Source organism: Carex rostrata, chromosome 5 (assembly GCF_964058835.1).
Source record: "Carex rostrata chromosome 5, lpCarRost1.2, whole genome shotgun sequence".
Lineage (NCBI taxonomy): Eukaryota > Viridiplantae > Streptophyta > Magnoliopsida > Poales > Cyperaceae > Carex > Carex rostrata.
In genome coordinates, this window is record NC_135922.1 from 2,653,918 (window position 1) to 2,798,096 (window position 144,179).

The 144,179-nt window shown below is 34.5% G+C and overlaps 7 protein-coding genes, 2 long non-coding RNA genes and 2 pseudogenes across 18 annotated transcripts; 2 read left to right on the forward strand and 9 right to left on the reverse strand.

Moving 5' to 3' along the window:
- Positions 1 to 923: 923 nt before the first annotated feature.
- Positions 924 to 107,780, reverse strand: LOC144554208 (uncharacterized). Of its 2 annotated transcripts, XM_078302524.1 has the most exons (11): positions 106,637 to 107,780; positions 9,319 to 9,560; positions 9,095 to 9,137; positions 8,760 to 8,936; positions 8,008 to 8,189; positions 6,849 to 7,209; positions 6,673 to 6,776; positions 6,203 to 6,288; positions 5,607 to 5,725; positions 5,171 to 5,290; positions 924 to 1,046 (listed from the first exon to the last, which is right to left on the reverse strand). In XM_078302524.1, the coding sequence occupies exons 1-2, from the start codon at positions 107,603 to 107,605 to the stop codon at positions 9,534 to 9,536; spliced, it is 996 nt and encodes a 331-aa protein (XP_078158650.1). In that variant the 5' UTR covers positions 107,606 to 107,780; the 3' UTR covers positions 924 to 1,046; positions 5,171 to 5,290; positions 5,607 to 5,725; positions 6,203 to 6,288; positions 6,673 to 6,776; positions 6,849 to 7,209; positions 8,008 to 8,189; positions 8,760 to 8,936; positions 9,095 to 9,137; positions 9,319 to 9,533. The 2 variants fall into 2 exon arrangements, 1 of the variants encoding a protein (XP_078158650.1); XR_013511563.1 differs by lacking the exon at positions 106,637 to 107,780 and adding an exon at positions 9,690 to 9,830 and having other exon boundaries at positions 5,607 to 6,288.
- Positions 9,576 to 16,453, reverse strand: LOC144554350 (putative disease resistance protein RGA3). Its single transcript, XM_078302675.1, has 2 exons — positions 16,063 to 16,453; positions 9,576 to 13,447 (listed from the first exon to the last, which is right to left on the reverse strand). The coding sequence occupies exons 1-2, from the start codon at positions 16,451 to 16,453 to the stop codon at positions 9,576 to 9,578; spliced, it is 4,263 nt and encodes a 1,420-aa protein (XP_078158801.1).
- LOC144554213 (uncharacterized) lies at positions 18,347 to 21,329 on the reverse strand. The gene is made up of 3 exons (XR_013511564.1): positions 21,044 to 21,329; positions 20,197 to 20,826; positions 18,347 to 19,534 (listed from the first exon to the last, which is right to left on the reverse strand). It is a non-coding gene; the product is annotated as an uncharacterized LOC144554213 (long non-coding RNA).
- LOC144554205 (putative disease resistance RPP13-like protein 1) lies at positions 25,039 to 33,133 on the reverse strand. Of its 6 annotated transcripts, none has more exons than XM_078302517.1 (6): positions 32,727 to 33,133; positions 29,138 to 31,887; positions 28,403 to 29,031; positions 27,233 to 27,370; positions 26,675 to 26,760; positions 25,039 to 25,427 (listed from the first exon to the last, which is right to left on the reverse strand). In XM_078302517.1, exons 1-5 carry the CDS (start codon positions 33,079 to 33,081, stop codon positions 26,721 to 26,723), a joined length of 3,912 nt encoding a protein of 1,303 aa, XP_078158643.1. In that variant the 5' UTR covers positions 33,082 to 33,133; the 3' UTR covers positions 25,039 to 25,427; positions 26,675 to 26,720. The 6 variants fall into 6 exon arrangements, 3 of the variants coding, with proteins under 3 accessions (XP_078158643.1, XP_078158642.1, XP_078158641.1); XR_013511561.1 differs by lacking the exon at positions 25,039 to 25,427 and adding an exon at positions 26,241 to 26,531 and having other exon boundaries at positions 26,675 to 26,886; XR_013511560.1 differs by lacking the exon at positions 25,039 to 25,427 and adding an exon at positions 26,241 to 26,531 and having other exon boundaries at positions 26,675 to 26,889.
- Positions 59,247 to 62,490, reverse strand: LOC144554351 (putative disease resistance RPP13-like protein 1). The gene is made up of 2 exons (XM_078302676.1): positions 62,127 to 62,490; positions 59,247 to 61,325 (listed from the first exon to the last, which is right to left on the reverse strand). Exons 1-2 carry the CDS (start codon positions 62,488 to 62,490, stop codon positions 59,497 to 59,499), a joined length of 2,193 nt encoding a protein of 730 aa, XP_078158802.1. The 3' UTR covers positions 59,247 to 59,496.
- On the forward strand, positions 74,755 to 77,161 carry LOC144554725 (uncharacterized). The gene is made up of 8 exons (XM_078303048.1): positions 74,755 to 75,076; positions 75,151 to 75,281; positions 75,385 to 75,462; positions 75,715 to 75,759; positions 75,809 to 75,853; positions 75,940 to 75,991; positions 76,078 to 76,174; positions 76,828 to 77,161. Exons 1-8 carry the CDS (start codon positions 74,770 to 74,772, stop codon positions 76,991 to 76,993), a joined length of 921 nt encoding a protein of 306 aa, XP_078159174.1. The 5' UTR covers positions 74,755 to 74,769; the 3' UTR covers positions 76,994 to 77,161.
- Positions 78,619 to 80,011, reverse strand: LOC144554828 (uncharacterized). Of its 2 annotated transcripts, XR_013511766.1 has the most exons (5): positions 79,682 to 80,011; positions 79,389 to 79,456; positions 79,160 to 79,227; positions 78,826 to 78,911; positions 78,619 to 78,733 (listed from the first exon to the last, which is right to left on the reverse strand). It is a non-coding gene; the product is annotated as an uncharacterized LOC144554828 (long non-coding RNA). The 2 variants fall into 2 exon arrangements; XR_013511765.1 differs by having other exon boundaries at positions 78,656 to 78,911.
- Positions 91,271 to 92,540, forward strand: LOC144554357 (G-type lectin S-receptor-like serine/threonine-protein kinase At2g19130 pseudogene; annotated as a pseudogene).
- Positions 107,611 to 112,711, reverse strand: LOC144554495 (putative disease resistance RPP13-like protein 1). Its single transcript, XM_078302810.1, has 3 exons — positions 112,357 to 112,711; positions 107,750 to 110,697; positions 107,611 to 107,619 (listed from the first exon to the last, which is right to left on the reverse strand). Exons 1-3 carry the CDS (start codon positions 112,709 to 112,711, stop codon positions 107,611 to 107,613), a joined length of 3,312 nt encoding a protein of 1,103 aa, XP_078158936.1.
- Positions 112,712 to 120,089: 7,378 nt separating this feature from the next.
- On the reverse strand, positions 120,090 to 121,961 carry LOC144554864 (uncharacterized). 2 transcript variants are annotated; one of them, XR_013511791.1, is made up of 3 exons: positions 121,336 to 121,961; positions 120,942 to 121,032; positions 120,090 to 120,306 (listed from the first exon to the last, which is right to left on the reverse strand). XR_013511791.1 is itself a non-coding variant. In XM_078303220.1 (2 exons), exons 1-2 carry the CDS (start codon positions 121,953 to 121,955, stop codon positions 120,168 to 120,170), a joined length of 759 nt encoding a protein of 252 aa, XP_078159346.1. In that variant the 5' UTR covers positions 121,956 to 121,961; the 3' UTR covers positions 120,090 to 120,167. The 2 variants fall into 2 exon arrangements, 1 of the variants encoding a protein (XP_078159346.1); XM_078303220.1 differs by lacking the exon at positions 120,942 to 121,032.
- Positions 121,962 to 122,025: 64 nt separating this feature from the next.
- On the reverse strand, positions 122,026 to 126,085 carry LOC144554358 (putative disease resistance protein RGA3; annotated as a pseudogene). Its single transcript, XR_013511606.1, has 2 exons — positions 125,419 to 126,085; positions 122,026 to 124,952 (listed from the first exon to the last, which is right to left on the reverse strand). The product of XR_013511606.1 is annotated as a putative disease resistance protein RGA3 (transcript).
- Positions 126,086 to 144,179: the final 18,094 nt, after the last annotated feature.

Genomic DNA, 144,179 nt, shown 5'->3' on the forward strand with positions numbered 1-144,179 from the left:
CAGATTAAAATTAAGATACATTTAACATATGAATTCGTAATTTGTACGAATTAAGGCATTCACCTAGGGTCTGGTAACTCTGAACCAAGTCTGATATTTTTAAAACCTAAATTTTGGTGTTTGGGAAGCAAAATACTAGGTCCGGTAACTCTGAACTAACTCTGGTATTTTCAAAACCTAAATTTTGATGATTGTCAGTTCACAAATGTGGAGTCGGTACTAGTAGCACTTGGTTTTAGAAGTGCCTTTTTCCAATTGAAAGTGCAAAATCTGTTGAATTTAAATCTCTTTATGAAGCTACCTCAAGATACAATGTACTGTTGACTGAATGAAGAGAGCCCAAGTTCAGGTCAAGAGATCTTGTTCAAGCTCTAGGTAGGATTGTTAGAGGTTAAGTGACCCTGTTCGAGACCTTCTTTCTAATTTTGGCCTCGCCTTGGGTTCACTCGGGTCTCTGATTTTCTATGTCGATTTACTGGCAGATAATAGCAATTATGGGAATTATTCAATCAAGAATTACAGTTTGGATTGGAACATGAGGCTGGATTCTGCGGCGGTGTGTGCATTAAATGTATTTGAGAGCAAGACTGACCAGAACAATAATTTTAGCTTGTTCGGTCTAATGAACTGTATCTGTACTGCTGGTATGGATAACGGCTCCTGAATCGGTGGCACCTACAGTATATACCAATTGAGGCTGGATTTTTGTTTGTTAAATCGGTACAACAGTATAATACCTTACTATTGGCATTGGCAGTGTATGCCAAATTAACGAATACTGATTTTGGATGCAAGAGGATTCATTTGGGAAGTTCACTGCTATGGTTGAGATTACCACAGACCTCTATAAAATAGATAACAGAGAGTATATGATCTCCCCGAGCTATGAGATAGCTAGCTTCACTGTCACGCACGATCCTTCACCTTCCCTGCACCTTCATCCTGCACGACCCTCCACTGTCACGCATGATCATCCATCTTCATTGCACCTTCTGTCTGGCTTGACCTCCGTCACACGCGCCACCCTTATTCAGTTTTCTGGTATTCTGGTAATATGGCAAAACAGTTCAGTACCATAATAACACATGTCGGTGCATATAAACGGGTACTAGAATAACATCAAAACGAGAACATCACGTATTGGAGATATGTCAATGAGAAATTTAGACTATGAGTACATATGATAGTTGATGTTCTTTCAACTTTCACTTTTTTAGCCGTGATTTTTATATATAAGAAAATGGAAAAATAAAATATTAAAAATAAGAATGAATCGGTGAAAATTTTAAAAACAAGAAGGAGTACATGGCTTATGGCGTCCCTGAGGGACGCCATTTGAAACTCATATCCGTCGGAAAAAAAAAAAAAAAAATGAAAACCCAGGGACGCCATGCCATTTGTATTCCCAATGGGACGCCATGGCTTGGATGAGGTCCGACGGAAAAAAAAGAAAAATTGAAAAATGCTGGTACGCCATGCCATAGTTTGGCCCTTTGGGACGCCATGCAAATGTCCATTCCGTGAGAAAAAAAAAATTTCCATGCGGACTAACATAAAAAATTAAATAAAATAAAAGTTGGACGCCATGGCATATTACGACAACCATCGTCTCATAAAAAGATGCAGAGACATATGTTTCTCTCAGCTCGTTTCATTATCATTTCTAAAAACTGATGAGCTCTGAGATCTCTAAAAACTGATGAGCTCTGAGATCTGTCAGGTAATAATTTTTTAGTTAATTTATTTACAATACTGTTGAACTTATTTATTATTGTAAACAGAAAGTATTTACATTTTGTAATTTATATCTATTATGTAGGTTATTTTTTTTGGAAACAATCAATCATGGTTTTAGTAAATGTGTTTATCGGTGGTGAAATTCGATACGGTCCGAGGGGCGCGGAGTATAGTATTAGCCATCGGTATTCATTTCGTGCGACCGTTAATCAAAATTTTGACGATTTGAAAGGTATGATTTATGGTCATTTTGGATATTCCGAGAGTGAATACAATCTAATAATTTATGCTCGATGTAATGTTGGTACGCCAACTGGTCGTTATTATGAGGTTGTGGAACTTATTTGCAATGGTGGTTGGATGATAATTTTTGAGCAATTAATAAATTCGGGAAGAGAATACCGTGTCATTGATTTTTTCATTGAGTTTGTTCCAATTGTGGGCACAACGCAACTCCAGTTGAACTTTGATAGTATGGTACCTGAGACCCAGCCAGAACCTCAATCTGATTGCAGCAAAAAGGTTCATCTGGTGCGACAACATTGCTACTGTGGTCCGATGACTGAGTTACGTATGTCTCATGCTCGACCAACCAATTAGTAGTACACATACTACTATGAACATACCTGTGTAATTTACGAACATCATCCTCTTGGAGTAGCTCGAGTACTGGAATGGCCTGTCGATACCCGAATTGGCGCATCACTCGATCAGGATAGTGATGTTCAATAATCCAGAAGTGTACCAATGGCACACGGGCACGAAAAAACTCGGCATCTTGATGAACTCAGGATGGCATACGGCTCCACAACTGTTTGTATGGCTCCCAATCTACGTTACCCTCCCGCAAATCCTGCAACTGATTGCGAAAGTATTTAACTCCAGCCTTCCCATGAGGTTGTTTATATTCAAGGGCACCACACCACTTAGCTCCAAATGCAGGGCAAGACTGGGAATTCGGTCTCCCCCAATCAGGCTTCCAACCTTTGTATGGACACGGACGTCCGGTCTGCAACCGCGACCATGCCCAATGCTGTAAAAGTACCACTGGACCCGCTAGCGTTTTCACCATTTTAGCTTTACGGGTAGCGTCCCAACATAGATTCCTGTAGAGCAATGCTAAAACAGCCCCACCCCAATTATATTGCCCAGGCGTATTGAGATCCCTGATAAACTGTAAATACATCACCGGTACCGAATCTCCAGAAGAATCGATAAAAAGTAAAGACCCAAACAAATCAAGTATGTAAGCTCTTGTATATTGATGTATCTGCTCTGGTGTAGGCTCACCCTGACCCGAAGGCATGGCTTTAAATCGATTTCGCAAACTTTTCAAGTTTATGGCATACCCAGATTTTTCAATCTTAGAAGACCTTTTCTTTGGTTTCATCAATGCATCCCATGCCCCAACTCCAAGACACTCATTTACTAAACCCTCCCAATTACCATCTGACATACCAGTCACCGGTATCCCCGTAATTGGCAAAGCCCACAAACAAGAAACATCCTCTAAAGTAATGGTCATCTCACATACAGGAAGATGAAATGTATGAGTCTCTGGTCGCCAACGCTCTAAGAGACCACTGAGAAGTGAAGAATCAACGTTTGCAACCTTCATCTGAGACACCTGATATAAGCCGAGTCTCTTTAAGATGTCTTCACATTGCCAATGGTACGGAATAATGTGCTTGTGCGCTCGAGCCCTTACTCCATTGTTAGGCTGCTAGGAATTTAAAACAAGTACAAGTTTAACAAAAAAATTGCCTTAAAAATAATGAAATCAGGAATTTAAAATAAGTACAAGTTTAACTTAAAATTTAGTAACTTACATCGCTAGAAATTAATGAGCTCCGATGTTGCTGATGTGGCATCCACAATAACGAACTAAAATGACTTGATGATTGAGTTTGAGTCACTACATCTTCTTCAATGGCATCATTAGTGTTTTGATAGCCATACTCACCACGAGGGGCCGACATCCTGCATGCATAATATTTTCATTATCCAAATCTTTAGTGAACGTAATCTAACTAAATTAAAAAGAACCAATGCCTAATTTTGGGACCTTAACTATATGAGATGTTGACTTTTGATGTTATAATATTAATGACTACAAATGTTCGCACAACAAATGAACTTTATATGTTGTTTAAAAATATTCAACATATATTTGAAAATAGATCCAACATTTTCAACAAATTTAAACCAATCAAATTTAATTCCAATCTAAACAAAATTAAAATTCTTAACCTAATTCTTATCTCTAAAATGAATTAAGTTTGTATAATAGCAATAATTTTTAAAAATATATTATTCAAATAAACTAATGCCAATCTAAATAAAACCAAAATTCTTAATCTAATTACAATTTTTAACCTAATTATTTCTCTAGAGTAAAAATAATTAACCTAATTCGTAGTCTAATAAAACTAACAATTAATTTTAATTCCAATCTAAACAAACTATTTCACAAAAAAGTACAATTGAAAATCTATTTTAATTCTATATATAAAACTAATTCAGAAAAATAAAATAAAAACTTACTTAATAGGAGATTAAGAAGGGGCTGGGGCGCAGGGGACCGGGATCAGCCAATTGGGACGCCACGGACGTAGGCGGGGGACCAGCGGAGTGGGATCAGCGCTGAATCGCGGTTTTTCTATTTTTTTCGGCTGTGTCGTTGTCTAACCCAGTAATGGAGGTAGGGACGGGAAGGGTTCAACGCAGTATCGAAGTATCCATTTAATTTTTTTGAGGGACAACACAGCAAATGGCGTCCCACTTTCCTTCTATTTTTTTTTTCCGCGGAACCAAGGATAACATGGCGTCCCAGTAATTTTTTTTTTTTTTTTTACCACGGACCCAAATCATACCATGGCGTCCCACTTATGCAATTGTTTTTTTTTTCTACTGCACCAAACATTCCAATGGCGTCCCACTTGTGGAATTGGATTTTTTTTTTTTTTTTTTCCATGCAACCAAAGTTTGCTATGGCGTCCCTCAGGGACGCCATGCCAATATATTGCCTTCCTGTTTTTGAAAAATACCGACAACCTTTCTTATTTTTAATATTTTTAATTTTTATTTTCCTACTAATAAAAATCACGGCTTTTTTAGTTTCTCAAATTTCCACTTACTAAAGGGAATTTAAAGTAAGGGGCAAAATTGTCAATTAGATATTTTATTAATATTAAATTGAACTTTTTAGTGAAAAAAATCAAGAATGGGTATATTAATAAAATAATTATATTTAGATGGGGAAATAACTAATTTTCAATTTTGAATGGAGAAATATCTAATTGAACAAGTTATATTGGGCTCATGGGCATATATCTAAATTTCTCTAAACCGTAAATCCTACAAGATAAACAAGTAAGATGCACAAACAAATTGAAAAAGAAGAAGAAAAGAATTAGTGAAAGGGGATCGGAACCACTAACAAGGCAACTTCTTATTTCCCAATAACAAAAGGATTGCAATTTAAGCTGATCCAGCTCCTCTGTTCACCACCTTCCCGTTTAGCTTTTTTATCATCTCGAGGGCTGTCAATCAACTGCTAATGTAAATTGGATATGACATGCTAGCAATCATCTCGAGGGCTGTCAATCAATAGAAGTTGTTTGGTCCGGTAACGACCAAATGTATTATAGTATTGGAAATCACCTCTGTTTCTTTTTTTTTTTCTTTTTTTTTTGTCTTATTCTGTAACTTGGGTAATTTTTTTAGGCTTAAGCATGGAATTCCAAAAAATTTACCCAAGATAGTTGGTACTGGTTTTAGTACTGGTTGGGTCTGCTATTAATAAATATGTATTCAAATGTCTCTAGCTTCTAAATAATCTAATATATGTATATCTTTAAGTGTTGTACCCAGCCCTCATCATAAGTGATGTTGTTTCTCGGGCACCAGTCTCATCAGAGGACAATCACCAATGGTAATATGAGGTCTGAATTGAACACTTTCGGCAGCAGGAGAGATGCATATGTTCCTACAGTTTTCAGTTTTATTAGGCTATGAAAACCTTCCAACACAGAAATCATACAAACTTGTGTTTAAGCCCCTCTGACAAGAAGTATTTTCCACAATTTTGCAATTTATAAAGATAGACCCTAGATGTTTTCAAAATTTCACAATTCAGTTCATGGAGATTGTATCAGAAAATACCAAAAAATAAAAATTCTTTGTACAGCCAAAATATAAAGCTGGTACAAGGTTTATTGAAAAAACAGATTTATCATTTAGAAAATCCATAACTAAAAAAATGGAAAGCTGAAACAAATCAGCAAGATTAAGCTCCTCTAATCAAAGTAAAACTGTAAAAGTTTCACCTTATTTACCATCTAATGTGTCTGATATCATATTCGTCATATTCAAACTACAATATTCAGTATATGAACAGATTTAACAAGTCACAACATTTACATTGTAAATAATTAAAACATATGATCTGTGTTAAGTATCGTACCTTCTAATTTTAAGAATTGATGGTATTTCTACTAAACCAATACAGACTGCCAATCAGAGCTCAGTCATGAGCAGTTAATCCCCCACCTAAAAGAGTTACAAAAAACCCAAAGAAAATTGTTATGGTGCGGGTACAGAGCGGATATTGTTATCAGCTTTCTAAGAAAATATCCAATTTTAAGAAAGTTGATATACTTTTGTTGCTACTAACTATTTTGACCCGTCAATAATTTTTTTTAGCAAATCAATATTTAAAATAATTTACCTCCTGAATTTTTTATGTATAGAATTTAAAAACAAAATAAAATTCAAAAGGTAGCACATAGATGAAAAAAACCCAGAACTTAGCAGAATTGCAACCTAGGTCTGCTTTTATCTTTTATTAATTAAATATAGACAAATACAAAGTAGATGTTATTTTGTGGACTATGTTATTAAAAAAAAATGTATTTTTGCAAGATTTTATTTCACCTCTTACACACTTTTATTTAGCAATGGGTAAATAACAAAATAGAACGGTGGTGCCATCTCCTCGAAACTGAACCATGGCACCTCTCTAGGGCCTGCTGCATGACCTACATAAAAATAATATTAGCCATGATTTCCAGTAACTACTTGAAAAAAATTAAAATATTGTTGTTTGCTACCTATGTGATGTATGCGGGATATGCTGGATGTGCTGGTCCTGCCTCTTGTGCTCATTCCTTGTTGTGGGATATGCTGGAAATGCGCATTCTATCGACACATGGAGTACAACCAGTCTTGATGCGGGTAAGAACTGCCATCTACAGGGGCATCTGGGATCGGTGTGCTATGTTCCTCTGTGTTCTCGTTAGATGATATTTCACGCCAGTTGGGCGGGTCAGTGCCCTTCAGCATGGAGACTAGTCGCCCTTCTAAGCTCGCATACTTGACACCTCCGGAACCATGCATGAGTTAGCATATCCCTACTTTTCTCCAACCCTTTGTAATGAATAGCTTAATAACGTAAGCACATGCCCTCATAACCTGCAAATGAAAAAAAATACAGATTAAAATTAAGAAACATTAACATATGAATTTGTAATTTGTAATTTGTACAAATTAAGGCATTTACCATGCGAGTAAGGCATTTGTAATTTGTACGAATTAAGGCAACATACCTGGGTCTGGTAACTCTGAACCAAGTCTGATATTTTTAAAACCTAAATTTGATGTTTGGAAGGAAAAATACCTAGGGTCTGGTAACTCCGGACCAAGTATGGTATTTGTAAAACCTATATATTCGTGCCTAAATCCTAAACCCTAGATTTGTACAAATTCTAATAATTTATAATATTTAATTACTAATAAAAATGAATAAAAACATATTTGTAACACTTTGCAAAGTTGCTCAGAAAGGGTTTGGGAGAGAGAGAGAAGTGGAAAGTGAAATTTTGAATTTTTTTATCCCAAAACCGCCTGTATTAATATTACCCCTTATTTATAGAAATCCCTACTGCTGACATTGCTAGCAGTATTGACAATAAATGCTACTGCTGCCAATGCCAGCAGTAGGAGACAAATCGTATCACTGTCAATGGCAGTATGGTTATGTTCTGATATTTTCCAATGTGATGTTATGTTTGAGTTTTTGAATTTTGTTATATTATGAATAAAATTTTCGATTTTCTTGGAGCTGTCATGGTCATTTTGTCTATGAAATGTTGCTGCATTGGATTTACTTTAGATAAGTTGCACAGATACGCTTAGGTTGAGCTTAAATTTTGAAAATAGGGGGATGGCTGGTTGGCTATGCTAAATTTGACCATCTGATCAAACCAGAACCTTGATCCCACCAAGCTCTTCAGAGGAAGATTGACACTCTCTTCCTCAAATCGATCCAATAAGCCATCAAGGAAGTTCTCAGGATCTTCACAGGCATTGTTTGTGAAAGTATTTCTCTCAAGAACAAAATTACAAATGTACTGGTACTGTCGATGCTATCCATCTACCATATCATCAAGAACCTGTAAATCCAAATTTCTTTGTTAATATGACATTGGGTTGCATACAAGTAAGCCATCAATCAAAACTTCAGCTTGGATCAATCAAACATAAGAGAACCCGCAATTATTGTAACTTTGCCTTAACAAAAATTTGAACTGCTTTGGTTCAATTTTCAACCAACAATAAAACCTAGGGAATTTAGATATATGCCCACCATAACTTGTTCAATTAGATATTTCCCCATCCAAAATTGAAAATTACTTATTTCCCCATCTAAACATTATTATTTTATTAATATACCAAGTTTTATTTTTTTGACTAAAAAAATCATATTAATATCAATAAAATATCTAATTGACAATTTTGGGCTTACTTTAAGCTATACTGTTATTCTCAATCATTTCCAGGCTCCCATCCTTCAATATTTGTAAATTTGAGAAATTAAAATGTGGAGTCAGCAACTCAGCATAGCTAAATTTTTCAATGATTGTCAGTTCACAGATGTGGAGTCGGTACTGCTAGCACTTGGTTGTAAGGAGTGCCTTGTTCCAATTGAAAGTGCAAAATCTGTTGAATTCAAAGATTCAAACCTCTTTATGAAGCTACCTCAAGATGCAATGTACTGTTGACTGAATGAAAAAAGTCCACGTTCAGGTCGAGAGATCTCGTTCAAGCTCTAGGCAGGATTGTAAGATGTTCAAGCGCGCCTGTTGAAGACCTTCTTTCCAATTTTGACCTTGCATTGGTTCACTCGGGTCTCTCATTTCCTAGCAGATGATAGCAATTATGGGAATTATTCAATCGAGAAGTACAGTTTGTATTGGTACATGAGGCCGGATTCTGTGGCAGTGCGTTCATTAAATGTATTTGAGAGCAGGACTGACCAGAACAAGAATTTTAGCTTGTTTGGTCTAATGAACCATACCTGTACTACTGGGATGGATAAACGGCTCCTGAATCGGTGGCACCTATAGTATATTGCAATTGAAAATAAGTATGTGTTTGTTAAATCTGTACAGAAGTATAGTACCTTACTTTTGGCACCTACAGTATATACCAAATTAGTAAATACATTAGGGAAGTTCACTGCGATGGTTGAGATTGCCATAGACCTCAGTAAAATAGATAACAGAGAGTATGTGATCTCACCGAGCTATGAGATGGAGCTAGCTTCTCTCAAGAATCAACCGTCCTTCATCCCACCCGACCATGCACTGTCACGCACGATCCTCAACGTGCATGTAACTGAGTACATAAATTGAGTTTTGTGTTACCTTAAGAATGCAGGAAGAAACCAATAGCTTTTAGACTTGCTCGCCACCTTTCCGTGTGTTGCTTATGAAAAGAGATCATTGATATCCTAACTATTCCAAATTAGACCTCTCAACTCTCTGTTGCAAAAGGAATTACAATGGGTTATTAATGAAATGGTCACTGTGTGTTTGTGTGGACCCCCGCGGGAGCGGGAGCGGGGGTGGGGGTTGGGGGGGGGGGGGTATGCTGAGATAGAGACCCTTTACCGGATAGAAGTAGCTGTTTCCCTGTGTACCAAAATCCATCCTGCGGCAATTACGAATATCAACCATCTCCATCATGGGTTGTGACACATCACCTGTAGGGAACTGCGTCTGCAACCCTTTAATTGCTGTAAGGTTCACACACTCACTGATGATTAATCGCCGAAGTTTGGATTGTGGTAAAAGGTGGATTTCAGGAAAAAGGCAGTCAACTATCTTTAATTCTTTCAGTTGATATGGAACAGCTAAAACCTCGTTAAATTGGGGACAAGATTTAATTGCAAATTTCTCAAGTAATGGGAGATCTCCTTGCAGAAATTGAAGTGATATGAGCTCAGAACATCCCTCAAAAAAGATGTCCTTGAGAAATGGTACGTCCCCATCCATCCAATGAACCAAGGACAGCTTTCGACAACCAAAGATATGAACACTCCGCACCATAGATTGTGAGGAAAAAAAGATCTCACGAGTACCACAAGATTTTATTTGCAGTTCTTCAACTTCTTTTGGAATTTTTAGGAGTTTCAACTGCGGACAATCAACAAATTTTACTAGTGGAAGAGAAATTGTGTCCCCATCCTTCCATTGAACTGATATTAGCTCTGGACAGTTATGGATTTCTAACAGCTGACACCTTGATGGTAAAATGATTTCACGAATACCGCAGTGGGCTATCTTGAGCGTATCAAGTTCTACAGCTGGGATGGCCGAGAAAATCCTTAATTTTGGGCAATTAAATAGAGACACTCTCCCCCGTGAAACATTTTGAATCTCAGATTGAAAATCACTATTTCTTGAATCCATCTGCTTCTTTTCTTCCAGGATGGCTGAGAATATCAATAATTTGGGGCATCCAGAAAGTGAAATACTCCCAAGAAAAGATAAGTCCCCAATTTTGTAATAAATCGAGAGAAGCTCTCTACAATCAAAGATCGAAACCTTTTGAAGTTTAGATAGTGATGAGAAGTTGATTTCTTGAATGCCACAATCTGATATATGCAGCTGCTTCATTTCTTGGGGGATGGCCGAGAGCATCGACAAATTGGGGCATCCAGAAAGTGAAATACTCTCAATAAAAGGTAAGTCCCCACTTTTGTAATAAATAGTGATCAACTTTCTACAATTAATTATTGAAAGCCTTTTAAGTTCAGAGTGTGCAGAAAAGTTTATTTCTTGACAACCACATCCATCTACCTCCAACACCTCAACCTTTTGTGGAATAGTTACTTCCCATAATTTAGAGCAATTATTTATGGTGAGTTTCTTAAGGCAGGGTTCATCACCTAAATTGAGCATGTTATTGAATGACGAAAAACTAACTAGAGGTGCAGGTTGCTTGGACAAATCATTTGCAAATGAAAGCCCTGCAAGAAGTTCATCTTCTACATTTGTAACAGTGTTACAACTCATGTATATTTTGAGAGATTTGAGATGTGGGAGTTGATCCAACAATGGAGGCAAGAAAGTAAGCTCCATATGGAAGTGCAGAGTTAGAGTTGTCAGCTTGGACATCAATGATCTATCAAGCAACCAATAAGGAAATCTTCTTCCTCTATAATTTAATATTTCAAGCTCTGTGAGGTTACCATGAGGTTGGAGGCTTTCAAGTACACCTTCCTGTATCTTTTCATTATTCTCAATCTTTGCATTGGTACTTGAACTGAGAGCTATGTTGAAAAATGGATATCCGTATAGCCATCTGAAAGAGATTTTGCAAGGAATATCGACTTCCTCAAAGCTTAGAATTAACTTGTGTAGATTTGACTTTGATACAAGATTGGCTTCTCTAGAGTGCTCGATATTACCAACGTTTTTGAGCCCTGAGATGGACATCAACCCACAAAGCCTATTCATATCCCTTAATTCTCCCAACCCCCGGGTCATGTCACTTCCCATGACTTTAAATTTCCCATTTAACAATACAAGATTTGTTAATTTACCAATTCCAGATGGCAGGTTACATACAAAATCTTCAGATAGTTTTAGAACACGTAGGTTTGTTAACTGCTTTATGCTCCTAGGCAACTTTTTGAGTTTCCTACAGAGTTCTAAGGATAATGTATCTAGATTTTGAAGTAGGTATATGGATTCAGGTAACTGCATGATTTTACTACTACACAACTGAAGAAACCGAAGGTTAATAAGGGATTTGATGTTTTCAGGTAACTCTAGAATATTATGGCAATTAATATCCAAAGTTTGAAGGTGGTAAAGAAGACATAAAGATTCTGGAAGGCTTTCTATCTTATCATCTTTAATAAAAAGGTAACGCAAGTGCTTCAATGCGCTGAGTGTGTCTGGCAGCATACAATTTCTCAACTGAAGAGCTCGCACATAAGTAATTTTAGAGAAAATGACAGAATCATCTATGTAGTTTCTTGGGCATTCCCTTACATATGTTCGAATAACCTTATTGTTGCAGGATGCTAAAAAATCTGACAATTCATGTTTCTTGGTTAAGTATAGGTGGTTTATTTTGTATGAACTATTCCATAGATTGTCATTCTCTAAAACAGGCTGGTTTATTTTTTGACAAATGGATCTTGCTAGATCATGTATTAAATCATGAACGTAGCATTTATTGTAATACCCAAAATCAATGAGTGATCTGCCTTGCAATTCATTTAAGTACTCACTTCCTATTTCTTCTAATGTTTTCTTAGTTCTTGATGAATTGCTATTAATGTAACCTTGCGCCATCCAGAGCCTAACCACATGGTCTCTATCAATCCGTTTACCTTTTGGAAACATGGCTAAATAAACAAAGCATGGTTTGAGATGTAGCGGCAATTTCTGGTAACTTAACTGTAATGGGGTAAAAATTTTGCCATTCTCATCTATTTTGAATATATCACTTTTCATAATTTCTCTCCATTTCTCTTCATCCATGTCATATCGTAGAATGCCTCCTAGTACCTTGGTAACCAAAGGGGAGCCTTTGCACTTCTTTACAATACAATGACCAATCTCAAGCAAATTTTTATTTTCACTTGGCTCTCCATTGTGGAAAGCAAAATGCTTGAACAGAGACCAACATTTTTCATCAGGTAAGCACTCCAACTGAATAGGAGATGTTGTCTGCATGATTTCAGCAACCGAGGTATTCCGGGTTGTTGTCAATATTTTTACAGTTTTACCACCTTTTAATGCAACCTGAAAGTGTTCCCACAGTTCTCTTTTTTCATTCCACATATCATCTAGCACGAGAAACAAACTAACATCGCTTATCTTTTCCTTGAGAATATCTTGCAGTATGCTTAACTCAGAAAACTCACAAGTTGTTCTGTTGATTGATTCAATTATTGCTTTAGTCAGGCGTACTAGGTCAAAATCCTCAGAGACTGATACCCAAGCTCTCTTGTCAAACAACTGCCAGAACTTGGAGTCATTGTAAACCAGTTGGGCAAGTGTGGTCTTGCCCAACCCACCCATCCCAATAATTGGAAGAACCATAAATTGTGGATCATTTATAGGGTTGAGGACACTAATGATGTTCTCCTTCTCCTTCTCTCTACCAAAAATAGCTCTCTCATCCACATGAGAGCTGGTTGGTGGCCGGATTTGTGGACCGATAACCAGCCGGGTCCCATCCTCCTCCCTCAAATGAAGATCCCTACGAGCATTTGAAATCTCTTGAAACCTTTGTGTTATACCCTTGATCTTTTCTCCCATGCCATCTGGAATCACGACCTTAGTAATACTAAATGAATAAGAAGCAATGGAAGATGATGTGTACATCTCGGCAAATTTTCTCTTAGTCCCTGTAGAATTGTATATTAAACTTTCTATTATTCCCCATGTTTAACTTAATTATTATAGAGGAGGGTTCAAATGCCTCTATGTTTTTGTGCCTCCATCATGCCTCCATCTCTCTCCATCATTTTCAAAGTTCAAACAGTCGATCTGAACCGCTCAACCTAACCTCCATACTAAAATATGTTTGGAGACCAAATTTTATATTTTTAGGAATTCTTTTACTATTTTTTTAGATAGGTACAAAATCAGTAAATCTGAACCATCTAAAAACAGTATTTTTGTACCTATCTAAAAAAATAGTAAAAAAATTCCTAAAAATATAAAATTTGGTCTTCAAACATATTTTAGTATGGAGGTTAGGTTGAGCGGTTCGGATCGACTGTTTGAACTTTGAAAATGATGGAGAGAGATGGAGGCATGATGGAGGCACAAAAACATGGAGGCATTTGAACCCTCCTCATTATTATATATATATATATATATATACATATGAAGAGGGATCCACTTACACTCTTTTTTGGTGACACTAGATTACAACCTGCATTTTCAAAGTCCAATAGTCGATCCAAACCGTTTAACATGATGGATATTTTAAAATGTGTTTGCAGATCAAATTTTACATTTTTTATTTCTTACTATTTATTAAGTATTTTACAAAAATTGTTGTTTTCAGACCATTGAATTTTGTAAAATTCTTAATAAATAGTTAGAAAAAAATTCAAAAAAATATAAAATTTGATATGCAAGCACATTTTAATATATTTATCATGTTGAATGATTTGGATCGACTGTTTGGACTTTGAAAACTTTGAAAATGTAGTTTGTAATTCGGTGTCACCAAAAAAGGGTGTAAGTGGATCCCTCATTTATGGCTAAGCTCAAATCGTTTGTTCCTGGACTCAGGAACTATTGACTCGATACTCCGATTTCCAAGATTCAAACGACCAATCCAAACCGTTAGATGTTTAATTTATATTAAAATGTTCTTGGATACAAAATTTTATATTTTTTAGAATTTTTTTACTATTTATTAAGATGGTTTGAAAATCGCAGTTTTTATTAAAATTGTGCACCATAAAAAAACAGCGACTTTCAAACCATCTTAATATATAGTAAAAAAATTTCAAAAAATATAAAATTTTGTCTCCAAGTACATTTTAATATAGATTAAACATCTAATGGTTTGGATCGGCCGTTTGAACTACAGAAATTAGAGAACCGAGTTGTTTGTTCCTGAGTTTAGGAACAAACAATTTGATCCAACGGTGCCTTCTGATTTTACTATTTTGTTAAGCCATCGTTGGATCAGCGATTTTCAAAGTTGCTTAATAAATAGTAAAAAAATTCAGAAAAATGTAAAATTTGGTCTCCAAGCATATTTTAATTTAAAGATTGACTTGAACAGTTTGGATTGACGTTTTGAACTTTGAAAATTGAGAAATGAATTGGTAGCACCAAAGCTCAGGAACTACCACTTTGATCTTAGCCAACCTCTATATATATATATATATATATATATATATATATATATATATATATATATTTGTATATATATATATTTGTATATATATATATATATATATTTGTATATATATATATATATATATTTGTATATATATATACATATATATATATATTTGTATATATATATATATTTGTATATATTTATATTTGTATATATTTATATTTGTATATATTTATATTTGTATATATATATTTGTATATATTTATATATATTTATATATCTATATGAGGAGGATTCCAAATTCATACTAAAATATGATTGGTGAAGAAATTTTATAATTTTCAGAAATTGTTTACTACTTTTTAAAATAGGTAAAAAATCACTGTTTTTCGACTGTTCATAAACCGTGATTTTCTACCTATCTAAAAATATAGTAAATTCGATCCAAAAATTATAAATTTGATTTCCAAACATATTTTGGTATCAATATCATGTTGGGAGGTTTGGATTGACAGTTTGGACTTCGAAAACGAAGATATAAGAGAAAGGGGAGGTAGCATAGTTGGCTAGAAAAAAGTCCTAGAGTTGTTGTACCCAAATGTCGAGAGTTCGATTCCCTCTCACGACTTCGTAGCTTCTATGAAGATTTTAAAAAGAAAAAGAAAACGAAGATATAAAATGTGAACAATGATGAGGTATGGAAAAATATCTCGTAAAAATTCCATGAGAATTAAATGTGAACACAAGGGTTACTTCAAAGATTTTTTTTACGTTCTCTATTTTTTTCTTCGTGTTCGTTTGGATGGAGATTCAAAAAGTGTGACAATTTGAGCTGTATCTTGTCCAGTTACCACTTAGCCACTATGCCAGTAAAGATCAATGGAATGCAACTCGACTCACATGAGTCAGCTTACACACATGAGAGCCAGTAAAACAAAATAAGTGCGCTAAATTTTGCCAGGTTTCCGTACACTAATGAAATTATAGTCACCGGACATTTCATTAAAGTAACAAAATATTCAATTAGAAATGGGGCACACAGCGTACTATTCTAGCTAGGATCAGAAAATTTTCATTTTGAGATTTAATTAATAACTAGGTTATCAGGTTTTAGTTCAAATAGTTTCTACTTGCAGTCAAGTTGAATTGAGTTTCATGTAAAGTCAGAATTGGAATTGGAAAGTAATATACCACCGTCCCTATGGTAGGCCTCAATGGATGCATCTCCGCTGTCGACGATGGTTCTCAGCACCTCATAGTAGAAGTCATCAAGCACATCCTCTGCTTGGTAGGCCACACCTCTCAGCTCCTCCAGCCAAAGGCGAACAGATCTGTCGTGAATCTCTCTCTCTTCAGCGTCCTGTTGAACAGCCTGAATCCTGGCAAGCATCCGACTAAGCTTCTCCAAATCCTCTCTAACACTGTTGTCTTGATCGGAAACAGGGGATTGTGGATCGTGCTCGTGCAAAGTGGAAGTGGTGCCTCGAATGGCGTCCAGGAGCTTGGTGGAGAGTGATTGGATGGAAGAAAACAGTCCGGACGCCATGAAGTTCAATTGAGCTGAATTGAAACTCTCTCTCTTTCTCTCTCTCTCTCTCTCTGGTTGCTAGACTAGACTTGGGCAAATTGATTTAGAACTTATTTTCTCCAGCGGAGTCAATGGAGTTGGTAAGCAACCAGTGGGTTTATTTACTGTGGGCACACTCCCATATGGCAACTTGATAGAATACGACAATTGTGCATCGCAATATGGCATTAAACAATGCTACAAAAACAATCAAACTTGGATTTGATGGTTCCAGTCCATCGGATCTAACTTGGATTTGATGATTCCTATCGAGTCTGTCCGATTTACTTTACTATCCATGCATTCTGCTTAAATATTCATACGTATTTGTTTTAATATTTGTGCTTATCAACTATGCACGGATTGTAAAGCAAATTGGACAGATGTAGAATCTATCAATCCCAAAATTAGGTCAGACTAGTCAATCCACTTCCACCGGTTGCATATATTCCGTCACGTATAATGTAATATTACATTTATATATATAAAATGCTTTCTCACAAAATTATATCTACAAATATTAAGAAGATTATAACTATATACACCAACAACTAATTTCCATAACCAAATATCTAATTTAAAAAAAAAGCTGATATACTCTCATTGCTAATAATATTATTTTGACCGGTCAATAAAATTTGTTAACAAGTCAATATTTTAAACAATTTATCTCCCTATTTTATGTTTATAACATTTAAAAAATATATATTCAAAAGGTAGCGTGCTGATGAAAAAAACTCAAAACCTACCAGAACTGCAACAATTGAATTAAAAGAAAATGTAGTTTTGCTTGATTTTATTTCGTCTCTTGCACGTTTTTATTTAGTATTGGGTAAATATAAAGCATTTTACGATTGTTGAGAAATGAGAACGTTAATTGAAAGAATAATGTTGAATCACTAGTACAGAAAACGCGACCATACACGACAAATTATATGTGGATGCGACAAATTTCCACATTAATAGTATATAATGGGAGGAGACGCTCGCGCGAAAAAATGCTCCAACATACACATAGGGTCTGAAAATTTTGTATTGTGTCTGAAAGTCACGATTATTTGTACACGGATTAAAATTTTTGAACCGCGTATGGTTGTACAACTTCATACACAATCTTTTATTAAATAAGCATGTATGCTTTTGCTCAGTTTCCAAACACGGTCTTTTATTATATTAGCTGATATGAATTAAAATTAAGAAATAAAAAATATATATATAACGAAGGGCAACAAAAAAATATCTTATTTTGGAATATTTGTTGTGCAATAATGCGTTAGTTAGAATTATGTCAAAACTCATAACAGAGCTACACCTAAATATTGTGTTATGCAAATTATTTGCATCCTATTTTATAATATTATAATTGTCAATAATATTTACATAAGAATAAATATATCAATTATATTATGACCATTTCATTCTTTTACTAGTGGTCTCAGGCAAGACCATTATTTCCCTATCTTTGTTTTGGTGGCTGATTGTGTTGGCCCACAGATTGACCCTTAGGCCCAAAATTGATAAATTTTTTATCTGGGCTTGGTTTTTACCACTGGGAGAGAACCACAAGTCCATAAAAAATATTTGTAAATAAAATTGAGGATTACTTTGTTGGAGCAGTCATTGTTTTTTGGGCTGCTAAGACATTGTTTGCGCAAGGCAAGTATCACTCTTTGGAACAAAAATACAGATTTACCGGTACACTAGTTTCATAATTGCGGCTATGCCGCAAAATTTTCATAAAAACTTATATGTACCATATGTTAGCGTACAAGATTTTTTCACCACCTTTTTTTTTTTTCCAAAATTTAACTTTTTTCGAGTATATTCAATACATGTATGTACATCATGCATTGTGCATTGTGTGTAGTTCTTCCCTATTAGGACTTGTGTTGGTATTTTGAAAACATGAAAAGTATCAATCAATAATCAGAATGAAAATGTATATTTGTTAGTAAATTTTTTGTAAATTTTGAACTTATTTTCAATATGTGCACATGATACTTGTCTTAAGACCTTAGTGATGGAAAACATGTATGGCATTAAATATTGACAATTGTGCCCAGTTAGTCATTTTTCTAGATAAAGCTAAAATAAAACAAAAGATCATTTAAATTTAGGGTTTACAATAATTTATATTTACTGGCTAAAGCAGCATGATTGAGTAAAGATAATCATCTGACAGTACGATAAGTAATATGCTCAATTAGTAGAAATACTAGAAAAAAAAATATATCATCCATGGAAGTATAGAACTATAATTGCTGATATAATAACAATTAAAATCAAAATGAACAATTTCTAATGATAATTATTCAAATATAATAAAAAGAAGGAAATTCCTAATACTTACATCACAACAAAATTTTTGGGAGACGTCATAACTGACGGAAGCTCGTCAGGATGGAAATGGCAAATTCTTTTGACATTTAAAATAAATGGCAAAGAAACATTTTTTTACAAACATCTACATGAGATCTTTATTATGTACCTTTTATGTACTGGTACAGGCCAACTATAAACATTAATTAGTGTGCTAATTCTCATATTTTTATTAGCTTATCATTGGATCTCTCATTTGCACATACCGTATCTAGGTATGATCTCTCATTTGCACATGATAATAGGTTGATATGTATGATTTCTTCAAAAACAGGAAATAGGAATAATAGGTACAGTAGCGACTGTAAGAGATACGAATTGGAATTGGAAGCAATTACACTACAGTTGCATATTGTTTCATCCCGATAATATCTAATCAATATCACCAACTGTCAAAAAAATAAGTAAACAAAGACTACTCTACCAGCCATAAGAATACTCTGACAGGATTAACAGGAGTGAAAATGAATTAAGTCTTCAAGCAAAAAAAAAGGGCAATTAAATTTAAAAAAGGGGCCTTAAATATCCATCCCTAACTGGAAGCAATAACCTAAAGGGAGGGGTAAAATTTAATTGTAAAGAAGAAAAATAATGCTCCCATAATCAGAAATCACACTTGCTGGGCACGGTAATTTAAAAAGTTCATATTCAAATACCGCACTATATGGAGAGTACTTGCACCTAAGTAAAAATCACCCAACTTTTCTTAATTACAGGATGCAATGAAGACTTAAAAAAAAAATCTTGAACTTTACCAGTAACATGACAGTATTGAACAACTGGATTCTAACGGTCCAATAAGAACATTTTATATAACAAAACAAAACTACATCCAAATATTTAGCATGGATTGCATGATAAAACAACCCTTTAAATCAAATTATACCAACCAAAGTGTTCCTTATGTACTACTTAATAGCATGCAAAAAATATTTTTAATGGTAAATCATCTAAATTGTTTCTATATATAAATGCAATGAATATAATGAAACATAAATCAGATATACTAACTAAAAGTAAAAGAATTTGTTTAAGTTTAGGGATCGGTTGAAAACAAAAAATAATTATAAATAGAATTTGGGTTACTCTACCTAGATCTGTAAATTTCAAAGGGGAAATAAAATTGATGGCTAACATGATCCGATTGAGATCTGATCCGAAAATGAATTATAAAACTCAAAGTTGGGTTTACACTTTGACTGATGGATTTGAGCATTATTTGTTTGAACTTGATGAATATAGCACTAAAAATGGACAGTAGAATATAGCACTGGCAGGCAATATAAATCCTAAATTGTTCATCATAAAGAACAAATTTTGACAAGGGGTAGAAATTGACGCACCAGATTTTGGAAAAGGCAGGAGAATCATTCTTTGAGATCGGGTGTTGGTACCAGGCCTTTTTATTTTCCTTTGTATTGACTGGTACCTGTGCTGGTACCAGCTACTTCTTGTTCCATATCTGAAAACGATAATTGTCATAGACTTTTGTCGTGGAGAACATGCAGTGCATTAGATATTGTCAATTGTGCCCTATTAGTCCCTTGTTTAAGAAAATGTTTGGTTTATAATGTAGATTTTTCACCTTCCTAGAGATTTCCTCTTTGATTCAAGTTATGTTTCTACACCGACCAACATAATTCTTGATGACTGCATGTATTGAAAATTTTTGAAGAAAAAAAGATTAGCGTGTGAAATGGAAATCTGCAAAGATGAAAACCACTGTAGAGACAGTATAATTCCTGATCTAAATCTCCTCTCAGCGACACAATATTATCTGTTCATATCAACAGAAATCAAATTCTACAAAAAAAAAGGGCAAACCATATTATTGGTAAATAATACCAATACCAGAAAAGCATGTCTCATGCTACCGACCAAGAATTGACAACGAAAAAATGTAAGGCAACCGATAACTTCGCCTTGTATGCGAAATTGTTGAAGCCAACAATGTCTTCCTCAGTACGAACAATCTGTTTGGATTAAAGAAAGGGGAGAAAGCAAAATAAATTAAGTTTTAATTAGTGAAAAATCAAATCGTCTGTTTCAGATTCTTTTCTGGGGAGGAACCCACGTGAGGTTCACAAAGAGGGAAGAAAGATTAATAAACATATTCTTTTTGATAAAGGTAAAATGGGTACCTCGTAAATGAAAAATAACAAAATGGGTAAATTTCTCAGCAATTCATACCAGCGGAAGCAATTCGTACCGGCAGAAGCAACCCAGGTGAGATTAACGGAGGAGGAAATTGAGCTAAACCAAAGAGGAAATATATGAGCATCAGCTAGTAAATAGAAAGAGTACAACCAATTGACCAAAAGGAGGAACACCGACCAAAGAAGGAGCTGGAAGGCGTGGATCGCGGGAGAAGCAACACGTATTTGGAGGTAGGCAACGTGGCGATTTTGCAAGGAAAGGAAGCGGCAGCTGGATCTTACGGAGGCTCGCGCTTTTATTTTTTGGGGCAAAATCGCGGGTGCCGCATTTTTTTCTGGGGAAAAATCGCGGGTGCCGCGGAGCTTTGGTCGGTGGCTTGGAGGTGATGCAATGGAGCGTCAGCCAAAATGAATCTGCCCCGTGGAAGTCGCATCGGATGGAGATGAGATGGAGAGGCACTGTTCATTGATGGCGTCATCGAACATCCAAAATTAAGGTTTTATAATGTCCATGGAATTCATATCACCTAAAGTAGCTCAAATTTTGAGTTTAGATCAGGACCATCAGTTCTGTTTTGGCATGAAGTGCATTCAACCTTGAATTGGATTGACCCAAAATTTTGAGTTTAGAGGATCTGAATTGGAACTCAAAATTTGAGTTACCTCTTCAAGGTGATTTGCTGTTCAGCTTAGACTAATCTGGTAGAACAGAACCGTAAATTGAGAAATGAACGAGATAATTGAATGAATGTTGCAAAAGTGTGGTGAAGAACGATAATGGCGACGTGAGAACGAGAGTTAAAATTCACAAAATTTATTTACTTTATTTATAACTGGTTCCTATTTCCTACAATTATTTCCATCTAATTTCCTAAATATTATCGCTTAATTGAATCTCACAACGACACCTCAGGCGCCACATCGTCCATCGCCTATTTACTATAGTGGGACCCTTCTCGCAGTCTCACTGTCGAATGATTAGCTTGACAAAGTGGACAATTTCTGATTCGGTCTCATGACCAAACTAAAAACAGAACAATTAGCCAATGGTACTACACCACAATGCCAATAACATTAATACAGCAAAGTTAGTACTAATTCAAAGAAAATTATACTTCATGGGTAATTCAAATAAGCCCACCAAATGAATAAATTCCAAAATTAAGCCCTGCCTCCATCACAGAGCCGGAATTTTATCAAGAAACAGAGCCAACAAACAACATATAAGATTCATTACAAAAAAATAAAAATCATTGAAACAAATATTTTAAGATTCTATAATTATATACTTTACCATCAATTAAACACAGGGGATTGAAACACATAATTATGTTCTTATTTTCACTTTCAGCCACCTATTTTGCCATAACAATTTAAAACTAGAGAGAAATTTTGCAAACTAACCAATATATCTAATTGAGGTCATAACATCTAGCATGGTTTGAGAGAGGTGTTTAACAAAGAAAGCACCCCTTCTATTCTCCACATCCAACCAGCAAAAAAAAAAAAAAAAAAAAAAAAAAAAATCTCATTTATTCATTCTTCTTTTTATACTTCTTTTCAATGGCTATGTTGTGTATCTTTGGCTCTCTCCTGTCTACTAACTTTACTTTCATGTCTTCTTCACCTAGTACATACGAACACAACCATGTAAAAATCATTAATTGCATGCTCAGTGCTGACACCCATTTTTTAAATACTGACAATAACGTTGTTTAATTTCTCGATTGAGTCATTGCCAAGCTCTATTGAGCATTTGCTCGTGGTTTCAACATCAAATATTAGATGTACAATTTTAGTGAATAAATCTGGTACAAATGCTGGATTGAGTGAGGCCTTAATCAGTAAATACGAGCTCCATTTAATGAAATTGCAATCTCAGATCATTACATATAACATTGTACTTGTTTAGGCAAGTCCGCCATGTACCTGTTTAGGCAATACAATGATTACTACAGAAAAAGGTGGGCGTAAACTATCTGAGATCATTTGCAATGTTCTTGACCCTGGATCAAAGCAAGAATGTCATGTACTCTAGATGAAAAATGTTAGCAATATATAACCCCTGGCATCACTTATTCAACACAATTGTCAAATTATTTGATATGAATAATGATAGTAGCAATAATTTCCACGTGCAAATAACCAAAAAAAAATTAAAATCAATCATTTTTTTTAAATTTTATATTAACTAGTCATAATTTTTGTACATACCATTTATGAAATATTCCAATCCAAATTAAAGCCTAACTAGCATCAGTTGTCTAGTCTTCATAAAAAGTTGATGCATATAGACTTGATATATTAAGTATAAACTAAGACTTAAACACAAGTATAAAGACTTGCACATGCCAACTAGCGGCAACTCTAAGTCGCTAGTTGAGAAATATGACCGGAGATAGTGTCTGAGATGCAATTATCACCTCCCTTTAAATTAAGGGGTTTGTTACAAATATAAAGATAAAAAATATATGTACAAGATTTGATTACCGATTTTATGTTAGCTATATATATATATAGAAATATGACTGTTGCTAACGTGTGAAGTGATCTATAATAATAGTTGCACACATCAAGAGGTCTTGCCACAATCAATCTTTGTATTTATTATCCCACAACTATCATTAGTGTTAAATTAGGAGAGTGGTAGTAGATAAAAAATTATTTTCTGGACTACGACATAAGACCAACTACAATTGGACATGGTAAACATTATAACTGAAGTTAAATCACATTTGTCACGCTCCGGCGGCCGGGCCGGGCATGCGACGCGACAGAACGACATCCTCGCATCCATCCGCCATCCTGTCAACCTACGTCGCAACAGAAATAAACAAAAACAATACGGAATCAGCTACAAAGCCAAGTAACCAGTTATTTAACGACGCAACTTCTCTATAATTGGCTTGATAACAGTAAACAATCATTTCAACAGTATTGGATTAATCCACACAATTAAAAATCAAATTACGTATGCAAATTTAATCGGTAATATCAGTTGGGTCTAGGTTTTCAGTAAAATCAGTTTCATTCCAGTTGAAATCCCTGAAACAGGCGATTCCCAGTATTTCCAGTCCACTAAAAATAATTCCAGTATCTAGACCCCATATTCCAGTTAAATATGCTATCATAATCCGATTACCCAATTCAATAGCAAATAAACCAAACAAATCGAAAACACAGATTATAGAGAAATCTGGTTACCTGTTAGCGATCAATTCAGAAATCCAATTCGAGTTGCAATAGTTGCTCAGAATCAACACGACGTAGTCAGAATTCCAATCGAACGAACAATAAAATTATAATCAATACCAAAATCTTTATTTACATAATTAACTCTCTTTTCTTTTGATTTTTCTCACTTTTCCTTTCAATTGGTTTCGGTTTGTTTATTTCTTCTTTATCCGAGTCGGTAACAAAATGAGAGAAATAAAAGGGGTCAAGGTGATCACTGCATGGGGACCACGTGGCAAGTCAGCCACGTTGGTTTTCATTTGATTTTTATTTAATTTTGCAAATGAAACCTTATAATTTTATAATATTATAAATAAGTCCAAAATAATTAAAAGAGTATATATACCGCGGTGTTACAACATTGCATCTATTTGTTATATAAATATATATTGGTCAATTATGCCAAATACGACAATATGAAAAAATAGACAGAAATAAAATAGTTTGAAATCGATAATGACTGCGAGACCGTCAAATGATTAGTTTGACAGACTGGACAATTTCTGACACAGTCCAACAAAGCAAAATAAAAACTGAACAATTAACAAATGGTATGCTGCATCACCAGTGCCAATAATATTAATACAGCCAAGTTAATACTTATTCAAAGCAAATTATATACTTCACGGAAAATTGCAAATAAGCCCGCCAAATGACAGAATTCCAACATAGGCCCTGCTTTCATCACAGATCCAGAATTTTATCAAGAAACAGAGCCAACAAAACAAAATATAAGATTCATGATACAATTTTTTTTTTCATTGAAACAAACGGTTTAAGAATCTATAATTATGTATACTTTACCATCGATTAAACACAGGCTGTTGCAGAGAATGTTATCTGGAATGAAGCACATCATTCTTTTCTTATTTTCACTCTTAGCCACTTGATCAGTTTTCTAGGCATTTAACAGTACCATTTTGCCACAGCAGTTCACACCTACAGAGAAATTTAAGAAAATCCTTGAAATTTTGGAAACCGACCAACATCTCTAATTGAGGCCATAACATCTAGCAGGGTTTGAGAGAGGTGTTGAACAAAGAAAGCACCCCCTCTATTCTCCACATCCACAACACAAAACAAAATAAATTAAATCGTTCTTCTTCTGATACTTCTTTCAACTGCTATGTTATGTAGCTTTGGCTCTCTCTTCTCCACTAACTTCACTTTCATGTCTTCTTCACCTAGTACATACATACATACACAACCATGTAAAGATCATTAATTTAATGCTAGTGATAATGTTGTTTAATTTCAGGATTTAGTCATTTCCGAGATCTATTGAGCATTTGATGCCTTAATCAGTAATTACCGGCTCCACTTAATGAAATTGCAATCTTTGGAGTGAGGCTACGGTACTATGCATAGTGCAGATTGGTCCATAGTTCCATACTATGTATCAATATTTCCTTTTCCACGTCTTTTACGGTCGATCTGAACCATTTAATATGATGTCCATACAAAAATGTAGTTGTAAATCAAATTTTATATTTTTTAGAATTTTTTTATTATTTTTATTAGATAGGTTGAAAATCACTTGATTTAAAAATTCTAGACCATTCAAAAGTAGTAGTTTTCTATCTATTTAAAAAAAAGTAGTAGTTTCCTAAAAAAATGTAAAATTTAGTCTTCAAGTACATTTTCATATGGAGATCATGTTCAACGGTTTAGATCAACTATTTAAACTTTGAAAGCGAAGAAATTGATCCATAGTATGGACCAATCCATGCTATGCATAGTACCATAGCCTCAATTTGTATTTTGCTCAATAATTTGCTAATCCCACTCAATTTGCAAAATTAGGTTTGATAAGCTACTTAATTTGCTAAATGGTCTGTCCACTCGATCATCGTGAAAGAATAAAAATAAACTTTCTATGTCAAAAGTATTACTAGTCAGCACAATCCCATTGAGATTTATAAAATGATCGAATAAAAAATTGGATCGAAATAGAACCAGTGTTTTTAATTCTGTAAAACTATCAAACATAAAAAGACTCTAAACGAAACTAAGAAACCGCTCTTTCTTATCACAAGCAAATTATACTACATGGAAAATTACAAATACGCCCACCAAATGACAGCATTCCAACATTAAGCCCTGCTTCAATCACAGCAACCCCACTATCTAGAGAGATGGAGCATGAATTTTATCATGAAACAGAGCAAACAAAACAAAATATAAAATTCATGATACAATTTATTTTTTATTGAAACAAACGGTTTAAGAATCTATAATTATATATAAGTTGCCATCAATTAAGCACAGGCCATTGCAGAGAATGTTATCTGAAATGAAACACAAAATTCTATTGTTATTTTCACCTTTAGCCACTTGATCAGTTTACTAGGTATTTACCAGTACCATTTTACCACAACAATTCAAAAGTAGAGAGAAATTTAAGAAAAGACTTGAGATTTTTGAAACTGACCAGAATCTCTAATTGAGGTCATAATATCTTGCAGGGAGAGAGGTGTTTAACAAATAATGCACCCTCTCTGTTCTCCACATCCACAACTGCAAAATAAAATTATATGAATTCTTCATTCATTCATTCTTCTTCTGATACTTCTTTCAAATGCTATGTTATGTAGCTTTGGCTCTATCCTGATATCATCCTTTCCACTAACTTCACTTTCATGTCTTCTTCATAGTACATACAAACACAACCATGTAAAAATCATTAATTTAATGCTGAGACCCATTTTTAAAATTCTGGCGATAATGTTGTTTAATTTCTGGATTTAGTCATTTCCGAGCTCTATTGAGCATTTTAGGTGTCAACATCAAATATCAGATAGTACAATTTTAGTGAACAAATGTGGTACAAATGCTACATTATGTGAGACCTTAATCAGTAAATACCGGCTCCACTTAATGAAACTGCAATCTTTGGGGAGCACTGAATACATATTTATATATGACAAGTTTAGAAGCCTTTATTGTAATTTCTATGTCCTTTTTAAAAAAAAGAAAAAAAAAGAATTACTAGCTGAAGAGAAATTCTCTAGTGGTCTCAGCACAGGCAAGACCATGTCGTCCTATCTTTGTCATAGTGCTTGATTGTATGGGCTCATCAGTTTGTGGGTCTAATCTCCAATCAATTGCTTTAAAAGAATGCTTGACCCTGCATCAAAGCAAAAATGTCATGTATTGATCTAGTTGAGAATGTTACCCATATATCCTCTGGCAGCACTTACCCATATATACCCTTAGAAAAAGTGAATATCAGTTGACTCCTTAATTTAATTCACTCAAGTGTGCAATAATATCCCCTTTAGTTTAATCCAAATAACTCAAAAAGAAGGAGGTTGTAGAAATATATATCAATATGAACAGACTGTTTGCTCAGTTGTACTATCAGCTTAGTAAATTACGTTTAATTTCAATTCAAGTTATCAAAGAGTTCTGCTACCAAAGATTATCTTAAATCATTGATGTCCGCTGAATCCACTTTGATAGTATGTAATTATGTTAAAGTGTAGGTTAAGCTGAATCTGCCTGACGAGTAACAACTATAACTGCTGATTCATCTTATGGTTTTTAGTTAATTTGTTTGAAATTCTTAAAACTCCTGATTAATACATATTTGTATAATCACTGAACTCTTCATTCTATAAATTTTTCAAGAATTATGAACATATTTCTATTTTATGCCATGGATTGCATAAATTAAAACAGAAAATATCATGCCCATTCCTTGCATACATTAAAATGAACAATATTTATCCAAAGTTCCAAAAGTCTTGTGCATGGCCTTACCAGCATATTTAATATTTAGTTGTTACTCCAGCACTTTCCTGTTCTGCTTCTTCTCTATCATCTTGGGGATTGTTAATAGGATTCAACACTGCCACTGAAAATTAGATATGACATGCAGGTAAGCCACGATTGTTCTAGAGAATTTTATGCTGGATATCAGTATAATAAAGTTTTGTGGTCCTATAACGACCATTATAGTTCTAGGAATGGAAATCACCTGTTTTTCCTATTCTATATCGCTTTTGTTTTGTCTTTTTCTGCAACTAGGGTATATTTTTGTATGCTTTATGAATTGATCAAGGCTTAAGCATGGAATTCGAGAAAATTTACCCAAGACGTTGGTACCGGTTGGGTCTGATATTAATAAATATAATATAATTTATTTTAAATGTTGTACCTAGTCCTCATGTAGTAAGTGATGTTGTTTCTCCGGCACCAGTCTCTCATTAGAGGACAATCAACAATGGTAAAAGAAGGCCTGAATTGAAGGCTTTCAGTAGCAGGAGAGATGCTTACGTTCATACAGTGCAGTAGACTCACAGTTGTCAGTTTCATCAGGCCATGAAAACCTTCCAACACAGGCAGCCTTGGGCACTTCATTATCACAAGAACCTTGAGAGAGCTCGAATGGTTTTGAACTGATAGCAACGGCAAGGAGCTTAGCATGTCACAATAAATCAGTTGAAGGGACTCCAGTGATAGTGGTAGTATTCTATCATTCCAATTGCATAACTCTGGACAATATGATATGCTCAAGCGCTTGAGGTTGCTGAGGTTCTCCAACCCTGTCACTGATATGACCTTTGTGCACCTCATAATCTCCAGTATCACCAACGAAGCCAGATTTAGAATTACATGTTGACAGCTAACTCCAACCGATGGTGCACATGTTAATGATTCCACTTCTGGAAAATCTTCTTTTGTTAAGAATAGTTTAACCTGATTTTCTAGAAGTGAAATCGTGGAATCTGACAGATGGATCTCATTATTCCCAGATAAATTCAACTCTTTAATCGTTGTGTCTCTCTGTTGCATAAGTAAAATAAATTAGTGTAAAGAAGGTAGAGTAATGAGTAAAACAGAGTGTTTAAAAATTATAGAGATATGAAAAAATTATAAAATGCTCATCTACCTGGTAGACACATCTTTCTCCCAAATATAATCTGGGACAGTCATAAATATCAACACTAACTTTTCCAACAGAATGTAAGCCTCTATCCATCCAATTTATCGAGGTTAGCTCTACACAGGTTGAGATAGTTAGGATCTCACATACTCCATGTAACATGATTTCCCGAAAGCCACACCTCAAAATCGTCAAATTTCTTATTAGTGATGGACATGTTAGGAGTTTCAATTTTGGGCAGTCTGCGAAAGTAACATCCGTGACGTTCTGCGGAATTGTTGTGATTTTCCATAATTCTGGGCAATTTTCTAAAATGAGCTTCTTAAGACAAGGGAAATCACCATCATGTCCCTGCCACTTCACCAAATTGAGCATGTTCCTCAATGAGAGCACTTCAAGTGATGGGTAACTAGATTTCTTGGGCTGCTCGGAAGAATCATATTCGACCAACAATGAATATGTGCTAGGCTCATCTCCCACATTTCTAACACTAGCTTTATATGATATATCCAGATACTTGAGATGTGGCAGTTGACCAAATGGTGGTGAGAAATTAGGCTCAGTACAGAAGTTAAGAGAGAGATTTGTCAGTTTGGGAAGTAAAGGATTAAGCAACCAAGAAGGAAAAACTCGCCCTTCATAATTTAATATTGCAAGCTCTGTGAGGTTACCATGAGGTTGGAGGCTCTGGAGTACAACATTATGTATCTTTTCATCATTCTCACTCTTTGCATTGTTTCTTGAATGGTCTGTTAAATGGAGATGGAGTGTATCTCCAAAACCAATCTCATCCATACCACAATCTTCATGAAAGTTTAAATATAACTTGTGTAAATTTGGCTTTGATGCAAGATTGGCATTCTTGCAGAATTCCACATCAACAATGTTTCTGAGCCCTGATATGCACAACGATCCCCTAAGCTTATTCATACTCTTAAGCACTCTCAGCCCCCCAGATGGCATGTTGGTACGAGATCTAGGTAAATCTAGAATGTGTAGCCTATTTGACTGCTCTATGCCCCTTGGTAACTCTTCGAGTTCGCTAGAGTACCTTAAAGATAATGTGTGTAGGTTAGGAAGTGGGAAAATAGATTCAGGTAAATGCTGGATTTTCTTACTGTTCAACTTAAAGTACCAAAGGTTACTAAGGTTTTTCATGTTTTCAGGTAACTCCTTAAGAAAATGGCACTCCAGAACCAAAGTTTGGAGGTTGTATAGAAGGCATAAAGTTTCAGGAAGCACTTCCATTTCCATACTTTCAACAAAAAGGTAGCGCAAGTACTTCAAAGTGCCGAGTGTATTTGGCAATGAGCAATACTGCAAATGAAGAGCTCTTGCACAAGCGATCTCAAAGAAGATTGGAAAGTCAAACTCCTCTGACCAGTATTCTTTTACAAAAGTTCTGATAGACCTGTAGTTGTCGGGCACTAAACCCAATAATACATCTTGCGTGGTGAAGTACATATGGCATACTTTGCATGGACCATTGTATTCTTGGTCATTTTCTAAAACTGGCCAATATGCCTCTTGAGAAACGGATCTTGCTAAATCATGTATTAAATCATGCAAGATGTACTCTGATAAAAGCCAATGATTAACAAGTGATCTACTTTCCAATTCATCAAAATACTCGCTTCCAATCTCTTCCAATGTTTTCAAATTTCGAGTATTGCCATTAATATAGCCTTGTGCTATCCAAAGCCTAACCACCATGTCTTTTTCAAATGGTTTATTCTTCAGAAACATGGATAAATAAAGAAAACATGGCTTTAGATGTTGCGGCAATTTCCAGTAACTTAACCTCAATGCTGGCATAACCTCTCCCGTCTCATCGATTTTTGATATATCACTCTCCAAAATTTCCCTCCATTTATCTTCATCCATTTCATAACGGAGAATGCCTCCAAGTGCCTTTATTGCGAAAGGCGAGCCTTTGCACTTTTTGACAATACCACGACCAATCTCATGCAGATTTGCATTTTCACTCGTCTCCCTATTGCCAAAAGTACAATGCTTAAAAAGTGACCAACAATTTTCCTCGGGTAAGGAACTCAATTGAAAAGGTGATGTTGTTTGCATGATCTTAGCAACTGAGGTATTGCGAGTCGTCATCATAATTCTTACAAATTTAGCACCGAGAAAACCAACTCGAAAGCACTCCCACAAATTTCTTTTTTCATTCCACACATCATCTAGCACGAGAAACAAGCCATGACCACTTATCTTTTCCTTGAGAACATCTTGGAGTTTGTTTAGCTCATAAAACTCACAAGGTTTTTCACTCACCGACTCCACAATAGCTTTGGTTAGCCGCATTAGATCAAAATCTTCGGATACAGATACCCAACATCTCTTATTAAACAACCCATGAATCCTGGAGTCATTGAAAACAAGTTGGGCAAGTGTGGTCTTGCCAAACCCGCCCATTCCTACAATGGGAAGAACCATAAATTCTGGACCATTTGAAGGATTCAAGAGACCAATGATCTTCTCCTTCTCCTCCTCCCTACCAAAAATAGCTCTCTCATCCACATGAGAGCTGGTTGGTGGTCGGATTTGTGGACCAATAACCAGTCGGGTCCCATCCTCCTCCCTTAACATAAGAGCATGGCGATCATTTGATATCTCCTCAAACCTCTCTGTAATACACTTGATTTTCTCAGCCATTCCACTCGGAATAGAGATCTTTGTAATAAAAGATGAAGGAGATGCAGGGGCTGATGATGGGTACTTCTCTACAACTTTGCTCTTATTCCCTGTAGGAGTTCAAAGAGAAATCTATAACGAATTCACATGTAGCAAATGCCATTAGGGGTTAAAAAAAAAAAGAGGCATTTACCACAACAATTAATTATTAAAAAAAATTTGGATAAAATGAAAAGGGTAGTCCTATATCAATAATTATGCCAATAAGGATTGTACCCTTTACCCAGTTGAAGTTCAACTGGATAGTGATGTATGGAGATAAATGTAAAACATCTCCATGCACTATGACAGTCTTTTGGACTGTTGATCAAACAGGTTGTGCTCAACAATAAATACAATGAGACATAATTATTAAAAGGGCATATTTTACCATTCTAGGCATTGAAAGTTTTCCATTCAGATCAACCTAATATTTAAGGTTTTACTTTTAGGTCAGCTGGTTTCAATGATAAGTATTGTGATCCTGAGCTGTCTGACACAATATTTTGAAGACATCAGGAATATCTTGAGGAAGGTCTGCTGGATTTTCTCAATTTAGGGAGGGATTTCAAGTGAAATTAAATTAAAGAGATAACATAGGGTAAATCTTGATTGCTGTGTGGATAATAAACATATGTAAGTGTTAGTTAGTTTATCTTACAAGGTCAAAGCAGCAATGGCAGCTGTATCTCATCATCTTAACAGTTAGACACAATAGCCATTAAATTTAAATATAAAACAACTCAACTCACATGAGTTAGCATACATATATCAGAGACAGTACAACAAAAGAAGTGTGCTAAAAGTCACCGGACAATTCATCGAACAACTTATGAGCAATAATGGAAGTACTAAATAATATACTTAAGAAAGGGGCACAAGGTACCCAAAGATACAATTAAAAGCATACCCTCATCCCTATGGTATGCCTCAATAGCAGCATCACTGCTCTCGACGATGGATCTGAGCACCTCGTAGTAGAACCCATCCAGCACATCCTCTGCTTGGTAGGCCACACCTCTCAGCTCCACCAGCCAAAGTCGAACAGATCTGTCATGAATCTCTCTCTCTTCAGCGTCCTGTTGAATGGCCTGGATCCTCCTAAGCATCCGACTCAGCTTCTCCAAATCCTCTCTGACACTTTTGTGTTGGTCGGTAACAGGGGATGATGGATCCTGCTGGTGCGAAGTGGAAGGGGTGCCACGAATGGCCTGAAGGAGCTTGGTGGAGAGGGATTGAATGGAAGAAAACAGTGCCGACGCCATTAAATTTACAAGTTGAATTGAATTGAAACTCTCTCTCTCTCTTCAGTTTCAGTCTCTACTCTGTCACTAGTTTAAGAGAAAGAGTGAACACAGGGAAGAAGATAAAGAAAGAGTGGTCAAAACTAATTTGTATTCTTGTTGTTATCACCGTTTACACGCTACAGCTTTATACATATACAATGCATACAATGATCACATAACTAATTAATTCAGTTAAGAAAATAATGTTTGACTTTATCAACATCTTATTTGTCTTTTGTTAATATTATTCAGATTTATTTTATTTTATGGAATAGTTTATTTTATTTTTAAATTAGATAAATGTTAAACAAGTAAATAAGTCTGTTCAAGTTATAATGCTATAGTATATATATAAACTAGCAATTTAAAAAAATATATATTGACATGCACTTTCAATTGTCTTTAATTAAATATTTAATATTTGGAAGCGTCTAATTGTCCACAGCTTTTTGTCTACCATTTGTCCACAGCTTTGATTTGCGCGAATATTGTAAAATTACTTCTACATGTTGTATAATTATTGAATATATCACATAAAATATATCAGTTAATCACAAAACATCCAGCAACTATTTGAAGTGGTCCCATGATAGTTAGAAAAAGTTTGCAACTTGCACAACAGGACAAAATAAATGTACTTTCAAACTGTACTTTAGGAAATTACAGTTATAGGAAGTTATTGGCAGTTAGAGTTAGTTATTAGCAGTTATTGGCAGTTAGAGTTAATTATTAGCGTCCGCACTGGATTGAATCTTGTATACTGTAAAATTGAATCTTGTATACTGTAAAATTTTCAATTGAATCTTGTATAATGTAAAATTGAATCTTCTACACAGTAAAATTTACAATTGAATCTTGTATACTGTAAAATTGAATCAGCAGAACTGTAAAATTGAATCTTGTATACAGTAGAATTTTCAATTGAATCTTGTATACTGTAAAAATTAAATCTTGTATACAGTAGAATTTTCAATTGAATCTTGCATACTGTAAAATATATACTGTAAAATTGAATCTCGTATACTGTAAAATTTTCAAATAATACTGTAAATTTTCAATTGAATCTTGTATACTGTAAAAAAATAGTTAGATGAGAGTGGATAAGGTTGTGAACAAATAGTGGACAAAACCCAGTGGACAGAAACATTTTCTCTTAATATTTTATTTTCATTTGCTTTTGTGCATTGTGTGATCATCCAAATTATGCTATCTGATTATGTTTACACATGATAAATTTTAAAATATGGATCTCAACATAACTAAAAAAATACAATAAAAAAATAACTCCCTAATTTACTAGTTTCCACCTACAATACTACTAGAAAAATAAAATATAAATTCTTTAACAAGTCAAGACTTTTAAACAATTTCTACTGATATTTTTATTTATAGCATTTAAAAAAAAATCAAAATGTACCACGCAGATTAATAAGATGAAATCTAACTTAATTGCAACCTAGTTCCGCATTTTATCTTATGTTTAAAGGTAATACACAGATAGATGTTTTTGTTTTGCGCCCCATGTTACTAAAAAAATGTAGAAAAAATATCTCACAAAATATAAATGTGTAAAGGTAATACACAGATATAAATGTTTTTACCTATATATAAAAAACTATCTCACAAAATATTTACAATTCTAAGAAATAATATAATATATACAACAACCACTAATTTTAATAATAAATTTCCAATTTATAAAAACAGGTATACTCTCGTTGCTAATAACTACTTTGACCCGTCAATATATCATTTTAACAATTCAATATTTTAACCAATTTATTTCCCTCTTTTTGTGTTTGTAGAATTTAAAAAATAATATTCAAAAGCTGGCATGCAGATGAAGAAAATTCGGAGCCTAGCAAACCAAGGTCTGCGTTTTACCCTTTTTTTTAAGCTAATAGACAAATACAAATTAAGTAGATGTTATTTTGTGCACTATGTTATTAAAAAATTGTAGTTTTGCTTTATTTTATTTCACCTCTTACAATTTTTTATTTTGTAATGGATAAATGCATTTTGCAATTGTTGATAACGTTAATTTGTACACTATGTTATCAAAATTGCATTACTTACAAAGAGACATGACTTGAAAATTGTTCAATTAAATAAAATACAGTCATCACAATATAGTCTCATAAATGATCAGCTAAAAAAGTCCTACATAAATGGTGCAACTTAAAAAAAAAAAATAATAATAATGAGAAAAGGTTTCTGTCCACTGGGTTTTGTCCACCATTTATCCACAACTTTATCCACTCCCATTTAACTGTCTTTTTACAGTATACAAGATTCAATTGGAAATTTACAGTATTATTTGAAAATTTTACAGTATACGAGATTCAATTTTACAGTATGCAAGATTCAATTGAAAATTTTACTGTATACAAGATTTAATTTTTACAGTATACAAGATTCAATTGAAAATTCTACTGTATACAAGATTCAATTTTACAGTTCCGCTGATTCAATTTTACAGTTCTGCTGATTCAATTTTACAGTATACAAGATTCAATTGTAAATTTTATTGTGTAGAAGATTCAATTTTACAGTATACAAGATTCAATTGAAAATTTTACTATATACAAGATTCAATTTTACAGTATACAAGATTCAACCCAGTGCGGACGCTAATAATTAACTCTAACTGCCAATAACCGCTAATAACTAACTCTAACTGCCAATAACTTTCTATAACTGTAATTTCCGAAAGTACAGTTTGAAAGTACATTTATTTTGTCCTATTGTACAAGTTGCAATCTTTTTCTAACTATCATGGGACCACTTCAAATAGTTGCTGAATGTTTTGTGATTATATTGTATAATTATACAGCATGTAGAAGTAATTTTACAGTATTTGCGCAAGTCAAAGCTATGGACAAATGGTGGACAAAAAGCTGTGGACAATTAGACGCTTCCATAAATAATTCCTCCCATCTTATCTTGGTGCTTATTTGTGTAGGCCAATCAATAATCTAATTACAAATTTACCCTTAGGCCCAAAATTCATCAATTTTGAATCCGGGCTTGGTTATTAATTACCACGTGGAGAGAACAACAAGTCCGTAAAAAATAATTGTAAATAAAATTGAGGAAAATTTTGTTGGAGCAATCACTGTCTTCTTCTTTTTTCTGTGAAATGTTGTTACATTGGATTTATTTTACACCAGTTGCACGGACACGCTTTATATTGGGCTGCTGAGGCTTTGTTTGCCCTAACTATTAATTACTCTTTGGAACAAAAACACAAATTATGTACTCTTTGTGAACCCAAAATTCTCTGTTGATATGACATTCAAAGGTTTACAACTCTAGCCATTAATTTAGATTAGAAAATCTGCAATTAATACATCTTCTCAGGTTAAAAAAAAAAATAAAAAATGAGATACTATACGGATCCATTTATAGTGAAACTACATAAATACATGATAGCAACAATTGGGGACTCATGAAGCAGCTCTCACAAGGAATTGAACAAAACGGGGAAAAACAGCAAGCCAATATTTGACCTGTGCTGATGAGTCACCAAAAGAAAGTGTTGAAGCTATCAAAACTTAAAACTGAAATCATATCCTCAGAAAAATTAAAATATTAAAAATAGGAAATGTTGAATTGAAAATTAAAAAATGGAAAGGCAGTTAGGAGTTATGGTGTCTCACAGGGACACCATAAGACTATCAAAACCATAAAAACAAAATGAAAACAAAAAAAAAACAAAGTGGGATGCCGTAAGCAACTCAAAACTGAAAAAAAAAATGTGGGACGCCATCAGCCACTCAAAACCGAAAAATAAATATTTGTGAATTTTGCATATTCTAGCAACCTATTTTGTGAATTTTGCATAGGCCAAAATTTGTGTTCTTAGTGTCAAAATTCTCAGGTGTAAACTTTGACCTTTGGAAATTTCAAAATTTTGAGAGACCTTTAACTTTGAATCGCTTTAATTGGAACTTGTATGAAAAAATTATGATCAAATTACTAACAAGTGTCAAACTTTTCAGAAAACAGTCGAGAGAGCTTGGTCCATTGCTGATTTGAATTGGGTTCAAATTAACTTGGTCGATGCAGGTAATATGCACTTGAAAAGCAACCATTCTCCAGATGAAGCATTTAACTTGAACTGGACTGGAAGACATGATATATGTTGCTAAGGTGCATGGTAGGTGATCCGGCAGTGTCAACATTTTTGTTTGATACTAGATTAAAACCGCTACAATGTTGTGGTACTTTTCTATCACGTACAACAGTCTCTTTTACATGAAGCCAGGAAATATAAAATTATTCGATGCTGATGTTAGTTTGGGTCTAACATAGAGAACAGAATCCATTGAAGAGCACCAACATCTGGAATAAAAATTATTTGATCCGAACATAATTTTTTACTTTCTCATATCTTTGCAGATTGAAAAGCAAGGTACACGAAATCTTCACTTCACTTCATTTTAACTCTCATTTTTTTTTTCCAAATAAAGTGATCTCTATGATCACTGTTTCCATTACCAACAGCAACAAAAACAAAGTTTAACAAAAAGATGATGAATCTCTTGAAGATAAGAAAATATATGGGCAAGATTCTAAATTCCTTCCCAGGTAATAATATGGAAAGGGATTTAAGTAATCTTAGGCCCACATACTCTTAGGTCCTTTACTTGGCCCACACACTGTATGAGGATAATAAATTTTCTTGCAATTGTACAGTATACTTTTACTTATATTAAAAAGAATCAAAATATTTATGTAAAATGTTTTGGTATATGTTCTGTCAGTAGTGTCTTAGACGACGATGCGAGTTGCATATCCCATCACGTATTAATGATTTGAGGTGTATATGAAAATATATCTGACAAAATATGTACCAACCTAAGCAAAAAATATAAATATATACACCAACAACTAATTTCCATAAGAAAATATCCAATTTGAAGAAAGTTGCTACTAACTATTATTTTGACCCATCAATAATTATTTTAACAAAATATTTTAAGCAATTTATCTCCCGATTTTTTTTAATTTATAGAATAAAAAAAAATCCAAAAGGTAGCACGTACATGAAAAAAACTCGAAACCTAGCAGAAAAACCTAGGTCTGCATTTTACCTATTATTAATGTAATAGACAATTACAAAGTATATATTCTTTTGTCTGTGAATGTTGTTACATTGGAATTATTTTAGACAAGTTGCAAGGACACGCTTTAGGTTGGGCTTAAATGAGACGTCTTTTTGGGTTGCTAAGGCATTATTTGCGCTTAAGTATCAATCTTTGAAACAAAAACACAAATTAATTTACTGGTACTTATGAACCCAAATGTATGCATCGAAGAACATACAAGTAAACCATAAATTTGGATTACATAAATCTTTATTTAATACCACTTCAAGGTATTTTGCAGCTCAGCTTGGACTAATCCTATAGAAAAAGCTGGTATGATTGTAACCTTGCATGAAAATAAACAAAAGCACAGCACACATCCTAACTGAAGACAAAATGAAAATACACTAAATGATTGAATAAAAAAACTGGATCGAAATCGTAGAAGACTTCTAATTGTACAACTATGAAACATAAAAATACAGTAAACAAAACTAAGAAACCGCTCTTTCTGATTCAGTCCCACGATCAATCTAAGAACAGAACAATTAATTAGCATGGTACGGCATCACCAGTGCCAAAATCATTAATTAATACAGCAGGATTAATACTTCTTCAGAGCAAATTACACTTCATGGAAAATTACAAATACGCCCACCAAATGACAGAATTCCAACATTAAGCCCTGCTTCAACCCCAGCCCCTCCACCATCCACTATATATCTAGAAAGATGGAGCCAGAATTTTATCATCATGAAACAGATCCAACAAAACAAAATAATTACAGATTCACCCTTAGACCCAAACATCGTCAGTTTTGGATCCGAGCTAGGTTGTTACCACAGGAAGATAATCACAAGTCCATAAAAAATAATTGTAAATAAAATTGAATCACAGGCATGGTCTGTTTGTCTAAGAAATGTTACCGAAGGAAGAGAATCACAAGAATTGTTTGTCGAAGTATCACTCTTCAGAACAAAATTACAAATGTTCTGGTACTGTTGATGCAATCCAATTACCAAGTCATCAAGAACTTGAGAATCCAAATTTCCCTGTTAATATGACATTGAAGAGCCTACGAGTAAGCCATAAATTAAATTAGATAAATCTACATTTAATATTAACACTGCTTCAAGGTGATTTGTTGTTCAGCTTCGACTAATCCAACAGGAGAAAAACCTGGTACTATTGCAACTTTTCCTTGACAAAAATTTGAACAACTTTTACGTAATTTGCCACCAACAATAAAACCTAAATCCAACAAAATTAACAAGCAAGATGCACAAACAAATTGAAAAACAAGTAAAAGAGTAAAGAGTAAGAAACTTGCATACTTGTTAACGGAGTCCTGGAAATAACCATAGTAGGAATTATCGGTATCGGGATCGGGATCGGTCCCGGCCGATACCGATACGGGATCGGGGTATCGGCCGATTCGGATTGGAAAATCGGACTTTTTGGTCAGAAGTTTGTTTTACACTAAAAAATAGAAAAAAATTGATAAAATATTAATTTGTCAATAATTTATGTTTAGATAAATTATTACAATTAAATAATCCACTAGTACAAAATAATACAAGTATTAAAACTATAAACACACTCTTTCACTGTCAGAAACTATATTGTGCTAGTTGAATCACTTCATCATTATTTGTATTACGATAAAAAGAACTTATTGTTCGGAACAAAGAAAAGAAGACAGTGAAAGCTTGGCCGCTTATTTTTTTTTTTAATAGACCGCCACATATTTAGGGGTGTCAATGGGTACGGTACGAATCGGGTGGAGACATTTTCATACCCATACCCATTAAAATTGACCTTACCTGTAACACCGTGAACTTTTAAAATTCAGATTGAATTAAAATAATAAGTGGTTAAATCGAATAATATATATATACGTATATGTTAAATTAGTGACGTGGACGGTGAACAATAATTATACGATTAATTGTGTTAAGAAAGAGGAGCAATAGGTGTTATATAAATCATTTAATCAATATCGAACAAGTGGGGGGTTTATTTTGCAAAAAATACCACTTACAAGTGGGGCCCCTTTTCATTCTTTTCTTCCCCTCCTTCCTTTCCTTTCCTGCGCCCCCACCCTTTCCTTTTCTTCTTCTTTTCCTTCGTTTCCGCCAAGAGAGAAAGAACGAGAGAGAGAGAGAGTGAGAGAGAGACACCCCGGTGACCGTATTTCACGAAAACGGAGATTTAGGAAGAGGAGCTCAAATCTCGTACATCCATCCGTTCCATCGGTAATTCCCCTTTCTATTTCTCTCTCATTTCGTGATTCCTTGTTTTTAGGGTTTCGGTGAAAACCCGTAGAATCGTACCAAATTGATTATTCCGTGCCTTTGTTGTTTATATAGTGTAAATTGACTGATTCCGTGTTCCAAAGTGCAACCAAATTCCAATTTACGGATTTTTCCCAAAAAAATTGATTTGAGGGTTTAAATTGTAAAAATGCCGGAATTTAATAAATTGACCTATGTATAGATCCTAACGAGCACGGCTAGCGGGATTGACGAGCTTACCGAGTCGCGAGATCGCGGACCCTCTACGTGCCCTACGTAACCAGGTGCGGGGGTTCACGAGATCTGTTTTGGGGTTTATTCGTAGAACTAAATAACGGTGCATATTATTATATTTATGTTGATTGCTTGATTTAAATAAACTGTGCATAGCATGTTGAATCTCTGATTGAAAGCATTTGTTGCCGCATTGCATTAATTGTGATATTAGTGAAATTGAATTGTATAACTGTTTTGATTCTCATGTTGGTACGGTTTATCGATTGTTGATCTGTCGTTTTGAATAAGTGAGTGGAACCACAGTATGACTTGGATTGATTGTGTGAAGTGAACAGTGTATCATAGTGGAAAGTCTGGCTAGCTACTAGACTTTCATCCAGGACCCTTATGCGCATCTGGAGAATGGCCCTAGTGAACCCAGTACCGGTTGGGTAAGGGAAGTGCAGTGTAATTTTAGGTAGAACTGTGGTTCAGTGGTTCAGTGATTCAGTGAAAGTGTCAGTGATTCTTTTTGAGAAAATTTATATTCTGTTGCATATTCGCGGAATATGCCCGTGCATATTTTAAGTGATGAATTGATGAAATTGTATGACTTGAAACCAGAAATTAGAACTGTTAAGCCGGAGGTGATCGATAGTTGATATCTGTACCTCATAACCAGACGTATATATATTATATCTGTGAAACCAAATCTTTCTGGAAATTCGTTGATTGATGTTGATGAGATGTGAATTGAAATCCGTTTGAATCTATTCCCGGTACATGTGCATTTATTATTGTTGGTGAATAATTAAATAGAAGCTCTATTGCTAGTGTATTTAGTTCTGGTGATGGATTTCTCACAAATCCAGTAGCCCTGTTAAATTCCGCACTGAGAAAACGGATGACAGGTTTTCTCACCCCCTCCCCTCGGGAAATTTTTCCCTTTGAATTGATATGTGCAGGTAAACGCGAGTGAAGTGGGACTCGGGCTCGACACGTGAGTTTAGGCCGGGCTAATAGGTTATGCCAAACCCTTTTATGTCCATTTTGAATGTGTAGTTGAACCCGTAGTCGGTTATTTTGATGTATAGGTTATTATCGAACCGTATTCTGTTATAAAACCCTAACGGTATGTTTTAAATAGTTGTTATGATTTAAATGTTGAAATTGCATTTTTAATGTCATTAAAAGGTCCAGTGAATGGGGAGTAATTGTTTAAGTATACGGGGATTTGATCGGGTTTGAAAATGGGGTGAAATTCCACGAAAATGGGCAAAGGAATGAAAAACAGTACTCTTATTGCGGGCCGCAATAACCCTATTGCGGGCCGCAATGAGAGCAGACAGAGGGAAGTTCGCAGGCTGACTTCCAACCAGGTCATTGCGGGCCGCAATAACTTTATTGCGGGCCGCAATGAATGGAGGCAGAGGCTCCCTTCAGGGGCTGGGAAATTTGGAAATTGTTGCGGGCCGCAATAAATTCATTGCGGGCCGCAATGAATGGAGTCAGAGGCAGTTTGCAGAGGCTGGAAATTTTGGGAAGGGTTGCGGGCCGCAACAGCCCTATTGCGGGCCGCAATGGGTTCCCAAAAATACTGTTTTGGGTATAACTTAGCCAAATTAAATCGGTTTTGAACCAAACTTGTTTTAAATCAAATCATATGATAATTTGACTAATCTGGGCCGTCGGTTAAAGGATTTTGATGCCATATGATAATTATGATAATTCGTAACCTCAGACAACGCTCGCAGGGGGCTGCCGCCCCCCTGCCACCCCCCGCATACTAATAGAATCAGGCCCACCCACATAAACATATATCAATATATATATATATATCTGCATGAACAAAACCGCATTTTAAAACGAAACTGCGCGACCCCCTGTCCCGGGGTGTGACATTACCCATACCCTACCCATACTCATTAAAAATTGATCTTACCCTACCCTACCCTTACCCGTTAATATTATCGGGTAACGAAACGGTAGCGGGTTAATAACGGATAATACTAGTATAATAATTAGTTTTATTATATTTTACAAATTAAACATCAAAAACTCATTCATTTTAACACATATATAATTGCATTTCTAATAAAAAATAAAATAAATGTGGAATCAATTCCAACTAAATTATTTTTTATAAAGAATAAAAATTCAAAAACACGAATATATATTTAAATGGGTTAGAAATTGAATTAAATATACATTTAAGTGGGTTGAAAATTGAATTGAATATATATTTGGATTTTATAATTACCCTATAGGGTAACGGGTACGAAATAGTCATTACCCTTACCCTTGCCCATTTATTTAACGAAATTTTTTTTTTAACTATACCCATATCCAATAAGCTAACGAAAAAAAAACTTACCCATACCCGCCTTATCGAATACGATACGGGTCGAGTAAACGGCTAAAAAGGTACCATTGACACCCCTACACATATTACAGTTTTATGCGCAGGTCATAAAACAGGATATCTAGAAAGGACAAAAGTTCCCTAAAAAAGAAAAACAAACGCCAGGACAGATGCCCAGATCCAAGGGCCAAGAGAAAATTCAGTTCTCCACTAAAAAGTACCGGATGGTCCTCAAGCGTTCATACCTTTAGTCCCCTCTGCGTGGCACCATCTCATTGGCCTTCGTTAGTGAAGCTGATGACCACATCCAAACGGGTTAAGAACTTTTTTCCAGTAAGGTAAGATGTGACATGACAAGAATAGACAGACTTTGAGGCATAAACTTTAGATAAGTTTCAAAATAAGTTAGAACCCGTTACATAATTTTTATCATAGTTCGTGCCGCATTTCTTTTTGCAGCAAGATGGTGATAGATCTAAGCCAGTGGATCAAAAATATGCGTTGATCGAATAAAAATTAATGGCGCAGATCTTACCGCAGCTTCATCTCTCCCAATTCCCAATCGACCCTTTCAATTTTCGCCCCTTTCCTTCACGAGCCGTGGCCGTCGCACAATCAAATGCCTTCCGTATTCTGAAAAATCGCTCCCAATAATGAGAATAGGTGAGAATCGGTCCTGGATGTCAACAATCTCTGAAAAATCACTTGATTTGACCGGTTTAAACTGGTTTTGTCGTTAAAAAATTGGAAACCGAGGAAATCGGTCCAAAATCAGATCGCCGGCGGCCGATTCCGATCCAAATCGGCCGTATCGGATCGGTATCGGCCGATTTTTCCTACTATGGAAATAACAACCACTAACAAGGCAACTTTGTATTTCCCAATAACAAAAGGATTACAATCTATGTTTATTGAGGCTTTCTCTGTTCACCACTTTCCCGTTTAGCACTTTCTTGTTCAGCACCTTCCAGTTTAGCTTCTTTCTTATCTTGGGGTTGTCAATCAACTGCCAATGAAAATTAGACATTTTGAAATGCAGGAAAAAGAACAATTGATGGCCTGCGAGTAAGCTTACCAAAATCAGATATTAATGCTGTGAGAGGCAGAAAAATAATGAAAACATCTATCCTTAGCGAAAAAATAGACGATCAAGAGGTCATCACTTTAATCAAACTAATAGCAACATTCAAAACACTTTTTATCTACATGGCCACAATTAACCAGTACAGATTTGAAGATTGTACAAATTGGATAATACTACTGAAAAAGGTCCATTTTGATCCACAAATGCACATGCATCATATAATCAGATCATTTAACCAAAAATGAAGTAATACTGGTAAATTAACTGATTTTACGCAATTTTATCTTGTCAGAGAAAAAGAAAATTAAAGGCAGAGAGGTTCTCTCTATTACAAATGTTTCCCTGAGCTAATTAATCCCCAAAGTATCACTAATAGTATAACAATGTTCTATTGTCTTAATTAATTATGGAAGTTAACAAGTAAGCCCCTTAAAATTGGGCACTTTTACAATCTGGTTCTTGTGACCATAACACAAAAAAAATAAAAGGTTCGATTGACCAACCAAATGCCCAAGTTAAAATCAGAAAATCACTAGAGGAGATCAAAACAGTCAAGCTTATACAACAAACAATTCCTAATCAGATATATAACAAAAAATTGCAAGGACAATACTGTCTTGTTCTATTAGTTTCTCAAATTTCTCTTAATTTGTTCAAGAATCTAGCGAATTGCAAAATTCCCAATTAAATTCAAGCTGTAGTATGTATCAGAGAGAGAGAGAGAGCGAGAGAGAGGAGATTTGCCTTCACTGACAGGGAGAGACCTGCCTTGTTGAGGTTTTGAGACGCTTAATGCTTAGAGCATTTTCTGCAATTAAAATAGCAAACAACTGGTCATGTATTCACCATAATAGCAGATTAGTAGCTGGGTCTTCAATGATATAGTTATGAAATTAAATATACAAATATAAGGTCAGCTTGCTTAAAGTTTAAGGCTTTGAGAAATTTAAGCCCCAATCCAAGTTAATTCGTAGGAAGAAAAAATAATCAGGTTCCAAACTTATTTGGAAGGATATAGGAAAGAACTCGAATTGAACCACCAATAGACCCAATTAAAAAACGAATTCAAATGTTAGGCCTTTCTTTTACTTCAAAAAAAAAATAGACGATGCATATCTGTTCTACTTCCAACCTAAACAGAAAAGACCCCTAAATCGTAGTTCCAGAGAGAGAGAGACAGAGTACCGCCAGAGTGGAGAAGAGGGAACGGCGAGGTCTGTGCTGGGGCCAAGGCCCATCTTTTCTGGTGATGGAGCTGAGGCTTAGGTCGGGGGCGTATCTGTGCTGGCATCAGGGTCTGAGGTGAGAGAGCGAGAGAGAGACACAGAAAGGATGTGGGGTGAGAGGGTTTGGGTCTGGCACCAACAAATTTGTATTTTTTTTTTTTTTTGGTCGTGCCTGATATTACCACTTTCTGGTTCAGCACTTTGCAGTTTAGCTTCTTTCTCATCTTCTTGGAGTTGTCAATCATCTGCCAATGAAAATTAGACATGAAATGCAGATAAGTTAGGATTGTTCTAGAGAATTTTTATTCTGGACATCGGTATAATACAAGCTGTCTGGTTCTGCAAAAATCAAATATATTGTAGCACTGGAAATCACCTTGTTTTCCTATTCATTATTTCTATTTTGGTCTTCTTCTCCAACTTGGGCATATGTTTTTATGCTTAACGAATCAATCAATCATGGCGTGATAATGGAATTTCAGAAAATTTACCCACAATGTTGGTACCAGTTGCGTCTGCTATTAAAAACTATATAGTCAAGGCTCTCTAGCTTCTAAATAATTTAATATAATTTATTTTTAATGTTGTACCTAGAGCTCACAGTAAGTGATGCTGTTTCTGTGGCACCAGTCTCTCATCAGCATACAATCATGAATGGTAAGGAGCAAGGAATGGTTTTGAACCGATAGCAACGGCAAGGAGCTCAGCTTGGGACAATAATTCAGTTGCAGGGACTCGAGTGATACTGGCAGTGTTTTATCCTTCCAATTGCATAACTCTGGACAGTCTGATATATACAAATGCTTCAGGCTACTGAGGTTATCCAGCCCTGTCACTGATATGACTTTTGTGCACCTCATAATCTCCAGTATCACCAACGAAGCCAGATTTAGAATTACATGTTGACAGCTCACTCCAACCGATGGTGCACATGTTAATGATTCCACTTCTTGAAAATCTTCTTTTGTTAAGAATAGTTCAAACTGATTTTCTAGAAGTGGAATCCTGGAATCTAACAGATGGATCTCATTATTCCCAGATAAATTCAACTCTTTTATTGTTGTGTCTCTCTGTGGCATAAGTAAAATAAATTAGTGTAAAGAAGGTTGAGTAATGAGTAAAACAGTGTTTAAAAATTGTAGAGAAATGAAAAAATTATAAAATGCTCATCTACCTGGTAGACATATCTTTCTCCCAAATATAATCCGGGACAGTCATAAATTTCACAGTGCAGTAGATTCATAGTGTTCAGTTTCATCAGGCCATGAAAACCTTCCAACACAGCCAGCCTTGGGCACTTGATTATCGCAAGAACCTTGAGAGTACTGGAATGGTTTTGAACCGATAGCAATGGCAAGGAGCTCAGCTTGGGACAATAATTCAGTTCCAGGGACTCGAGTGATACCGGCAGTGTTTTGTCCTTCCAATTGCATAACTCTGGACAGACTGATATGTACAAGTGCTTCAGGCTGCTGAGGTTATCTAGCCCTATCACTGATATGATGTTTGTGCACCCCACAATCTCCAGTTTCACCAACGAAGCCAGATTCAGTTTTATATGCTGACAACTCACCCCCTCCCATGGTTCACGTGTTAATGATTCCGCTCCTCGAAAATCTTCTTTTGTTAAGAATAGAGTAAAGGGAATTTCTAAAAGTGGAATTGTGAAACGTGGAAATTGAAAATTGACTGATGAATAATCATTAAACAAACGGATCTCATTATTCGAAAACAACATCAATGCTTCCGCCATTGGATCTCTCTGTTGCATGAGTAAAAATCAATTAGTGTAACTAAAGAACATTGAGTAATGAGTAAAACATATAAGTGTAATTAAAGACTGTAGAGTAATGAAAAGGTTTTAAAATGCTTATCACATGGTGATCCTTTACCTCATAGACATATCTTTCTCCCAAATATAATCTGGGACAGTCATAAATTTCACAGTGCAGCAGATTCATAGTGTTCAGTTTCATCGGGCCATGAAAACCTTCCAACACAGCAAGCCTTGGGCACTGGATTATCGCAAGAACCTTGAGAGTACTGGAATGGTTTTGAACAGATAGCAACGGCAAGGAGCTCAGCTTGGGACAATAATTCAGTTGCAGGGACTCGAGTGATACCGGCAGTGTTTTGTCCTTCCAATTGCATAACTCTGGACAGTCTGATATGTACAAGTGCTTCAGGCTGCTGAGGTTATCTAGCCCTATCACTGATATGACATTTGTGCACCCCACAATCTCCAGTTTCGCCAACGAAGCCAGATTCAGTTTTATATGCTGACAACTCACCCCCTCCCATGGTTCACGTGTTAATGATTGCGCTTCTCGAAAATCTTCTTTTGTAAAGAATAGAGTAAAGGGAATTTCAAAAAGTGGAATTTTTAAATGTGGAAATTGAAAATTGACTGATGAAAAATCATAAAACAAACGGATCTCATTATTCGCAGACAACATCAATGCTTCCACCATTGGATCTTTCTGTTGCATGAGTAAAAATCAATTAGTGTAACTAAAGAATGTTGAGTAATGAGTAAAACATATAAGTGTAATTAAAGACTGTACAATAATGAAAAGATTTTAAAATGCTTATCACATGGTGATCCTTTACCTTATAGAGATATCTTTTTCCCAAATCCAATCTGGGACAGTTAGAAATTTCAGCCATCTGGATCATGGAGTGTAACACATCCTTCAAAGGAACATGTACCAATTTTGGGCAATTTTCTATTGTGAGCTGCTCAAGACAGGGGAAGTCACCATCATTTGCTTGCCACTCCACCAAATTGAGCATGTTCCTCAATAAGAGCTCTTTAAGTGATGGGTAACTAGGTTTCTTGGGCTGCTTGGAAGAATCATATTCGACCCACAATGAATATGTTCTAGGCTCATCTCCCAGATTTCCACCTGATATTTCCAGAAATCTAAGATGTGGTAGTTGACCAAATGGTGGCAAGTAGTTAGGCTCAATACAGAAGTTAAGAGTGAGAGTTGTCAGTTTGGGAAGTAATGGATTATGCAACCAAGAAGGAAAATTTCGCCCTCCATAATTTAATATTCTAAGCTCTGTGAGGTTACCATGAGGTTGGAGGCTCCCGAGTACAACATTATGTATCTTTTCATCATTCTCACTCTTTGCATTGTTACTTGAACAGCAAGTTAAATGGAGATGGAGTGCTTCACATAGTTCTTCATCATCTCTGAAATACTCCATAGCACAATCTTCCTGAAAGTTTAAATTTAACTCGTGTAAATTTGGCTTTGATGCAAGCTTAGCATTCCTGAAGAGTTCCACATCAACAATGTTTCTGAGCCCTGATATGCACAATGGTCCCCTAAGCTTATTCATATCCTTAATCTCTCTCAGCCACCCATTTATTTCATGATCCATGCCACTAAAATCCCCCCATAAATGTTGGAGAGTTGGTAATTTTCCAATCCCTGATGGCACGTTGGTAAGAAACGCAGGTAAACCCAGAAAGTGTAGCCTAGTTGACTGCTCTATTCCCCTTGGTAATTCTTCGATTTGGTCACATATAAACGATAATGTTTGTAGGTTAGGAAGTGGGAAGAAAGATTCAGGTAAATGCTGGATTGCACAACTGAATAGCTTAAAGCACCGAAGGTTAATAAGGTTTTTCATGTTTTCGGGTAACTCCTCAAGATAAAAAGTGTCTAGAACCAAAGTTTGGAGGTTGTATAGAAGACATAAAGTTTCAGGAAGCACTTCTATATTATCTAAAACAAAAAGGTAGCGCAAGTGCTTGAACATGCCGAATGTATTTGGCAATGAGGAATACTCCAAATGAAGAGCTCTCGCACAAGCAATCTCAGAGAAGATTGAAAAGTCAAACTCCCTTGCCATGCGGCATTTTCCTAAAGTTCTAATAGACTTGTAGGTGCTGGGCACTAAACCCAATAATTCATCTTTCTTGGTGAAGTACAGATGGCATACTTTGCATACACCATTGTATCCATGGTCATTTTCTACAACTGGCCAATATGCCTCTTGAGAAACGGATCTTGCTAAATCATGTATTAAATCATGCAAGATGTAGGAAGAAGGCCCACCATCAACAAGTGATCTGCCTTGCAATTCATCAAAATACTCGCTTCCAATCTCTTCCAATGTTTTCAAATTTCTTGTATTGCCATTAATATAGCCTTGCGCCATCCAAAGCCTAATCACCATGTCTTTTTCAAAATTAAAATCTTTCGGAAACATGGATAAATAAAGAAAACATGGTTTTAGATGTTGCGGCAATTTCTGGTAACTTAACTTTAATGCTGGCTTAACCTCTCCCATCTCATCTATTGCTGATATATCACTCTCCAAAATTTCCCTCCATTTGACTTCATCCATTTCATAACGGAGAATGCCTCCAAGTGCCTTTATCGCCAACGGTGAGCCTTTGCACTTTTTGACAATACCATGACCAATCTCATGCAAATTTGCATTTTCACTTGTCTCCCTACTGCCAAAAGCAAAATGCTTAAAGAGTGACCAACAATTTTCCTCGGGTAAGGAGCTCAATTGAAAATGTGATGTTGTCTGCATGATCTTAGCAATTGAGGTATTGCGAGTCGTCGTCAAAATTCTTACAAATTTAGCACCAAGAAAACCAACTCGAAAGCGCTCCCACAAATTTCTTTGTTCATTCCACACATCATCTAGCACGAGAAACAAGCCATGACCACTTATCTTTTCCTTGAGAACATCTTGGAGTTCGCTTAGCTCAGAAAACTCACAAGGTTTTTCACTCAGCGAGTCGATGATTGCTTTGGTTAGCCGCACTGGATCAAAATCGTCAGATACACATACCCAACATCTATTATTAAACAACCCATGAATCTTGGAGTCATTGAAAACAAGTTGGGCAAGTGTGGTCTTGCCAAACCCGCCCATTCCTACAATGGGAAGAACCATAAAATCAGGACCAGTTGAAGGATTCAGGAGGCTAATGATCTTCTCCTTATCCTTCTCCCTACCAAAAATAGCCTTCTCATCCACATGAGAGCTAGTTGGCAGTCGGATTTGAGGTTTAATAACCAGTCTAGGTCCATCTTCCTCCCTCAATTTAAGATCCTTACGAGCCTTTGAAATCTCTTCAAACCTCTCTGTTATACTCTTGATCTTCTCAGCCATGCCATCTGGAATGGAGGCCTTGGTATTAGTAACTGAATAAGAAGCAAGGGAGGATGATGCGTACATCTCAGCAATTTTTCTCTTAGTCCCTATAAAAATGCATATCAAAATTTCTCTTAGTTATCCCCATTTTTATTTCGCAAAAATAAAAAAAATTGTCTTAGTCTCCTAAACTATCCTTGTGCAGTGAAGAAAAATTACCCCATGAATTTTTTACGTTATATATATATATATATATATATATATTTTTTTTTTTCTTTGTTGTTGTTCTGGAGGGATTGCACATGCGTTAAATTTCAATAAATATAAACTTTTTTAGGCAATGAGGATTAAAAAATGCGACATTTCAGGTAAATGTTATTATCTTACCAATTAGTCACTCTGGCAATAAAGATAAATGTAGAGAAGGAAAAATCGGAATCGAAATCGGAATCGGGTGAATCGGTAGGAATTGGCTAAATTGGATTGGAAACTCGGATTATTTGGCGAGAAGGTTTTTTTTGTACTACAAAATAAGAAAAAAATGATTTTTTCAAAAAAACATGTGAAGACAAATGAATATTACTAAAGTTCATTACATTTATAAGTTAGCTACATGATATCCATGTTATATTTTTAATTTCAAGTTTAAAAAAAATATATGAATAAATTAAATCATAATTGAAAATAATAATAACAAAGTTGTTCAATATAATTTGTGATTTAGATAATTTTTCTAGTAATTTAAAACTAAATTGATGTTAAATACACTCAGAAATGAATTCATAAAATATGATAACTATATGGCCCAAAAATAAAATCGAAAGAATAGTAACCAAGCCTATTTAAAGCAAGCTTTCCTGGGCCATGATACATTAAGATCAAAGCATACCCCCGTCCCTATGGTAAGCCTCCATGGCAGCATCTCCACTCTCCACGATGGATCTGAGCACCTCGTAGTTGAACTCCTCCAGCACATCCTCTGTTTTGTAGGCCACACCTCTCAGCTCCGCCAGCCACAGCCGAACAGAGCATTCGTCAATCTCCCTCTCTTCAGCGTCCTGTTGAACGGCCTGAATCCTAGCAAGCATCCGACTCAGCTTCTCCAAATCTTCTCTGACACTTTTCTGTTGCTCAGTTACAGGGGATGGTGGATCCTGTTGCTGGTGCGAACTGGAAGGGGTGCCTCGAATGACCTTCAGGAGGTTGGTGGAGAGGGATTGGATGGAAGAAAACAGTGCCGACGCCATTAGTTGAATTGAAGCGATACTCTCTCTCTCTCTCTCTCTCTCTCTCTCTCTCTCTCTCTCTCTGTGTTCAGTTTCAGTCTCTACTCCGTGGCTGGTTGCTTGACTAGAAGACTTGTAAAAATTATTTTTCACATGATTCTTCTACGTAGTTGCGGAGTTGGTGCGAACTCCGAGTAGGGAATCACGCTGGAGTCCGCATGCTAAAGAAATTGGGGCCAATCCGAATCACTTTATTTATTTTTCACTTCTTTCAAAATACAACGGACTATTGTCCCCGACCATATATGAAACCACCACATGTAAATTGAACAGAACCCAATGAAAATAATAAAAAAAGACAGTATACGACACCTGTGCAGGCCAAAATGGCATTAAACAATGCTACAAAAATAATCAAATGATTTATGTAATATATATGTTTTAATATTATAAAATAATATAGAAAAAGAGAAATTTAAAACAAAATAAAGTTTGAATCAAGAAAATTTGTACTAATATTTCTATACATTGAAAATCAAAACTACTAAAAATTCCCGATTCTATTTTTTTTTTTTTTGTCGATCAGACAAACTTTGGATAATTTTTTTTTTTCCGATCATAAATTTAAATCAGTAAAAATTCTGCCAATCGTACTATATATCAAAAACAAAAAATACTCTCTCCCTTTTTTTCTACCAATCCAGTCACGTACTAATGGTTTATGTAAAAACCAATCTCATATAATATCTAAAAAACTAAGCAAAAAAAATTATATACACCAACAACTAATGTCATATTCAAATATCCAATTTAAAAAAAAAACTGATATAGTACTCTTGATGCTAATAAGTATATAGTATCGTCAATATAAGTATTTTAACAAGTCAATATTTTAAACAATTTACCTCCTGATTCTATTATTTAGCTTTCTAAAAAATATAAAAGGTCGCACACATATGAAAAAAAAAAACTGGGAACCTAGAAAAAATGCACCTAGGTCTGTGTATTACCTTTTGTTTAAGGTAATAGGCAGATACAAAGTAGATGTTATTAAAAAATTACAGTTTTGCATGATTTTATTTCGCCGCTTCCATGTTTTTATTTAGTAATGGGTAAATGCATTTTCCGTTTGTTGAGAACGTTAATTAAATGAACAATTTTTTTTTTTTGAAGGTCAGATGGCAAGGAGCATGCAGAGTTACATTTTGTATAATTGAATGAATAATGTTCAATACGAAATTAAATAACTTAATAAAAACCATGAATTAAAAATTATTCAATTAAATATAATATACCACCATTATAAATATAATATAAGATGGTAAAAGCTACAAGCGTATAAGATGAAAAATAAAAAATAAAATCTCCCCAACCACCTCTTGCTCCTCTCTGATCAAATCAATACTAAAACATCATCTGTTTGTCATCTGATCCTATACAAAATCTGATCTAAAAAACTCCTTCCTCCTTAATTAATTCGTCTTTGAGATCTTCACAGGACAGGAAATGAAAAATGGATAACTTAAAAAGTGCTGCATAAATGGTGCTTGATTGCATCTTAAAAGGACCATTTCATCCCATCCTTATCTTGGTGCTTGGTGCTTGATTGTATGGGCCTATCAATAATCTAATTAAAGATCGATTGAGCTTTAGGCCCAAATGTCCTCAGTTTTGGATCCTGGCTTGGTTGTTACCCCCGTGGAGGTAACTAGTACAAATCCGTAAAAAAATATTGTAAATAAAACTCATGGCAGTTTTGTTGTATCATCATATACGTTGCAAATAGAAATAATCTGAAAAAATAATAAACTCAACTGTACAAATAATTTATTTAACGCGCTTCTATAGATGATTTATTTAGAACTGAATTAGCCATACAAATATATCAGATTGAGTTTTCATATTTTAGTTGTCGGATCTAGGTTTTCAGATAATACCATAGTGAATCTCAAAAACATATTCATATTCCTAGACCCAATATCCTGTTATATATGCCCTCATAATCCAACATCCACATACATTTTTCATAATGAAAACTCAAATTATAGAAATCTGATTGCCTAATAGCGACATATTCCAAAAAATCAAATCAAATTGAAATTAATTATTCAACATTAATTACCGGCGACGTAGGATCAAAACTTCAATGTACTGATTACAAAATTTGCTTTTATTCTTTCATTTTTTTTTCTCTGTTCTCTGTTCTCTTTCTTTCTTTTTTTCAGATTTTATTTTTTGGTTTTCTGTTTTCTGTTTTCTTTTCTTTGTTGTTAAGTGAGAATGTTAATAGAAAAAGAGGGCAAAAACAATAGTGGGTGGTTGGAATTGGGTCCGGATTCCCTAAAGCAACCCAATTTTGAGTTTAGATCCGGACTGTTCAATTCGAATCTGGACCAGTTCCGTTCGAGGTGGAGCGCACGGGTCCCTTTAATCCGACGGTCCGATTCGAATCTGACGCCCGAATCTGAATTAAAAAATTGAGTTACTTTAGGAAATCCGAACTATTGTTCAATTAGAATTAAGTGGGATGGATGCCATGCATGGGGCCACATGGCAGCCACTTTTTTTTTTCTCTTGAGGTTAATATATTCTTAATTAAGTACTTCAATCTTTTATTCTATAAGTAAATTCAGCAAATAATTTCAAAAATATTATTAAAATTAATGAGGAATATAGTCAAATATATCAAGTGTTACTAAAAAAATATGCATAAAGATTTACAATTTAAATTTTAAAAATATCAAATTGAAATATTTATTTTCAAAATATTATTAAAATTACGGGATAAAAATAAAATATTTGAAATCGATAACGACTACGAGACTCTCAAATGATTAGCTTGATAAAGTGGTCAATTTCTAATTCAATCCCACTAATCAAACTAAAAACAGAACAATTAGCCAATGTTATTGCACCAAGTGCCAATAACATTAAGACAGCCAAGTTAATACTTTTCAAAGCAAATTATACTTCATAGAAAATTGCAAATAAACCCACCAAATGACAGAATTCCAACATTAAGCCTGCTTCCATCACAAAGCCAAAATTTTAACAAGAAACAGAGCCAACAAAACAAAATGTAAGATTCATTACAAAAACAATTTCATTGAAACAAACGGTTTAATTAATAAGCTATAATCTATAATTAAACACAGGCTGCTGCAGAGTGTTATCTGTCATGAAATTTAACAGGGTTTGAGAGAGACGTTTAACAAAGATAATGCTGTTTAATTTCTTGATTTAGTTATTTCTGAGTACTATTGTGCATTTGAGCTTTCAACATCAAGTATCAGTTAGTACAATTTTAGTGAACAAATCTGGTACAATGTTTCATTGAGTGAAGCCTTAATCAGTAGAAACCGGCTCCACTTGATGAAATTGCAATCTTTCTGGAGTACTGAATACATATCTATATATGAAAATTAGAGTCCTTTATTGTAATTTCTATATGTCCATTTTTGAAACAAAAAAACTAGCTGTAGCCTTGTTCTCTAGTGATACATAATGTTAACATTCTGGGACTCATGAAAATGCTCTCAGAATGAATTGAAAAAAAATAAAAAATAAAAATATTTTCTATTTTTTTTAATCTCATCAAGTCAAATCACAAATTAAGCCAATATTTGACCTTTGCACTGATGAGACACCAAAAGAGATATTTGATGCTATATCCCACAAAAGCAAATGTATAAAATGTCTGAGATATTTGATGCTCTAAACCCATTTGGAGTTGGTTGGGATTTTCCATGGCAGAAATTGGGTACTGTCTAGGAGGCATTACTCAGCGCTTCTCACTTTGAAAAGAACAGTCACACTAATTAAACAAAAAAAGTATTTAGAATTGCAGCGAGTTATTTTGTTAAACAGACATTCATATCATACTATCATACTTAAAAATCAAAGGATAAGTAGCAATCGAGCATATGGTCATATTCCACACGAAATGAAAATGGCTATATGAATTATGGTTCTAAAAATTTTAAAACCGTAAATCATGCATTTTGGAGGCACCAAAACTGTCCCAAAATAGTCCTGACCATATAAAAAACTACCATAGTTTAGAAAATATACCCGATCTGCGATGTACCTGTTTAGGCAATTAAATGATTATTACAGATGCAGATAGTTATAAACAATCTCAGATCAATTGCTCCAAAAGAATGCTTTACCCTTCATAAAAGAAAAAAAATGTTCAAGCTCAGCTGTCCTATTAGTTTAGCAATTCAAGTGATCACAGTGTTCTGCTAGGGAAGATTACTTTAATAGTTGATATCAGCTGAATCCGCTAATTCTAAGTAATTATGTTAATCCGCCTGACCAGTAACAATTATAACTGCTGAGTCATCCTATGATTTTTATTTAATTAGTTTGCAATTCTTAAAAATCCTAATTATTACATAAATTAAATATAAAATAATTATCCAAAGTTCAAAAAGTTTTCTACATGGCCTTACCAGCATATTTAATCTTTAGTTGTTCATCCAGCACTTTCATGTTCGGCTTCTCTATCATCTTGGGATTTGTCAATCGGATTCAACTGCCAACGAAAATTGGACATGACATGCAAGTAAGCCACGACTGTGGTAGAGGATTTTATGCAGGATATCAGTATAATAAAACTATTTGGTCCTATAACGACAAATTATTGTTCTAGGACTGGAAATCACCTCTTTTTCCTATTCTATAAAAACTTGGGTATATTTTTGTATGCTCTATGAATTGATCAAGGCATAACCATGGAATTCAAGAAAATTTATCCAAGATGTTGGTACTCGTTGGGTTGCTACTATTAAATATATAGTTAAGGGTCTCTAGCTTCTAAATTATATAATTTATTTGTAATGTTGTACCCAACCTTGTGGTAAGTGATGTTGTTTCTCTGGCACCAGTCTATCATCAGAGGGCAATCACCAATGGTAATATGAGCCCTGAATTGGAGGCTTTCAGTAGCAGGAGTGATGCTTATGTTCCTACAGTGTAGTAATTGCACAGTTTTCCTTTAGAGTGCTTGAATGATTTTGGACTGATAGCAACGGCAAGAAGCTCAGCTTGTCACAAGATTAGTGTAAAGAAGTATAAAGAAGGTATAGTAATAAATAAAACAGAGTGTTTAATAAAATGTATTGTAATGAAAAGCTATAAAATGCTCATCACATGGTGATCCTTTACATGATAGACATATCTTGCACCCATATTCATTTCGGGACAGCCATAAATTTCGATACTCTGGGTCGTGGAATGTAACACATCCTTCACAGGGGATATGTACCGATATCTATTCCGGAAAATCACATACCGATCGTGACGAGAATCCTCCGGAGTGGCCCAGCGGAATTGCTGCTGAAATACCTGGGCCTACCGCTAACCAGAAAGAAACCTGGTAAGCATTTATTCCAGCCTATCATTAGGGCGGTTCAGAACAGGTTGGCAGGATGGAAAGCAAAACTGTTATCTCTTGGAGGAAGGGTGACTTTAATTAATTTGGTTCTCTCGGCTATACCGCTGCACTACATGCAGGCCGTCATAATGCCGAAGGGGGTAATAAATCAGATTGACAGAATTAGAAAGAATTTCCTCTGGAAGGGAAATGAGGAGTGTAAAGGAATTAATTGTTTGGTCAACTGGAATCGGGTGTGTGCACTCAGGATTAATGGAGGCTTGGGAATAATTAACCTGGCCGCTCAGAATGAGACACTACTTATAAAATGGTTATGGAAGCTAGAAAAGGAACCGGACAGACATTGGGCCAAGACAGTAAATCTTTGTATGGCATCCAAACTGTGGCACAGTTAGCGACGGTAAGCATTGATTCTTTCTTCCTCAGAACCCTGCAGGAACTCATACCGATGTTTGTGATATCCGCGAGAAGGGCAGTAGGGAAATGTGTTGTTGTGGCACTGGACAATGAGTGGCATTTTCTCTACGAGTTCCACTTACCGACTAATGCACAACACTGGATTGGTATGTAGGTATCCTTTGGAAAATCAAAGCGCCATACAAGGTGAGGGTATTTTTGTGGCTGGCGATTGAAAACAAAATTCTTACGCAACAAGTTTTGGTGTCTAGAGGATGTCACATCGATTATGGTTGTGTATTGTGCGGATATCAGGGGCAAGAAACGAGAGATCACATTTTCTGTGCTTGTGTGTATTCAGAAACATTCTGGAGAGGTTTACTTGACCGCATGGTAATTACGAGGATCATGGGACCGGACTCTACGGTGGTGGAATTCTAGTTGACTCATCGAGATCCACTCAATAGAGTGCCGAGCATGAAATGGGATGCAATGTGGGCAGCGGGTGTGTGGGCTTTTTGGCGGGAGAGAAATAGGAGGACGTTTGGGGGACATGAGAAGAGTGCGGCCCAATTAACGAATGAGACTATCACACAGGTACAGCAGTGGATTGCGATCATCTGAGAGATGAAATCGGCGGAGCATAAACTTCGCTGTGGCCTTCTCTGTATTTATTGCTGTGCTTTACACCTTGTAATTTTGTAGGGATATTTACTTACATATAGCTACATGGAGATACTTATTTTTGGGGGTGGTGTTGTAAATAACTCTGTATAGAACTTTTTAAATTTAATGAAAATATCAGTAGTGAACTTGCTACCTGACCTTATAAAAAAAAAATCCTTCACAGGAAACTGGAATTTCAGTGTTGGGCAGAATTCAAAAGTAACTTCCTCAATAGAATTTAACCCCCCATCACTCTAATTAATCGAGATTAGCTCTACACAGTTTGAGATTGTTAGGTTCTCAAATATTGACTGCAACATAATTTCATGAAAGCCACACTCGTCAATCTTCAGTTATTTTATTGTTGATGAACATGTAAGCCACACATGTTGACAGTTAGGCCCAAATGTCCTCAATTTTGGATCCTGGTGGTTAGAGTATTTTTGTAATTTTTTATATAATTGAGGATATTAATAAAAAAAATCGGTGGAGAGAGCTACAAGACCGTAAAAAGTAATTGTAAAAAAAGTGATGGTTGTTTTGTTTGAGGCTCATTGTCTTTTTCTGTAAATGTTGCCACATTTGATTGATTTATTTAGATCAGTCGCACGGAACGATTATACTTAGGTTGAGCTTAAATGAAATATCTTTAATTACGCTGCTGAGGAATTATTTGCACAAATCACTCTTTGGAACAAAAACACAAATGTAATGCTACTTGTTGATTTTATCGAACTACCATGACACCAACAACTTGTGAACCCATGCCCAATTTATCTGTTTATATGACATTGAAGATCATACAAGTAATCCATAATTTTATATTACATAAATCCACATTTAATACCTCTTCAAGGGGTTAATCCAGTAGAACAAAACCTGGTATTATTGTAACTTTGCTTGAAAAGAAACAAGTACAGTTAATGAAATGACCTAATTGAAGACAAAAAGGAAAAGAAGTACTAATATACATAGCATAGAAAATTATTACAAATGACCAAAAAAACACCAGCGTTCAGGTATTGTCCCTGACGGAAACCTTGGGGGGAGTTGAATGGTTGCCATAACAAAAATAAAAATAGTTTTAGGCTTAATTTGCATCTGACAGTAAAACTGAAATCCAACAAGATAAACAAGCAAGATGCACAAATACATTCACAAACAAGCAAAGTAAAGAGTAAGAGTAAGAAACATTCAGGCTTGTTAACTGACTTCAGACTAGCAAGCTAGATTCCTACTTTGCCAGAGATCGTAGCCACTAGCGGTGCGCCTTTCTATTTGCCGGGGTTCGAACTAACGCACTCAACTGTTAGAGAGTTGGTAATTTTCCAATCCTAGATGGCATGCTGGTAAGAGATTTAGGTAAATCTAGAATGCGTAGCCTACTTAACAGCTCTATGCCCCTTGGTAACTCTTTGAGTTTTTTACAATATCTTAATGATAATGTATGTAGGTTACGAAGTAGGAAGATAGATTCAGGTAACTGCTGGATTTCATCACTGCTCAGCTGAAAGTACCGAAGGTTAATAAGGTTTTTGATGTTTACTGGTAACTCCGAAAGAAAATCACAATGCAGATCCAAAGTTTGGAGGTTGTAAAGAAGACTTTCAGGAAGCATTTCCATCTGACTATCTTGAACACAAAGGTAGCGCAAGTGCTTTAATGTGTGGAGTGTATTTGGCAACAAGGAATAGCTCAACTGAAGAGCTCTCACACAAGCAATCTCATAGGAGATTGCAAAGTCCAAGTTTTGTTCAGGGCATCCATTTACCAATGTTCTGATAGAGCAATGGTGGCTGGGTGAGAAAAAAGAACCCAATAATTTATCTTCTTTGGTTAAGTACAGATGGTATACTTTGCATGGATCATTGCATTGTTCGTTATTTTCTAAAGCTGGTCGGTATGCTTCATGAGAAATGGATCTTGCTAGATCATGTATTAAATCATGCAGCAAGAAGTACCGAGTGAACCAACAATTAACAAGTGATCTGCCTTGCAATTCATCGAAGTACTCGCTTCCAATCTCTTCCATTGTCTTCAAACTTCTTGTATTGCCATTAATATAGCCTTGTGCCATCCAGAGCCTAACCACCATGTCTTTTTCAAATAGTGTACCTTTTGGAAACACAGATAAATAACAGAAACATGGCTTTAGATGTTGCGGCAATTTCCAGTAACCTAACCTCAATGCTGGCATAACCTCTCCCATCTCATCTATTTCTGATATATCACTCTCCAAAATTTCCCTCCATTTCTCTTCATCCATTTCATAACGGAGAATGCCTCCAAGTGTCTTTATCGCCAAAGGTGAGCCTTTGCACTTTTTGACAATACCATGACCAATCTCATGCAGATTTGCATTTTCACTTGTCTCCCTACTGCCAAAAGCAAAATGCTTAAAGAGTGACCAACAATTTTCCTCTGGTAAGGAACTCAATTGAAAAGGTGATGTTGTCTGCATGATCTTAGCAACCGAGGTATTGCGAGTCATCATCAAAATTCTTACAAATTTAGCACCACAAAAACCAACTCGAAAGCACTCCCACAGGTTTCCTTTTTCATTCCACACATCATCTAGCACGAGAAACAAGCCATGACCTCTTATCTTTTCCTTGAGAACATCTTGGAGTATGCTTAGCTCAGAAAACTCACAGGGGCTGTTATTCACTGACTCAACTATAGTTTTGGTTAGCTGCACTAGATCAAAATCTTCTGATACAGATACCCAACATCTCTTGTCAAACAATCGACGTAGCTTAGAGTCATTGTAAACAAGTTGGGCAAGTGTAGTCTTGCCAAACCCACCCATTCCAACAATGGGAAGAACCATAAAATCTGGACCATTTGAAGGGTCCAGGAGGCTAATGATCTTCTCCTTCTCCTCCTCCCTACCAAAAATAGCCCTCTCGTCCAAATGATAACTGATTGGCGGTCGGATTTGGGGACCAATAACCAGTCTGGTCCCATCTTCCTCCCTCAAATGAAGATCCCTACGAGAATTTGAAATCTCTTCAAACCTCTTTGTTATATCCTTGATCTTCTCAGCCATGCCATCAGGAATGGAGGCCTTGGTATTAGTAACTGAATAAGAAGCAAGGGAGGATGATGCGTACATCTCAGCAATTTTTCTCTTAGTCCCTATAAAAATGCATATCAAAATTTCTCTTAGTTATCCCCATTTTTATTTCGCAAAAATAAAAAAAAATTGTCTTAGTCTCCTAAACTATCCTTGTGCAGTGAAGAAAAATTACCCCATGAATTTTTTACGTTATATATATATATATATATATATATATATATTTTTTTTTTTCTTTGTTGTTGTTCTGGAGGGATTGCACATGCGTTAAATTTCCATAAATATAAACTTTTTTTGGCAATGAGGATTAAAAAATGCGACATTTCAGGTAAATGTTATTATCTTACCAATTAGTCACTATGGCAATAAAGATAAATGTAGAGAAGGAAAAATCGGAATCGAAATCGGGTGAATCGGTAGGAATTGGCTGAATTGGATTGGAAACTCGGATTATTTTGCGAGAAGGTTTTTTTGAACTAAAAAAATAAGAAAAAATGATTTTTTTTCCGAAAAAATGATTTTTTTTTCCAAAAAAACATGTGAAGACAAATGAATATTACTAAAGTTCATTACATTTATAAGTTAGCTACATGATATCCATGTTATATTTTTAACTTCAAGTTTAAAAAAAATATATGAATAAATAAAATCATAATTGAAAATAATAATAACAAAGTTCTTCGATATAATTTGTGATTTAGATAATTTTTCTAGTAATTTAAAATTAAATTGATGTTAATACACTCAGAAATGAATTCATAAAATATGATAACTATATGGCCCAAAAATAAAATCGAAAGAATAGTAATTAGGCCTATTTTAAGCAAGCTTTCCTGGGCCATGATACATTAATAAAAGCATACCCACGTCCCTATGGTAAGCCTCCATGGCAGCATCTCCGCTCTCCACTATGGATCTCAGCACCTCGTAGTAGAACTCATCCAACACATCTTCTGTTTTGTAGGCCACACCTCTCAGCTCCGCCAGCCACAGACGAACAGAGCAGTCGTGAATCTCCCTCTCTTCAGCGTCCTGTTGAACGGGCTGAATCCTCGCAAGCATCCGACTCAGCTTCTCCAAATCCTTTATAACACTTTTCTGTTGCTCAGTTAGAGGGGATGGTGGATCCTGCTGCTGGTGCGAACTGGAAGGAGTGCCTCGAATGGCGCAGAGGAGGTTGGTGGAGATGGATTGGATGGAAGAAATCAGTCCGGACGCGGTCGCCATTAAATCTGAATTGAAACTCTCTTCACTTTCTCTCAGTTCCTACTCTCTCTCCCTCACTCACTGCTTGCTTGACTAGACTTTCACTTCTTGCTTAGTGAAAATTGTGGAGTGGGTTCGTAAGCCGTGAGTTTATTAACTGTGGCATACCCCGTGTAGGAAATCATGCTGCAGGTCGGGAATAGATATAATTATTATCCGCTTCTTTCTGACTACAACGGCTATTATATATTAACTGCTTTAAAATTGCGTGCTTGACTAGTTCACTTCTTTCTTGGGCAAAATTGCGGAGTGGGTTCCTAAGCGGTGAGTTTATTAACTGTGGCACACCCCGTGTAGGAAATCATGCTATTGTATAGACATGTATTGTAAAGGGGGTGCGGATCTATATATGTATTATAAAGGGGATGCTCAGTTAGCCTCATGATTTGAATTTTTTAATCATGTATGATTGAAATTTATATAATTTTTTTTTTAGTTAAAAGGTTTTATACAAGTAACCCCCATAAATTATCACATGTGTGTTTGTAATCTAGTGGTTAGAAATCTAATATGTTATTATAGAGATTTGGGTTCAAGTCCCAGCCATGAATTATGTATTTAAAATTTTTAGTCTCTTATCAAAATTTTCTAATTCCATCATTGAGTATAGACTAGTTACAATAAAATGTTGATTGATTTGTCAAATTATTTGATATGAATAATGGCAGTAACAATAATTTTCACTGAAAAATATCCAAATAAAATGAAATAACATGTTTATTAATAAATAAATATTTAAAATAATGGGTTTGTAACAAATATAAAATTATATGTACAAGATTTGATTACCCATTTTTTTAGCGATAAATATAGAAATGTTACTATGATATCGCCAAACGTGTGAAAGTGATATATATGACATACTAATAGCAGCACATCGAGAGGTCTTGCCACAAACAATCTTATTATTATTTATAATTCCACACTATCATTAGTGTTAAATTATGAGGGTGGTACTAGATAGAAATTATTTTCCAGACTACGACATAAGACCAACTACAATTGTACAATGTAAACGATATAACTAAAGTTAAATGACATTGCATCTATTTGTTATATAAATATATAATGATCAATCATGCCATAATACGACAAATGATTATCTTGACAAAGTGGTCAATTGCTGATTCAGTCCCCAAAACCAAACTTAAAACAGAACAATTAGCCAATGGGACTGCAACACCAGTGCCAATAACATTAAGACAGCCAAGTGAATACTTATTCAAAGCAAATTATACTTTCATGAAATATTGAATAAGACCACCAAATGACAGAACTTCAACATAGGACCTGCTTCCGTCACGTGAGGAAACATGACTTCAAAAAGAATAACTTCAGAAGAAACATGACTTAAATTTTTTTCAATTAAATAAACATACACAGTCATCACAATATAATCTCATTAATATATGATCATTAGTTCATTACAGGAAATGAAAAATTGATCAACTTAAAGAAGTCCTATATAAATGGTGATTGGATTGCAACTCAAAAGACCATTTTTTTCCCATATTTGACTTGGTGCTTGGTTGTGTGGATCCATTAATAATCTAATTACAGATTGACACTTCAGCCCAAATATCCTCAGTTTTGGATCCGGCCTTGGTTGTTACTACGTGGAGACTGGAGAGAACTACAAGTCCATAAAAAATAATTGTAAATAAGATGGGAGAGTATTTTTGTTTGAGGCTCATTGTCCTTTTCTGAGAAATGTTGTCATCTTTGGGCTTAGGTTGGGCTTAAATGAGACATTTTTGGGCTGCTAAGGCATTGTTTGCACTAGTATCACTGTTTAGGAAGAAAAACACAAATTTATTGTTACTAATCGATTTTATCCAACTAGCATGTCATCAACAACTTATGAACCCAATTTTTTCTCTGTTGATATCTCATCGAAGAGCATACAAGTAAACCATAAATTTTGGATTAGATAAATCTACATTTAATACCACTTCAAGGTAATTTGCAGTTCAGCTTGGACTAATCCAGCAGAACAAAACCTGGTGTTATTGTAACTTTGCATGAAAAGTGTTGAAGATGAATAATCAATTATATATAAATTACAATGATAGCATATCAATTTGATATTAGAGATCAATTAGTATTAGTTAACATATACATAAAACTATATATGTATTAAGAAAATATTTTAATGGCTCTATTATATTAAAAATACGCACCATATTGTAAGAGATTAAAATAATATGAGAAATCAATCAAATTAGTTATTTTTTCTCAAAATTCAACCTGGTATCATAAGAGGATTCAATTCCGAAGGGACGAACCAAGAAGAAGAAGAAAAAAGAAAGAAAAAAAGATGTTAGACCCTAAAAAACAACAATCCAAGACATTTCTTTCTTCCTCAACAGTTTCAATTTTAAAAATCTAACCGACTCAAGTAAGCAAGTGTATAAAGGCACAAACCAGCTTAAGGAATAGTTAGAACGACCAGTGAAGTAACATGATGCACGAATACATGTTAGCTTGAAAAAAAAAAGTCGAAGATGAATTTTTGTGCAACCCTAAAATCTCCAGTCTCACCAACGAAGCCAGATTTAATTAACGTGAGGGTATAGTGCATGTACACCTATATTTCTTGGATACTCCATATTAGACTTTGTACCCATATCGGACACATATCAAATACCGATACGCACCCGATACGACACTGATATGTATCCGATACGCTAGCTAGCGTATCGGTTTATGTGGTGATCTTTAACCACTAGATACGGTCTCCGATACTGGTCAATACTATGTAATACGGTAGAGAGACGTTTCGTGCTTACTGATTTTGGTTCCCTGGTCCGATACGGCCGAATATTATTTTAGGAATAATGAATTTTGTTTTCTAGTCCGATAGGGCCCAAGAGATTCATTGCATTATACGGGGCGGCACAAGATTTGTTCTAGAGTAATGAATAACGTTGGCTCCCAACACAATTTGAACCCCTACCACTTCGGTTCAGTGCCAATTATATCTTAGCCACTGCTATACACTTTCATATATGATACCTCTTAGTAACTTAACGTATTTAATTGATACTTGAGTTAGGTTTCAGTTTTTATACAAATTTAGTTTAAGTTATAATTATAATTAAAATAATAAAAATTAATATATATATTAGGTATATTGTATCTTATATTTTTACAAATTACCGTATCGCCATATCCATATATTGTATCCGATACGATACCCATACTTTGTATTTATGCAACATAAATGTACACCTATATATCTAGTGTGCTTAAATACAACATCAATTGGATTGGTGTCAAGATCATGTGTCACACCCCAAATCCGATAGTGCAACAGCCTACCATGATATTTCTAATTCAATACACACAAGGCATGGATCTTTTTATGCATTACCAATATAACCCATTACATTAATCCCAAACCAAAATGTTTACAAGATATATCTGACATTTGGTGGTGGAAGATGCTAGAGATATACTCTCTACATCCTGTTAGATATTACAATCCAAAATATCATATCTTTTGTTTGGCCCTGCTGTCAATTATAACTCATAAACGCATCTCATCATCTAACGAACCTGTAAAACCCACAAAAGGGGGAGGGGTGAGAAATAACAGCGATATTTCTCAGTGCAGAATTTGATTCAGGCTACTGGATTCATAAGAATCCATATCCAGAATTAAATCCTCACAACTTGACCTTAATAGTTCAGTTTATATATATTAAATGAATGCATATGCTCAATCACAATATTCAATCGAATCTCAAATCATAGAAAATGAAGCTTAACAGCAATATATTTGGCTTAAACTCATATTTCCAGGTCTGGTAACACAAGCAAATACCATCATTATTTCCTGTACACAAGCAAATACATGTATATGTTGTGTTTGACTTATACCGTTCTATTCAGTCTGGTTTATAGTCAGACACTTAATAAAATTCAACAATTCAATTCAATGATACGTAATCCAATAATATAAGTAATATTGTCACCTCTCATAGGTAGTGACTAGCAATAGACATTTACCACAGCTTCACTATCCTTACAGTCACAATTTACAATATCCTCTACCCAACCGGTACTGGGTTCAGTTGAGGCCATTCACCATATGCGCATAAGGGTCCTGGGTCAAAGTCTAGCCATGACCTAGACTTTGCAGTAATCAGTAAATCCAATAAAATTCGGTAACTGTGGAATCACTCAATTATTTATAACAAGGAACAATCAATCGATAAACCGTACCAAAATGATAAGTCATCAATTTACCATTAATTCAGTTTCATTTGTATTGTGTTATGCATATGATGCAACAATTCAAATAATGCAGCCAATTAGATATTCAACATGGAAAATGAATACAATTTAATTCTTAGAAATGAATATCAAAACAAAGCCAGTGAACCCCCGCACCTGATAACGTAGGCAGATAGAGCGACCAATCGTTGCATATAAGTTGTTCTTGACAATCTCGTCAAGTTTCGCTTTGCGAAATCGATACCTATGACATAATTATATATCATCAATTATTACTTACAAAACCAGTTACATAGTAAATAATTAATTCATGTATTTATAATTCGTTGTTAATTAAAGTCATCATTTACTAATCATTTCTTTATTCTTTAATCATTTTCCAATTAATGACTTCATTATCCATTTTTAACTCAAATCGGCATGGATTAATTGTGGAAAGGTCCACTGTTCTTAAGTCCCAATAATCAATATCTAAGTTCAAAGTCAGAGCCTCATTCCATCTAAATTTATGGGTCCTTCCCCAGTTCATATCTCTATTAACTTCCTTTTATTTACTGCTACTAATTCTTAGCCGAGTCTAAGACCCAATTTCATCATTTTGTGCTTTTCTTTATATATATTTCCATCTGACCATGTATTCAATATATGTATTTAATATTATGCAAGACATACGTAAGACCTAAGAATTTAGGAATGAGGCTTATTGGGTCAATAATTAGTATTTAAGAATATAGTTAATTGAACCGATACGAGCACTAATACCAACTGTTTAGAAATGACATTAACATCATTGACTTAGATTCTTGGTTCTATATAACCTCAAACCGTAACAATTATGACAGAATTTTTCATCCAACACAAATTAGAAACAAACCATTAAGAGCAACCAAAGAGAGAGAAGTGATCATTATTGCTATAGGGTTTACACTTTACATCAGATAAGTGATAAAGAGAGAAGAGAGGAGTACCAATAAGTTGCCCTAGTTGCACTAAAAGGAAGTATCACACAACCAACAAGTTCTATTAATCGCTAGAGCTCAATCAGCAAGGAAAATAAAGGACCCCTCTCTGTTTCTTTGCAAAAGCAAAAATATGAAAGAGAGAAAGAAATGTTCCGGAAACAACTAAGCGGCCGGAGGAAGCAAAGAAGAAGTGCAAGTAATAGAGCAACCATCTCTCTCTCAGCAGCTGCATATATGTATAGCAGCGTTGGAGTTGAGAAATTTTGCCACGTGCTGAGAGAGGAAAAGAAGAGAGAAGTATAAAGTGATTTGTTTGCCAGGTGGGCCCCATAGGATATGTTCAACTTGTTTTATTCAAAGGTTGTATTAATTCTCTATTAATTAGATGCAATGTATTTATCTCATATAAATTCCTAATCTCATTTCTCAATCTTATATATATTGGTAACACATACTCTTCTTAATTTCAAGATTCCAATTTCTAAATGAATAGATTGCTACCGCATTCATTTTATCAAATTGCTTATATTCATACTTCATAACTTCAGAATATATCAAAATTATCCAATTAACATTATTCATATTTTATTGAAATTTAATAAATTATTTATTTGATTTGATGAACTGTAATTGTCTTCATATTATAATTATCTTGATATCTCAAGAAAATAATACATTCATGTATTTTCCTAAAAAAAATGCCTCCAACATTAGGTATATTAGATGCAATTATTAATTCAATCTATGTATTATTTGCGAATGTTAATTTTTTTTATAAATTTTTATTACTTATTTATAATTATGAAAAATGTAAAGGTTTAAAACATAAATACTCCATTTTATTCTTTTGAAAATAAACGTGGCATTATTTTTACCACGTGGGCCTCATGCATGAATTACCCCCACTTTTAACCGACTTTCATTTTGTGTATTTTAAATATATTTAATCTCTCCATTTGGAGAATAAAGAGAAACAGAAAGCGAAAGAATGAGAGGAAAAAAAAATAGAAATATTTTTATAAAAGAAATATTATTATGATATTGATAATCTGTCCGATTGAAATTCCGACTACGTCGCGCTGATTATGTACAGTCGTTGCACTATGATTTGGATTTCTGGATTGATCACTATCAGGTAACCGGACTTCTCTATAATTTGTGTTTTCGTTTTGTTTCATTTAATTGAGTTTTGAATTGGATAATTGAATTGGGTTTTGGATTATGATGCATATTTAACGGGATAGCGGGTCTGTGGTTCGAATTTGATTTGTGAAATGATATGATCGTGTGTTATGAGAATTTGAGAAATGATATGATTGTGTGAAAGGAAATGATATGGATATTGTGTGACTTGTTTTATTGATAACCCAGACCCAGGTGCTATCACCGGTTAAATATGTATTCATAATTTGTTTTGAATTTGTGTGGATTAATCCAATCTATTTGAATGGTTGTTTAATTAAGCCAATTATAGAGAAACACGTCGTTAAATAACCAGTTACTGAGCTTTGTAGCTGACTCCGTATTGTTTCTGTTTGTCATTTTTGTTGCGACGTAAGTTGACGGGACAAAGGATGGATGGGTGCCTCTCTTGTCACGATCCTGGTTCGGCGGCGGGGTCGTGACATCATGTGTGCTGGATGAAAATCGAAGTACATCCAATATTATTTTATTACACTAGATAAGTGCAAATTGCGGAGTGGGTATGCATGCAACCCATGGGTTTATTTAGTATGGCACACTCCTATTAAGGAATCATGCTACAGATCGGGCACAACTATTATTATTGAGTCTGATAATTACTCCTCAAATAAATCTCTCAGTCTGTCCTCAAGTATTTAATAACTAACTTTTATCTCCAATACTCATATCCAAGCAATTAAAGCTCTATTTATAATTTTTTGCAATTCTACTCGGAAGTATTTAAACTATAAGCAATTTGAATAGTGTCACCTGCTCCTCCATTATAAAATTGACATCTTTCATGGTAGACAGATCATACGCCATTACAAAATTGACATCTATACGTACAGAGCGAAGTGCAAAACAGAAAAAGAAAAAGAAAAAGAAAAAGAAAAAGTTGATGGGCCGACTGAATATGTGTGAGCAATATGATTTTAAATATGACTAATTGAGTGGTAATTGTTGTTTAATTCGGATTTAACAATTAAAAAAAATTCGGCCTTAATTTTAAGTGAAATTCATTTAACTTTATTTAATAATAAATGTAGAGGGAAGACGTTAAAATTGGAATGAAATTTTGCTTTTAGAAATAAATTTTATAAATTATTGGAAAGGACGTAGATGAAATATTATTTCAGTACATGTCCTTTAAGCATTTAGTACAGGTGTCTAATTATCATCACGGAAAATTAATGCCTTTCTAGTGGATGTTCATTACATATAAATACCAAGAGAACCGAATTAATGCTTCTATATAATACTTCAAATTCCGAATTTTTTAATGATTGAACACCTGAATGCTTAAAAGGAATCGAAACAATATTTCAATTCCTTAAAAAAATGGATATCGTTTTTCTTTCTGACAAAATATTATATATATATATATATATATATATATATATATATATATATATCTAAAAGACGAAATTACAAATTATGGATGTGCAACTCAAAGACGAATTTTATTTTGTTGTTTTTTCCTACTTATTTTAACAAAAGCATCCGGGAGGTGTAATATAATATTTTCACCAATAATTTGTTTTCTATTAATTTAATTGTAGTTGCAACACAGTTATTATTTTCAATAACATTTGTCCTATTCAATAAACATACGTGACATGTTTCTTCACACGAGATGTATTTCCTAAACATCATGTACATGAGTAGTGTAGTATCAAATTATTTATAATGGGAAAGTAGTCTTTAAAATAAAAATGTGGTATTAAAATGTATCAATTGATCATACTTAAATATGATCTCTACGATAACATTAATAATAGAAAAATTCTTATATTTTTGTTACTTTTAGTTTATGATATTGGAAAAAACTAAATTATTATTTCATATGGTTTTTAAATATATTACAACTTTATGTTTATTTTTTTACTCTAAAATTGAAAATAACTTTTTTTTTGTTAATTTTGGTTCTCTTGTAACCATATTTTTTTCCTTATGTTTTAGTTTTAACAAAGTTATTTAATGGTTCATGCTTCCTGTTATGGCAACCCTCTGATCAAATCTATAGCAGAGGGGGATTGGTTCTGTTCAGCTTGTTCCTCAAAACTCCCCCCAAAGGAAAAAAGGTGTTGTCTTTGCCCTGTGAAAGCAGGAGCCTTGAAACTAACAGTCGATAACAAGTTGACCCATATAATATGTGCATTTCTAGTACGAGAGGTGTTCTTTCAGGACCCTGAGGGAAGAGGCGAGATTGATTGCTCGAGAGTCCCACATAAACAGTGGCAGAAGGACTGTTTTATTTGTGGGAGAAATTACGATTGTGCCCTCGATTGTATTCAGAGAAAATGCAAATTAAGGTTTCATGTCTCCTGTGGGCTTGCAAAGGGCTTGTGAATTGAGTACAAAAAAGGAAAAAGAGGAGACATTGTGGCTGAATTTTGTACTAAGCACACAAAACTTTGGGAGAAGGTAATTTATTTGAAAAATCGATTAGCTTTTTTGAAATTGCCTTTTGCTTTTCTTGTTTGATTTAATTTTTAAAATTTATTTTGTTGTTTTCCTTACAGCAAAAATTGACAGGGAAATTCAAGATGAGTTGTGTGTTCTTTCTTGTATTTCTCATAAGTTGTCATATTTTTATATAATAAAGTTGATTTAATCTAAAAAAAATTAAATCTTTTGAAATAAGTATATATTATTGTAATGTTTCAGCTTGAAAAGAAAGCCTTATTTTTAACAATAACATGCTACATATTTATTTTTCACCTTGCCATTTTTTTGAATTATCATAATATTTAAGAGATACACAGTATAAGTAGCGTAACTTAATTTAATATATTGAAATGTTCAAGTGAATCACGCTATAAGTCCGCATGCCTAAAGAAATTCATCATGGCAAATTGTTTATTTATTTTTCACTTGTTTCAAAATACAACGGACTATTGTACCAGACAATATATGGCACCAACACATGGCAAATTGAAAATATATAACCCAATGAAAAAAAAAAAAAAAAGATGTATTGATACAATACGATACTTGTGCAGGCCAAAATGGCATTAAACAATGCTACAAAAAGAATCAAATGCATGCTTTATGTAATATATATGTTTTATTGTGTGGTCCGTTAATTAACTGGGTCTTAGACAATAATTCTTTTATTCGTAAAAAATATTACAAAATAATATAGAAAAAGAGAAAGAGTAGTTTTGATTTTCTAGAAATATTAGTAGAAATTTTCTTGATCCAAACTTTAATTTGTTAAAAAAAATTCCGATTCATTATATTTTGTCGATCAGACAAACTTTGGGAAAAAAAATTTCTGATCCAAAATTTAAATCAGCAAAACTTCCACCAATCCTACTTATCTATCAAAAACAAAAATACTCTCTCTTTTTTATTCTACCAATCCTGTCACGTACTAATGGTGTATATAAAAACCAATCTCATATAATATCTACAAATCTAACCACAGAAAAAAAAATATACACTAACAACTAATTTCATATTCAAATATCCAATTTTAAAAAAAAGGTGATATAGTCTCCATGCTAATAACTATATTATCTCGTCAATAAGTTTTTTAACAAATCAATATTTTAAACAATTTACGTCCTGATGCTATTATTTAGCATTTAAAAAATTAAAAGGTTGCACGCATATGAAATAAAACTCGAAACCTAGCAAAAATGCACCTAGGTCTGTGTATTACCTTTTGTTAAAGGTAATAGACAGATACAAAGTAGATGTTATTAAAATATTCCATTTTTGTATGATTTTATTTCGCCCCTTCCACGTTTTTATTTAGTAATGGCTAAATGCATTTTGCGTTTGTTGAGAACGTTAATTAAATGAACAATGTTTTTTTTTCTTTTCTTTTTGAAGGTCAGATGGCAAGGATCTGTATAACTGAATGAATAATGTTCAATGCAAAATTAAATAACTTAATAAAAGCCAGGACTTAAAAATTATTCAATTAAATATAATATACTGCCATTACAAATATAATATAAGATGGCCGTAAAAGCTACTAGCGTATAAGATGAAAAATAAAAAAATAAAATCTCCCCAACCCCCTCTTTCTCCTCTCTGATCAAATCAATACTAAAACATCATCTGTTTGTCATCTGATCCTATACAAAATCTGATCAAAAAAACCCCTTCCTCCTTAATTAATTCGTCTTTGAGATCTTCACAGGACAGGAAATGAAAAATGGATAACTTAAAAAGTGCTGCATAAATGGTGCTTGATTGCATCTTAAAAGGACCATTTCATCCCATCCTTATCTTGGTGCTTGGTGCTTGATTGTATGGGCCTATCAATAATATAATTAAAGATTGAGCTTTTTAGGCCCAAATGTCCTCAGTTTTGGATCCTGGCTTGCTTGGTTGTTACCCCCGTGGAGGTAACTAGTACAAATCCGTAAAAAAATATTGTAAATAAAACTCATGTCAGTTTTGTTGCATCATCCTACATTGCAAATAGAAATAATCTGAAAAAATAATAAACTCAACTGTACAAATAATTTATTTAACGCGCTTCTATAGATGATTTATTTAGAACTGAATTAGCCATACAAATATATCAGATTGAGTTTTCATATTTTAGTGACCGGGTCTAAGTTTTCAGATAATACCACAGTACTACTCAGACATTTCTATCTCGAAAACCCAATATCCTATTATATATGCCCTCATTATCCAACATTCACATACATTTTCCATAATTAATTTGATCAAAATGAAAACTCAAATGATAGAAATCCGATTGCCTAATAGTGACATATTCCCAAATATTACATCAAATTGCAATTAATTATTCAAACATTACCGTGTGACGTAAGATCGAAACTTCAATGGACTGATTACAAAATTTGCTGTTATTCTTCCATTTTTCTTTCTCTGTTCTCTCTTATCTTTCCTTTTTTTTCATATTTTTTTTTTGTGGTTTTCTGTTTTATGTTTTTCGTTAAGTGAGGAAGTGTTAATAAAAAAACGGGTAAAAACAATAGGGGGGTGGTTGGAATTAAGTTGGATGGATGCCATGCATGAGGCCACATGGCAGCCAATTTTTTTCTTCGCTTGAGGTTAATATATTCTTAATTAAATACTTTAACCGTTTAATTCTATAAGTAAAATCAGCAAAATAATTCCAAAAATATTATTAAAATTATTCAGCAATATTGTGAAATTTATCAAGTATTACTAAAAAAATATGCATACAAATTTACAATTTAAATTTTTAAAATATCTAATATTGTTAACAAATTCAAAAATTTACCCAATTACTACTAATGTTTCAGTTTGGATTTTGACCAACTAATCATAATCTGGACCAATCCGGCACGAGATGAAATGCACGGGGACCCTTTAATATTCGTGTCAAAACAGATTGGACGGGTTGGATCTAATCTCAAAAATTGAGTTACAGTAGATTAAATGAATTTGAATGAGCCTCCAGCTGATCCAAAATAATTTCGGAGCCTATTTGAATTATAGGGTAAAGCGTTTAAATGAGCAGTTTTAGCTTCATGCAGATCACTAACCATATGCAGCTATGTTTTGATTCTATCATCCGTGCGCTGTATGAAGCTAAAGCTTCTCTGTTAAAATATTTACCCGAATTATAGGGCTCTGCTTTATAATTCGTGCCCGATTAAAAGAACGATGCAGATCTCATTCTACACGGTAGGGTACCGCACTGTATCGATTTTAAAGGGATCATTTGAGAGTTCAGGCGGATTGGGACCGTCGATTTAAATCATACGGTTCGTATAAATGATGTATCCCCAGCAAACTGGATAGATGATTAGAAACGTCCGATCTAAAATCAACGGCTTAGAAAACAGGTACAACAAGCCTTTTAAGAAGTTTACCAAGGAAAAGAAAACCAGCATCAATGCAGTCGATTACTACTAGCAGCAGCTCCTGCATTCCCCGCTGGAGCAGTAGATCGCTCGTAGCCGTCCGATTAAGATCCGACGCCGGAGCATCCTTCCTCTCCTTGCCGGTGAAAATAAAGGTCAGCTTACCACCTGACACCGTACCCCCTACTGTTCTCCGCCTTTTTCACAACCGCAAAATCATGGCTCAGGCTGATGCTTCAGGCAGTAACGCCACCGAGCTGAACAGTATCGCCGATTTCGAAGCCGTTGCCTCACCCAACGGCTACATCTCCATCTGTGGCTTCGGATCTATCCTCTCTGGTAACTTTTGCATACACAACCTTGCAAAATTAGTAATTGAATACTGACACTCTACTGTACTGTTCTCTTATCAGAAAGAAGTGCTAGGAGCACCTTTCCTGATCTGAAGAATTTCAGGGTTGCGCAATTGCATGGATTCCGGCGTGTCTTTGCTCACGTGGCACCTATATTTTTGAAGCGAGGGATTGCGAATGCCGAAACAGGGGTGATTCTTCTTCAAATTTAGTTATTTCATGAGGTGTATGATAGAATTTTTGGTTTTTATTCAGATTTTCTATGCTTGTTTATGGGTTTTTCATTTTTTTCAGGAGATATCAAGTTTGAGTGTGGAATCATGTGAAGGGGAATTTCTAATTGTAACTGTTTTCGAGATCAAGATAGAAGAGGTAACAAATTGTAAATTTGAATCCATATCACCTAAGGTACCTTATTTTTTGAGTTTGAATCCGGACTGTTTGTTATATACTAGCACGGATCTTAAAGAGGTCCCATGCATTACAGGTTTGAACCGGATTTGCCCAGATTCTGATCGGACAGTCTGGATTGAAACTCAAACAGTGCAATACCTCACGGGGCATGTTGCTAATAACTTCTTATGATTCTAAAGTGAATATATTTATATATGTTATATTTTGTAGGTTCCTTCTTTTCTCAAGAGGGAAGAAGAATTCAGATTTTTAGCTGTAAGATGCTTTTCTTTTACTTTCTTTCTTTCACTTTTCAAATAAACAGGTAATTCCTGAAGGATTAGATGGGATGCCTTTCTCAAATCGAGCAGTACGTGCTTTTAGAAATCTAGCCATGTAAAAATATTTCATTTACATAATCGATTTTGATTTCATTTCTTGATATTTTATTATAAGGTTCTCTGTGCTCGTTACAGTGATGAGGAGTATTTTCAAATAAGATGCCAAGGTAACAAAGCTCAGGTTTTCAAATTTTTTTTTTTTATTTACTGTAAAAATGGTACTAATTGATGATTCAAATAATTACATCAACAGGCAGTAAAGAAATTTATCATGAGAGATATGGCCGATACAATATCCATAAGATATGGAGAGACGACATTTTACCTTGCCGTATCTATTTAAGACACTGGTACAATTCTCCATTCAGAGAACTCTTCTTACCATTACAATTCAATGTATATCCCTCAATATTATTAAATTTACATCTAACTTTTTTCTACTTTATTGTCTTTAATAATGTTAGCAACATTAAATAAGAACCCAGTCCAGAAAGTGACCAACAACTTGAATTAAAATATTTGCTATCAGTGTTTTAGCAGCCAAAATGGATGCATCAAATTGACAAGACTATTGTGTTAAAGCAGTGTTCCTTTGTAAAAATAATAAAAAGTAGGGTCTTTTCTGATATTTTATCCTCTTTGCTGGTAAAAGACTTCTGAAATAGGTTACAGTGTTTTAGCAGCCAAAAATTTGGGTGAGAAAGCATATAGTAATTTTTGATACATTCAATGTATATTCCTCAATATTATTAGATTTTATCTAAGTTTTTCTGCTTTATTGTCTTTTAAATTAATGTCAACATTAAACAAGAATTCAGTCCAGAAAAATGACAAAACTTGAATTGAAATATTTGCTATCAGTTAGTAAATGGATGTATGAAGTTGACAAGACTATTGTGTTAAAGACTTAAAGCAGTGTTCCTTTGCAAAAATAATAAAAAGTAGGGTCTTTTCTGATATTTTATCCTATTTGCTGGTAAAAGACTTCTGAAATTGGTTACAGTGTTTTAGCAGCCAAAAATTTGGGTGAGGAAGCATATAGTAATTTCTTGGACCATACCTATATAAGTGATCGTAAAACAACAATCCGGCAATACTTGGCCACTACTGGAGCGGGTATTATGGAAGAAGAACCACCCGAATCGCTCAAGACCCGTTATGGAGGCTAATTCTTGGTAACTTGTTAGATTGAATAAAATTTGCATATATCGGATATATGATTTTTCAATAGATGGATGTGAGGAAGTGATGCATGGATGATGCATTTTTTTTTTTGTAATGTGTTAATGACTTGTAAGCTTGTTAGAACAATAAAATTGTTTTCTATTTGCTTAAAACCCTTGAGATTTTCATGGCAATTCGAGAAAATAAATCACGCTGTGAATCAAATTCTAAAAATATGCTAATCCAGAAAGCAAAATCACCTTTTGTTCAACATATACATGTAAAATGTACTTAAATAGTACTGAAATTAGCATGGTAAAGCAGGCACCACCAGTGCCAAAAACATTAATACAGTCAAGTTAATACTTATTCAAAGCAAATTACACTTCATGAAAATTACAAATAAGCCCACCAAATGACAGAATTTTGTCATCATGAAACAGATCCAACAGAACAAAGTAATTACGGATTAACCCTTATACCCAAATGTCCTCAGATTTGGATCCAAGCTAGGTTGTTACCACAGGAAGAGGATTCACAAGTCCATAAAAAATAATTGTAAATAAAATTGAGGGTAGTTTTGTTGGAGTTGTCTGGTCTTTATGTCTATGAAATGTTACGACAGGAAGAGAATCACAGGCATTGTTTGTGCAAGTATTACTCTTTAGAACAAAATTACAAATATACTGGTACTGTTGATACTATCCATCTACCATATCATCAAGAACTTGTGAATCCAAATTTCTCTATGTTAATATGGCATTGAAGACCATACAAGTAAGCCATAAATTTACATTTAATACTCTTCAAGGTGATTTGTTATTCAGCAAAACCTGGTATTATTATAACTTTGCCTTTAACAAAAATTTGAATTGCTTTGGCTTAATTTGCAACCAACGTTAAAACCTAAATCCAACAAGATAAACAAGCAAGATGCACAAACAAATTCAAAAACAAGTACAAGTTGAATTCTATAACAGGCATTCTTGGATAGGCAAAAGCCCACATACATATGAATTTAGGCTTAATTTTCAATACCAGAAACTTGATTGTCAAATCCAAGAGTACACAACAATGTGGCTCCACCCCTGAACAATAATTAAAATATAACAATAATTGAAAGAGTATTTTCAAATTGAAGGGGCTGATCTTTTAAAACAAGAAGAAAAAACATTATGTTCTAATAATATGCCCGCAAATCATCAATTTGTCTAGAAAGAGCTTATACCCCTTTAGATCTAATACAATTCTAGCAATTCCGGTACCCAATATCTATTGGAGATGGTTACGGAAGAATTCAAAGAATAATTTCGTCGAACACCGAAAAAATAGAGAAATATGAAAGATACACAAGAAGGCAATACAACAAGCAAAATAAAATAAAAGAGAGATACAAGATTTTACGTGGAAACCCTTACGGGAGAAAACCACGGGAACACGACGCAAAATCACTATATCAAAGAGTCTTACAATACAAGATGATAATCAAGCCAATAGCACTTTCTTACACTCTTTTACAATTACATACGCTAATTCACGATATTGTCAGTGTATTCGGTAGATTGGTACAAGAGATCAGCAAATCTTACAAACAAACTTGGAAAAGAGGTTTATCTCTTAACAAACTTGGAAAAGAGGTTTATTTCTAAGAGAGAAGAGAGCAGCTCACCACCAAATGAATCATTTTGTCTTCACATTATAACAATAGCACGCCAGACCCAATAACAGCAGTTATTATGGGTGCACTTGATGTCGAAAAACAAAAAAAATACATTACAACTCAGCCGTTACAGGATAACAAAAGTCCATTATAAGTTCAAAAAACAAATGATCAAACCTGTTCTTATCAGCCATTGCCAGCAATCAATCATTGGTACTGTACATATCAGTTTGAAAACATAACAGCCATTGCAAGGTTAATCTCTGGTAAATAAAAACAACATACATTATTAACAAGGTTGAACTACAGCAAATAAACTCTGGTAAATAACAGTCCTGTAATGAGAAACCAGCCATTGCAAGGGTAACCACTAACCAACTGCACCACAATTTACTCAAACTAAGAAAAAGAAAAATCAGAATCAATTCCAAGTCTTCAAATGAAGTTAAGCAACCTAGTTGGAAGCTGACAACTCATAATTAATCAAGTTTTATATAATGTGGTATATTACCAGTATCTATTGTTTGCATTCTCCAAAAGATATGTTAACGCATCCACCTCATCACCCAGCAAATCAACCTAACAAATACAGACAGAAAAACAAATAAAAATTTGTGCCTTTAATGGAATAGAAAATTTTACCCTCCAAATTTCCTGGAATGCAACTTGTTCTTTTTCACATTCTCACTCAAGAGTTAGGAAATAATTAATTTACATTCTGAATTTGGCAAGAATGGTACCTCTTTCTTAGCCGTGCAAAGATTATCACTTCACATGAAAAGAAACAACAGTGTAAAAAATGACCTACCTGAAGACAAAAGGGAAAAGAACTAATAAATACAGCATAGAAAATATTACAAATGACCAAAACACCCAGAAGGTAGGGTGAATGGTTGCCTTAACAAAAATTCAACTGTTTTGCTTAATTTGCAGCAGATGGTAAAATCAAAATCCAACAAGATAAAACAAGCAAGATGCACAAACAAATTCAAAAACAATAAAGTAAAGTTAATAGTAAGAGTAAGAAACGCACAAACTTGTTAATGGAGTTCTGTTAGTGAGCTAGACGTACTCCTACTTCTCCGGAGATCACAACCGCTAACAGTGTTGTTTTGTATTGTCAAAAAACAAAAGGATTACAATCTAAGTTGATTCAGCACTTTCCTGTTCAGCTTCTCTATCATCTTGGGGGTTGCCAATAGGAGGATAGAACTGCTAATGAAAATTAGACATGATATGCATGTAAGCTATTGTTCTAAAGGATTTGATGCTGGGCATCAGAATAATTGAAGTTGTTTGGTCATGTAACGACCAAATATATTCTAGCACTGGAAATCACCTCTTTTTACTATTCTTTATTTCATTTTTTGTCTAGTTCTGCAACTTGGGTATATTTTTAATCCTTTTGGAATTGATCAAGGTTTAAGCATGGAATTCCAGAAATTTTAGATGTTGGTATGGTTGGGTCTGCTATTAAAAATTTATAGTCTAGGGCCTCTAGCTTGTAGCTAATATAATATAATTTATTTTTAATGTTGTATCCATACCTCATCGTAAGTGATGTTGTTTCTTTGGCACCAGTCTCTCATCAGAGGACAATCACCAATGTTAATACGAGGTCTGGGGTGGCTTTCAGTAGCAAGAGAAATGCTTATGTTCCTACAGTGTCGTATGTCCACAGTTTTCAGTTTCATCAGGCCCTGAAAATCTACCAACTCATCCAGCCTTGGGCACTTCGTTATGACAAGAACCTCTAGAGTGCTTGAATGGTTTTGAACCGATAGCAATGGCAAGGAGCACAGCTTGTCACAATGATTCAGTTCCAGGAACTTAAGTGATAGTGGCAGTGTTTTATCATTCCAATTGCATAATTCTGGACATAATGATATGCTCAAGCACTTGAGGGTGCTGAGGTTATCCAGCCCTGTCATTGATATGACCTTTGTGCACCTCATAATCTCCAGTATCACCAACGAAGCCAGATTTAGAATTACATGTTGACAGCTCACTCCAAACGATGGTGCACATGTTAATGATTCAACTTCTTGAAAATCTTCTTTTGTTAAGAATAGTTTAAACTGATTTTCTAGAAGTGGAATCGTGGAATCTGACAGATGGATCTTATTATTCCCAGATAAATTCAACTCCTTTATCGTTGTGTCTCTCTGTTGCATAAGTAAAATAAATTAGTTTAAAGAAGGTAGAGTAATGAGTAAAACAGAGTGTTTAAAAATTGTAGAGAAATGAAAAAATTGTAGAGTAATGAGTAAAACAGAGTGTTTAAATAAAATGCTCATCTACCTGGTAGACATATCTTTCTCCCAAATATAATCTGGGGTAGTCATAAATTTCAGCACTTTCTTGTTCACCAAATTCCTCTTCACCACTTTCATGTTCACCACCTCTGTGTTCAGCACTTTCCAGTTCAGCTTCTCTATCATCTTGGGGGTTGCCAATCAACTACAAATGAAAATTAGACATGACATGTAGGCAAGTTAGGATTATTCTAGAGGATTTTATGTTGGACATCAATATAATACAAGCTGTTTGGTCATGTAAAAACCAAATATATTCTAGCACTGGAAATCCTATTCTTTATTTTCTTTTATTTTTTTCTTCTTTTGCAACTTTGTATATTTTTTAATGCTTTCTGAATTAATCAAGGCTTCAGCATGGAAATCCATAAAATTTACCCGAGATAGTTGGTACAGTTTGGGTCTGCTATTATTAAATATATAGTCAAGGATCTCTAGCTTCTAAATAATCTAATATAATTTATTTTTAATGTTGTATGCTGGCCTCATTGTAAGTGATGTTGTTTCTCTGGCACCAGTCTCTCATCAGAGGACAATCACCAATGTTAATACGAGGTCTGCGGAGGCTTTCAGTAGCAAGAGAAATGCTTATGTTCCTACAGTGTCGTATGTCCACAGTTTTCAGTTTCATCAGGCCCTGAAAATCTACCAACTCATCCAGCCTTGGGCACATCGTTATGACAAGAACCTCGAGAGTGCTTGAATGGTTTTGAACCGATAGCAACGGCAAGGAGCTCAGCTTGTCACAATGATTCAGTTCCAGGAACTTGACTGATAGTGACAGTGTTTTATCATTCCAATTGCATAATTCTGGACAGAATGATATCCTCAAGCACTTGAGGTTGCTGAGGTTATCCAGCCCTGTCACTGATATGACCTTTCTGCACCACATAATCTCTAGTATCACCAGTGAAGCCAGATTTAGAATTACATGTTGACAGCTCACTCCAACTGATGGTGCACATGTTAATGATTCCACTTCTCGAAAATCTTCTTTTGTTAAGAATAGTTTAAACTGATTTTCTAGTAGTGGAATCGTGGAATCTGACAGATTGATCTCATTATTCCCAGATAAATTGAACTCTTTAATCGTTGTGTCTCTCTGTTGCATAAGTAAAATAGATTAGTGCAAAGAAGGTAGAGTAATGAAAAAATTGTAGAGAAATGAAAAAATTATAAAATGCTCATCTACCTGGTAGACATATCTTTCTCCCAAATATAATCTGGGACAGTCATAAATTTCACAGTGCTGTAGATTCACAATAACCTCGAGAGTGCTTGAACGGTTTTGAACCGATAGCAACGGCAAGGAGCTCAGCTTGTCACAATAACTCAGTTTAAGGGACTCCAGTGAAAGTGGCAGTGTTTTATCCTTCCAATTGCATAACTCTAGACAGTCTGATATGCACAAGTGCTTCAGGTTGCTGAGGTTATCGAGCCCTGTCACTGATATGATCTTTGTGCACCTCATAATCTCCAGTATCACCAACGAAGTCAGATTTAGAATTACATGTTGACAGCTCACTCCAACCAATGCTGCACATGTTAATGATTCCACTTCTTGAAAATCTTTTTTTGTTAAGAAAAGTTCAAACTGACTATCTAGAAGTGGAATCGTGGAATCTGACAGATGGATGTCATTATTCCCAGATAAATTCAACTCTTTAATCGTTGTGTCTCTCTGTTGCATAAGTAAAATAGATTAGTGTAAAGAAGGTAGAGTGATGAGTAAAACATAGTGTTTAAAAATTGTAGAGTAATGTAAAAATTATAAAATGCACATCCCATGGTGATCATGTACCTGGTAGACATATCTTTTTATCAACTCATCCAGCCTTGGGCACTTCCTTATTACAATAATCTTGAGAGTGCTCGAATGGTTTTGAACTGATAGCAATGGCATGGAGCTTAGCATGCCACAATATATCAGTTGAAGCGACTCCAGTGATAGTGGCAGTGTTCTATCATTCCAATTGCATAAATTTGGACAGGATGATATGCTTAAGCGCTTGAGGTTACTGAGGTTATCCAGCCCTGTCACTGATATGACTTTTGTGCACCTCATAATCTCCAGTATCACCAACGAAGCCAGATTTAGAATTACATGTTGACAGCTCACTCCAACCGATGGTGCACATGTTAATGATTCCACTTCTCGAAAATCTTCTTTTGTTAAGAATAGTTTAAACTGATTTTCTGGAAGTGGAATTGTGGAATCCGACAGATGGATCTTATTATTCCCAGATAAATTCAACTCTTTTATCGTTGTGTCTCTCTGTTGCATAAGTAAAATAAATTAGTTAAAAGAAGGTGGAGTAATGAGTAAAACAGAGTGTTTAAAAATTGTAGAGAAATGAAAAAATTATAAAATGCTCATCTACCTGGTAGACATATCTTTTTCCCAAATATAATCTGGGATAGTCATAAATTTCAGCCCTATCGGTCGAGTGTAACACATCCTTCATAGGAACATGGAATTCCAATTTTGGGCAGTATTCGAAACTGACTTTTCTAAAAGAATTTAAGTCTATGTCTGTCCAATTTATCGAGATAAGCTCTACACAGTTTGAGATTGTTAAGCTCTCAGGTATTGACCCAATCTTGATTTCACGAAAGCCACACTCATGTATCTTCAGTTTTAAAGCTCGAACTAGAAATGTTACAAGTTCTAATTTTGGGCAGTGTTCAAAACTAACTTCTCTAACAAAATTTAAGCCCCCATCATTCCAATTAATCGAGATTAGCTCTATGCAGTTTGAGATTGTTAGGTTCTCAGATACTGACTCAAATATGATTTCACGAAAACCACACTCATGTATCATCAGTTCTAAAGCTTGAACTGGAATAGTTATGAGTTCCAACTTTGGGCAGTTCTCAAAACTAACTTGTCTAATAGAATTGAAGCCCCTGTAGCTCCAATTAATGGATTTTAGCTCTAAACAGTTAGAGATTGTTAGGTTCTCAGATACTGAATGAAATATAATTTCACGAAAGCCACACCTCATGATCTCCAAGTTGCTTATTACTGATGGACATGTTAGGAATTTCAATTTTGGGCAGTTTTTGAAAGTAACATCCTTGATGTTTGGTGGAATTGTTGGGATTTTCCATAATTCCAGGCAATTTTCTAAAACGAGCTTCTCTAGATATGGGAAGTCACCATCATTTGCTTTCCACTCCACCAAATTGAGCATGTTCCTCAATAAGAGCTCTTTAAGTGATGGATAACTAGGTTTCTTGGGCTGCTTGGAAGAATCATATTCGACCCACAATGAATTTGTTCTAGGCTCATCTCCCAGATTTCCACCTGATATCTCCAGAAATCTAAGATGTGGCAGTTGACCAAATGGTGGTAAGTAGTTAGGCTCAGTACAGAAGTTAAGAGTGAGAGTTGTCAGTTTGGGAAGTAATGGATTATGCAACCAAGAAGGAAAATTTCGCCCTCCATAATTTAATATTCTAAGCTCTGTGAGGTTACCATGAGGTTGGAGGCTCTCGAGTACAACATTATGTATCTTTTCATCATTCTCACTCTTTGCATTGTTACTTGAACGGCAAGTTAAATGGAGATGGAGTGCTTCATATACTTCTCCATCATCTCTGAAATACTCCATAACACAATCTTCCTGAAAGTTTAAAATTAACTCGTGTAAATTTGGCTTTGATGCAAGATTAGCATTCCTGCAGAGTTCCACATCAACAATGTTTCTGAGCCCTGATATGCACAATGGTCCCCTAAGCTTATTCATATCCTTAAGCTCTCTCAGCCACCCATTTATTTCATGATCCATGAGACTAAACCCCCCCCCTAAACCTCCCCATAAATGTTGGAGAGTTGGTAATTTCCCAATCCCTGATGGCACGTTGGTAAGAAAAGCAGGTAAACCCAGAATGTGTAGCCTAGTTGACTGCTCTATGCCCCTTGGTAATTCTTTGATTTGGTAACAGCACATTAACAATAATGTTTGCAGGTTAGGAAGTGGGAAGATAGATTCAGGTAAATGCTGGATTCTCATACTGTTCAGACTAAAGCACCGAAGGTTAATAAGGTTTTTCATGTTTTCAGGTAACTCCTCAAGATCCCAAGTTTCTAGAACCAAAGTTTGGAGGTTGTATAGAAGACATAAAGTTTCAGGAAGCACTTTGATTAGCATACTTGAAACAAAAAGGCAGCGCAAGTGCTTGAATGTGCCGAATGTATTTGGCAATGAGGACTCTCTCAAATGAAGAGCTCTCGCACAAGCAATCTCAGGGAAGATTGAAAAGTCAAACTCCCCTGACATGCAGTCTTTTCCAAAAGTTCTAATAGATCTGTAGGTGCTGGGCACTAAACCCAATAATTCATCTTTCTTGGTGAAGTACAGATGGCATACTTTGCATACACCATTGTATCCATGGTCATTTTCTAAAACTGGCCAATATGCCTCTTGAGAAACGGATCTTGCTAAATCATGTATTAAATCATGCAAGATGTAGGAAGAAGGCCCACCATCAACAAGTGATCTGCCTTGCAATTCATCAAAATACTCGCTTCCAATCTCTTCCAATGTTTTCAAATTTCTTGTATTGCCATTAATATAGCCTTGCGCCATCCAAAGCCTAATCACCATGTCTTTTTTAAAATTAAAATATTTCGGAAACATGGCTAAATAAAGAAAACATGGTTTTAGATGTTGCGGCAATTTCTGGTAACTTAACCTTAAAGCTGGCATAACCTCTCCAGTCTCATCTATTTCTGATATATTACTCTCCAAAATTTCCCTCCATTTCTCTTCATCCATTTCATAACGGAGAATGCCTCCAAGTGCCTTTATTGCCAAAGGTGAGCCTTTGCACTTTTTGACAATACCACAACCAATCTCATGCAGATTTGCATTTTCACTTGTCTCCCTACAGCCAAAAGCAAAATGCTTAAAAAGTGACCAACAATTTTCCTTGGGTAAGGAACTCAATTGAAAAAGTGATGTTGTCTGCATGATCTTAGCAACTGAGGTATTGCGAGTTGTCGTCAGAATTCTTACAAATTTAGCACCAAGAAAACCAACTCGAAAGCACTCCCACAAATATCTTTGTTCATTCCACACGTCATCTAGCACAAGAAACAAACCAAGACCTCTTATCTTTTCCTTGAGAACATCTTGGAGTTTGCTTAGCTCAGAAAACTCACAAGGGTTGTCACTCACCGACTCAACAATAGCTTTGGTTAGCCGCACTAGATCAAAGTCTTCAGATACACATACCCAACATCTCTTATTAAACAACCCATGAATCCTGGAGTCATTGAAAACAAGTTGGGCAAGTGTGGTCTTGCCGAACCCGCCCATTCCTACAATGGGAAGAACCATAAAATCAGGACCGGTTGAAGGATTCATGAGGCTAATGATCTCCTCCTTCTCTTCCTACCTACCAAAAGTAGCTCTCTCATCCATATGGGAGCTGGTTGGTGGTCGGATTTGTGGACTGCTAACCAGTCGGGTCCCATCCTCCTCCCTCAAATGAAGTTTCTCACGAGCATCTGAAATCTCTTCAAACCTCTCTGTTATATCCTTGATCTCCTTAGCCATGCCATCTGGAATGGAGGCCTTGGTATTAGTAACTGAATAAGAAGCAAGGGAGGATGATGCGTACATCTCAGCAATTTTTCTCTTAGTCCCTATAAAAATGCATATCAAAATTTCTCTTAGTTATCCCCATTTTTATTTCGCAAAAAAAAATAAAAAAATAAGAAAATTGTCTTAGTCTCCTTAATTATCCTTGTGGAGTGAAGAAAAATTACCCCATGAATTTTTTACGTTATATATATATATATTTTCTTTGTTGTTGTTCTGGATGGATTGCACATGCGTTAAATTTCCATAAATATAAACTTTTTTATGCAATGAGGATTAAAAAATGCGACATTTCAGGAAAATGTTATTATCTTACCAATTAGTCACTATGGCAATAAAGTTAAATGTAGAGAAGGAAAAATCAAAATCGAAATCGGAATTGGGTGAATCAGTAGGAATTGGATTGAAAACTGGGATTATTTTGCGAGAAGGTTTTTTTGTAATAAATAATAAGAAACAATATTTTTTTTTTCAAAAAAACATGTGAAGACAAATGAATATTACTAAAGTTCATTACATTTATAAGTTAGCTACACGATATCCATTTTATATTTTTAACTTCAAGTTTAAAAAAATATACGAATAAATAAAATCATAATTGAAAATAATAATAATAATAAAATTCTTGAATATAATTTGTGTATTTATTTAAAATTAAATTGATGTTAAATACACACAGCAATGAATTCATAAAATATGATAACTATAATATGGCCCAAAAATAAAATCAAAAGAATAGTAATTAAGCCTATTTTAAGCATGCTTTCCTGGGCCATGTTTTTTTTTTGGGCCATGATACATTAAGAAAAGCATACCCCCGTCCCTTTGGTAAGCCTCAATGGCAGCATCACCGCTGTCGACGATGGATCTGAGCACCTCGTAGTGGAACTCATCCAGCACATCCTCTGCTTGGTAGGCCACACCTCTCAGCTCTGCCAGCCACAACCGAACAGATCGGTCGTAAATCTCCCTCTCTTCAGCGTCCTGTTGAACAGCCTGGATCCTCGCAAGCAGCCGACTCAGCTTCTCCAAATCGGCTCTGACACTTTTCTGTTGGTCACTAACAGGGGAAGTGGAAGTGCTGCCACGAAAGGCCTGAAGGAGGTTGGTGGAGAGGGATTGGAGGGAAGAAAACAGTCCGGACGCCATTGAATCTCTCTCTCTCTCTCTTCACTTTCAATCTCTCGCTGCTTGCTATAGACTTTTGGAAGTTGACTTTCATTTTTTCCACGGAGTTGCAGAGTTGTAAGAAAGCCGTGGGTTTGTTCACTGTGGCACACTCCACATAGGAAACCATGCTGCAGGTCGAGGCAGGTATTATTTATCTTTTTTCACTTCTTACTAATTTCTCTCGCCACACCAAACCAAGTCCCCCCGCGCGACATATTGCACCACCACAGAGCAACTTGATTGGTTTGGTCAACGGAACCCAATCGAAATAATAGAATAAAGATGTATTGACCCGTCAAATAACTTCTTTTAACAAGTCAGTATTTTTTAGTATTTAAGAAAAATAAAATTCAAAAATAGCCCTCAAATGAAAAAAAAAAATCAGAACCCAGCATAAAATGCAACTTAGGTCCGAGTTTTTTTTTTTTTTTTGGTAATTCAGAGATACTATGTTTTTATTTTATTTTATATTGTGTACTGTGTTTTTAAAAAAATGTAGGTTTGCTTGATTATATGTTGAACTTTTGCATGTTTTTATTTAGTAATGGGTAAACGCATTTTGCGATTGTTGAGAACATTAATTGAATGAATAATGTTGAATACGAAATTGCACATCTTAATTAAGAAGAAACACGGCTTAAAAATATTCAATTAAGTAAATATACACAGTAATCATAATATAATTTGATAAATGATCATGACTGAAAATGAAAAATAAGGAGGTTTCAATGTCTTATATTTTAATTTGTACCTACTTCATACCTTTATTTTGAGAAATATAATAACTTAGAATTTAAAACTTAAATGTCAAACTACTGTTATATATGATCTACATCATTTCTCTATGCACACGTAAAATATCATGTCGTTTCAATTTTATTTTGATTAGTATATCAAGAGCATGCAAAAATATACCAATATAGATAAATTATGGATGTCCTATATAAATGGTGTTTGATTGCAACATGAAAAAGATCATTTCTTGTGTGGACCCACCAATAATTTAATTGCAGATCGATTGGCCCTTGGGCCCGAAATTCATCAGTTTTGGATCCGGGCTTTGTTGTTACCACGTGGAGAAAACCGCAAGTTCATCAAAAATAATGGTAAACAAAATTGAGGATATTTTTTTTTGTGGGAGCTGTCATTGTCATTTTCTGGTACTATTTCTACGTTGGATTTGTTTTAGACCAGTTGCCCGAAAATGCTTTAGTTGGTCTTAAATAACATATCTTTGGGCTGCATGCATACACTCTTTTAAGAAGGTTACATGGAAAAGAAACTAAAAGGGTCATTTTGTAAATTTCTCATTCTAACCATAGTGACAAATGAATTATTCGGATTTGGTTCACCGAGGTCAAAAATTCATAATTCGGAAATAATTCAAATGTAATTGGAGAATGATTCGAAATTATACGGACCGGAGGTCTCAGTCCCACAAGGGCAAAAAAAATATTCACGAATTATTCGTGAATAATTAAGACAAAGCTCGGTTAATCAATGTTTCACAACCCCTAATTATTTTCTTTCTTAATCAATCTTTTAGATTTAGTAAACCAAGAAATAGAAACATTAATAAAGCATTTGCATTTGATGGATAAATATACAAATTAGTTTATTTATTTGATGGACAAATATTTAATAAAAGATAAGATATTTTCATGAACACGCACAACTTTATTTATATATGAACTAACAATAATAAAACCAAATGGATAAACGAATAAGATTCAACAGTTCGATCTCAGCCCAAACAAACCAGTACCAGGCCTGAGGCCCAGTCTACGTACGGATGGGCAATGTACAGATCTTGAAATAAAGAATTGCCTAGACAATTGAACTTATATATGAATTAAGAGCAAAGCTTATATGCCCCATTGATTTCGTACTCCAATCATACTTCACATTGTTATTTTCATTAAAATATGTAAATGGTAGAACTGAACCTCTCCACATAATCTTCATACAATTCTAGATTTTTTTTACTAATTTTTTGATACGTACAATGAGAGGAATTTCTCTTGACAATATCACCTTGTAAATTAACTATTCTACTTGAAAGAAGAAAAACAAATCTAATTCATTTGTGAAAATTCGAATGCACAATAGCAACAATTTATTTGGTTGCAGTAGTTTGTTGCTACGAATTTAGTACAACTAAAAGGTGGTTTCAAGAATTGCACGAGTTGCAACCAAAAATTAAGTTGCAATATATTATCTTATTGCTACCATATTTCGGTTGCGATAAATGTGCAATAGCAACCATATATTTGGTTGCCATAAATTATTGTTACGTATTTCATGCAACTAAAATTTGGTTGCAACAATTTCACAAGTTGCAACCATGGATTTCATTGCAATATAATTTTATTGTTACCATTGTTTGGTTGCGAATACTAGTTTATCGCTACCATTTTTTGTTGCGATAAATACGCAATAGCAACCGTTCATTTGGTTGCAAACCTTATTGCCACGTCAGTATAGCAACCAAATTATGGTTGCAATAAATAATTTTTTATTGCAACCAAAGAGTTGGTTGTCAATCTCTGCACAGCCAATGACACCCTCCTGCCAGGTCAGACTCTTTCTGGAAACCAAACCTTAGTATCCAAAGATGGTATCTATGAACTCGGCCTTTTTGCTTATTATGTCGGGTCTTATGACCACTACCTGGGAATTCGGGTTGTAAATGTTTATAATTCTTTGTTGCGGCTGTGGATTGCCAATAGAGACAATCCTATTGATGATATGTCTGAACTGCATATTTCTTCTAATGGAAATTTAGTACTGACCCAATCTCAAAAACTACTGTGGTCAACAAATCTGACAAGATCGAATGAATCAACATCTACCATTGCAGTTCTGCTTGATACCGGCAATCTTGTACTAAAAGAAGATGATAGTGTTTCTAGAATAGTATGGCAGAGTTTTGATCACCCAATGATACTTGGTTCCAGGGAGCACCATTTGGATTTAACATGGCCACCAGAAAGAATGTTTACCTCACATATGCATATTATTCTTCAAGTTCTATTTAATTTAGTTTCAAATTAGATCCAAGTAGAGCTAGGGGGTTTATTGTCAGAGTATTATCAAGTAATGCTACATATCATGGTATATTTTCGCAAGCAATTGATATAGTGGATGATGGAAATGGTTTAGTAACATTTAATGTTCCCAACAAAAATCATACATTCATACAATTAGATTACAGATTGGTTAGCATGTATTGGGTTAATGATCTTCCCAATGATCTTCCCAATTATATTACAGATTGGTTAGCAGTCCTGATACTCGGTGCTACATTGATTCATTTTGTGGTCCATCTAGCTTCTGTTCAGTTACCATGAACCCAACATGTTCTTGTCCTGATTATTTCCATCCTACAAATCCAGAAGCATGGTAGGGATACGGAAACTACAGTGACGGTTGTTCAAGAGATATATGACTCAATTGTCAAATTAATAGAAAGTCCAGTTTTGATAATGTATTCGTCCCAATAGAAATTTCATTTAAGTATCCTGATAATCACCAACTGCTTGTGCTAAAAGATGAAAACGAATGTGCCGCAACATGTCTTAGTAATTGCTCTTGTACTGCATATTCTTATTATAATAACTGTAGCCTATGGTTTGAAGAACTAAAAAATACTATCCTAAGAAGTGACTACGGGAATGGATATAAAATGAAAATTCGTCTTCAAATTCCAGCACCCAAACATAGATGGAGCACATCGATTTATCATAATGTCAGCCATGGGGGTTGCAGCCTTATTGGTTCTTGGGTTATTTATTTCTTGGAAGCGGAAAGCAATTTGCCTTATCTTCAACCAAAAGGATATAACTGGGGACCAACTGGTAGCATATTCATATGCAGAAACAAAAGCATCACCAAAAATTTATTTCACAAACTTGGAGGAGGAGGATTTGGTAGTGTTTTCAAGGGATCATTACCAAATTCAACAGTTGTGGCTTTTAAGAGAATGAAAAATGCTTGCTTCGAAGAGAAGCAGTTCAGAATGGAGGTGCAAACCATAGGAATAATTCAGCACATAAACCTTGTCAAACTTCTTGGATTTTGTTCTGAAGGCACTAAACGGTTGTTGGTGTATGAGTACATGCAAAATGGTTCTTTAAATACTCATCTCTTTACAAATAAATGTGTTGTTTTAATTTATATGCATGAGGAATGTAGAGACTGCATAATTCATTGTGACATTAAGCCTGAGAATACACTTCTCGATGCCAACTTTTGTCCTAAAATTGCCAATTTTGGTATGGAAAAACTACTGGGCAGAGATTTTAGCAGAGTATTAACATCAATGAGAGGAACAATTGGCTATCTTGGACCCGAATGGATTTCTGGACAACCAATTACAAAAAAATCCGATGTCTATAGTTTTGGCATGATGCTTTTCGAAATCATATCAGTGAAGAGAAATACAGAGAAATTCCAAAATCTGGAATGCACTTACTTCCCTCTTTATGCTGCTATGAAAACTAGGCAAGGAGAGATTATGTGCCTGTTAGATGATAGGTTGCTGGGACATGCGGACATGAGGCAGCTAAACATAGCTTGTAAGGTTGCTTGTTGGTGCATTCAAGAGATGGAAACAGATAGACCATCGATGCGACAAGTTGTTCAAATGTTGGAGGGTGTTGTTGAAGTTTTGATGCCTCCTATTCCGAGTTTTCTCCAAAGACTTGTGGATCTTGAGAATGATTCCATGCACGATCTGTACTTGGTTGAGGTCTACACCAGAACGTTGGTGCCCGTTGAATTTTCATTATACTATTAAGTTTGTTTATATTTTTTGTTTTGTTGTTGTTGTAATTTCCTATTTCCTGTTTATGTAACTGCATTAAGTTATGAAGTACTACTTATTAAGAACCTCGTTATTCTATTGTTGAATCCAATTTGGATATTAAATTATTGTTGACCGTTAGGCATATATTGTATATCCTTTCTCATTTTAACAAGTACTATTTGCTGCGTGTCTCAAGTTCTTTTTCTTAATTAAATTGAATTTTTTTTCGGGTACAGCCATTCCTTAGATTAAGATCCACGGTCGATTGATGTTTAGAGTGTGTTTCATCATATATGCTATCACAGCCGAAATTACCAATCAAGAAAAATTTGCAGTGAACTTGGTGCATGAGTCGCGAAATGCACGATTCAAGGAAACACCACCACATGAATGCAGTTTATCAGATTTTGAGATACTTGAAGAGTGCTCCAGAAAGAATTTGTTGAGGAATAATAGTCATCTGGGCAATAATGGTCTGTCCACTCAATTTGCTAATCCCACTCACTTTGTAAAATTAGGATTGGTAAGTGTATTTATTTTCTCAGAGGTCTGTCCACTCAATGATTGTTAAAATAATCAAAATAAATAGTCTATGTTAAAAGTACGTACTACTATTGAACTACAAGCTTAGAACCAGAAATATTTATTAATAGAAAATAAATTAAAAAATGTCGACAATGGGGAAGGAATTTGGGGAAATTCGACATATAAGAAAAATGTGATAGTTTATAATGTCCAAGGGATGTTATAGACCATCATGTCATGCTTAGCAAAAAAGATTAACCACTAACTAAACAACAGAAAGAAAAAATGAGACTTCATTGTCTATCACAACCAGGAGAAAAAAAAAATTCCATAATGAAGAGGAGAGAAAGGGAGGGTTTCAATATATGCCTTAATTTTTTGTGTCTACATCATGCCTTCATTCTTAGAACTAAAATAATATAAAATTTAAAATTTAAATTTCAAAATAAAATCAATATCTCTATTCTAAAATGGATAACTTAAAATGGATAATTTAATAAATATAAGACAACATTGACCTTGATCTACTCTAAAATGGATAACTTAAAAAGTGCTACTTAAATGGTGCTTGATTGCATCTTTCAAAGACCATTCCATTCCATCCTTATCGGGTGCGTATCCTTTGAGATATCTCAACTTTTGCGTGACCAACGTGTCCAGTGTTCGGGAGTGATGTAAGGGGTCAGCATTAGTGTGCTTTCAGATTCGTGCAGAACGTATATAAACGGTTGGGATTTTCCAAAAAGTCACGCAAAGTTTGAGATATCTCAGAGGACACGAATTCATCCTTATCTTGGTGCTTGGTGCTTGATTGTATGGGCCCATCAATAATCTAATTAATGATTGAGCTTTAGGCCCAAACGTCCTCAGTTTTGGATCCTGGGTTGGTTGGTTGTTACCCCCGTGGAGCTAACTAGTACAAATAAACTCATTCTACGTTGCAAATAGAAATAAACTGAAAAAAAATAAACTCAACTGTGTACAAATAATTTATTTAACGCACTTGTATAAATGATTAATTCAGAACTGAATTATCCATACAAATATATCAGATTGAGTTTTCATATTTTAGTGGCCGAGTCTAGGTTTTCACATAATACCATAGTACTCAGACAGTTTAATTTCGAAAACAAATTCATATTCCTAAACCCAATATCCTGTTATATATGCCCTCATTATCCAACATTCACATACATTTTCCACAATTAATTTGATCAAAATGAAAAGTCAAATTATAGAAATCCGGTTAGCGACATATTTCAAAAAAATCATATCAAATGCAATTAATTATTCAAACATTATCGGCGACGTAAGTCGAAACTTCAATGGACTGATTACAAAATTTGCTTTTATTCTTGTCACATCCAAATGATAGGATTGACAACCCGCCGCACTCATTAGCGCAAGGCAATTATATTTGAATACACAACATAATTATACATACATTACCAATGACAAGTAGATAAGCCACAATACATGAAGTATTTTTTTTTTCTCAAAGTGTCATGAGTTATATGTAACAAAACAAATCGATATAAATCTGATATAGTATAATAAAATACAAATGAAATACCATAGCATATTTATCGGAAACAACATATACTTTTATTGTGACAAATTCCGCAATCTTTGAGTTTGACATCTAACTCAGCTTCTTGCGCTCCGTACCTAGAACCCACAAAGTGGAACAGTGAGAGATTGAAAATCTCCCAGTATGGTATTCAGTTTCAGTCGAGTTATCCGCAGATCCAACCAACTGAAACTAAAACAACACCGAGCACCAAAACAATATAGACTGCAACAATAATTAGGATTAAAATAACAAGCTACTACGTAAATCAGTCAAGCCACATACATAGACTGCACGAAGGAAAATAAACAAGCTATGGAAACAACTTATCAACTGAAACAATTAAAAAGTTCATAATATGCAATGCTCACGTCAAATGCAAGTTCTTTCCCATTTTACTTGGAACCTTAATTAAATCATGCTTATGCAACCATACTAGAAAAGTTATAAAGGATTGGAAAAGTACCCCATTTGAAATACTAAAAGAGCAATCAATAATTATCAAGCCAAATGAATAATTCCTAAAAATAAATGCTCATATAATAAATTAAATGCACAACTACTCAAATATGTACAATTGTTCGACTATAGTAATTCTCAAATATTTTCCTTTGTTTACCGTGTGTTACAAGTTCTTGCACCAAGCATAAATCCGGTCATGCACTATCCGAATATGGTGCCTACACAATTTTTGTTATGGCCATAACCTAAAAATTATGCGCTACCCGAATATGGCACCTACACAGCTGACGCTATGCGCTACCCGAATATGGCGCCTACACAGTTAACACTATGCGCTACCCGAATATGGCTCCTACATAGATTTCGCTATGCGCTACCCAAATATGGTGCCTACACAGCTATCACTATGCGCTACCCGAATATGGCGCCTACACAGCTCTCGCTATGCACTACCCGAATATGGCGCCTACATGACCATAGAATTTCATGCTTACATTCCCATCAAAGTACATACAAGATATTCCATATACAAGCAAACTAATGTGGTCTATGAATGCAAATCATATTCACATTTCTATTCATGGTTCATTAATAACAAGTTCATGGTTCATAAACATCTATGTATCATGCATGCAAGTAAATCATGCAAAATTTAAGGTTCAACTCATGTCTTATGTCATTTATGCATATGCCATGCAACTTAAATCCTCAATGCAACTCATTTCTACATATGCAATGCAACTCCAACACTTCATACTTTATTTTCAGATTTTTGCTAGAAAAATATATGATCATGCATCTTGATGCTTTAGTCTAAAATATAACAATAGCATATACTACAATCTTATTTTTGCCACTAAACAGTTCAAATTTAGTCACAATTCAATTCTATAATATATGTTCATGCTCATTATGACAACCCATGCATTCAAGCTATGCAATTCTAAATAACATTCAAGAACTGAACTACAACTAATTAGCAATCAAGCAACCAAGCAAGCATCCACAATACAACCAATTAGCAACTAAACAAACAAGCAAGCAGTAACAACAAGCAACAACAACAATAAAATAAGTTAGAGGAATGAATAAAGTGTCACTGTTGTGTAGACACATTCGAAAATCTTGCTTGTTCCAGCCGTGCCAAGTTCATTCTTATGCCGACTTATTGAGATCGATTCAGTAGCTCAATAATGCCCTCTATCGATTTAGATAACCATTACTGACAGAACTTGTGAAATTACTAATTAAGCCTCAGTCAAGGACATAAAAGAGGTCAATTGCAATACAACAATTATTCACTTCCATTTCTCCAAATTAATTTGGATACACCTAAACTACTTAAATTTTCTAATGGAGCAGCAATTCTTTAATACCAATTCTATTATATTTCACAATTTTGCACAAAACCTAGATTGAATTCAAACTCAAGACTCTTCACAAACTCAAGCCTATGACTCTCAATAAGATGGTAAATAACCATTAATGGCACCAAGCTTCAATTCTAGTAAGGAGGAAGAACCAAAGAGCAAAGACGAAATAAAGGTTCTATCCTTGCATGTAACTCACATGCATGACACAAAAAAAAAATAATGAACAAGAGAGAATGCCAAATATCCAAAATTGCTCCAAATGGTTACGAGGTAGTGGATCAATTTCAGAGAGAACAATTGGTGTTGCGAGCATCTCCGTCTCGTTCGTCTCCTCTTTGTTGCTCGGCCACTGAAGCTGTCGATGTCGGTTATCCTCTTCCACGTTTTTGTGTGCAAGGTTTGGACTTTAGATTTCATTTTCTTGAAATGGGCATGTGTACTTGATAAGTTTTGAGAGGTTAATTGTTACTTGGAGGATTCGATTAAGAAGAGAGGAAAAGATAAAATTTCAAGTGGGGAGATTAATAAAAAATGAGAGAGACAAGAGTAAATCCGTGAAAAGGGGAAGATTAAAAAATCAAAGGGAATTAGTGGGATAGGTGGAATATATGCATGACATGTGTCCCAACTTCAATATTTGAGTTTTTATTTAACTCATTTAATTGAAGAGATTAATAAAAATGAGATAAGAGTAAAACCGGGAAATGACAAAAATAGAAAATGAAAGAGAATTAATGGGTTAAGTAGAAGACATGCATATATGACATGTGTCCCAACTTGCATATTTGAATAATTTTATTTATATAACATAACCTAAAAATACTGATTAAGTTTATTTATATTAAAACATGATGTTACCAATAACTTTTTAAATGGTGTCCTCATTTATTTTATGGAAGTTCGAAGCGAATCCGAATATGTTACAGTATATTCTAAATTCTTGATCTAATATATTCCAATATATTCGTAGTGCATTAATGACAAAAATTCAAAATAAATCTCAACATATTGCAACTACTTTATAATTATTCTTGAATTACGGGACATCTTCAAATATTCAAAAATTGAGACAGTAGGATTTTAAATTATAAAAGTTAGTAATAAATATACTCGAAAACCAACAATGCTATTTTAAAATCACTTACTTCAAGTTAGATAAACTTAATTTCGTGTGCCTAAAAATTAGGATGTTACAATTTGTCACACCCCGTGACAATCAGCTACGTATTTATACATAAGGTGTTAGCATACTACACACATCATCAATTAATAAAATATATATATATATATACTGCCACAAATTTATATATAAATCACACAAGTATTTCTGATACAAAAGACGTAAATGGACATGGCTAATATGTACATATCTCATAGCCATGTTCATTATATGTATTCATACAAACAAAATAAGCAAACTAAGTGGCAATATAAAAGTTATCCTCGCTTTGCATTCTTGTTCTACTCCTCACCTCGCCTAGCCTCGTTGTCTTCATCACCTGGAACCCACATAAATAAAGTGATATGGATGAGAGCTTGAACGAAACTCTCCGTGCAGATTTTTAGTTCCAATCCGGATCTTTGTGAAATTAACTTTAGATATCAAATGTAAAATTTCTCATTCATGTTTAATTAATGAAATCTATCCAATGATGCACCAATTTAGTTATTTAATCAAAAACATATATTTTCCTTTTTAATTCACATTTGTTTTTCTTGACTAAGCAGTGCATCCAGCTTTCCGCTAAGTCTTGGTTGTCTCACTAGGTGGTACATCAAGCTTTCCGCTAGGTCTTGACTATCTCATTAGATGGTGCATCCAACTCTCCGCTAAGTTTTGACCCGTGATAGAACCGCTTTCGCCTACAGTCACGTTAACGAGGGGTCTAGTCGAACAACGGATCCCATGTATACATCCCGATATGCAAAAACATATCAGCCCTTGTTTACTGATCGTATCCTAGCCTTTCTTATTCGCGTATATCATGTTCATTTCAAAATTCCATTTCAATAACAATCATGGTATCTTTCATTAGATTTCCAAATTCACCAATCATCACATAATTATAAAAATAATCATTTAACTAAAATGGTAAAGTAATTTAACAACTATCCAGGAAATACAGTGCACCTTGAATTTCATAATCTTCTCGAATGTACTCTTCACGTTCGTCATGTTCTTCAATCACTAGACATGAATCTAAATTATTTAATTCAGACTTTAATCAACGTATCCAAATAATTAATATATTTATCATATCTTATAAATTAAATTCAGTCATGAAATTTAATAGGAATAATATAAACAAGTATAAAGATACTTTGTTTTTGTGAATATATATATATATAGGACGATGTATAAGATTGTATGTACCGGAGATAATTGTCACACTCCAAAATGCGGGTATAATAGCCTGCCGCGTATATTTATTAAAACATATACGCAAAGCAGTGGATCTTTTATATGCATTACCAATAAAACCATTATATATTAACCACATCCCAATATTTCTTACAAAATTTATCTGACAAAATACGACAAACTATATTTTAGAAATGCCACCCACATCTTGTCAGTTTCAACAACTCAAAACCCCATTTTATGTGGTTATGCTGTCAGATAGAATCCAGAACTGTCTCTCCGTATCTATGTAATAAACCTGAAAATAACCCAAAGGGTGGGGAGGGGGGGGGGGGGGTGAGAAATAATATAAATATTATCTCCTAGTGCGAATTTGCCACAATCAGGCCACTAGACTTGCAATCAATCCATACCCAGAATTAAATCCTTGCAACTTGATATTAACAATTCAGTTTATATATATTAAATGAATGCATATGCTCAATCACAATATTCAATCGAATCCCAACTCATAGAATTTCAAATGAAGCTCAACAGAGATATATTTGGCTTAAACTCAAATTATTAGGTCTGGTAACACAAACAGGTGATCCACCAACTTGTCATGTAGGTGGCCGCGCTAAGCCCACACCTGCCAGTACTAGGTACCCTCCATTGACCCTCATTTGATGTGCTTTGGCTTATACAGTTAATTAAAGTCTGATTCATAGTCAGATGATATATTTCGTATGCAATAAACTCAGAATCGGTAATTCTCAACACATTAAACAAACCTGTCATTCCAGTCCCATACTGGATATGATATCAATTAGACGTCTCTTTATAGTCACCCATAATCACCGTTAGAATCAGAATCAGAATTAGAATCAGATTTCCTTTCCCAACCGGTACTGGGATTAGCGAGGGTCGTTCACCATATGCGCATAAGGATTCCGTAACCAAAGCCTGGTCATGACTCTAGACTTTGCAGAGCTCAACAGATTTCCATAAACATAAACTTGTGGTGACGCAACCATCATTCAGAATAGGAGATTTATATAAACGGTAAACCGTACAAAATGATAGATCAACAGTATCACACAAAATTCAGTTATAATTTGATTGGACTATGCACATGATTCACACATCTCAAATAATGCAACAATTAATTGTTCAACATGACAAACGAATAATAATTTAATTCTAAAAATGTAATATCAAATAAGTTTAGTAATCCCGCACCTGATAACGTAGGGTACAATGTGATTCTAAGCGCAATTATCATCCTGTAGGCACATCTGATAAGCCAGTTCAACTCAAATGGTTGAATTCATATTTTCGTCTAAAAGAATTTTCAATTTTAAATTACTAATTCAAAATCATCACCACATTTTTTTATACTGACAAGTAAATAAATTATATGGAACTAAATGGTACCAGTTCTAAGAAATATATAAATTATGAGAGATAAAATAAGACCCTGGCTTCAAAAGTAATTTTCATTTTAGATTAGGAAAGAATACTGTTATTGATCAACTCAACAGTTTGTGTTTAAAAAGCAACATATAGTTATAAATCATGCTTTCCATTCTTCTGTTACATTGCTAACTTTACCTCAAATTCAAGTTCTATTAACCATTTATACCTAAAATATACCAAATAAGTTTCAAAATAATATATGGTTTAACTGAAATTACTATTTCACACTACAAATATTTTATACATTCTTAGTCCAGTATTTCATGACATTCTCATGAGAAAATGGTTTTTCTTACAAATTTCTACATCCTGTTACAAAAAGGTGCCTGTCCAGGGACTGTTTTCTAAATAAATTTATTTTCTATCACAGTTCAGTCCTCAAATCCTGTCAGAACCGAACTTTGCATTGTAGACCCTAGTATTTACCAGAATTTATTCAGAGTAATATAGAAAGCTAAGAATTAACATAAAAGACCCTTAAATGATGCAGACTTGCTCTAGAATTGTACAGAAACTTATAAAACAGACCCTGAACAGTTTCATAATTTAGTAAAACTCCTTGCTTTGTAGCAAAATATATCAGAAAACTAGAATGCGATGTTACCAGTAAATGTTGTATTTTATCATAGTAAATACTATTTTATTAATCAGAGTACCATTAATATTCTTTAAAATAATCTTTAATTAAGTCACAATAGTCAAGTCATAAATAAACATGGACTAATTTCAGAATAACGTTGCAATTAAAATCAGTACAACAAAGCCATTTATGTACTTATGCTAATGATATACACACACATCAAACTATATTGTTATGGTCAAAGATTTAGTTATCTAATTATATATGCAGAAATTAAGAAACTAATATCAAATTACCAAGAAGGAAAATCATGTGCACTTGTACGTAGACCATAAAGTAGAGTTTGAATGATTCTTAGTACCTAGTACTCTACGTGCCCTGATACGAAGGAAGAGGAATTACACATCAGTGCAGATCCTTCTCACGTTAATTGTCTCACACAACTAAATGAGAGAGATAGAGATGAGGGTTTGAGAAACAAGTGAAGTGGAAAGGAGAGTTATTGGGCCCGGTATAGAGCAAAGCAGCTCTCTTAGTTAGTCAATGAGTAACCACGGTGGAACAAGGGAATTTTGCCACGCAAGAAGAGAGAGAATAAAGAGTAAAATAACGGGACCCACTAAATAATATTCATTCTTAACGGGGTAGTTGAAATAATCCAATTAAATTGATGGGCCGTGCATTAAATCTATTAAATCGTTTTTATTCATGCTTCATATTTTCTAGATATATCGAAATGTTCAAATTATATGAGAAGTATATTTATTTCAAATTTTTTTTTAATGATAGATTTATTGACTATTGAACCGTATTTAACTTTGAATTAATTATCTTATTAATGTATTTAGAGAATAATACTTGTTTAAAATGTTACATATTTCTGAAAATTTTCACTCGACATTTCATATTTCAATCTTAATTATTAATATTATGCTTTTATTTTACAAAATGTAACAATAATATATATAATAACTGTCGGATTTACAAGTTGTCACATTACCAGCATGGAAGGAACAAACAAGGAAGGAGATCAGAAGGAAAGGAAATCTCCAAAATTAGGATGTAAATTAGATGAGCTGTAATAGGATCTGTGATTTGTGATTGTATTGTAATTTCTAAATATGTGTAAGGAGAAAAAAAAAGGATAAATATAGGTAGAGGCACAATGTACAGGATATAGAAAAAACAGAAAACAAAAACCTTGTAATACTAGTTTTTTCTGATAAATAAAATTGAGGGAGGGAAGGGATTTCTTGGGAAGCTTGTGTTCTCTAAATTGAATCAATAACTCTAATTAAATTAGTATCATGCTTTGACTATATTTCTGGGAGTAAAAAAAATTCTAGAAGACAACTGAAAGTTAAATAACGATACATGATGAAAAATAATTCAACCATACGATCAACTATTATAAACAATATATCAAACTTTTTAAATTACCTTAAATGTAGAATTCAACACAAAAGAGGAGACAACAACACGTTTCCTTTTGACAATTGTGCAGGAAAGAAAAGTGAAGGATATGTGGCAGCGATTCATTTTGGTGAGAAAGATGTGGCAGAGAAATTAAATAGAGGAAAAGAAGGACAGGCTTTAAAGATAAGGATTGAACAGGAAGGGGTGCATTATAGGATTAGGGGTGTTCAAACGGTCGGTTCGGTTTAAACCCAACTAAAATAATCAAATCGAACTTAAAACCGAAGTTTGAAAATCCAACCGAACCGACCGAACTAAAATAGCAAACCGAATTAAAACCAAACAATTTAAAGCGATTTAAACTTCGGTTTGATCGGTTGAACCGAATTTTCTCAAAAATAAAAACTCAGTATACCTATACATTCATAATTTCGGTATGATCGGTTGAACCGAGGATTAATGAACCAAAATAATACTCGAAGTCTCAACCTATCAATAAAATCGGTCGGTTCGGTTTAATCGGTTTTGAGAAATCAAAACCGAACCGAACCATTTAAACCGAACTAAGTCACAAAATCAACCGAACCGAACCAATTCAACCGAACAACCGAACCATTTAAACCGAATCTTCCCGGTTCGGTTCAAAACCAAATAAACCGAACCATTTGAACACCCCTATATAGGGTTACATACAAAAGATGATAAGAATTGATCAGAAAAGGGTGCGAATCAGTACAGGGTGGTCAGTTTTGGACTGAGATTTAATTAAAAAAATTATGGGCTTTAGAAATCAGATTAGGCTGAAGGCATATTATAAAAATAATGGATGGTAGGAAATTAATTTGACTAAGGTCTCTTTTGGTCTACTAGTGCATTTAATTAATATAATTAAATATAGTTTAAATTGTACCTTAACTTAAATTTACATGTCATTACACAATTATTCCACTTTTCTTTCTCTGTTCTCTCTTATCTTTCCTTTCTTTTCAATTTTTTTTTTTTGTTTTCGTTTTCTGTTTTCTTTTCTTCATTATGTGAGAAAATGTTTAAATAGATGGGGGTAAAAACAAGAGGGTGGTGGTTGAAATTAAGTGGGATGGTTGCCATGGGGCCACATGGCAGCCACGTTTTTGGTTCTTTTGAAGTTAATATATTTTACTTATATACTTTAACCTTTTAATTCTATAAGTAAATTTAGAAAATTATTTCGAAAATATTATTAAAATTATTGAGGAATATATATTGTCAAATATATTAAGTGTTACTAAAAAAACATGCATCCAGATTTACAATTTAAATTTGAAAAATATCTAATATTGTTAACAAATTCAAAAATTTATTTTCACATAAATTAATATAATATATTTGGAATAAATAATGACTACCAGTCTGTCAATTTCTTATTCAATCCCACAAACCAAACTAAAAATAGAACAATTAGCCAATTGTATTGCACCAAGTGCCAATAACATTACGGCAGCTAAGTTAAAACTTATTCAAAGCAAATTATACGTCGTGGAAAATTGCAAATAAACCCACCAAATGACAGAATTTCAACATTAAGCCTGCTTCCATCACAGAGCCGAAATTTTAACAAGAAACAGAGCCAACAAGTAAAAAAAAAATATAAGAATCATTACAAAAACTATTTCATTGAATCAAACGGTTTAATAATCTATAATCTATAATTAAACACAGGCACTTCATCAGTTTACTAGGCATTTACCAGTACTATTTCGCCACAACAATTCAAAATCTGGAGATAAATTTAAGAAAATTCTTGAAATATTGGAAGCCGACCAAGATCTCTAATTGAGATTTTAATATCTTGCAGGGTTTGAGAGAGGTGTTCAACAAATAATGCTCCCCGTCTATTCTCCACAACCACAACCACAAAATAAAATTATATGAACTCTTCGTTCATTCTTCTTCTGATACTTCTTTCAAATTCTATGTTATGTAGCTTCGGCTCTCTCCTGATATCCTTTCCACAAACATTACATTCATGTCTTCTTCACCTAGTACATACAAACACAACCATGTAAACATCATTAATTGAACGCTGACGATAATGCTGTTTAATTTCTGGATTTAGTCATTTCTGTGCTCTATTGAGCATTTTAGCTTTCAACATCAAATATCAGATAGTACTATTTTAGTGTACAAATGCTGCATTGATTGAGGCCTTAATCAGTAAATACCGGTTCCACTTAATGAAACTGCAATGTTTGGGGAGTACTGCATACATCTTTATTTATGACAAGTTTAGAGTCCTTTATTGTAATTTCTATATGTCAAATTAAAAAAAATATACTAGCTGCAGTAACATTCTCTAGTGGCCTCAGCTCAGGCAAGACCATGTCTTCCCATCTTTGTGGTGGTGTTTGATTGTATAGGCTCATCAGCTTGTGGGTCTAATCTCCGATCAATTGCTTTAAAAGAATGCTGGACCCTGCATAAAAGAATAAATGTCATGTACTGATCTTTTTAAAAATGTTACCCTTATATACCCTCTGGCAGTACTTATCCAACTCGATTGCCCTTAGAAAAAGTGAATATCAGTTGAATGAATCCATAATTTAATTCGGTAGGGATTTAGGAATAAGCATCACTCAAGTGTGCAATAATGTCTCCTTTTAGTTTTATCTAATTAACTCAAAAAGGAGGATGTAAATATATATATGAATATAACCTGGTAGTGCTGAAACACATAGGAGTAATGACCTACATACAAATAATATTAGCCGTGATATTCAACAACTACTTATTTGAATGAATCAAAATATTGTTGTATGTTATTTGTGTGACATGTGCGGGATATGTTGGTCCTATCTCTGGTGCTCCCTCTTCGTTGTACGCATTCTATCCACATATGGAGTACAACCAGCCTTGATCCGGGTAAGGACTGCCATCTGCAGGAGCACCTGGCATCGGCGTGCTACGTTCCTCTCTATTCTCGTCATATGAAATTTCATGCCAGTTGGTTGTAAGGATTCGGTTCACTCGGGTCTCTGATTTTCCGTGTCGATTCACTGGCATATGATAGCAATTATGGGAATTATTCACTCGAGAAGTACAGTTTGGATTGGTACATGAGGCTGGATTCTGCGGCGGTGGGTACATTAAATGTATTTGAGAGCAAGACTGATCAGAACAAGAATTTTAGCTTGTTCGGTTTAACAGCAGGAAAGATGTTTGTGAAATCCCCGGCCCGAATTGGAGGCTTTCAACAGCAGGAAAGATGCTTGTGTTCCTACAGTGTCATATACTCATATGTCCAAAGTTTTCAGTTTCATCAGCAATGAAATCCTTCCAACACAGCCAATTATACAAACTTGTGCTTAAGCCCCTCTGACAAGAAGTATTTTCCACAATTTTTCAATTTATAAAGATAGGCCTTCTAAGTTTTGAAAATTTAGCAATTCAGTTCATGGAGATTATATCAGCAAATACCAGAAATTCAAAATGCTTTGTAGCAACAAAATATGATGTTGGTAAAAGATTTATTGGAAAAACAGATTTATCATTTCGAAAACCCATTAATTAAAAACCCGTAACTAAAAAACTGGCTAGCTGAAACAATTCAGCAAGATTAAGCTCCTATAATAAAAGTAAAAGTTCCACCTTATTAATCATCTAACGTGTCAGATATCATATTGGTCATATTCACACTACATTATTCAGTATATGTACAAATTTAACATATCACCACATTTAAATGTAAATAATAAAAACATATGATCTTTGTTAAGTATCACACATTCTAATTTTAAGAATTGAGGGTATTTCTACTAAACCAATATAGACTGCCCCAATCAGACCTAGGTCATGAGCAGTAAAACACCCCCCCCCCCCCCCCCCCCCCACACACACACACACACACACACACAAAAGAGAAAAAACGCAAAGAAAAATAGTTAAAAGTAACACTCTTTTTGTATATTTCATGGTCTTAGAGGTTTATTTGATTGTTCCTACTTTTAGCGACTTTATTTTTCTTTTCTTTCACTGCATTGTAGTCTTATGTGCCAGGTAATTTTCTTGTAATTGAATACATAAATTGAATTTTGTGCTACCTTAAGAATGATGGAAGAAACCAATAGCTTATAGACTAGCTCGTGTTGCTCGCCACCCTTCCATGTGTTGCTTGTGAGTAGAGATCATTGATATCCTATGTCCTAACTATGCCAAATTAGACCTCTTAACTGTCTGTTGCAAAAAGAATTGCAATGGGATATTAATCAAATGGCCACTCTGTGTGTGTGTGTGTTTTTCTTTTCTTTTTTTTTTTTGGGGGGGGGGGGGGGGGTGGGGGGTACTGTTAAGATAGAGATCCTTTACCTGATAGAAGTAGTTGTTTCCCTGGGTACCAAATTCCATTCTGGGGCAATTACGAATATCAACCATCTCCATCATGGAGTGTGACACATCACCCGTAGGGAACTGCACATGCAGCCCTTTAATTGCAGTAAGATTTGCACACTCACTGATGATTAATCGCTGGAGTTTGGATTGTGGCAAAAGGTGGATTTCAGAAAAACAGCAGTCAACTATCTTTAATTCTTTCAGTTGATATGGAATAGTTAAAACCTCGTGAAATTGGGGACAAGATTTAATTACAAATTTCTCAAGTAACGGGAGATCTCCTTGCAGAAATTGAAGTGATATGAGCTCTGGACAGCAAGATCTGTGAACTGAAGTAATTTTGCTATGGTTTGGGAACTGGATTTCATCCAAACCACATTCAGTTATTCCCAGTTGGTGTATTTTATTTGGAACTACTGATATGGTCCGTAATGCTGGACAACCCTCCAAAAAGAGTTCCTTGAGAAATGGTATGGCCCCATCTATCCAATGAACGGAGAACAGCACTGGACAACCATAAATATCAACACTCCGAATCTTAGATTGTGAGGAAAAAAATATTTCATGAGTACCGCAAGATTTTATTTGCAGTACTTCAACTTCTTTTGGAATTTTTAGGAGTTTCAACTGCGGGCAATCAACAAATTTTACTAGCGGAAGAGAAATTGAGTCCCCATCCCTCCAATGAACTCTAATTAGCTCTGGACAGTTATGGATTTCTAGCAGCTCACATCTTGAAGGTAAACTTATTTCACGAATACCGCAGTGGATTATCTTCAACGTATCTAGTCCTACATCTGGGATGGCTGAAAAAATCCTTAATTTGGGGCAATTAGATAGCGACACTTTCCCCGTACAAGGTGGGATAAACTCTCTATAGTCAGAGATTGAAATATTTTGAATCTCAGATTGAAAAGAACTATTTCTTTTATCCATCTGCTTCATTTCTTCTAGAATGGCTGAGAATATCAATAATTTGGGGCATCCAGAAAGTGAAATACTCTCAAGAAAACGCAAGTCCACAATTTTGTAATAAATTGAGACAAGCTCTCTACAACTAAAGATTGAAATCTTTTGAAGTTTAGATACTGATGAAAAGTTGATTTCTTGAAATCCACAATCAGCTATATACAGCCGCTTCATTTCTTGGGGGACATCTGAGAGCATCGACAAATTGGGGCATCCAGAAAGTGAAATACTCTTAAGAAAAGGTAAGTACCCAATTTTGTAATAAATTGAGACAAGCTTTCTACAATCAAAGATTGCAATCTTTTGAAGTTTAGATAGTGATGAGAAGTTGATTTCTTGAAAGCCACAATCTTCTATATACAGCTGCTTAAGTTCTTGGGGGATGGCCAAGAGCATCATCAAATTGGGGCATCCAGAAAGTGAAATACTCTCAAGAAAAGGTAAGTCCCGGCCACTTTTGTAATAAATAGTGATCAACTCTCTACAATTAGAGATTGAAAGACTTTTAAGTTTAGAGTGTGAAGAGAACTTGATTTCTTGACAACCACATCCATTTACCTCTAACACCTCAACCTTTTCTGGAATAGTTATTTTCCATAATTCAGGGCATTTCTTTATGATGAGTTTCTTAAGGCCGGGTTCATGTGATGAAAAACTAACTCCAGCAGGCTGCTTGGGTGAATAATTTGCAAATAGAATCTCTGAGCCACCACTCCAGTATATTTTGAAATATTTCAGATGTAGCAGTTGACCCAAGAATGGCGGCAAGAAAAGAAACTCCCTTCGGAATTGCAGAGTTAAAGTTGTCAGCTTGGACATTGGTGATGGATCAAGCAACCAAGGAGGAACTCCACTTCCACCATAATTTAATATTACAAGCTCTGTTAGGTTACCATGAGGTTGGAGGCTCTCAAGTACCCTTTCCTCTATCTTTTCATCATTCTCATTCTTTGCATTGGTACTTGAACTGACAACTATATAGAAAAGTTGATCTTGGTATTGATTTTGCAAAAAGCTTTTCGCAGCACCATTATCTTCCTCAAAATTTAGAATTAACTCACGTAGATTTGGTTTTGATACAAGATTGGCCTTCGTAGAGTACTCGATATTACCAACATTATTTAGCCCTGCGATGGACATCAGCCCACTAAGCCTATTCATATCCCTTAATTCTCCCAGCCCCTGGGTCATGTCACTTCCCATGACTTTAAAGTGCCCACTTAAAGTTATAAGATTTGTCAATTTTCCAATTCCAGATGAAAGGTTGCAGATAAAATACTCGGATAGTTTTAGAACATGCAGGTTTGTTAACTGCACTATGCTCCTAGGCAACTTTTTAAGTTTCCTACAGAGTTCTAAGGATAATGTATCCAGATGTTGAAGTAGGGATATGGATTCAGGTAACTGCTTGATTTTTCCGCTACACAACCGAAGAAACCGAAGGTTAATAAGGTATATGATGTTTTCAGGTAACTCTAGAATATTATGGCAATTAATATCCAAAGTTTGAAGGTGGTAAAGAAGACATAAAGATTCAGGAAGGCTTTCTATCTTATCATCTTTAATAAAAAGGTAACGCAAGTGCTTCAACGTGCTGAGTGTGTCTGGCAGTATACAATTCCTCAACTCAAGAGCTCGCACATAAGTAATTTTAGAGAAAATGAAAGAATCATCTTTGTAGTTTCTTGGGCATTCCCTTACATATGTTCGAATAACCTTATTGTTGCAGGATGCTAAAAAATCTGACAATTCATGTTTCTTGGTTAAGTATAGGTGGTTTATTTTGTATGAACTATTAGATAGATTGTCATTCTCTAAAACAGGCTGGTTTATTTTTTGAGAAATGGATCTTGCTAGATCATGTATTAAATCATGAACGTAGCATTTATTGTAATACCCAAAATCAATGAGTGATCTGCCTTGCAATTCATTCAAGTACTCGCTTCCTATTTCTTCTAATGTTTTCTTAGTTCTTGATGAATTTCTATTAATGTAACCTTGTGCCATCCAGAGCCTAACGACATGGTCTTTATCAATCCGTTTACCTTTTGGAAACATGGCTAAATAAACAAAGCATGGTTTGAGATGTAGCGGCAATTTTTGGTAACTTAACTGCAATGGGGTAAATATTTTGCCACTCTCATCTATTTCGGATATATCACTTTCCAAAACTTCTCTCCATTTCTCTTCATCCATATCATACCGGAGAATGCCTCCTAGCACCTTGGTAACCAGAGGGGAGCCTCTGCACTTCTGGACAATATCATAACCAATCTCAAGCAATTTTCCATTTTCACTTGCCTCTCCATTGTTAAAAGCAAAATGCTTGAACAGAGACCAACATATTTCATTAGGTAAGTAATCCAACTGAATAGGAGATGTTGTCTGCATGATTTCAGCAACAGAGGTATTCCGGGTTGTTGTCAATATTTTTACAGTTTTACCACCTTTAAAAGGAACCTGAAAGTGTTCCCACAGTTCTGTATTTTCATTCCACACATCGTCTAGCACGAGAAACAAACTAGCATGGTTTATCATTTCCTTGAGAATATCTTGCAGTGTGTTTAGCTCAGAAATCTCACAAGTAGTTCTGTTGATTGATTCAATTATTGCTCTAGTCAGGCGTACTAGGTCAAAATCCTCAGAGACTGACACCCAAGCTCTAATGTCAAACAACTGCAAGAACTTGGAGTCATTGTAAACAAGTTGAACAAGCGTGGTCTTGCCCAACCCACCCATCCCAATAATTGGAAGAACCATAAATTTTGGATTATTTAAAGGGTTGAGGAGGCTAAAGATATTCTCCTTCTCCTTCTCTCTACCAAAAATAGCTCTCTCATCCACATGAGAGCTAGTTGGTGGCTGGATTTGTGCACCGATAACCAGCCGGGTCCCATCCTCCTCCCTCAAATGAAGATCCCTACGAGCATTTGAAATCTCTTGAAACCTTTGTGTTATACCCTTGATCTTCTCTGCCATGCCATCTGGAATCACAACCTTAGTAATACTAAATGAATAAGAAGCAATGGAGGATGATGTGTACATCTCGGCAAATTTTCTCTTAGTCCCTGTAGAATTGTATATTAAACTTTCTCTTATTCCCCATGTTTAACTTCATTATATATGAGGAGGGATCCACTTACACTCTTTTTTGGTGACACTAGATTACACCCTGCATTGTCAAAGTCCAACAGTCGATCCAAACAGTTTAACATAACGGATATATTAAAATGTGCTTGCAGATCAAATTTTACATTTTAGTATATCCATTATGTTGAACGGTTTGGATCGACTGTTTGGACTCTGAAAACTTAGAAAATGTAATTTATAATTCGGTGTCACCAAAAAAGGGTGTAAGTGGATCCCTCATATATATATATATATATATATATATTTGTGTGTGTGTATGTGTGTGTATATATATATATATATATATTTGTGTGTATGTGTGTGTATATATATATATATATATATATATTTGGAGTAGAACTAAGGTGCTCTTAAGCTCACCAAAACTTTGGTGAGCTTAACTCTAAAACTCATAAAATCGATTTCAAATGACGAATCTGAACCGTTAAAACTCGCCTATCTTACGTGTGATGTATCTACATGTGAAATTTTTAAACATTTGAATTAATTTAGTATAAAATCAAGTGGTCAAAATTAGAAGGTTAATAAATTAATTTTAGTGCATTCATTTTTTGAACGTTTTTTGACCACTTGACTTTATACTAAATTAATTCGAATGTTTAAAAATTTCACATGTAGATGCATCACACGTAAGGTAGGCGGGTTTCAACGGTTAGGATTCGTCATTAAAAATCGATTTTATGAGTTTTAGAGTTAAGCTCACCAAAACTTTGGTGAGCTTAAGAGCACCCTAGTTCTACTCATATATTTGTATATATTTATATATCTATATGACGAGGATTCCAAATTCATACTAAAATATGATTGGTGAAGAAATTTTATAATTTTCGGAAATTGTTTACTACTTTTTAAGATAGGTAAAAATCACTGTTTTTGGACTGTTCATAAACCGTGATTTTCTACCTATCTAAAAATATAGTAAATTCTGTTCAAAAATTATAAATTTGATCTCCAAACATATTTTGGTATCGATATCATGTTGGGAGGTTTTGATTGACAGTTTGGACTTCAAAAACGAAGATATAAAATGTGAACAATGATGAGGTATGGAAAAATATCTCGTAAAAATTCCATGAGAATTATATGTTAACACAAGGGTTACCTCAAAGATTTTTTTACGCTCTCTATTTTTTTTCTTCGTGTTGGTTTGGATGGAGTGTATATGGTTAAATTCCATATATATAACCTTTTTTCGGCAATGGGGATTCAAAAAGTGTGACAATTTGAGCTGTATCTTATCCAGTTACCACTTAGGCATTATGCCAGTAAAGATAAATGGAAAACAACTCAACTCACGTGAGTCAGCTTACACACATGAGAGCCAGTAAAACAAAATAAGTGCGCTAAATTTTGCCAGGTTTCCGTACAATAATGAAATAGTCACCGGACATTTCATTAAAGTAACAAAATATTCAATTAGAAATGGGGCACACAGCGTACCATTCTAGGATCAGAAAATTTTCATTTTGAGATTTAATAATTAGGTTATCAGGTTTTAGTTCAGCTAGTTTCTACTTGGAGTCAAGTTTGAATTGAATTTCATGTAAAGTCAGAATTGGAATTGGAAAGTAATATACCACCGTCCCTATGGTAGGCCTCAATGGATGCATCTCCGCTGTCGATGATGGTTCTGAGCACCTCATAGTAGAAGTCATCAAGCACATCCTCTGCTTGGTAGGCCACACCTCTCAGCTCCGCCAGCCAAAGGTGAACAGATCTGTCATGAATCTCTCTCTCTTCAGCGTCCCGATGAACGGCCTGAATCCTTGCAAGCATCCGACTAAGCTTCTCCAAATCCTCTCTAACACTGTTGTGTTGATCGGAAACAGGGGATGGTGGATTGTGCTCGTGCAAAGTGGAAGTGGTGCCTCGAATGGCGTCCAGGAGCTTGGTGGAGAGTGATTGGATGGAAGAAAACAGTCCGGACGCCATGAAGTTCAATTGAGCTGAATTGAAACTCTCTCTCTCTCTCTCTCTCTCTGTCTCTCTGGTTGCTAGACTAGACTTGGGCAAATTGATTTAGAACTTATTTTCTCCAGCGGAGTCAATGGAGTTGGTAAGCAACCAGTGGGTTTATTTACTGTGGGCACACTCCCATATGGCAACTTGATAGAATACGACAATTGTGCATCGCAATATGGCATTAAACAATGCTACAAAAACAATCAAACTTGGATTTGATGGTCCCGGTCCATCCGACCTAACTTGGATTTGATGATTCCTATCGAGTCTGTTCGATTTACTTTATGATCCATGCTTTCTTCTTAAATATTCGTACATATTTGTTTCAATATTTGTGCATATCAACTACGCACGGATTGTAAAGCGAATTGGACAGATGTTGAATCTATCATAATCCCAAAATTAGGTCAGACTACTCAATCCACTTCCACCGGTTGCATATATATATATTCCGTCACATATAATGTAATATTACATTTATATAAAATGCTTTCTCACAAAATGATATCTACAAATATTAGGAAGATTAACTATATACACCAACAACTAATTTCCATAACCAAATATCTAATTTTAAAAAAAGCTGATATACTCTCATTGCTAATAATATTATTTTGACTGGTCAATATTTTAAACAATTTATCTCCCTTTTTGATATTTATAACATTAAAAAAAAATCTTTAAAGTAGCGTGCAGATGAAATAAGAATAAATATATTATAATTGTTAATAATATTATAATTGTTAAAAATATTTAAATAAGAATAAATATATCAATATTATTATGACCATTTCATGCTTTTAACGGGAAGCATTAAATGGTAAATTGTTCTCTAGTGGTCTCAGGCAAGACCATTATTTCCCTATCTTTGTTTTGGTTGGTTGATTGTGTTGGCCCATTAATAATATAATTGCAGATTGACCCTTAGGCCCAAAATTGATCAATTTTGGATCTGGGCTTCGTTTTTACCACTGGGAGAGAACCACAAGTTCATAAAAAATAATTGTAAACAAAATTGAGGATTACATTGTTGGAGCAGTCAATTGTTTTTTGGGCTGCTAAGACATTTTTTTGCGCAAGGCAGGTATCACTCATTGGAATAAAAATACAAATTTACCGGTACATGTCCATGGAATTAATATCACCTAAAGTAGCTCAAATTTTGAGTTTAGATCTGGACCATCAGATCTGTTTTGGCATGAAGTGCATTCAACCTTGAACTGGATTGACCCGAATTTTAATCAGAGGATCTGAATTGGAACTCAAAATTTGAGTTACCTCTTCTGATTTGCTGTTCTGCTTAGACTAATATGGCAGAGTAAACCGGTAAATTGAGAATTGAACAAGAGAATTGAATGAATGTTGCAAGAGTTTGGTGAAGAGCGCTAATTCTATAACGCGAGAACGAGAGTTAAAATTCACAAAATTGATTTACTTTATTTATAACTGGTTCCTAGTTCCTAGAATAATTTCCATCTAATTTCCTAAATATTATCGCTCAATTTAATCTCACAACGACACCTCACGAGCCACATCGTCCATCGCCTATTCATTATAGTGGGACCCTCCTCGCAGTGTAACTGTCGAATGATTAGCTTGACAAAGTGGACAATTTCTGATTCGGTCCCATGACCAAACTAAAAACAGAACAATTAGCCAATGGTACTACACCACAATGCCAATAACATTAATACAGCCAAGTTAGTACTAATTCAAAGCAAATTATACGTCATGGGTAATTACAAATAAGCCCACCAAATGACAGAATTCCAACATAAAGCCCTGCTTCCATCACAGAGCCAGAATTTTATCAAGAAACAGAGCCAACAAGCAACTTATAAGATTCATTAAAAAAAAAAATCATTGAAACAAATGGGTTAAGATTCTATAATTATATACTTTACCATCAATTAAACACGGGGTTGCAGAAAATGCTATCTTGATTGAAACACATAATTCTATTATTATTTTCACTTTCAGCCAGCCATTTTGCCACAACAATTTAAAACTAGAGAGAAATTTTGCAAACTAACCAATATATCTAATTGAGGTCATAACATCTAGCATGGTTTGAGAGAGGTGTTTAACAAAGAAAGCACCCCTTCTATTCTCCACATCCAACCCGCAAAAAAAAAAAAAAAAAAAAAAAAAATCATTTATTCATTCTTTTTTTTATACTTCTTTTCAATGGCTATGTTATGTATCTTTGGCTCTCTCCTGTCTACTAACTTTACTTTCATGTCTTCTTCACCTAGTACATACGAACACAACCATGTAAAAATCATTAATTGCATGCTGAGTGCTGACACCCATTTTTTAAATACTGACGATAACGTTGTTTAATTTCTCGATTGAGTCATTGCTGAGCTCTATTGAGAATTTGATCGTGGTTTCAACATCAAATATTAGATGTACAATTTTAGTGAATAAATCTGGTACAAATGCTGGATTGAGTGAGGTCTTAATCAGTAAATACGAGCTCCATTTAATGAAATTGCAATCTCAGATCATTACATATAACATTGTACTTGTTTAGGCAAGTCCGCCATGTACCTGTTTAGGCAATACAATGATTAATTACTACAGAAAAAGGTGGGCGTAAACTATCTGAGATCATTTGCAAAGTTCTTGACCCTGGATCAAAGCAAGAATGTCATGTACTCTAGATGAAAAATGTTACCAATATATAACCCCTGGCAGCACTTATTCAACACAATTGTCAAATTATTTGATATGAATAATGATAGTAGCAATAATTTCCACATGCAAATAACCAAAAAAAAATTAAAATCAATAATTTTTTAAAATTTTATACTAACTAGTCATAATTTTTGTACATACCATTTATGAAATATTCCAATCCAAATTAAAGCCTAACTAGTGCCAGTTGTCTAGTCTTCATAAAAAGTTGATATGTCTAGTATGTATAAAGACTTGATATATTAGGTATAAATTAAGACTTAAACACAAGTATAAAGACTTGCACATGCCAACTAGCGGCAACTCTAAGTCGTTAGTTGAGAAATATGACCGGAGATAGAGTCTGAGATGCAATTATCACCTCCCTTTAAATTAAGGGGTTTGTTACAAATATAAAGATAAAAAATATATGTACAAGATTTGATTACCGATTTTATGTTAGCTATATATATATATAGAAATATGACTGTTGCTAACGTGTGAAGTGATCTATACTAATAGTTGCACACATCGAGAGGTCTTGCCACAATCAATCTTTGTATTTATTATCCCACAACTATCATTAATGTTAAATTAGGAGAGTGGTAGTAGATAAAAAATTATTTTCTGGACTACGACATAAGACCAACTACAATTGGACATGGTAAACATTATAACTGAAGTTAAATCACATTGCATCTATTTGTTATATAAATATATATTGGTCAATCATGCCAAATACGACAAAATGAAAAAATAGACAGAAATAAAATAGTTTGAAATCGATAATGACTGCGAGACCGTGATCAAATGATTAGTTTGACAGACTGGACAATTTCTGACACAGCCCAACAAAGCGAAATAAAAACTGAACAATTAACAAATGGTATGCTGCATCACCAGTGCCAATAATATTAATATAGCCAAGTTAATACTTATTCAAAGCAAATTATACTTCATGGAAAATTGCAAATAAGCCCGCCAAATGACAGAATTCCAACATAGGCCCTGCTTTCATCACAGATCCGGAATTTTATCAAGAAACAGAGCCAACAAAACAAAATATAAGATTCATGATACAATTTTTTTTTTCATTGAAACAAACGGTTTAAGAATCTATAATTATGTATACTTTAACATCAATTAAACACATGCTGTTGCAGAGAATGTTATCTCGAATGAAACACATCATTCTATTCTTATTTTCACTCTTAGTCACTTGATCAGTTTACTAGGCATTTAACAGTACCATTTTGCCACAGCAGTTCACACCTAGAGAGAAATTTAAGAAAATTCTTGAAATTTTGGAAACCGACCAACATCTCTAATTGAGGCCATAATATCTGGCAGGGTTTGAGAGAGGTGTTTAACAAAGAAAGCACCCCCTCTATTCTCCACATCCACAACACAAAACAAAATTAATTAAATCATTCTTCTTCTGATACTTCTTTCAAATGCTATGTTATGTAGCTTTGGCTCTATCCTGATACCATCCTTTCCACTAACTTCACTTTCATGTCTTCTTCATAGTACATACAAACACAACCATGTAAAAATCATTAATTTAATGCTGAGACCCATTTTTAAAATTCTGGCGATAATGTTGTTTAATTTCTGGATTTAGTCATTTCTGAGCTCTATTGAGCATTTTAGGTGTCAACAACAAATATCAGATAGTACAATTTTAGTGAACAAATCTGGTACAAATGCTGCATTGAGTAAGACCTTAATGTTGAAGATAACAACACCGAAGCCCAAAGCCCAATTAATATTTGGAGAGATCCAGAAGGCCCAAAGCCCATTAATTAATTCTAGAGTATTAAAGATATATATAGCCGGCTATGATTCAAGTGGATTATTCTAGAAAATTCAATACTCTTGTAATTTATCATACGAGTATCATGTACTCTCTGGAAATATATGTCGGTAGAATAAGTATGAAGTATCTAGAAAGATGTACCACCGACTTTAGGATAGTATAAATATATGTTAGGGCCTATAGCGTAGTATATATGAGTGAATGAAAAAATAGATAGAAACAGAGAATCAATAGAGTGAGGCGTGAGTGCTAGTAAGAAATATATCAAAGGCTTTGTACACTTGAGTAATAATAGAAATTATATTATAAACTCCTCTCTTCCAATACCTTCCACAATCAGATTATAATTTCCAACATTTGGTATCAGAGCTTCAGGTTCGAGTTAGCGAAGTAGACAAGGGCGTTCGTGTAACATAAGAAGCATCTCAAGACGATGTCTTCAGGTATTGACGTAACTATGGCGCAGTCGATGGTTCCCATATTTACGGGAGAAAATTATGCCATGTGGAAGATCAAGATGCGGACGCTGCTACTCTCGCAGGGATTGTGGGATGCTGTCGAACAAGGTTTTACGGCGCCAACAGGAGCATTGACGCCGGTGCAACAACAACAACAAATGAAGGATGCCAAGGCCTTGTTTCTAATTCAACAAGGTATTGTCGAAAGCCTATTTCCACGAATTAGTGGAGCAACTACATCCAAGAAAGCATGGGAGACTTTGAAGGAGGAGTTTGAAGGCTCCGAGAAGGTGAAAACAGTGAAGCTACAGACGCTAAGAAGACAATTTCAAAACCTTCAAATGAAGGAGTCGGAGAAGATTAAGGAATACTTCTCGCGAGTCGTCGAAGTTGTGAACCAGATGCGGACGTATGGAGAAGACATCTCCGATCAGAAGGTAGTCGAGAAAATTTTAATTAGCCTCACTGACAAGTATGACTACATCGTTACAGCAATTGAAGAATCAAAAGATATATCGACGCTTTCGATTCAACAACTAATGAGCTCCTTGGAGTCACATGAAGAAAGAAAGCTCCAACGAGAAGGAAACTTGGTGGAAGACGCATTCCACTCCAAGCTGAGCTTCAGACCTCGATATAACCCCACGAGTCAACAAAATAATCAACAATGCGGCGGTCCGCGACAAGATGCAGAAAAGCAGTCGGCGCAAAAGGAGAAAGCACCAGGTTCGAGTTATTCAAATTTATGGTGCGATATACACAAAAGGTCGAGCCATAGTACATCTGAATGTTGGTCGACAAAGAGATGCAACAAATGCAAGAAGATCGGCCACATAGCACGAATGTGCAGAACAAGAGTTAACGACCGAGCAAACTTCATAGAAGAAAATGAGAGTCATGAAAGCATTTTCTATGCGTGCCACTCAGCCAATGAAGAGAAAGGCGATATCTGGTTTCTCGACAGTGGTTGCACAAATCACATGACCGGAAATCGTGAATTATTTCACGACATCGATGCTTCATATGAGACAAAGGTACGTATGGGAAACGGCTCAATTGTTCAAGCAAAAGGAAAAGGAAGTATTGCCGTGCAAACCAAGATGGGTCTGAAATTTATCCGAGATGTATTGTTGGTTCCGGACCTAAAACAAAATCTACTAAGCGTGGGGCAATTAGTGAAGAATGGATATGCAGTTCATTTTGAAGATGGAGGCTGCAAAATTTTCGACCGAAGAAATAAAAATCAAATAATAGCAAGAATAAAAATGGAGAAGTCTAGAAGCTTCCCACTCCGCATAAGCTACGCTCCTCATATGGCGCTAAGAAATGAAGGGTCAAAACCAAGTGATACTCGAAGAGCTAAAGAAGGGTCTACAATATCAAAGTCATCCCCCAAGCAAGTAAGATCTTTATCCGAAATTTACGAGTCATCTAATTTTTCATTTGTTGAACCTCAAAACTTTGAAGAGGCCGCAAAGCATGAAAATTTGAAGAAGGCCAGGAAGGACAAAAACTACATGATTGAGAAGAACAACACTCAGAAGCTTGTAGATCAACCAAAATATCGTGAAGTCATTAGCGATAAATATATCTACAAGACAAGGTTAAATCCTGGCGGTGAAGTCAAAAACTACAAAGCAAGGGTGATGACAAAAGGCTTCAAACAAGAATCCGGCATCAACTATTGGAAGACATATGCTCCGATGAGAAGGCTAAAAAAGTGGCGATACGTTAAATCGGAATTTCAAAATAACTACCCTGATAAAGAAATTTATGTGAAGGAGCCACACGGAATTTTAAATCAAGGGGGAGGGAATAGACGATACAGAAAATCGATCAGCAAATTTAAATTTAAAGAGATTCAAGTCGGTGTTGAGGGGGAGTGTTGAAGATAACAACACCGAAGCCCAAAGCCCAATTAATATTTGGAGAGATCCAGAAGGCCCAAAGCCCATTAATTAATTCTAGAGTATTAAAGATATATATAGCCGGCTATGATTCAAGTGGATTATTCTAGAAAATTCAATACTCTTGTAATTTATCATACGAGTATCATGTACTCTCTGGAAATATATGTCGGTAGAATAAGTATGAAGTATCTAGAAAGATGTACCACCGACTTTAGGATAGTATAAATATATGTTAGGGCCTATAGCGTAGTATATATGAGTGAATGAAAAAATAGATAGAAACAGAGAATCAATAGAGTGAGGCGTGAGTGCTAGTAAGAAATATATCAAAGGCTTTGTACACTTGAGTAATAATAGAAATTATATTATAAACTCCTCTCTTCCAATACCTTCCACAATCAGATTATAATTTCCAACACTTAATCAGTAAATACCGGCTCCACTTAATGAAACTGCAATCTTTGGGGAGCACTGAATACATATTTATATATGACAAGTTTAGACGCCTTTATTGTAATTTCTATGTCCTTTTAAAAAAAAAAAATAAATAATAATAATTACTAGCTGTAAAGAAATTCTCTAGTGGTCTCAGCACAGGCAAGACCATGTCTTCCTATCTTTGTCGTGGTGCTTGATTGTATGGGCTCATCAATTTGTGGGTCTAATCTCCAATCAATTGCTTTAAAAGAATGCTTGACCCTGCATCAAAGCAAAAATGTCATGTACTGGTCTAGTTGAGAATGTTACCCATATATCCTCTGGCAGCACTTACCCATATATACCCTTAGAAAAAGTGAATATCAGTTGACTCATTAATTTAATTCACTCAAGTGTGCAATAATATCCCCTTTAGTTTAATCCAAATAACTCAAAAAGGAGGAGGTTGTAGAAATATATATCAATATGAACAGACTGTTTGCTCAGTTGTACTATTAGCTTAGCAAATTACGTCTAATTTCAATTCAAGTTATCAAAGAGTTCTGCTACCAAAGATTATCTTAAATCATTGATGTCCGCTGAATCCACTTTGATAGTATGTAATTATGTTAAAGTGTAGGTTAAGCTGAATCTGCCTGACTAGTAACAACTATAACTGCTGATTCATCTTATGCTTTTTACTTAATTTGTTTGAAATTCTTAAAACTCCTGATTAATACATATTTGTATAATCACTGAACTCTTCATTCTATAAATTTTTCAAGAATTATGAACATATTTCTATTTTATGCCATGGATTGCATAAATTAAAATAGAAAATATCATGCCCATTCCTTGCATACATTAAAATGAACAATATTTATCCAAAGTTCCAAAAGTCTTGTGCAAGGCCTTACCAGCATATTTAATATTTAGTTGTTACTCCAGCACTTTCCTGTTCTGTTTCTCTATCATCTCGGGGATTGTTAATAGGATTCAACACTGCCACTGAAAATTAGACATGACATGCAGGTAAGCCACGATTGTTCTAGAGAATTTTATGCTGGATATCAGTATAATAAAGTTTTGTGGTCCTATAACGACCATTATAGTTCTAGGAATGAAAATCACCTGTTTTTCCTATTCTATATCGCTTTTGTTTTGTCTTTTTCTGCAACTAGGGTATATTTTTGTATGCTTTATGAATTGATCAAGGCTTAAGCATGGAATTCCAGAAAATTTACCCAAGACGTTGGTACCGGTCGGGTCTGATATTAATAAATATAATATAATTTATTTTAAATGTTGTACCTAGGCCTCATGTAGTAAGTGATGTTGTTTCTCCGGCACCAGTCTCTCATTAGAGGACAATCAACAATGGTAAAAGAAGGCCTGAATTGAAGGCTTTCAGTAGCAGGAGAGATGCTTATATTCATACAGTGCAGTAGATTCACAGTTGTTAGTTTCATCAGGCCATGAAAACCTTCCAACACAGCCAGCCTTGGGCACTTCATTATCACAAGAACCTTTAGAGAGCTCGAATGGTTTTGAACTGATAGCAACGGCAAGGAGCTTAGCATGTCACAATAAATAAGTTGAAGGGACTCCAGTGATAGTGGCAGTGATCTATCATTCCAATTGCATAACTCTGGACAGTATGATATGCTCAAGCGCTTGAGGTTGCTGAGGTTCTCCAACCCTGTCACTGATATGACCTTTGTGAACCTCATAATCTCCAGTATCACCAACGAAGCCAAATTTAGAATTACATGTTGACAGCTTATTCCAACTGATGGTGCACATGTTAATGATTCCATTTCTCGAAAATCGTCTTTTGTTAAGAATAGTTTAAACTGATTTTCTAGAAGTGGAATTGTGGAATGTGACAGAAGGATCCCATTATTCCCAGATAAATTCAACTCTTTTATCATTATGTCTCTCTGTTGCATAAGTAAAATAAATTAGTGTAAAGAAGGTAGAGTAATGAGTAAAACATAGTGTTTAAAAATTGTAGAGAAATGAAAAAATTATGAAATGCTCATCTACCTGGTAGACATATCTTTCTCCCAAATATAATTTGGGACAGTCATAAATATGAACCCTATGGGTCAAGTGTAACACATCCTTCAAAGGAAAGTGTTCCAATTTTGGGCAGCATGCAAAATAAACTTTTCCAACAGAATTTAAACCTCTGTCCATCCAATTTATCGAGATTAGCTCTACACAGTTTGAGATTGTTAGGTTCTCATATACTGAATGAAACATAATTTCACGAATGCCACACCTCATAATCTTCAAATTTCTTATTACTGATGGACATGTTAGGAATTTCAATTGTGGGCAGTTTTCGAAAGTACCATCCCTAACGTTTTGTGGAATTGTTGGGATTTTCCATAATTTTGGGCAATTTTCTAAAATGAGTTCCTTTAGACATGGGAAGTCGCCATCATTTGCTTGCCACTCCACCAAATTGAGCATGTTCCTCAATGAGAGCACTTCAAGTGATGGGTAACTAGGTTTCTTGGGCTGCTCGGAAGAATCATATTCAACCAACAATGAATATGTGCTAGGCTCATCTCCCAGATTTCTAAAACCATCTCTACCTGATATCTCGAGAAATCTAAGATGTTGCAGTTGACCAAATGGTGATATGCAGTTAGGCTCAGTACAGAGGTTAAGAGAGAGTTTTGTCAGTTTGGGGAGTAAGGGATTAAGCAACCAAGAAGGGAAAACTCGCCCTTGATAATTTAATATTGCAAGTTTTCTGAGGTTACCATGAGGTTGGAGGCTCTGGAGTACAACATTATGTACCTTTTCATCATTCTCACTCTTTGCATTGTGACTTGAATGGCCAGTTAAATGGAGATGGAGTTCTTCTTCTTCATCTCTGAAATCTGACATTCCACAATCTTCTTGAAAGTTCAAAATTAACTCATGTAAATTTGGCTTTGATGCAAGATTGGCGTTCCTACATAGTTCCACATCAACAATGTTTTTGAGCCCTGATATGCACAATGATCCCCTAAGCTTATTCATATCCTTAAGTACTCTCAGCCCCCCAATTGTGCCATGATCCATGACACTAAAACGCCCCCTTAACTGTTGGAGAGTTGGTAATTTTTCAATCCCAGATGGCATGTTGGTATGAGATCTAGGTAAATCTAGAATGTGTAGCCTAGTTGACTGCTCTATGCCCCTTGGTAACTCTTTGAGATTCTCACAGTTCCTTAATGATAATGTTTGCAGGTTAGGAAGTGGGAAGATAGATTCAGGTAAATGCTGGATTACAATACTACTCAGCTCGAAGTACCAAAGATTAATAAGGTTTTTCATGTTTTCAGGTAACTTCTCAAGAAAACGACAAATCAAAACCAAAGTTTGGAGGTTGTAAAGAAGGCATAAAATTTCAGGAAGCACTTCCATTTGCATATTTTGAACAAAAAGGTAGCGCAAGTGCTTCAAAGTGTCAAGTGTATTTGGCAATGAGCAATACCACAAATGAAGAGCTCTCACACAAGCAATCTCAGAGAAGATTGGAAAGTCAGACTTCTCTGACCAGCATCCTTTTACAAAAGTTCTGATAGACCTATAGTTGCTGGGCACTAAACCCAATAATTCATCTTGCTTGGTGAAGTATAGATGGCATACTTTGTGTGCACCATTGTATTCTTGGCCATTTTCTAAAACTGGCCAGTATGCCTCTTGAGAAACGGATCTTGCTAAATCATGTATTAAATCATGCAAGATGTAGGAAGAAGGCCCACCATCAACAAGTGATCTACCTTGCAATTCATCAAAATACTCACTTCCAATCTCTTCCAATGTTTTCAAATTTCTTGTATTGCCATTAATATAGCCTTGCGCCATCCAGAGCCTAATCACCATGACTTTTCCAAAATTAAAATCTTTTGGAAACATGGATAAATAAAGAAAACATGGTTTTAGATGTTGCGGCAATTTCTGGTAACTTAACCTTAATGCTGGCATAACCTCTCCCGTCTCATCTATTTCTGATATATCACTCTCCAAAATTTCCCTCCATTTGTCTTCATCCATTTCATAACGGAGAATGCCTCCAAGTGCCTTTATCGCCAAAGGTGAGCCTTTGCACTTTTCGACAATACCACGACCAATCTCATGCAGATTTGCATTTTCACTTGTCTCCCTATTGCCAAAAGCAAAATGCTTAAAAAGTGACCAACAATTTGACTCCGGTAAGGAACTCAATTGAAAAGGTGATGTTGTCTGCATGATCTTAGCAACTGAGGTATTGCGAGTCGTTGTCAAAATTCTTACAAATTTAGCACCAAAAAAACCAACTTCAAAGCACTTCCATAAGTTGCTTTTTTCATTCCACACATCATCTAGCACAAGAAACAAACCAAGACCTCTTATCTTTTCCTTCAGAACATCTTGGAGTTTGCTTAGCTCAGAAAACTCTCAAGGGCTGTCACTCACCGACTCAACAATAGCTTTGGTTAGCCGCACTGGTTCAAAGTCTTCAGATACAGATACCCAGCATCTCTTATTAAACAATCCATGAATCCTGGAGTCATTGAAAACGAGTTGGGCAAGTGTGGTCTTGCCGAACCCGCCCATTCCTACAATGGGAAGAACCATAAAATCAGGACCATTTGAAGGGTCCAGGAGTCTAATGATCTCCTCCTTCTCCTCCTCCCTACCAAAAGTAGCTCTCTCATCCACATGAGAGCTGGTTGGTGGTCGCATTTGTGGGCCCATAACCAGACGGGTCCCATCCTCCTCCCTCAAATGAAGATCCCTACGAGCATTTGAAATCTCTTCAAACCTCTCTGTGATGCTCTTGATCTTCTCAGCCATGCCATCTGGAATCGAGGCCTTGGTAATAGTAACTGAACAAGAAGCAAGGGAGGATGATATGTACATCTCAGCAAATTTTCTCTTAATCCCTGTAAAATTATATATAAAAATTTCTCCTAGTGATCCCCATCTTTATTTTAAAAAGAAAAATAAAAAATTGTCTTAGTCTCCTATAATATCCTTGAGCAGTGAAGAAAAATTATCACAAGGGTTACCCCCTGGAATTTTCACGTTATCTATATTTTTTTCTGTGTTGTTTTGGGTGGATTGCATAAGTGTTAAAGTGCCATATCTATAACCTATTTTTATGCAACGAGGATTAAAAAATGCGAAATTTCAGGTATATGTTATTATCATACCAGTTAGTTACTATGGCAGTAAAGATATATGTAAAACAAGTCCATCACACGAGTCATTATACACACATGAGAGCCAGTAAAACGAAAGAAGTGTGCTAAATTTTGTGAGGTTTTTGTACACCAATGAAATACACACTGGACATCTTATGTGCAATAATTAATTAAAGAACCAAAAGTTACATTAAGAAAAGCATACCACCGTCCCTATGGTAGGCCTCAATGGCAGCATCTCCGCTCTCCACGATGGATTTGAGCACCTCGTAGTAGAACTCATCGAGCACATCCTCTGTTTGGTAGGCCACACCTCTCAGCTCTGCCAGCCACAGATGAACAGATCTGTCATGAATCTCCCTCTCTTCAGCATCTTGTTGAACGGCCTGGATCCTTGCAAGCACCCGACTCAGCTTCTTCAAATCCTCTCTTATTCTTTCTTTTTGATCTGAAACAGGGGATGCTGGATCTTGGTGGTGTGAAGTGGTGCCTCGAATGGCCTCCAGGAGCTTGGTGGAGAGAGATTGGATGGAAGAAAACAATCCGGATGCCATTGACTTGAATTGAATTGAACTAAACCGAAACTGATCTCTCTTCAGTGTTAGTCTCTCTGTCTGTCCCTACTCTGCCATTGACTTTGCACCTGGAATTGCAGAGTTGTTATGCAAGCCGTGGGTTCATTCACTGTGGCACGCTCCGCATTAGAAATCATGCTGCATCACGGGAAAGCTATTTCTTTTTTGGCTTCTTTGTTCTTTCTAATTACAATGCACTATTATTGTTGCTCTCTTGCCACACCAACCCATGTGGTAGTATGGAAATATGCCATTAAACAATGCTACAAAAATAATCAAAAGATTTATGTGGCGACACCCCATATGTACAATATCATTTTGGTCAATAATGGTCTGTCCACTCCATTTTCTAATCCCACTCACTCTGCAAAATTAGGTTGATAAGATTATTTAATATGCTCAATCATTGTTAAAAAAATAAAAATAAAACATTCTATGTTAAAACTTAAAAGTACTACTATTGAACTATGAGCTTAGAACAGTGCCGCACACATCGTCTCTATACGGAGAGTTAAGGTACTTAGATTTAAGGAAAAATTTGTAGTATACCCATACAAACTTTTGAAATAGTCAATTTCTCATCAAAACACCATAATATTTAAAGAGTGATGCTTCTATGGACATAAGGACCTATTTGTAAAATGAACATATTTTTATTTTCAAAGTTCAAATGATCGATCCAAACCATTCATCTTGTTCTCTATTTTAATATGTGCTTGGAGACCAAATTTTACATTTTTTGAAATTTTTTTACTATTTATTAAGATGGATACAAAATTCAATGGTCTGAATTTGATATTTTTTGTACCCATCTTAATAAATAGTAAAACAAATTCCAAAAAATGTAAAATTTGGTTTCCAATCACATATTAATATGGAGAACAAGATGAACGGTTTGGATCGATCATTTGAACTTTGAAAATAAAAATATGTTCATTTTTACAAATAGGTCCTTATGTCCATAGAAGCCTTTGCCATATTTAAAATCTCCACAAAAATCTTAACATTCTTTCTTATATCCCTTTTAATTATTTAATCTCTTATTAATTATTTTTAAAATTCATTTGCCAATATGTCTTTTAATGGAGGTGTCTTTTACTTCTAATTGTCTTCTATATTTTCTCCTTCTCTCCTTTACTTCTAAATATCAATGTTTCAAATATAAAAACAGAGAGTGGGAAATAAGGGGAGCAAGGGAGGAGAAACGAAACAGAGACGCTCCATTTATAATTTTCTGTTTCCGTCTTGTCTTAGAGAAACACTAATTCATTTTTGTCTTGTCTTACACCATTGGAGCGTCTTTTTTTCATCTTAAGATATGAATTAAGATAAAGAAATAAATTAAGAATGATATTTCTTATCACACATTTCATTCTATATGGCAAGAAAAATGTAATCATAACTTTAGAGATTGTTCTTCTCATCTTTGACAAATAGCTGAGACAGATTCAAACCGAATTCTAAGTGTTTCTTTCACTTAAATAACCATATTATTTTTTGGGTTTTCTTTTAACAGTTTTTTTATTTCCGTTTAAGTTTCTCACTTCTATTTGGTTGCTTAGGTTCTTGTCAGCTGAAGTATATTTGAACTTTTTAGTATAAGAAACTTCTAATTTTCATTTTTATAAGAATAAAAACTTAGGGGCTTGACACCTTCCTTATCTAACAAAAAAAAATTAGAGCAGGATTCCAGTGCACCAATATTTTCTTGCATATTGCTTCTAAGATTAACGGTGCATTGGACTCTCCGTTACAAAATCGCGTGCTCTTCGTTATTTAGTTATGAATCCAGCTTTCAAAATTCTGGTACAAAATCACTTTGGAATTGGTATCCAGTACCAGCTAAACATTTGTTAAATGGATTAGAAACTGCTTATTTTCGGAATTGGTATCCGGTACCAGATTTAACTTTAGATACAATCGATGCATAGATTGTTCCCACAACGAGCTCAGATACAAACAACAGAACCAAAAAATAAAAAATTATAAATAATCGCAATGCAATAATAAAAATGGATATTTTCAATTTCTATTTAATCATTATTCTTAAAAAGTTACAGATGACAAATTTTAAAATATGAATATCAATAGAACTAAAAATATTAATTATCTTACTAGTTTCCACCCACAAACACTGCTAGAAAATAAAAATATTATTTAACAAGTCAATACATTAAAACAATTTCTCCTATTTTTTATTTATAGTATTTAAAAAAAAATCAAAAGGTATCATTCAGATGAAAAAAACCTGAAATCTGGCTTAAATGCAACTTAGATCCGCGTATTTACCAAATTGGAATTTGTGCACTATGTTACTACAAAATTGTAGTATTGCGTCATTAATTATTGTCACTGAAAGTTCGTCGAAAATTGTACAAGGTATAAAAAGTAAAATTGTTCATAGTATAGACTATTTATATATAATAAAATGTTGATTGGTCAAATTATTTAATAATAATAAGGGGAAATTGGATCCATGCCACTCCAAAACTTCAAAATTAGAAAAATGCCACTTCAAAGTTTTGATTTTGTTAAATGCCACTCCAAATCTCAATTATTAAGAAAATTGCCACCATTACCAAATTATTATACATTTGTAATTAGAAATAAACAGAATATATTGTATTTTGAGCAGTATTTTCGTATTTTCCAAAAATACCCTTACTCAGTTACTCTTTCATTTCTACACCCATTAGGGTCCGATCCGATCCGACATTCCTCTCTTCTCTTCTGACGAAATAAAAAGAAATCTCCTCTTCCGACATTCGTTTTTGTTATAATCGATTACTAGTCTGTACTGGGTAATACCTGCTCTTTACGAGTTAAGTGGATTAGTTTATAATCGATTACAATTTTTTTTACTTTTGGAAGAAAAACCCTTTAGGGGATTCTTTATCAAGACTAGTAATCAAGTATTAGAACGCCTAATCATTATATTGGATATAATATACACTATTATAATCCAACCTAATTTACCACCTTACATATCTCAATTATGGTACTGGTACCGGGACAGCAATTCCAATGTACTAGTGTGAAGCAGTGAACTGGGTTAAGGACTCATTATGCAATCACCAGCTTAGGTTTTCTACAAACTCAATTAAATATCTTTCTAAAAGAACCCTTAATTATCTGGGTTTTGAAGTCGGAGAGGAAGCCACGGAGGGGAAGAAGAAGAAGCCACGGAGAGGAAGCCAATGAAAAGAGAGTTTGCTATTGCAACAGCCACGGAGAGGAAGCCTACCGGGTGGTCCAAACAGAAATCAAATTCCGATAGGAAAGTTTGAAGAAGAAGCCACAGAGAGGAAGCCGCGTGCGGAGAAGAGAAAGGAATTCCGATAGAAGAGGAAGCCACGGATGGGGCTCTGTCGCGTTAGAAGAGAAAGGAATTTGATAAGGCTATTTCTGTCACTTTACATATATTGCAAATTGTTTATTGAAAATTATACATGTATTTGGTAATGGTGGCAATTTTCTTAATAATTGAGATTTGGAGTGGCATTTAACAAAATCAAAACTTTGAGGTGGCATTTTTCTAATTTTGAAGTTTTGGAGTGGCATGGATCCAATTTCCCCTAATAATAATGATAGTAACAATAATATCGAACTGCAACAACCAAATAAAATGGAATAACAATTTTGTTAATAATTTAATATATAAAATAGAATGGAATAACAACGTTATGGCTCGTGTTTCTATCCCCTACTTTGGCTCTAGACAAAAAATAAAAGATTTATTTCACTCACTTTTTATTTCTTTGTTACTAAGTATAAAGACTGCACTTTGAATCTTTAAAACTTGTACTCTCAACTTTTAAAAAAATTGATATGCTATGTATAAAGACTAAATACGCTAGATATAATGACTTGATATGTTATGTATAAAGTTTTACTACTATTAATAAAAAAAAATCAATATTTTTTTTCAATATTTTATACTAACTAGTCATAATTTTTGTACATAATATTTATGAAAGATTCCAATTCAAATTAAAGCTTATTTAGCGCCAGGTGTCTAATCTTCATAAAAAGTTGATCTGTCTAGTATGTATAAAGACTTAATATGTTAGATATAAATTAAAACTTAAACAAAGGTATAAAGACTTGTACATGCCAACTAGCCTCAACTATAAGTCGCTAGTTGAGGGATATGACCAGATATAGAATCTGAGATGCAATTACCGCCTCCCTTTAAATTAAGGGGTTTATTACAGATATAAAGATAAAAATATATGTACAAAATTTGATTACCGATTTTATGTTAGCTATATTTATAGAAATATGACTGTTGCTAACGTGTGAAGTGATCTATACTAGAAGTCTTGCCACAAACAATCTTATTATTATTATTTATAATCCCACACTATCGTTAGTGTTAAATTATGAGGGTGGTACTAGATAGAAATTATTCTCTAGGCTACGACATAAGACCAACTACAAATATTGTACAATGTAAACAATATAAGTAAAGTTAAATGACATTGCATCTATTTGTTATATAAATATATAATGATCAATCATGCCATAATACGACAAATTATTAGTTTGACAAAGTGGTCAATTTCTGATTCAGTCCTAAAAACCAAACTTAAAACAGAACAATTAGCCAATGGAACTGAAACACCAGTGCCAATAACATTAAGATAGCCAAGTTATAATACTTATTTAAAGCAAATTACATTACTATCGATTGCACACGGACATAATTGGAGAAGTTACACGGATTTCCTGTCATGTAGAGTGTGAGAGTGTAGAAATCCTTGAAATAAATACACATGAATATTTACCCGTGTGCGATTATAAGATAGCTACACGGATTATTACATAAAAAATCGTGTATAAACACTTGCCAGCGTTGCCTCAAAATAACAGAGCTCCACCTCTGCATGTCGTGTTCCTAATCCAGTTAGATTAGACCGAATTCAGGAACCACTAAGTTTGGTTGAGTAATTTGGGAGAATTTTGGTGAAGAAAGGTAACGGTAATGGCGAAAAGAGTAAAATGATAAGACAAGCTGAACAAATCATTATTTAATTTCATAATATATTCTTAGCGTGCCTTGCCAGCTGCCATGTCAGCTGGAAACACATAGATGTATACAAGTATATAACGATTCCTTTTCCTGTAGCAGTTGATCCTCTCCAGTATTTGTAGGAGGTGTTGGTGAGATGATATCGTTAGATTAAATGTGCAAGGTAACGATACAGAAGGATATATACGACAACTCTTTGAGGAACTACTTCCACAACAATTCATCATGATACACATAGAGCTCTGAGAAAGTGTTAACACAAGTATGTTTTTGTTAATTCATGTAGTCACCAACGAGATTAAATTTGATTGCACGCGAGTCTTTTACTTACTAAAATTCCATTGCAATTTTTTACAAGATTTATTTCGAGGATACAAATATTAACTTAAACTATTTTAAACTTTAAAGTTTGGATGAGTTAGTTTATAAAAAAAATTGTTTTTATAATAGGAAGCAGCTAACAATCTCCGTTCCTCAGTCCTCCGAAAATCCCTGGACTTTTTACACTAATCCTATAAACAAGTTCATTAGATTCTGTAATACAATGACAACAATCCTATAAACAAGTTCAATGGATGTTCTACAGATGAAACCACGTAGTCTCAGATAAAAACGCATGACAGCTGTTGAAAATGCGTGACAGCTGTTGGGGACCACCTTCTGTGAACATACACATATTATTCTGTGAACATACACATATTATCATGTAAACATACACATATTATCCTGTAAACATACATATGGTACTTGAAATTATGGCAGTTGTGGCAGTTGAAAGCGTGTCAGAACTAAGCTAAAAAGGGAAGACTTTTATACACGGAGATTTTCGGAAGACTATAGCCCGGGGGATGTTACCTTTTCTCTTTATAATAAGGAGCGGAAGGAATAAATTATGTGGTACTTAAATTCTATGGCACCAGTCTTTTACTTAAAAAAAAAATTCTATGTATTATTTTTATTTTTTTAAAAGCATGGTAGAAGCAAATTCTACGTATTATTCTACGTATTATTAGTCATATTAATTGTACTTGAGAAATTGTACACTTGTATTTCAAATAATATACATTTACCGGCATAAAAAAATTGCAAATTTAATTATATTTAAGATGTGTTCACCATGCCTTACGTTAATGAATCCACATAGAAAAGCAAAGTTTTCCAGCAATTTAATGAATCCAGCAATACATACACACTACAACAAAGTAGACACTTTTTGCGAGGGAAAAAACGCATTTATGACGGTCGTCCGTCGCAAAAAGAAAAAACTGAACAATGAGAATAGTCCATCGCAAAAAGTCACTTTTTTATTCTCGCGAAAAGTGTCTCATTCTTATAGTGTACAAACAAACCGATGTGATCAAATTTCTTGATCCCTACAAGCAAATAATGGCCTGGCCCTTATTTTTTCTCAAAGAGAAAGAAATTAAATTTTCTCAATGCCGTGTAGAAATTAAATCTTCTATGGCAATTTAGTGAATTCATCAAATCAAATTTCTTCCACAAATTTGGAATGCCGTGTAGAATGTAATTGCTGAGTTTTCCATAGTGAAAGTCTCCTCTTGATTGAACGATGGCCGCATAATTAAAGTGATGAATTGACTGCAGTACTTAATTTGACTAATGACAAGGCCAGATGAAAACTACACATTCTAGAAGCTTTGATTATTAAAAGATCCTATTGGGAAAGACATTGGATGTAGGGGTGTTAACGGATCGGATATTATCCGATTTTATTCGGATTCGAATCCAGAAAATTATCTAAATTATTTGATCCGTATTCATATCCAAAAAATTATAATGGATAAAGATACGGTAAGACTTTTAACTATTCATATATGATCGTTTACACTTTTAAACCACAACAAATGTGTTATATGTTCTTAAATTGATTAATTAAATTGCATATTGTACCAATAATTTATTAAATTGCATATAGATATATATTTTATGAACAATATAACATAATGACATAATTAGTCACTAATATTTTAATAATATAATATATGTTTATTAAACCAACAAGCTAATAATGAAAAATATCTGTATCCGTCCGATGTCCGATCTATATCTGTAACATTTAATATCCGATCCGTATCCATATTCAAGATTATCCGTATCCGAAAAATTATAACCAATATGGATATGGTAAGACTACTTTCCGATCCGTATCTGACTGTTTACACCCCTAATTGGATGGCATGAGGGCCCTATTGGGCCCAGATCTCCTAAAGTAACACAATCTTTAGATTTTGAATTGGGACCGTCCGATTCGAATCTGTTGCTCAAGATTTCTTCGCAATTTGAATTCATATCTCAGAATGTGTGCGCTCCACTTCGGATAGATTATCGCGAATTCGAATCCAACAATTCTAATTTAAAATCCAAAAATTGAGTTACTTCACTGGATCTGAATTCCTTTTCACGAGGGGCCCAAAGATGATTAATGTGTGGTCGGACTGAGTCACCTCTACCCAATTGACCAAGTAAACAAAAAACAATTGGAATGATTACAAGGACTCACTAGTCAAGTCAAAATGACAATTATTTATATACCAAAAGTAACAAATGAAGATAACAATTAGAATTAGTGTTCAAAATGGCATTTTTGGACTTTTTTATATTTAAGGTATGGAACACAAGTGCAATAATTTATCTACAATTGTTATAACACGAAATGTGTAGCTCAAATAACGCACAGTATACTATATAGGTTTTTAATAAATTTTTATTTAAAGTTTCAAACTGAAAAATTTTTAAGAACCAATTTTTTTCAAAACTCATATTACTTTTGCTTTTAATAGAAAAAAAATAGATAGTTTATTTCATAATACTTAATTATAATTCCTTAATCAATGTGGTATTACTTATTGCTTTATATATAAACTTTAAATAATGTTAATAATTAGTAGAAATATATATTATAACTTTAAAAAATAACATTATATAAAATAACTTTCTCTATAGTACACTATTTGCAATATTTTTTTTAATCTTTCTACAATTATACAATAATCACCATTTAAATAAAGTTTTGGTTGAGGTCAAGGGAAAATTCTAAATATGTAGAGTCCGGGATGAAAATAAAGGAAAACAAGGTCTTTATTTGAGTGGTTTTATAACAAAATTAGCAAGACGAATAAATACTCTAACAACACTATTAAATAACTTGAAATTAAGCCATGTGAAAAGAAATGTGTAGACGTACGATGTTTAGAAGTAGGAACGAGCAACCTAATAAAAATGAAACTAAAGGTAATTAATTAACTAATTAATGAAATATATGAATGATTCCAATTCGCCATATACAGAATTACTTGTAGAAACCCTTGGAAAATCAGAAGCAATTAGGTATAGAAATCACAATTAAATATAGTTCTATGAAATTGTCTTCTGATTTTGATGGCTGATGCTTCCTTAGCTCATATGAACAATGACTTCCTTCAAAATAGCCCAACTAGTTAAAATATATACAAACTCATTCTCCGTTGTACAAAGATTCAGACTTTTCAGCAAGGACCTGATTAATTCCCCCTCTTAATTATCCTACTGCTCATCACAGTTTGAGTTGCATCATATATATCTGCTTTTATGATGAGTAGATGTTATTTTGTGCACTATATGTTATTAAAAAATTGAGGTTTTAGTTATAAAAAAAATTGTTTGCACGCGCGATTTTATTTTGCCCCTTCCATGTTTATATTTAGTTACAGATAAATACGTTTTGCGATTGTTGAGAACGTTAATTGAATGAACTATGTTTTTTCTTTTTTGAAAGTTAGATGGCAAGGAGCATGCACAATATATTAATTAAGAAAAGTTATTTACAATATCCTTTTCGGAGCTACATCTCTAGTTCTATATAATTGAAAATGAACAATTAATGTTGGATACGAAATTATATAATTTAAGAAGAACCATGACTTAAATATTGTTCGATTAAATAAACATACACAGTGCTCACAATATAATCTCATAAATGGTCACTACAGGAAATGAAAAATTGATAACTTAAAATGTGCTACATATACAAGGTCTGTTCGGCAGGCTCAGTTATGATAGGAATTTGTAGGATTTGAACTAAATGGGAAATTTTTTATTTCCCAATTGTTAACGGGCCTGTGTTATTTCGTGGGAACAAAAACATTTGTAGGAATGTGCTAAAATTTAAAAAGTGAGAACTCATGGGTACAAGAATGCACGTGAATGTGTTAAAATGAGTGTTCGGTTGTACATTCCTGTGCATACTTGTATTCATAGGTTCTCACTTTTTCAAAAGTGGATTCCCATCTCCGTAAAATATCATCCCATGTAATCCCGTGACAAAAGAATATGCCCTAGATGCTTGGTTACAAGTTAAAGACACAATTTCTTCCCATCTTTGTCTTGGTGCTTAATGGTGTGGGCCCATCAATAATCTAACTACAGATTGACCCTTAGGCCCAAAATTCATATATTTGGGCTCCGGGCTTGGTTAATTGTTACCACGTGGAGAGAACAAGGTCCGTAAAAATTAATTGTAAATAAGATTTGAGGTTTGTTTTGTTAGAGCTATCATTGTATATATATATTTTTTTCCTTTTTTTTCGTGAAATGTTGTTACATTGGATTTAATTTAGATCAATTGTACGGCATAAACTTAGGTTGGCCTTAGATGAGCCATTTTGGGCTACTAAGGCATTGTTTGCGCAAGTAAGAAACGAGGCATTCTGTACTGATACAGGTATGATGAAAGTTCATAATATTGGTACATAATAGCAACATTCGGGGACTCGTGAAATTGCTCTCCGAATGAATTGAAAAAAAAATGAAAAAAAAGATTTTTCTAGCTTTCTTATCTCAAATTTGAACTGTGCACTTCAGTACACAACAATGATGAGAGAGCAAAAGAGAGGGTTGAAACAGTCAAAACTCAAAACTGAAAATTAAAACTGTGAAACAATCATTTTGGAGGGACCTGCTCCGAAATGTGCATGTTTATGTAATAAAATGATTATTACAGATGAAGGTGGGTCTTAACAATCACAGATCAATTTCTTCAATAGAATGCTTGACCCTGCATAAAAGAAAAAAAATTTCATGTACTCTAGTTGAGAATGTTACCAATATATACCCCCTGGCAGCAGATATCCCACAAATTGCCCTTAAAAAAAGTGAATATTAGTTGAATTTATGATTTAATTCGATTGGAATTCACGATATAAGCATCACTCCAGTGTGCAATAATGACCCCTTTTGAGTTCAATCTAATTACTTCAAAATGAAGGAAGCTGTATCAATATAACCTGACTTCATGCTCAGCTGTGCTATTAGTAGTTGTAACTTGCAAGCCTAATTATTACGCCTAATTATTACGTCTAATTTGCATTTTCCTGGTAGACTTAAGAATGAGAAGACTGACAAACAATTTGCCAAATTCCTTGAATTGATGAAACAATTGCATGTGAACCTACCATTAACTGAGGTAATGACCCAAATGCCGGTTTACACCAAAATTTTCAAGGACATTCTTTCAAATAGACGTAAGCTTGAGGAAGTACAAATGGTATCCTTAGACACAAACTGTAGTGCCATGGTGATGAATGAATTGCCCAAAAAGTTGGATGATCCGGGTAAATTTTTCATACCATGTTCTATCGGGAATGTCCAATTTAAACGTGCACTCTGTGATCTAGGGGCTAGTGTAAGTCTTATGCCCAAGTCGGTCTATGATAGGTTAGGTGTAGGGGAACTTAAGCCAACCAGAATTTCTCTTCAATTGGTAGACCAATCGGTTAAGTTACCCCTAGGAGTGGTAGAGGACTTGCCAATTCAAATTGGTAAATTCTTTGTACCAATAGATTTTGTTGTGGTTGACATGGATGAGGACACTCATACACCACTCTTGTTAGGTAGACCATTTCTCAATACGGCAAAAGCTGTGATTTATGTTCATGATGGGATTATAACTATGAACATTGGTGAAGAAAAATTGCAATTCGATATTAAAAGATCCATGAGATATCCATCTAATGATCAAAATATTTTTAGCGTTGATATTCTTGACAGATTTTTAGATGAAGAACTCGAGTACAACTTGAGGAAGGGTTCCTTTGAGTATTGGATGGACCAGGAGTGTGAAAAGGCCAACAAAACGAGTTCTGCAGAACCTATTGCGGCCCGCAATAACATTTATTGCGGTCCGCAGCATAACCAGTCAGAGGAGCGGCAGAAACCAGAATTTATTGCGGCCCGCACTAACCTTATTGCGGCCCGCAATAACCCTTCCCAGATTGACAAAAAGCATATTCTGAGTCCAATTTTTCAGGTTTCAACCGCTGAGATCCTTCCTAACTTTGCCGAAACCTCGGAGGATGCACCCAAGAAGTCGGTGGAAACATCTGATACCGACAAATCTCGAGGAAATCGACACAAAATGGAGCAATGCAGAGGCCGTCCTCCCGATCCTCCATCCAAGCATTAAGGCGCACCACCACCACCTTCCGCCAATAGAGTAGTCCATGTTTCTCCCTATTTACTTTTGTTTATTTTTACGCATTGGGGACAATGTTTAATTTAAGCTTGGGGGATGGGAAGAAATTGTATGTTTGCATGCATGTTTTTCAAAAATTTTAGGATTTATAACCCTGTTTTTACTTGACCATGAATAGGATTTGTGATTTTAAACTTAATTGCTTGAAATTGCGAATTTGTCAAGATGTTTTATGAGGTTATGAAAAATAGAGTCTTGCATAATTGGACTTAATTGTTTGAAAATGCATAAAGTATAAAATCATGTTTAATTTTTTGTGTTAAAACTTGGCAAAAATAAAATTTTTGATAAATTTGAGTGATTGTCAAAAAAATTAGAAATTTTGATGCGAATTTTAGTAATACCCTTGGAATAATTTAAAATAACCACATACTTTGGCGAAAAACTTTGTGGAAATAAAGGTTTAAGAAATTGGAAATTTAGGGATTTAGATTTATTTTTTTTGAAAATGCAACTTGTTTGGGAAAAATGAATTTAGAAAGATCGGGATATCCATAGGTATGATTTAATACCTAAGGATGTGTGTATTCATGATATTTTGTAAAAATGTTGAAAAATTGTGTAAAATTGAAAATTTTTAGAAAAGAAAGACTTCGTTTGCTTATGTTACGGCGACATGACGTACTTATAGCAATGAGTCATAGACACTTTGCTCCGCTAGTTTGCCCGATAAAGTGACTGGGTTTGCACTAACCATGTAGGTTCGTGTCATGGAAGGGTTGAACCAAGAGCATGCGAATGCACTTTTGAATTAAAACGGTTGGGTATGGATTAGCTACCTATAACTAGCCGGTTTTGTTCTAAGGATAAAGATTTATAGTGTCAACAAAAGAAAAATAAAATTTTGCATATATCAACACACGAAGTCCGTGATTTTCTAACCTAAGTTTGATTCAAGCTTGGGGGATTTTTAAAAAGAATTTTCGCAAATAGGAATGCATTTTTTGTAACAAATTTAGATATCCGAAGTTTACAAATTCTAAAACTTTAGGGAAATAAAAGTTAGAGTAATTGAATTATGGGGTGAAGCATGATTAGCCAAGGGTTGCACTTTAAATTTGTACAAAATTTACGTTGAGATTTTTAAATTTTGGCAAGATCATACAAATTTTTCGATTGAAAAACATACTTGATATAGGGTTAAATTAGAGGTCCAAGTTTAGATGTTGCTTGAGGGCAAGCAATGTTCAAGCTTGGGGGAATTTGATAAGCCAAAATTGTATCTATTTAAACCTAGGGTTAGGTATGTAAATTAAGCCAAGTTTTGGTTAAATTAGTTTAAATTAGGTTTAATTAGGTTAGAAATGTCCAAAAGTTCAAGTTACTGCCCTAGTTATGTTTGTTTTACAGGTAATCAAGTGTTTGGACCTTAACGAAGCAAAACGGGTGAGTTAGCACGAAGAAATGAGCTTCTGCCAACATTTATTGCGGCCCGAAATGGAGTTATTGCGGCCCGCAACCAAACAAGTCAGAGCCTCTTCATTTACAGCACAGTTATTGCGGCCCGCAATACATTTATTGCGGCCCGCAATGCACTGTAGCAGTCAGCCAAAAATAGAGTCTGAACCTAAAACGGCTATAACTTTTGACTCGTAACTCCGATTAAGGCTTGTGACCACTTTTTGGAAAGCTAACGAGAAGATCTACAACCTAAGAATATAAAAGAAATTTATTGCGGCCCGCAAGGACTTTTATTGCGGCCCGCAAGGACTTTTATTGCGGCCCGCAAGGACCTCTTCAGAATTTTTCTGCGCAGTCTGTTAACTGCTACAGTATATTGCGGCCCGCAATAAGGCGGTTCAGAGCCCGAATTTGTTATTTTTAGTTGGTTATTTCTAGGTTTTTGAGTTGGGTATAAATAGGGACTTGTAGAACAGATTAGGGACGTTTTTTAGGCAGAATTTTTAGGATTTCAACAAGGAAGAGCAAGGAAAAGCTAGAAGAGAGAAGAAGGAATAAGAGATCATTGATCAACCGGTTTTATTGTTTTCTTTCCTTTGGAACTCTTTTATTCTTTTGATTTCATTTGTGCTTTAGCCATGACTGGCTAAAGGCTTTTCTAGGGTTGATTAGGGTTGTACTTGAAACTTTTGTTATGATTTAGTTGGTTTTATTTTATATATTCTTGTTCTTTGTTATGATTTATTCTTTATTTTAATTGATTGTGAGGACTTAATCGAAATCACATGAAACCCTAGGATTTGGTATTTGCAATTGAGAAATTGAATATTAGGTCCAGACCATAAGGAATAGGGTATTTGATAGGCTAAGTACCGAGAGGTGACGCGTGTCTTATACGGGCTTTACCTAATAGTTTAGAGAATTGTGCCAAGTACCGAGAGGTGAAAGATAGTTTTCTAGATTTATTGGGACAGTAAGAACTTAATGACTTTAGATTAGAGTAGCCAAGTACCGAGAGGTGACGTTTATTCTAATCGAAAGATGGTATTAATATAGAGATATCCCTTTGTACCTACAACACCCAACTGTGCCTTCATAAATAAAAGAACAAATTTAATAAACCAATTAGTCGTAACACTAGTGAATAGGAACCCTAAGAAACCCTAATTTCTCATACTTGTTAAAAACTCAGATTTTGCTTTAAGACTTTAGTTTAATTCAATTTAATCACAACCAAACCATCCTAAAAACAAACAAATTCCTTTTATTTTCTTTTACTAAATTAAATTGATTAGGTTAGACTTGAAATTCCGACTTGTCTCTGTGGAGACGATCCCTAAGTACTCCTCGATAAGGTTGTACACTTGCAACCAAATTGAGTGCAATTTAGGATTTATTACTTGTGTAGTAAAAATCACATCACTCAGTAAGAAAAGAGGCATTCTGTACTGATACAGGTATGATGAAAGTTAATAATATTGGTACATAATAGCAACATTCGGGAACTCGTGAAATTCCTCTCCGAATGAATTGAAAAAAAAATAAAAAAATTTCTAGCTTTCTCATCTCAAACTTGAACTATGCACTTCAGGACACAACAATGATGAGAGATCAAAATAGAGGGTTGAAACAGTAAAAACTCAAACTGAAAATTAAAACTGTAAAACAATCATTTTGGAGGGACCTGCTCCGAAATGTACATGTTTATGTAATAAAATGATTATTACAGATGAAGGTGGGTCTTAACAATCACAGATCAATTTCTTCAAAAGAATGCTTGACCCTGCATAAAAGAAAAAAAATTTCATGTACTCTAGTTGAGAATGTTACCAATTAATATATACCCCCTGGCAGCAGATATCCCACAAATTGCCCTTAAAAAAAGTGAATATTGGTTGAATTTATGATTTAATTCAATCGGAATTCAGGATATAAGCATCACTCCAGTGTGCAATAATGACCCCTTTTGAGTTCAATCTAATTAACTCAAAATGAAGGAAGCTGTATCAATATAATCTGACTTCATGCTCAGCTGCGCTATTAGTAGTTGTAACTTGCAAGCCTAATTATTACGTCTAATTTGAATCCACAGTGATTGTCAGTAATTATGTTAAAGTGTAGATTAAGTTGAATCCACCTAACCAGTAACAACTATAACTGCTGGTTCATCTTATGCTCTATTTACTTAATTAGTTTGCAATCCTTAAAACTCCTAACAATCACATATTTGAATAATAAGTGATAGAAGGAAAAATCAGAATCAGAATCGGAATTGGTCACTTGACCGTAGAATCGGAATCGGATGAATCGGTAGGAATCGGCGAATCGGATCGGAAACTCATATTATTTTGCCAGAAATTGTTTTGTACTAAAAAAATAAGAATAGATTGATAAAAAGAATAGAATACTAAATTTGGACCTCAAATCAAAAGACATACTGATTCTAATATTTTCTAAGCCCAAAATATTTGTCTCTGACTTTGCCACAAACTAACGACTTCACTTGGCAGAACCGATTCATGCAATGTATCAATTGGACTTAGCTTAGTATTTAATACTAAAGTTAATAGCTGTAATATTTGAAACAACACTAAAACTAATGGTGGAGTGAAGGCAATTAGTTTATTCGTAATTTATAATCCAACTCAATAGATACAAAAAAAAGAAATAAAATAATTAAAGAAGTAGAAATATCACCAGAGAAGAAAAAAGATAAATGCATTGCAAAGAAATTGAATAACAGCAAACGGAGAGCAAAGATATTGAAAAAGAAAAAATCATTAGATTAGCTGTATCAATTGAATTTGTAAACCTTTGGTACAGTAACTAATATGTTAAATATAATAGATGCTAAATTCTAACAACAAAGTAAGATTTATTGTAGTGGTAAAGGTTTAATTATGTCATTTTAGCTAGAGCTCTCAAGTTCGATTCTTGCTAATTGTAAATTTTTTTCTCAAGTTGTTTAGTGTATTCAGAAAACAGCCACCTTCGGCCAAAATTTGATGGAAATTTACTGTTTCTACGGAAATTTGGCTGGAAATCAGACCGTTTCAACTGAAATTATACAAGCGTAACTCAGTCAAAAATCGGATAGGTAATGTCCGATTCCATTCCGAATTGGCCGATTCCGGTCCAAAACGACCGATTTTTCCTTCTATGATAATAAATGAATATATTTCTATATAATGACCAATCCTTGCATAATTAAAACAGAAAATATTTAACCAAAGTTCAAAAAGTCTTTTGCATTTTGCATGGCCTTACCAGCATATTTAATCTTTAGTTATTGCTCCATCACTTTCCTGTTCCGCTTCCATATCATCAAGGGAATAATCAATAGTATCAATTACATTGATACTTCTTAACATCAACTAATTATTGAACCCAAAATACAATATGAAAAGTATTTATTGCATAGTTTTATTTAATTCTGCAAGTTATTTATTCTAGAACTGTGCTAATATATATACTAACGTTATCATATAGGCTAATGTACTAACGCATAAAATTTTACTTTTTTATCATGTTCGAACGGTCTATCTCAAATATTCAATAAAATTTACATATCAAAATCTTGCAAAATAAAAAAATATATACTATTTTTAGAAGTTATTTTGTTACTATTTTTGTAAAATGGTTATGTTTGATTTATAAATATTGATATTAATTTTTACATTAATTCAGGTTCAAATATTCAATCAAAAATCACAAATAATACTGATATTAAGTGGAGTGTTTAGAAAACTTCAGACTATATAAGAACAGTTTTATTTCATCATCACTGTTGTACCAGCAGTATAAACAAATGGAATCGGTTTTACTATTTCAAATTAAGTAAAATTAAATTATTTGAACCAAACATTTTTGGAAGTGTAATTTCATACACAATTTTAATTAGATGACGGCCGGAGGAAGCTTCTTCGAGAAACCAACAAGTAAAAAATATCAGAACTACGCCAACCACCAATGTGTATAAACAATAATATATTTCTTGTTCCATGTGCACAAACAATAATATATTCTTACTATAAAAGGGGTTTTGGGTGCCAAGGAATAGCATAATTGGTTGGATTAATGATTATTTTACGTTTGGGTAGAAAAATAGATATTTTTTATTTGAGTTAGCTCTAATTAACTTATTTTGCTAATTTATTGCAATTTTGGTTTAAGCGATTTCAAATTTAGAATTAGTACGCTATTCTCACTAACTTCACTCTCAAAAGATATCAATGAAGAAAACAACTTCATGTAAAAAAAGCTTACCTGGTTTGTACAAAACCAGCCGATTTTTATATTATTTCCTCAATTAAAAAAAAATTAGACATGAAAATGCCCTTCTTATTTTTTTAAATATTCCAACCGCCATGATTCTTAGTAGTTCTGCAAGGTTCACTTCTTTTTATAACTATCAGAATTTCCAACAGTCCACTAGATTACAGAACTGTCAGGATTCCTAACAGTTGGGGTGCCTATAAATATGTCAGGTGTGGTGGGGTGCCTATTTTGGACAATTTCATTTCAAAATTTTCCAATCTCTCATCTCTTTCTCTCGTTCTTCATCAGATCTCCTACAATTTTGCAAATAAGTCCCTCTTTTTTTATTTTATATATTTTGTAATCCAAATTGGTAGGATTTGTTAGAAGCAGACCAAATGAGTATATTTTTATTTAGAAATTGTAATTTAAATTATTATAAATTGTTAGAAATTATTATATTTTTGATTAAATTTGTAAGAAATGTATTAACAGGTCAGAATATTTTGAGCCATATTAATAGTTTATATGGATCAAGTCTTATTGGGCTAGACACAAATTTTATGTTCTCATTTGATCTGATCTGATCTAGTTAAGCTTTCTGATTAGATGCAATGAATTGGTGTGAACTGAATAGGTGCATAGTATTATAAATATACCTTAAATCCTAATTGGTACTAGCATACTGATTGACTATTGGTTTTCGACTTGTTCGTGTGGATACTGATAGAGACGTGGCTGTTGTGCTGTTGTATGGATCCGACACGAGATTGAAAAGAAAAGAAGATTGCTTCTAGGACTCGAATTTTCCGCTGCGCGTTTAGTGTAAACTCTATTTGAATCTTGGAATTAGTTTTATACATGAATTATGGTTTTTGGATAGAAATTGTTATAACCTATCCGAAAACCCTTCAAAATTGTTAGAAATTGTTATAAATTATTATTTATTATTATATTTTTGTTTCTAGCAATCAAGGAACATGACTGAAGGACATTGAGTCGCCTTCTAAGTACAATTGGGGTTTGGTTGTTCTTGCCCACCTGTACCGACAGCTCTGTTAATCTGTTATGCTTGCTTGGCAATATTGGTTTAGTAAATATCAGACTTGTTTTAGTAAATACTTATTTTTTCATTTTTCTATATTAACAAAAGAATACGGATGCAATCCGGG

Excerpts from the sequence above, each read along its gene's own strand:
- LOC144554350 (XM_078302675.1), bottom strand. The coding sequence starts at position 16,453 with ATGGCGTCCGGACTGTTTTCTTCCATCCAATCACTCTCCACCAAGCTC. Across the intron at positions 13,448-16,062 it reads TTCCAATTCTGACTTTACAT|GGACTAAGAGAAAATTTGCC; the intron begins GAAACTCAATTC and ends ACAATTCTACAG.
- LOC144554205 (XM_078302517.1), bottom strand. The coding sequence starts at position 33,081 with ATGGCGTCGGCACTGTTTTCTTCCATTCAATCCCTCTCCACCAAGCTC. Across the intron at positions 29,032-29,137 it reads GAGAAAGATGTGTCTACCAG|AGAGACACAACGATTAAAGA; the intron begins GTAGATGAGCAT and ends CTTATGCAACAG. Across the intron at positions 26,761-27,232 it reads AGAGAATTTCTCTTCAGCTA|TTGTGGATGTGGAGAACAGA; the intron begins GTAATTCTTTTT and ends TTTATTTTGCAG.
- LOC144554351 (XM_078302676.1), bottom strand. The coding sequence starts at position 62,490 with ATGGCGACCGCGTCCGGACTGATTTCTTCCATCCAATCCATCTCCACC. Across the intron at positions 61,326-62,126 it reads GGCTTACCATAGGGACGTGG|GGACTAAGAGAAAAATTGCT; the intron begins GTATGCTTTTAT and ends GCATTTTTATAG.
- LOC144554725 (XM_078303048.1), top strand. The coding sequence starts at position 74,770 with ATGCAGTCGATTACTACTAGCAGCAGCTCCTGCATTCCCCGCTGGAGC. Across the intron at positions 75,463-75,714 it reads TCGAGATCAAGATAGAAGAG|GTTCCTTCTTTTCTCAAGAG; the intron begins GTAACAAATTGT and ends TATATTTTGTAG. Across the intron at positions 76,175-76,827 it reads CGTATCTATTTAAGACACTG|TGTTTTAGCAGCCAAAAATT; the intron begins GTACAATTCTCC and ends AATTGGTTACAG.
- LOC144554208 (XM_078302524.1), bottom strand. The coding sequence starts at position 107,605 with ATGAAGCAGATGGATAAAAGAAATAGTTCTTTTCAATCTGAGATTCAA. Across the intron at positions 9,561-106,636 it reads GAAACAACTACTTCTATCAG|AGAGTTGAGAGGTCTAATTT; the intron begins GTAAAGGATCTC and ends CTTTTGCAACAG.
- LOC144554495 (XM_078302810.1), bottom strand. The coding sequence starts at position 112,711 with ATGGCGTCCGGACTGTTTTCTTCCATCCAATCACTCTCCACCAAGCTC. Across the intron at positions 110,698-112,356 it reads GGCCTACCATAGGGACGGTG|GGACTAAGAGAAAATTTGCC; the intron begins GTATATTACTTT and ends ACAATTCTACAG.
- LOC144554864 (XM_078303220.1), bottom strand. The coding sequence starts at position 121,955 with ATGATAAAAGAGTTGAATTTATCTGGGAATAATGGGATCCTTCTGTCA. Across the intron at positions 120,307-121,335 it reads ACTTACTACATGAGGCCTAG|GGTCAAGCATTCTTTTAAAG; the intron begins GTACAACATTTA and ends GCTTTGATGCAG.